The sequence below is a fragment of the Rhineura floridana genome, chromosome 15 (assembly GCF_030035675.1).
Source record: "Rhineura floridana isolate rRhiFlo1 chromosome 15, rRhiFlo1.hap2, whole genome shotgun sequence".
In the NCBI taxonomy this organism is placed as follows: Eukaryota; Metazoa; Chordata; class Lepidosauria; order Squamata; family Rhineuridae; genus Rhineura; species Rhineura floridana.
The window spans coordinates 17,409,516-17,553,694 of record NC_084494.1 but is presented as its reverse complement, the minus strand read 5'-3'; the positions used below and the strand labels follow the sequence as shown (position 1 = coordinate 17,553,694).

Sequence of the window (144,179 nt, the reverse complement as noted above, 5' to 3'; positions counted from 1 at the left end):
CATGCAGAAAAAAGGTTCTCCACTTCCAGCAAAGGGAACCTCCTTTCTTTAAAAACAAACGAAAAAAAGTATCCGGTTCTTCCCCATAGGAGACCAGTCCTACCATTTCTCATTGAGTATGTCACATGAGCTTCTCCAGGGCTGGCCTGCCATTCGGTGGGGCTGTGATGAAAGCAAGATTTAGTGTTGGAAAGGGGCAGCAGGACTTTCCATTTTAAAAACCGCTGGCCCTAGCGCAGTCACACAGAGGGAGGGAGGGAGGAGTGCCATTTAGGCTCTGCTTCAGGAAGCCAAATGCCTTGGGCCAACACCGAGCTTCCTCCCACAGTTTCCATCCCTGCATCTGTTGCCAGAACTCATTCCGCCCCCCGCCCCCCAGCTGGGCTCTAGGACCAAAAATAAGCCGGGCAGGGAGTTAACATGCCTGTGAGGAAGGCGCGGCAGGGAGATCATCTGCAGGAGGGAGACAAACTCAGTTCCTTTCACCCACATGACTCTTTTGCTGTTATAATCTGGCCGCAACCCTTGCATTTTGCTTACTCTCTTCCGCCTCCTTGTTTTTTCTCTTCCCTTAAGAAAAGAAGAGAAAACTCTCATTGGGTCAGTCTGAGTGCCTCTGCCTGGCTGGAATGTGCCTTTGAACTGTGATCATGCCTCTTGCTTGGCTGAACAGAGGTTGTGTGTGTATGGATGACTGTGTTCAGGAAATTGACTCTTGCATGGCTGGAACGTGGTCTACTGCTCAGAGTCATATCCACTGCTCTTCCTGTTTTTTCCTCCGCCCCCCCCCCCGGTGGCCTGTGCCCCCTGGCAGGTTTCCCATGATAGAATGTGGCCCTCAGGCGGAAAAGGATTCCCACCACTGATTTACACTGCAGTCCTAAACACACATTACTGGCAGTAATTTCATTGAATTCAGTGGGGCTTACTTCTGAGTAGACATGCACTATTGCATTGTTATGGGATAACAACCCCAGAAACTTCAATCTATGATTTCCATCCCTCTCCCTGCCCCCACTGCTGATGCCTTGATTAGAGGTTGAAGCAAAATAGAGAGATCTCTCTCTTATTTACTCCAGGACTGGTTGCTGTTAATTCCATATTTGTAGTTCACCCCTTCAGTAAAAAGCCAACAATACATCTGATGAATGAAAGAAAAGAAAATCAGTATTAAATAACAGTAATAAAATTCAGAACAATAATAAGCACAAGTTACAAAAAGGTAGCTGCTTTTAAAGGACTGCTGAAATCCATGAGCCTACAGGTTCAAAGCTGGATGTCTTTTAAGAAGATTGGGGGTCGGGGAGGGGGAAGATGCAAACAATGTAAGGCTTTTGACCTGCTAAATGGCAGAGATCAGGCTCGTAAAAGGACACAATGGCCAGTGTCTTGTCAGGAGATAATCAGCAAAGGGATGTGACTGGATTTCCAGTGGGTTCCCTTGTTCATATAGAACAGCCTGGGTGGGGACCCCTTTTCAGCCCAAAGGTCACATTGTCTTCCAACGGGCAGAAGCAATAGCAATGGATGTGGCTTATCTTGGTACTGACACACCAATCCCACAAAACTCAGAGGTTTCTACACATGCGGTGGCTGGTACCCACAGGCACTGGTAGGGCAGAAGCAGGGAGCCCAACAGTAGGTGGAGCCAGAGCCTAGGACAGGCAGAGCCAACAGATTCTAGCTTTGTCCTCATCCTCTTCTCTGCTGAGCTTTACAACAGCAGTACTGAAACTAAGCAGCAGGAGGAAGCTGACAGGCGGTGTCAGACCCTGGACTGGTTATAAATAAGATGGCAGGCAACTGGAGGGTTGGCTGGGGTGCAGACTGAGATTGGTGGGGCAGTGCCTCATTTGCCCTAATGCACCAGCCTTCACTGTACACACACACAGTTCAAGGACATACTTCAGCCAGACAAAAGCACTCAAGGAGGGTTTGAAGCAGACTAGGGAAGGGTGTGGCCCAGGGAGAGAGCATAGCCTAACACTCAGAGGGCCAGATAGAAGCCTGGAGGGCCACAGTCAGGCCCCAGACCTGAGTGTCCCCACTCCTGGTGTCAAGAGAGGATCGGTAATCTTCTAGTAACAACAGGATCATAGAAGGCTGTCTTATACTGAGTCAAACCGACGCTGACTGGTAGCGCCTTTCGAGGTTTTCACGCAGGAGTCTCTCCCAGCTCTACCCCAGAGATGTCAGGGATTGAACCAGGGACTTGTAGCATGCAAGGCGTATGCTCTGCTACTGAGCTACAGCCCTTCCCTGATCCTGACATTAAAATCCTCTGCATTTATTCTGTGAGCTAGGTGTCCACAGGATTTTTTCCGGGGAGGGAGGAAGCAAAGTAAAACACTAAAAGGTGGGGGCAGGCTCATTTCTCACACAGAGAAAATGAAAAGAATTGTGCCTGCATGTTCCCCCTCACATCTCAGGTTCTACAAATGCTATAAACTTACTCTTTCTTTTTGAAATGAAAGCTGGGGATCTGGGACTGAGGGGGCAACTGCCCCCCCACTGCAAATGCCCATGCTGTTAAGCTGCTTGTGAGTCAGATGTGGAAACATAATTATGTTTATAACAATCCTAGCCACCTTCTCAAGGTCTCTGGGATTTGAACCAAAAATCTCATAAACTGAGGCTGGAACCTTGCCCAATGAGCACCTGGGAATGTAACAGACACTTCCTCCACAAATTTGTCAAATAAGCTAACGGCCATCATCACATCAAGGCAGCGAGTTCCACAAATTAGTGATGTGCTGGGTGAAGATGCACATCCTTTTCTCTGTCTCTGAATAGGGCCGGCTCCAAAACATTTTTCTACTTGAGGTGAAGAGCAAGATGCCACCTCAGCACCACCAATTCCACAAATAGAGGCCAGATGGACTGGCAGTTGAACCTTAGGCTGTGCACACACCATACAGGTGAAGCACATGACTTCCCGCAAAGAATGCTGGGAACTAGAGTTTACCCCTCACAGAGCTACAATCCCCAGTACTCTTAACAAACTACACTTCCCAGGATTCTTTGTGGGGAGCTGCGTGCTTTACATGTATAGTGCGTACACAGCCAGTCCAGTTGGCCTTTATTTGTGGAATTGGGGGGGTACATTATTAGGAGGCCTGAACCATGGAACTTTTGGCACTAGTTCTCTTGTCCCTACCCCCCCCACACATGTTTTTAAATTTAACATTTTGTTTTAACCTTGCTTACAGGGCGGCTTTCCAAATTAGCACATGTAAATTTTACACAAATGTGTGTTGTGCGCCTCAAGTCTATTAATGATCTAGCAGGGTAGGATTCTTCTCTAGGGAAGAATAGCCTAGTGGGATCAGGGGAATGGTGGGAGTGGGTGCTAAAGCCACTTGTCAGCACATCTGCCATCTGGAGTGGCTACCTCACTCTACCTAATGATGGGCCATCCCTGGCACTGCCAATCCATTTCACTGAAAAATCCTGAATTCTAGTATTATGAGACAGGGAGGAAGACTTCTCTATGCGCTAATTCCTCCCAACAAAAGCCACCCTATTCCCTCCCCTGCCCCCACCCACCCCCTCCCCAGCAGAGCTTGTCCGTCACCAGCAACAATAAGACTTATGTATTCCTTCTCATCCTACATTGCACTTGGTATTCAGTCCTCCTCCTGATCCTGCTGAGACATGACTGGAAACAGCTGCATCGTTTGTCCTGTCTGCCCATTTCTCCATGGTTGCCTTGAGGAGTGAAAGCATCATTGCAAAGGCCTGGCGTGCAGTTGCATCGCTCTTAAGGGCTGGAAGGACCGCTATGCACCACAAGGTGGTAACACCAAAAAAACATCTGTCTGCAGGCATCGTGGGATTGTCGAGTGTTGCCAATGCAACATGGTGAAATAAAAAGTCTCTCCTTGTCTTCCTCCTCTTTAATCAGGGGTGGAGGACCTTCTTCAGACTGAGGGCCATATTCCCATCTGGACAACTTTGCAGGATGGGGGCCACATGGCAGTGGTAGGCAGGGCCAGAGGCAAAAGTGGGTGAAACAATGAATGCAAATTTTACCTCACTCACCACCCTTTTCTGTCTTCCATCTGGGCAACCAAGAAGCATTATCAGAGTTCAAGGACGCATTCCGTCTGAGAAAAAGCACTCAAGGAAGGTGCAAAGCAAGACCCGTGAGAGGTGTGGCTTGGGAGAGTCCTGAGGGCCACAGACAGAGTCCTGGAGGGCCGCATTCGGCCTCTGGGCCTGAGATTCCCCACCCGTCTTTATGCTCACATTATGGAAGTTAACATTAAGCCACTCACCATTCTGACCACATATTTTGGATTTCTTTCTCACACCTATTCCTTTCTGGTATCTCAGGCAGATCCATCTGAAGAGGGCTCTTAGCGTGTGTTTTGCAAGAACGTGAGGAGAGCAGATGTGCCATGGACAAACATGGGGGAAAACTGGGCTCGTGTGAGGTGCTTGTTGCCATGGCGATGGTAAGGAGAAGGTGATGGATGCTCTGCAGGTGACAGCAAGCGCAACAGGCAAAAGGTGGGTTGGGGTTGCCGAACAACTGCTTCTATTACAAGAGGGGTGGATGGGACTAGTCAGTGGGACCTGGTTCTCTGGAAATCTGAAAATATCACCACCCAACCCAGCTCAGCTTCTTTGTCCCAGCACAAATGCCCTGTTCAGCAGCTCTGCCTCAGACAATGGCAAGCACAGAATTTCACCTTGATCCTAAGCACCTTTGCTCCAGGAATAAATCCTGTGCCGTATTCCAGTGAAACATACGTCCCTGTAAAGATGCTTAGGACTGTAGTCATGAGCCAGTACTTGGGTTACCTGTTTCCAAAGGCAGAGATGGATATATCTAGTGCAACAAACATCACAGCAAATGAGATGTGTGAGATTTCTTTTTCTCAAGTAGTCAGTCCCCTCCCCCTTTTTCTCCAGATGTATGCCAAGTGGGGCATTGCATTTTGGGCAATCTAAGATAGTGGGTGACCACTGCATATTGGGGCTGAGCACTGGCTCCCATTCCAAAGCGCCACTGCCCACTGGGGGAACACGTCCAAGGGTAGGGGGGAAATGACTAACTGGTGGTGATAGCAGCATGCACCATCAGTGCCAGGTGGTGGCCCAGGTTGGTACCAACCAGAAGCCCATTGGCGGCATCATACCAAGGGCCTATGATGCCTAGCCCCATCTCTGCTGGCCTCCCACTGACTTCTGTGGCTTTGTTTCTCCCCCCAGCCATACCCCTATGGGAAGACCCACATCTTTTTCTGAAACACGTTTAGGTGATTTGAAACTCTGGGCAATGCTTCTGCTAAGTGAGCAAACAGATGCCGAGGCCGTCTGGAAACACCTTGTGTTCCCCCCCCCCCGCTTTTAACATTCCCAAGGAAAGGAGTGTGGTCTTGAGTAAATCAAAGGCTTGCCTTTGTCAGTTTGACTCATTCCAGGCAGCAGGGAGGTTGCAATGACTGTTTTTAAAAGTTTTCAAATGTCAGCAGGTGTGATATGTTGAGGACGGGGGAGAGAGCGTGTGCAAAAGGCAATCCTATGGGTTGCTTCAGGCATTGCAAAATTCCTGTATGGAAAGCACTTTGGCATGTGAACTAATATGAAGCCCATAGGTTGATCATGAAAGTGTGGCAATCACATCCACAGGCTTTGCACTTGGCATACATGTGCCAACAACCTATGACCACTTGTGGCTTCCTAGCAGATAGGGATGGAAGAGGGCATTGCTTTTCCATTCCGCCCTGTATTTGTTGCATGCAGCACTGTTTCCATTCTGCTACAATTCATCTGCCACCAAAAACTATGTTATTCATCTCACTGTCCGCTGTGACGAACTTACACAACTTATATAATTTACATCATTAATTACATTACAAGTGCCATTGCGTCATTATGCCCACTCATTTCAGTGTAAAGGAAACGCAGTGCATATGAAGGGGGGAGTAATCAATGTTGTATTCTTTGCAGACTGAAAGCAACAGCCACAACAAAATACTTATCATATTCGCTGGATTGATTTCCATTTTGGACACAGAACAAATAAGCAAATGGCAGCCATTTCTGCTCTCGTTTTCATTTTCATCAGAATTCCCTGACATCCTTAGTTTGCCCATGCCACAACTGCTTACAGCACTCTTACAGTCTATTGCCTCCCCCCCCCCCAGGAATTTCATAACATATAAAGTAGCCTTCGGCAAAGTAATAATAATACTTGCATGGAGGGTTTCGTGGCCTTCAGAACACTTAAATGTATGCCTGAGTGGCACGGTTTGAACCGGGGATATGGCAGCTCACATACCCAGCTAATATATTGTACTTACTGTATCAAAATGCCAAGAATAATCCTGCACTGCATAATGGAAGGGAGAGGTGATTAAGAGTCTCATTCTATATATTGAGGGCCAGCCCTGCCATGAGGCACAGTGAAGCAGGCACTTCTGGTGGCAGATGCTTGTGAGCTCCAAACCAGTACCCGAAGCTAGCCTGCCCTAGACCTCTAAGATAGCCTGCTGCCCCCAGATGTGGTAGAGGATGCCGTCTCATAGCTTATGGGAAGTGAGATTCAGCTGCCTGTTCAGTTGGATTCCCCATGTGGAATGGGATGCACCACTTTGTCCTTCACCTGAAGCAGCAAAATGTCTTGGCATGGCCCTCAGCGTCTGATGTGTCTGACATACCTACACCACAGCCCTAAATTGGTTTAACAGTTGTTCTTTCTTTCTAGAAGGGACCCTGAAAGATTTGCACATTTGGAAAAGTCGGGGCACAAAACTAGCACAAAAACTGATGTGGGTTTGCAAGGCAGACATGCCCTCATTGAACAAAGAAGAGATTACCTAGGTCAGAAATGAAGTAGGTTGAATGCAGACTGCATCTGGAGTAGGGGTGCTGGGGAAATTTGTTTCAATTCACATTTAAAGGCAAATTACCAAATTTGCACTTTCCAAAATACATAAACTGAAACACAGTCATCCTTAAAAATTCACATTTCTCTGAATTTTGCAATGCAGCTCTCGAGCCGTGCATTGGGTACAAAAATGCATATACCAAGGGAAAGTGTTGATTAGAATGCATATATTAGTGGAAATAACATACAAATGTATTACATTCGGGAAAATAAATATTTGGCAAAATACGCTTTGGAAAAAGGTGTACATTAGGGCACAATTGCATACGAAAGGTGTATATTATGAGAAATTTGCACTAAAATGCTAATGAAATTTCATGAGGACTTCTTTAAAATTGTAAACTCATATGGAGAAGATTGGAAAAATGGAGATAAATCAAAATGGACAGATCTGCCAGTCCAAAATTGGTCATTATCATTGTCTAATGTCCTATCAGTATTCCATCTCCTGTGTGTGTGTCATCTGGACACTCCCAAAGCTCCGTCTCCATCGCTCTCCACACTTGGTGCTCTGGAGGTGGCAGGGGATGAAAAAGGAGCATGTTGTGAGTACACCGGTGTGGATTGAGGAGGGCTTTGCATCCATACCATCCAAAGCCATTCCGTTTCCCCAACGTGCCCCCAACAAAGAGTAAAGGTATGCCAATCCTTCCCATATCAATGGGCAGGAACATTAGAAAAGGAGGACCAAGTACAGGAATAGAACCTGCTGGCCATAGTGATAACTGTGATTGGTTAAGCAGACGAGATGGGCAGAAGCAGCTTTCTCAGTCAGAGGAAGTGTTATGAATATGAGTGTGGGTGACATTATTATTTATTGCATTTCTATACCACTTTTTCTTCTTAAGAACTCAAAGTGGTATACATGGTACTCTTCCTCCTCATTTTATCCTCGCAACAACCCTGTGAGGTAGATTAAGTTAAGAGATTGTGACTGGCCCAAGGTCACCCAGTGAGCTTCATGGCTGAGCTGGGACTTGAACCCTGGTCTCCCAGGTCCTAGTCCAACACTCCAACCACTACACCACCACTGTCTTTCACTGGAGAAAGACTACGCTATGGTTTTGTGGGCCAGGGAATGTTCAGTTTCTTAGCAGGGCTGTGCCCTCCTAGCCCTCACTGAAGAACCTCTCATGGTGGTTCCTCTGCTGCAGACTCTCCCACCCTTCAGCTTCCATTGCTCTGCCCAGTAGCTATTTATTGTGCATCACTTGAACAGAAGGATACAGGCAAACCTCTCCTGCAACAAGAACTTTACATCTGGGTGGGATTCCTTCTTGTCTCCCATTATCACAAATCCTCATTTCCCAAATCCTTCACCACCACCACCACCACTACCACACCCTGCCTTTAGGCTCATAAGTGCATTGTCAGAGTTCTGTGGTCCTACAGCTGGATGTTTCCTGACTCAGCATTTCCAATGCAAGTAGTAGCTCCTATGGAGGTGGATGAGCGAAGCAGATTTAGAGTGACCGCCATGAAAGCATGCTTAATTTTGTTAAATTAAACATAAGAATGGATTTGCATAATTTATCACTATTTTCATACCTGCGAAGATAAAGTGTGGAACTGAGGCCTGTTTTTGCAGCCCCATTCCAGTTTGTGCCTGAGCCATGCATTTAGTGGCGGCTGGTGCCCACTGGGCCTGGCGGGTGCAAAGCAGGGAGTCCAAACAGTAGGTCGAGCCACAGCCAACCAATTCTAGTTTTCTCCCTCTCCTCCTCCCTGCTGAGTTTTACAAGGGACATTTGTTCCACTTTAAATAGTCATGGCTTCTCCCAAAGAATCCTGGGAAGTGCAGGGTGCTGAGAGTTGTTAGGAGATTACTATTCCCCTCACAGAGCTTCAATGGCCAGAGTGGTTTCACAGTCAGCCCCTTTTCCCAGAGAATTCTGGGAACTGGAGCTCTGTGAGGGGAATAACAGTCTCCTAACAACTCTCAGCACCCTTCACAAACTACACTTCCCAGGATTCTTTGCGGAAAGCCATGACTGTTTAATGTGGAATAAATGTCTGGTGTGGACAAATAAGAAAGAGGAGGTTGACAGGCAGGGCCACACCCTTGACTGGTTTTTAAGCAGGTGGGTAGAGGATCAGCCGCCATCTCGTGCCCTCCTATTGCCCCACCTAACGTGACTGAGATCTAGCCCTTCCCTGAGATGTGGTGGGAAGCCAGACTTGGCCTCCTTGGCCCATCCTGTGGCATCTCTCTCGAGCATGAGCAAACCTTACAGCATGCGCTCCCCTCCTGCCCAGGCAGCCTCTTGCTCTTGGTCCTGGGCGCATCAATCACCGTGGGGAAAGTTGTCTCCTAGCAGCAGCGCGGCGCCCTTTGCCGCCTCTCAGCATCGGGAGAGCAGCCCAGGCGCACTCCCGCCTCCTCGACCATTCGTACACGCTGCAGTCAGATCCCATCGAGGCGCCAGGTCACTTGGCAACAGGGGGCCACAGCCTACCTGGGCGGGGGGAGAACTTGATAGATGGCTGCTGGGGAGCCTCCAGGAAAGGCGAGGAGGCGGCGGCGACAGCGCTGCCTCTGGGCTGCAAACAGGTGAAGAGAGACGGACTGGGGTGTGGGGTGTGCGGAGGGCAAACGGTCATGCCATCAACATCGCCAGGCGTGCAAGTTCCAGGAAAGGCAACGCTGTGGCGTCCTTCCTGTGGGAGGGAGGCGGCCTTGGGGAGGTGGCCATGAGGCGGGAGGAAGAGACTGGCAGGCAGGCAGGCGGTAAGAGAGGAGGGAGGAGACCCCAGCAGACAAGGCAGCTACCTGTGTGGGGGGGGTGAAAAGCGGGTTAGCAATCTCCACGGGGTCATGGGTGTTTGCTACTAAGTGCTTTTGGAAGGCCGGAAGGGGGGGCTAGGGAGGGAGGAGGTTGCCATGGTGAACAAAACAACGCACACGGTGCATACTGATGGCCTGGTGGGGAAGGGAGGAGGGGTGAGAACTGCCACAGCAAATATGAGAGGCTCGAGAGCCATCTGTACAGTGAAAGGAGAGCGAGCGAGCGAGGAATGGGGGGGGGGAGGGAGCGTGTGGCTTTTGCCGCAACGCTTTTTTCCTTTGAGGACGGCATTTCTGCACAATCTCCTTTGCTGAGGCAGACTCTCCCCTGCCTCTCCGCCAGCCTCACCCTCTTTCTCTCCGTTGCGATTCCTTTCTCCCCCCCACCCGCAGAAAGGAAAAGGACACAAACAGGCATTTCCCTTTGCTGAGCTTCACTGAGCTCAAACGCGCACAAAAACCCGACCCCAAAACGTCCCCGCCTCCCTTCTCCTGTGATCTTGGCCAAATCAAACAATGAGCCTGGAAAAAGATCAGAAAAACTCAGCCACCTGCCAAACCAACTGTGACCTTGCAGGGTCTGATTTAAAGGATCCCTCGCTCTCATTTCCACAGCACCAACAAGGCGGACAGCTCAAGGGGGATGGAGGCCACGGGCCCTTACGTTTATAGGAGTGGCTCGTAAAAAAAAAGAGAGAGAGGAAGGGGTGAGCAGGGGTATGTTACAGAAGCAAGCGAGAGAGACTGAAAGAGGGAAACACAAAGAAAAGAGGGTGATTCTTTTTCTTGCTGTACCGGATTCTGATCCAGAAATTCCAGGGTAATCACAGTCAACAGAAAGCAGAGTTCGGATTTCCATTGGGATGGTTGCTTCCACTGTGAGAGATCAGGGCTGGCTCCCGGTTTGAGGGGACCATCAGCAAAGTGCTCCCTGGTGGTGAGGCCCTCTTCTACATCAGTGGGCTGTGAGCTGCTGCCTTAAATTTCCCACAGTGCTCCTGAGTGATGCTACCTTGGGGAAGTTGTGGGAAATTTAAACTGGCAGCTCGCAAGCCCTGCTGCTCAGCCATGGGGATGAGGGGACAGGACAGGTGTTGGTGCCCTGACATGGTGCTGAGGCTGCAGCAGCTGCTAAAGGGTCCTGATGCCAGATCTCGCAGCTCTAGGTACAGAACCAGCACCGGCATTTGGTACTGCTAGCACAGACCTGCCACGAGAAGTTTTGTAGTGATGATATGCTAAAGTCAGGATCATTTCAGACCATGGTATTCCTGATCTGTGTATGGGTGTGAAAGTTGGACAGTGAAAAAAGCAGATAAGAGAAAAATCAACTCATTTGAAATGTGGTGTTGGAGGACAGCTTTGTGCATACCATGGACCGCGAAAAAGACAAATAATTGGGTGCTAGAACAAATTAAACCAGAACTATCACTCGAAGCTAAAATGATGAAACAGAGGTTATCATACTTTGGACATGTAATGAGAAGACACAATTCACTAGAAAAGACTGGGAAAAACAGAAGGGAGTAGAAAAAGAGGAACGCCAAGCAAGAGATGGATTGATTTCATAAAGGAAGCCACGGACCTGAACTTACAAGATCTGAACAGGGTCGTTCATGACAGATGCTATTGGAGGTTGCTGATTCATAGGGTCGCCATGTTGTAATCAACTTGAAAGCATATAACAACAACTGGTACACAGGAGGAGACATTATATGTCAATGCAAAACAGCAAAAACCTAGGAAAGCTTAGTCAGACTAGTAGTCCATCTAGCTCAGTACTGTCTACACTGACTGGTAGCGGCTCTCTAGGATTTCAGGCACGGGTCTCTCCTAGTTCTACCTGGAGATGCTGGGGATTGAACCCGGGATCTTCTGCTCTACCACTGAGCTACAGCCCTTTCCCTACATATCAGTTGTTGAAGGGAGATTGTGGCAAAGACAGTCTCACTGCTTTGTCTAAGTGAGCAAACTTCTTCAGTCTGAACAGGGTGTCCAAAAGGGACAGGGCTCTTTGATAGTTGTATCGAAGAAGGAATCTCAGAAGGCGTAGCTTATCATGCATCCTCCCATCCTAATTCTGAGGAAAGCCCTTTAAAGAGAGTGGCCACTTAGGCACCACTGAAAAAGAGGACGAAAGGAAGAACTGCTTTGCATACAATGTGCATACACTAATTCATATGGCTAGATGCAAATTTAGAAATTATTACTATGATTTTTATCAACACGTAGTATATCTTACCATAGTGGGAAAGACTGTGTGAGCAGGTGACCTGTGTGCTTGCTGAACAGTCTGCTAACTGTTGATGGGTGACTTCAAGGCCCCTCCTGCTTTCCCTGCTTAGGGTCCTTTATTATTTGAACCAGACTTGGACCAGACAGCTCTTCATATAGATCAGGGGTTCTTGACCTATGAGAATCTGATGAAAGCTATGGACCCTCTTCCCCCAGAAAAATGCACATAAACACATACACACAAAAGTTTGCTTACAATTTATTTTATTGCATTGGAAATTGATTTTCTTTTCTTTTTTGTGCCCAGTTCATGGCCCTGCTGAAGCCCACAGGTTAATAACCCCTAATAGATGGTGCCTTTGAAGAGAGGACTGTTCTCTGTAAACTAGACACCTTTCCAGACTTTTTTTTTCCCCTGGGTGTATTCTGCAATATGTGATTGACAGAACAATACAGTAGGGCCCCGCTTATACAGTGGGTTCCGTTCCGGACCCCCGCCGTAAAGCGGAAAATGCCGTAAAGTGGAACCCCATTGACTTTAATGGGCTGCGTCGCGCGAGAATGGAGCAAAACGTCGCAAAAGGGAAAAAAAACCCTTTAAAATTGAAAATGAAAGGCGCCGCATCAGTGGAACGCCTTAAAGCGGAACGCTGTAAAGCGGGGCCCTACTGTAATGCATTTGTGGTGGATTTTAAAGTTGTCAGTTTGTAAGCATCTTGAAAACAATGCAGTGATTACTAAAAACTAACACAGATTTATCAAGAACAAATCCTTCCAGACTAATCTTATCTCTTTTTTTGATCAGGTAACCTCCCTGCTAGACTGTGGGAATGCTGTGGACATAATATATCTTTTCAGCAAAGCTTTTGACAAAGTGCCACATGATACTCTGATTAGCAAGCTAGCTAAATGCAAGCTGGATGGAACAACTATCAGGTGGATCCACAGTTAGCTACAGAATTGTACCCAAAGAGTGCTTATTAATGGTTCCTTCTCAAACTGTGGGGAGGTAACGAGCAGGGTACGGTGGGGCTCTGTCCTGGTCCCAGTGCTCTTCAACATTTTTACTAATGAGTTGGATGAGGAGGTGCAGAGAATGCTTATCAAATTTTCAGAGAATACAAAATTGGGAGGAATAGCTAAGATGCTGGAAGACAGAAGCAAAATTGAAAGGGATCTTAATAGGCTGGAGTATTGGGCTGAAAACAACAGAATAAAATTTAACAGGGATAAGTGTAAAGTTCTACACCTAGGAAAAAGAAACCAAATGCACAGTTATAAGATGGGGGATACTTCGCTTAGCAATACTACACGTGAAAAGGATCTTGGAAATATTGTTGATCACAAGCTGAAAGTGAGTCAACAGTGCGATGTCGCTGCAAAAAAGGCAAATGCTATTTTAGGCTACATTAACAGAAGTATAGTTTCCAAATTGCATGAAGTATTAGTTCTCCTCTACTTGACACTGGTTAGGCCTCATCTTGAGTACTGCTTCCAGTTTTGGACACTGCACTTTAAGAAGGATGCAGACAAACTGGAACAGATTCAGAGGAGGGCAACAAGGATGATCAGGGGACTGGAAACAAAAACCCTATGAAGAGAGACTGAAAGAACTGGGCATGTTTAGCCTTGAGAAGAAAAGACTGAGGGAGATATGATAGCACTGTTAAAGTACTTGAATGGTTGTACACAGAGGAGAGCCAGGATCTCTTCTTGATTATCCCAGAGTGCAGGAAGCCAGATTTTGACTGAGCATTAGGAAAAACCTCCTAACCTTTGGAGCAGTACAACAATGGAACCAATTATCTAGGGATGATGTGGGCTCTGGAGGCATTCAAGAGGCAGGTGAACAGCCACCTGTAAGGTATGCTTTAACTTGGATTCCTGCATTGAGCAGGGGATTGGATTCAGTGGCTTTATAGGACCCTTCCAACTTTACTGTTCTATGATTCTATACTGGACCTTTCACACATCATTCTGCTTTATTAGTTGTTCTGTGATGCTTGCCCAATGTTATCGCATTATTGAAATCTGGAGGGGCACTCTTGCACAGCAGTGCAATAAAAGCAGACAAAAAATAGAACGTAAGTATTAAAAGCTTCAAGAATTCAGTAAGACGCTATAGAACATGCACTGATTGAAAATGAAGCAGTATGTCCATGGTGCAAACAGGATTGAAAGTGGGGTCACATATAATGGCCCTGATCCCATTATAAGCACAAATCATCATGAATGCACAATAAAAAGGACATCTGGAGGGGGCACCCACTCCTCTTGTAAACCCCCCCCCCCACATTTTACAAATTTCATCATGGAGGAGTTTGAATGGGAAAGATCTGCCTGTCAAGAGCGCCTATTGGCCGGTCTTATGACAAATCCAATCCATAGATTTCTTTTTTAAGTCTGCATTTAATTTTTTTTTGACGGATGCACTTATACATGAATTATGCGCTTATACAGGTGGCCTCCTTGAAGCAGGCAGGGAGGGAGAGGGCTTAGACAGGCAGATGCACCAGCTTTTGATTTCCAGGTAAATACATATGTTGTGCAAACTGTGATGCCGGGAGGAAGCCGGGTCTATCAAACTAAGTTGCAGCCTGATGTGACTTCTCTTTTTGTTATATCTACCTTCCCTCTTGATATTTCTAAATTAAAGAATAATTTTTGCAAATGTAACTCAATCTTCAAAGAATTTAACAAAAACAATGCCAAGGACTTATATGCTTGTCTGTCTTCCCTGTCCCTCTGCATTCATTGGCCTGAGCAGCAGCAGATGGAAGTGAGATTACTTCTTACTGAGCTACTGGAGAGAATGCTCCTGGAAGTTTTATTGAAAATAAAACTGCCAATTTAATAATAATAATAATAATAATAAACTTTATTTCTACCCCGCCCTTTTTCCAATAGGACTCAGAGCGGCTTACAACTAAAAAACAACACCATTAAAACATACAGAAATATACAATTAAAAATAGAATTAAACTATGAGAAAAATTAAAACCATAAAACATAATGTTAAAAACAGCGGACAATTTAAAATAATAAAATCATATACTATAGTCACCAATCCTATGACACTTAATCCTGGTCGTTCTCTATCTCAAATGCCTGTTGAAATAAAACAGTCTTTACTTGTCGCCGGAAAGACGGCAAGGAGGGAGCTAATCGCACCTCACTCGGAAGGGAGTTCCATAGCCTAGGAGCGGCCACCGAAAAGGCCCTATCTCGTGTCCGTGTCATATGTACTTGCGAAGGTGTGGAGAGCACAAGAAGGGCCTCACCTGAAGATCTCAAATCCCGGACAGATTCATATAGGGAGATATGATCTGTCAAGTAGCCTGGACCTGAGCCGTATAGGGCTTTGTAGGTCAAAACCAGCACTTTGAATTGTGACCAGAAACAAATTGGCAGCCAGTGGAGCTGTTGTAACAGGGGAGTTGTATGGTCCCTGTAATGCCATTATGCAAATTATGGTGGACCACCCATGGAGTACTGCATGCAATTCTGGTCACCTCACTTCAAAAATGGTATTGCAGAGTTGGAAAAGGTTCTGAAAAGAGCCACCAAAATGATCAAGGAGGTAGAGCAACTCCTTCATGTGGAAAAGTTACCACATTTGGGACTTTTTAGTTTAGAGAAAAGGCGAGTAAGAGGAGGTGTATACAATTATGCATGGTGTGGAGAAAGTGGACAGAAAAGTTTTTGCTCTTTCTCTCACTACAACTTGGGGACATTAAGTGAAGCTGAATGTTGGAAGGTTCAGGACAGACAAAAGAAAATACTTCCTCGTGCACAATTCTGTAGTTAAACTATGGAATTCGCACCCACAACAGGTAGTGATGGCCACCAAGTTGGATGACTTCAAGAGAGGCTTAGACAAATTCACGGAGGATAAGGTTATCGATGGCTACTAGCCATGATGCTATGGCCTGCCTCCACTGCAGGATGCTTCTGAATGTCAATTGGTGGAAACCACGGGGAGGGGGAGAGTGCTCATGCACTCAGGTCCTGCATGGAGACTTCCCACAGGTTGGCCACTATAAGAACTAGATACTGGACTAGATGGGCTACTGGCCTGATCTAGCAGGCTATTCTTATGTTCTTAAGTTTCTCCTTATATCTCTGTAAACAAAAGGGACTAGAGCCTTACTCTAAAAAAGAAAAAAAGCTTCTGGGAAGGGACCTGGAATATCCCTGACGCACTCCAGCTTCCTCACCCCCCCCCCCCGCAGAGCTATGGCCCTAGTGTGGTGAGACTTGGTAAATCAAGTTGCAAACTAATGTTGTCATTGTGACTCTCGCAGTCAGTTCAATGCCCTCTTGGATGTTGTATTTTCAGAGGTAACATATATAGCTGAATCTTAGCAGCAAGTAGCAAACTGATTAATTTAGCATCTGCACACTGGACTGATTGACTGCCTCTTTGTCCTGAAAGAGTGCAGTCATTGTTTGGGAAGCTTCGACAGCATTTCCCTATTTAAGGGATGTTGGTTTTTCTCTCTGAACATCTAAGCTCGAAGAGGAGTTTTCCATGAGCCAGGAAGCTTGCTCTGAGCATTTTTAAAATGCCAATTGTTCCAAATATTTATTTATGTTTCATCCTCCTGCTCCCTCCCCTCCCCAGTAGTTCAGCTGTAGGCATGCCTCATAACAACCCTATGCGGTAGATGCGGTTTGTTCCAAGGCCACCTACCTAAGCTTGGATCTGAACCTAGGTTTTCCACATCTAAACCACTCTGCCTCACATTAGTTTTGGGATGTATGAAAAATTGTATCAAATGTGGCCCATTCAGATCAGTTTCCATTTATTCTGAAAGTAATGTAAAGAGAAATGAATGGATTTGAATGAAAACCTCAATTTCATTTGTACCCATTTGTTCCTCATCTATGCTACTCAGGGATGGAGAACTTACCTGTTCTGGCAGCAGCAGCTTCTGAAAGGACTTTTCCCACCACAATGCCCCAGAATGACACAAGGTCTGGGGCGGTGTCAGGAGACAGCCACCAAGAAGACAACCAGTGATGCCACTGCCACAGATTACAGCAAAAAAGTAAAGACACCTCACACATTAGTCAATGGGAATTTCACAACTGAATACTGAAAGAAATGTAATTATTACAATGAATGGGGTAGCAAAACAAGGAGAGGGGATTCTTGCACATCCCAATTTATTTATTGAATTGAATTGAAATAATTTTTAAACTGCTTTATTTCCAATATGTGTGTGTGTGTGTGTATACGTGGTTCATATAGCCATAACATCACAATAAAAATACAATAAAAACAATAAAGCAATAATCGTGTATCAGCCTTAGTAGCCATGCTATCGTAACCTCTAGCTTAGATTACTGCAATGTGTTATACGTGGGGCTGCCTTTGAAAATATTTCAGAAAGTACAACTAGTGCAGAATTCAGCAGCCAGATTGCTGACTGGACCAGACACTATGAACATACAACACTGATTCTGGTCCTACTGCATTGGCTACTGGTTAGTTTCCAGGCTCAATTTAAAGTGCTGGTTTGGACCTAGAAATCCTTATAAGACCCCAATACCTGAGGGACTTCCTCTCCATTTATGAAGCTACTTGGACCCTGCAATAGTCATCAGACCCCTTTTCCATGTTCACCCTCCAAGGGATATGCAGAGGGTGGCAACATGAGAATTGGCTTTTTCAGTGGTCACTTCTCATTTGTGGAATGCACTCCCTAGAGGAACATGCCTAGAACCTTCACTGTCAACTTTTCAACGACAGGCCAAGACATTCCTGCTTAGTCAGGCTTTTGGCTGATTAATTAGGATCGTACTGCCGTATGATTTCATGAGAGCTTGAGAACAGCCTGCTGGATCAGACCCAAGGTCCATGTGGTCCAGCATCCTGTTCTCACAATAGCCAGCCAGATGCCTATGGGAAGCCTGCAAGCAGGACCTGAATGCTCTCCCCATCCACCATTCCCAGCAACTGATATTGAGGCATACTACCTCTGGCAGTGGAGGTAGAGCATAGCCATCATTCCTAGTAGCCACTGATAGCCTTATCCTCCATGTATTTGTCTAATCCTCTTTCAAAGCCATCCAAAGTTGGTTGCCATCGCTGTCTGCTGTGGGAGCAAATCCCACAATTTTAACTGTGCATTGTGTGAAGAAGTACTTTCATTTGTCTGTCCAGAGTCTTCCAACATTCAGCTTCATTGGATACCCACTAGTTCTTGTGTTATGAGAGAGCAGGCAGGGGGAGGGGGACCTTTCTCATTGTACACTTTTCTTCATGCTCTACACACCATTTCTGGCTGGTTGTTGGTGTTCATCTTTTAGTTGTGTAGAGCAGGCTCCTTTTTCCAGTACTGCAGGATGAACACTTTTTTTTTTTAGATAAAATATTTTTTGTGGTATTTTTGGACATATTTGTTTTTGAATGTGTGTGCATTCTACAGATCTGTAAAAATCACTTCAGGACTTTTTTTGTGTGGAAAGCGACAACTAACTAAATCAATCAACTAAATCAACTATATCTATTGTGCCGAGGGAAACACCTAGGTAAATAGGTATGTTTTTAGTTGGCAGAAACAGCCCAAAGTTGGTGCCTGCCCAATCTCAGTGGGGATAACATTCCCCATGGTTGGTGCTACCACAAAGAAGGCTCTTCTCTGTGCCTCCACAAGATGAATGTTTATAGGGCATGGCATGCCTCCCCCTCAAATCACAGAGACCGGAATGGTCTGTATGGGAGCAAGCAGTTTCTCAGATAACTTAGTCCCGAACTGTTTAGGACAGGTGTGGGAAACATTTCACTCCCCAAATGTTGCTGAACTCCAGCTCCCATCATCCCTGGCTATTGGCCATGCTTGCTAGGGCTGCTGGAAGTTGTAATTCAGCAACATCTGGAGGGCCAAAAGTTTCCCACTCCTGGTTTAGGGCCTTTTAAATCAAAACCAACACCTTGAACTTGGTTTGGTAGTAACTGGCAGCTTACATATATACATATTTTGTTGTTGTTATATGCCTTCAAGTCGACCATGTCTTATGGCGACCTTATGAATCATTTTTGGATGTATTCATAGGGTTTTCATGGTAAGAAGTATTCAGAGGTGGTTTACCACAACTTACTTATTAATGTCCTGCTTTTTGAGGTGAGCCTTATGAAGCAGCTTAAAATAACTAAATGAATACATATATAATTTCAAAGGAATAAGGATCATTATATAATAATTTAATAAAAGCAATCCGGCAATCATGAGAAAAGCTAAGCCGAAATCCCTATACCACATACACCTTGCAACAGAGGAGTTGGGTGCAGAGCAGGCCAGGAGTCACCAGCGCAGCGTCCTCAGGCAGTACCTCCTATGACATAAGGCAGTTTCCTCTGTATCCGAGGCAGCTCTTACTCTTGGGTACCTCTCCCTAGTAAAACACAACTTCTGTTTTGCCTTCTGGTTCTGGGGATGTTTTCCTGAAATTCTGTCAGTATGCCAGATGCTCAAGTGTTTGCCTTTTCAGCCCCTCCCGTCAGCCTCATGAAGCTTCATGTATGTATCAGCAAAGGAACTACAGGCACAACAAAGTGAGGACAACTCACATGCCAGATGGCGAGGCACATCACGCCACACATTAGGTGGAGAAGGCAAGCCAGAGCTGCGACCTTTGGTGTGAGAGAACCGGCCATCGTTACAAGGAGCCGTAACAGGCAACGTCCCTGTTTTTCAGATCTTGTGAAATCTCAGAAGGCCTGGGAAGGGAGGCCGCTGTCTGTGGCATTTTTGCACATGCTGCAGCCCTTTCCCCTCTTCTTCCGAGAAGCAAGAGGGTGCAAATCCTGCCTGGCTTAATTGGCCTCCTTGGTGGTGCGGTGGAGGCCATCTCCCTGGTTCATGACCTTGCTCCTGCGCAAGGCGCTGGGAAGAACCTGGCATTGCTCAAGGCTGGAGGGGAGGAAGAGCCTAGGCCCGGTTGCCTGGCAACTACACAGCTGTCTGTTGACCTAAAAGGAGCTGCTCACTCTTGACACAGCTGGTGTTTACATGGAGCCAAATCTTTCTCCTTCATGTTTGCATGGAAGGAAGGCAAGGCACACAGACACTTCCCCTCCCCAGCTTGCAAGGGACAGACAAAGAGAGAGAGAGAGAATGTATAGACAGAAGACACGACAGAACAACCTTCTCTCTTCCTCCCCTTTCTTTCAGAGCTGGAAGAGAAAATGTGTGTGGGTGTGGGTGTGCATGCAGAAAGGGGTCAGGGACACAGCAAATACCTTGGAGGCCAAGTTACATCTCTCTCCACAGCAGCACAACAGACTGCAATGAAGGCATGATGTGCCTTGGCATTATTCTGAGACCAGCAATGGGTATCCAGGGCCCCATCACGCTCCAGCTTTTAACAACAGATGACTGAATCTTTACCACACTTTATCCACCCTGTAGTGCTCCACAATTTGGTGAAGGGGCTGGGGGAGAGAGAAAGAGAAAAGGGTTTTTTGGAAAAAAGAAAGAAAATAAAATAGGAACCGAGGAAGCTGTGTTAGATACTAAATCAGGCCATTGGTCCATCTAGCTCAGTGTTATCTGCACCAGGGGTGGGGAATCTTTCATCCTGCAGATGTTGCTGAACTACAACTCCCATCACCCCTGGCCTCTGGCCATGCTTGCTGGGGCTGATGGGAGTTGTAGTTCAGCAACATCTGGAGGGCCAAAGGCTGTCCGCATCTAGTCTACACTGACTGGCAGCAGCTCTCCAGGGTTTCAGAGAAAGGTCTTTCCCTGCCCTACTTGGAGATGCCAGGAATTGAACTGGGGACCTTCTGCATGCCAGGTAGATACTCTACCACTGAGCTACAGTTCTTCCTGTACTCTCCCTCCCTTCCCCCTTGAAATAATTAAAGCAGAAAAGTGTTTTTTAAAAACAGCAATAACAACACAACAGCTGTAAAGCTCAAGAGGCATCAGGCAGCTTCTGAGGACAAAAGCAGTCCCTTGGAATAATGCCCTCTAGTTTGTTTGGTTTTGGTTGTTCCTTTTGCTTTGTTACCAAAGCTCAGTGGCGGGGCATCTGCTTTGAATGCAGAAGGTCCCAGGTTCAAGGAGTGGAGAGGGTTTCTAGCCCTCTGAAAACATCTCAGGGCCACTTCAAGCATCCTTTTTATTGCGCATCCATAATTATCTGTGTTCATAACGCTATTAGGGTGGTCAGTGGTGGCTTATGGCTCCATGGCAGTGGGGCAGTGGAATCCGTTCCGAGTTTTAGTCCAAACTTTCAAGGCACCGTCCAAGGTAGAGCTTCAGCACCTTGGACAGCTCTTTGAAAGTTCTGATTAAAACCCAGAGTAGATTCCACTGCCCCACTGACACAGAGTCACCAGCTGCCACTGGGGGCAGTGATACACATCCTGCTTACAAAAAGCAAAAGTTTGGGGGCAGTCATACCACATTAATTCCAACCTCCTGCTGAAATCCTGAAGCATTTTATACCACAAATGTTGTGGTTTATTTTTGTCCTGCTTTTGTTGTGCTATAGCTGCTCCGGACAGCAATAATGTGATAGCATTGAAGAAGCATTGCAGGTCAAACTAAAGCAGCCTAAATCCACCAGTAATGCGCTTTTATTATGTCAAGACAAGAGAACATGTTGCAGAATACACCCATGATCAAACACCAGTCTGGAAGGGCTTTAGTTTTTAAATCAAGTGTCATTTCACTATGGATTATATTTGCCAGGGCCTATTCCAGTTGATGGGCTGGAGAGACTTTTGCAAATCTAGGTGAATCCAGATTAAATGCAGGAGGAAATACAATGTGCATCTTGATGCCAACCACATAATGTAGATACTGTGAAAAACGTGCGTGCATGAAGTGCACCAATTGCACAAGAAACATCCATCTGGAAGCGCCCAGAGACAGCCAACCTACCCTGGCAAAAGAGAACTCACTTCAGGAGAGCTTGCTTGTCTGTAAGAATTCCCTGTTACACTGGATCCCAGAAGCGTCTACACTGTTTCTTAAACACTGGTTAACCCTGCTTAGGACAACTGTTAGACTGGGCTTAAAGCAGTCGCTAAAACTGATTGTGACACCAAAACACCCACTAGCTAAGTGCGAACACCAGAAGATTCCTGCTGTGCCTATGCTTGATGTCTCTTCACAAGTATGCTTAAAAACAAAGATTCTAACACAGCATGGGTTCCCTCTTACTTATTAGAGAAGACATCCACATTATGGCGGGGTGGGGGGTGGCAGGGAGAAATTGCCAGTTGCCTTCCATTTACTCCATGTGTCACATGGCTTTTACTTACGTAATACCAGCCAAATGTCTGTTGCTTGGCTGAGCCAAGGGAAAGGATCCATTTACTGGAAGTGAGGCCAGAGGTAGGGATAACAGAGAAATTCAGTTCAGTTTGCATTTTAATGTCAACCTACCTATTTTGCACTACCTGAAGCAATACATGGACTGACTATCTTTTGGAATTGGAACTTCTCTGAATTTTGCTGTGCAGTTCTCCAAGCCAAAAAGGTGTGCAACAATGCATATATTAGTAGAAAGTTTGAATTTAGAAATGCATAATTGGAGAAAATAATATCCAAACATGCATTGTTCTGTGCTTAGGAATCAGGTATTCTGGAAGGGGTTGCACTTCTCCTGAAGGAACAGGCTTGTAGTTTGGAATTTCACCTGGATTCCAGCTTTTCAGTGGAGCCTCAAGTGGCTTCTGTAGCCAAGAGTACTTATGCCCAGCTTAAGCTTGTTTGCCATCTATGGCCATTCCTGGACTGGGATAGCCTGGCCTCAGTTGTCCATGCTCTAATGACCTCCTGCTTAGACTAATGTAATGCATTTTATGTGGGGCTGCCCTTGAAGCCAGTCTGGAGGCTGCAGCTAGTGCAGAATGTGGCCACTAGGTTGATAAGTGGGGGAGCCCAATGGGCCCATGTATTACCAGGCCTGAAAGCTGTGCACTGGCTGCCAGTCCCCTACCAAAAGACCAGTTCAAAGCATTAGTGCTAGCATACAAAGCCCTAAATGGGTAGGGACCAAAGTACCTATAGGAGTGACTCCCCCAATATCAGTCATCTCAAGTCTTACTGTCAGTAGGGGAGTATCCTGTTCTCGCCAGGCTCCTCAAGAGTCTTCCCAGCAATAACCCAGTTGAGGACAACACCAAGGCAGTATCCAGGCCAGCCCACAATCAGAATCCAAATAAATTCCAACAACAACAAAGAGGTCAGGCAAGGAGCCATGTCAGAATAGTCCAAGCAGTCTATGGGCAATGCAGGGCAAGGCAAGAGGCAGGTCTGGGATAGTCCTGGGTCAGGTCTGGAGACCAGATCAGCTGACAAGTCAAGGACAGAGCTGGTGCATAGACATAGTTCCAGCAGCACTTCCAGCCTTGCACTCGGTGTTTTGAGCTGGAGCTGCTGGATCCACATCCCAGGCCTCAGCTGACTCCTATCAACCACCTCCAGTGAGACCTTTCCTCCCAAGGAGTTTGGGCCTGCAACTGAGCACTCCTCCAGATGAGCTGGGTCTCCAGCAGGTTTTCGCGATGATGCCTCTCCCTTGGGCTCAGGACTCGTTCAGCCTCAATATCAGAGGCCAAACTTGCCCTGGGTGCTGATGGCCCATCCTGGGCCTCGTCATAGGACCCATCTCCTCACCTTCAGATGCAGCTTGTCCCAGGGCTGGGTCCAAGACCAGAGCCTCCTGGTCTTCCTCTGATGAAGCCATCCCTGGCTGGGACCCTGACAGGGAAGACCAATTGGTGGTGCTGTCACTGGATGCCACCTGATTGGCATTGACTCATGACAGGGCCTTCTCAGTGGAGGTTCTCGAATTGCAGAATGCTTTCCTTGGTGAGGTGCATCTGCCTCTCACATTATTGGCATGAAGGAGAAATTTAAAGAAGTTCTTGTTTACTCAGCCATTTGATGGCTGACAGATGCATCCTGCAAGGATCCTGCAAGGAACACGAGGCAGAGTAAAGGTCTTCTTCTGATGTTTATCCTCACAACAGTCCTGTGAGGTAGGTTAGGCTGAGAGACAGTGACTAACCCAAAATCACCCAGTGAAAATGGGGATTTGAACCTGGGTTTCACCCTAACCAACTACATGACGCTGTCTCCATTTATCCCATGCTCACCTACCCACCCTCGTGGTGTTGCCGGCAGCAAATGACTTTACCCTCCTCTATGGCAGAGCTAGCCCTGCTATTAATTGCTACAAAAATGCACTTGTCCCTCCTTCCATTAAGCCCATGCTGAATGTAAACTCTCTCCATCTTTCTCCTGTCATTTTCCCAACAGCTTCGGTTTCTCAGTTGCTTCCCCATGAAATGAAAGGCAAGTCCATTGACCTTGGAAGGCTCTCGGGAGGCTCAAGGTGGAATTTGAGTGGCAACACCTCCTTCCATTCTTTCCTTGGCATTCCTTCCACAGTGGCTTGATTTGATTCCAACTCTGAGAAGCAGAGAGAAAGAGGCCAAATGGCACATAAAGTACAAGCAAAGCATCTGTGATTTGAAGCCGGCAAGGTCCAAGCTGGGGAGAGTTTTGGAGGCTAATGTGTCTAGCCCAGATGAGTTAGGTGTGGGGAATCAGCAAATCTGTCCATTTCTCTCCGATTCACATTTTTCCAATCTTAAATTCAGTTCTGCAGATTTCCACAACAATTTGCAATTTAGAAAAAATCCTGATGAAAATTCATCAGCACTTTAGTGCAAATATCTTGTAACATGCACATGTTTTTATGCAGTTTTGTGTAATATACACATTTTTGCAAAACAATTTCCTCTTTTATAATGCTTTTTTGTATGTTATTTTCAGTAATGTATGCATTTATACACACACTTTCCCCTTGCATATATGCATTTTTGTACACATTACTTGTCTGGAGAACTACAGTGCAAAATTTAGAGAAGTGCGAATTTCTAAGGATGGCTGTGTTTCAGTTCTCAGATTGTTTCAGAACATGCCAATTAGGTAAGTTCACCTTTGAATGTGAACTGATTCTTTATCTCCATTCTGCTGCTGCCTTCTCCTCCTCCTTTATCCATGTTCTTGGACTCCGGCTCCTTTCTCCCTCCACTCCGTTCTTCTCCATCACCGTTCATTATTTTTAACAATTGTTTTCTCCACTCCACCCCCGTCTCGCTCTCCACCTCCTCCCTCGTCGCCTCCTACCCACCCACAGAGCACAAGGAAACAGCGATGCTGCACAGAAGCCCAGTTTGAGGCACATGATTTTTATCCACAAATCAGAGGAGCAGAAGACCCTGTCCCCCCCCAAGTAACGCCGACAAGTGATGCTGGAAACATTACTATTACTCCTCAAAAGTAATAAAATTACTCCTCATTCTATTACAGTCGTAAAGGAACTACCCACTTGTTCCTCAAATAAGTAAAGAATTACAAGTAATTCGTTTTTTGTAACTAATTGCTTCCACACTGTGAGATACGGCTGGGAGAGAACCTGTCAGAAACCCTGGACAAGCCACTGCTGGTCTGCGCAGACCATACTGAGCTAGATAGACCAATGGTCTGGCTTGGTATCAGGCAGCTTCCTATGTAAGGCTCTAGAGCAGGGATGAGGAACCTTTGGCTCAGCAGATGTTTAGTGAACTACAAGTCCCATCAGCCCCAGCCAGCACGGCCAGTGGCCAGGGATGATGGAAGTTGTAGTTCAGCAACATTTGCAGGGCCAGCAGTTCTTCACATCTGGGCTAGAAGCAAGATTAACTGCCCAGCGGAGTGGGGGGGCGAGAGAGATTATTTATTTATTTACTTATCTATTTCCTGCCCTTCACCCAAAGGTCCTTGGGCAGTTTCCAACAATTCAGTTTACAACAATCCAAACGCATAATTAAAAACAGTTAAAAACAACCTAAACCACATCACAGAAAATAAGGTGTGTCCTAAAAATATACATCTCAGGTGTCAAAGACCAGGATAAAGAAGTGCATCTTCAGCATTCGCTGAAAGTTGTACAATGAAGTTGCTACATGCACCTTAGTGGGGAGAGAGTTCCACAGCTTAGGGGCTGCCAGAGAGAATGCCCTCTCTTGGGCCACCTCTCCCGAACCTTTGTGAGGATGGCGGAACTACCAAAAGGACCCCCTCTGCGGATCTCAACACCCGAGAGGGTCTGTAGATGCATGTTATGCCTCCTCTGCATGTGGGATGGAGAACTTGAGGCCCTCCAGATGCTGTTGGACTACAATTCCCAGCAGCCCAGCCAGTGTGGCCAATGGTCCGGGATGATGGTAGTTCAGCAACATCTGGATGCTCACACAGGTTTCCCATCCCTGGTGTAAATTCATGTGCATTCACACTAAAGAACCACCAAGTGCCATTTTTATACGCTGCAGCTGATGCGGTTCATTTTTCAAACGGCTGATAACCTCCTGTTATTAGGATAATAATCTCTCTTTTTTTTTAACAACCCAAAGATCTTTGCGTTGATATTGGTTCAGGGCGAGTGACTACAGCATAAGCGAAGACCGCATCCTGCGGGCAGGAAAGAAGGAAGAAAGGCCTGCGAAGCAATGCACAATGACAGCGGCGTGAGAATTGAGGGTTACAAAGCACACCAGAATCTCCATTTTTTTCACCTGTGAACTGTTGCTAGGGTTACACTGTGAGGTTCACACTGCCACAACCCCTACCTCATTCTTGCCAGGGCCCTCAAGTGCTGGCCTTGAAGGGGGCTTGCTGACAAAGCAGACTTCAAAGGATGGCTTGCATAAATCTCCCACTGCAGACAGATGAGGCACACACAGAGCGAATCATGTCCTAGATGCTGATGTGCTAAAATCCTAGCTGTCCCTGAGCAGGACTACACTGAGGCGCAATGGGGTATGGGGTATTTAGGGAGAGATGTCCAAGACAGCTTTCATTCCCTTCCTCTTTTGGGAGATACACAGTGATGCCTGAAACCAGCAGGGTTTGCTGCATTGAGTTTGTGCCCATCTTTCACCTAAGGTGAAATGCTTGGACTCCTGTTGCATCATGGTCATCTTCTTCCTAATGAGGCTGGTCAGATTTGCTGCAGGGATCCTGCACACCGTAGGGTGTGTGTGTGGCTGCATGTTTCCTAGGATTCAGCATTGACTCTCCCCTTTGAAAACCAGGCAAGGAATTGGTCTCTCCTTGCCATGACCCTCCTTTTAGAAATCTCCCCTGCAGGCCTGAGCAAAGAAGAGATGTGGTTATGAATCATGAACGGAGGCCCTTTGCTGAATATTGCTTTGAACTAATTCAGGTTCCCGAGTTTGGATAATTGGTCAGTTGCCTGCTTTGGTTGGGGATGTACTCCCTCTGAAAGAGCAGGTTCGTAGTCTGGGGATGCTCCTGGATCCATCTTTGTCACTAGAGGCCCAGGTGTCCTCAGTGGCTAGGAGTGCCTACCAGCTTTGGCTGGTAAGACAGCTGCAGCCATTTCTGGACCAGGATAGTCTGACCACTGTTGTCCATGCACTGGTAAAAGAAGGAGGGGCCAAAGCCAAGATGCTGTAAAAATAGAAATTGATTTGTATTGTAAGCCCAACGTGTTTCAGCCTGTTAATTTCCAGGCCTTCATCAGGGGCTATAAATAAAACAACAAGGATAAATTTACTCACATAAACATATAAAATCATACATATAAAATCTATAAATCAGTCTATCACTTACAATGCAGGCTAACGAGAAGTTTGAATGAGCAGACCGCTTACAACAGTATAAATTCCTCAAAGAGCAGAACATTAGGTATTATATATACAAGCAACCAGAAATAGGATACCGGTGAAATCACTTAAGTATATTCCTTTTAGGCAGGGATATAGTTGTCCAGGGTCTTGGCAAGTCTTAGACGCCTTACATTTTGGGGAGCAGGGTTCCAGGAGCATTGTATGAGCTGATCAGCATGGAAGGGAAGTGTATTCACTGCTGAGAAGAGTCTTCTAACATGCTTTGTTATCCTTTCCTGCTGATTGGAGCCAACCAGAGTGAAAGGAGGTGAATCAGCCACTGAGAAGACTCTTCTCAGTAGCTAACACTCTCCCCTTTCATGCTTACTGCCTCCTAAGGATGTCCGTTGTTGTGGGAGAAGGCATTAGCAAGGATCTCTTTCTAAACCCAGCAGGAAAAAAAGAGAGGACGGGGAGTGGCTGTGACTATCATGAAGGGATTCAGTACTTCTGAATTTGCCACTATATTACTGCTTTTTTTTTTAGGACTGTAGACCGCAAAGTGCTGGTCCAATTACTGTCTCTGTCTAACCGACAGCAAAGTGTTTTCATTGGACACGCCATGAAGTGGCAACAAGTTCATCTACCAAACGGTTTCAATTTCAGCTTCAAGCTGATTTCACAGAGAAACACAGGTTTTGGAGTAAAAAGGGATGGACTTTGACTTGTGTTGTGTGTCTCTGGCTTCAGAAAACAGAGCTGGAGACGCGTTGAAGCCAGCACAACACAACCATAAGCGTGTCTCTAGCCTTGGTCATGTTCATTAATTTCAGTGGATCTGCTTTGAGTGGAACTAGCACTGGCTATAGCCCAGGAAGTGCACAAATCAAATAAACAAACAAATAAATAATATCTTGAAGAACATTAATGTGCCCCAGCTGGTGTTCCTCTTGCTGTCTCCAGCAGAGCAGAGCGTCTGGGACTCTGACTCAGATCTTCCCAAAGATCTCCCAAAAGCGCTGCCCTCCCCCTGGCATCCACCCAAAGGCAGCCATCTCCAGGCACCAGCCCTTCACATCTGTGGTCTTCCGCAGGCCTCTCGGGACACTGCTAGCCTGTCAGTCTGCATCCCCTCTATCTCACACTCCACCAGCATCTCACGCTGCAGCTAAAGCACGAACTGCTCACCTCCATGCCAGAAACGTAAAGCACATGGCTTTCTCCAAAGAATCCTAGGAACTTTAGTTTCTTACGAGTGCTGGGAACTCTAGCTCCATGAGGGGCTAAACTATAGTTCCCATAATTCTTTGGGGGGGGGAAGCCATGTGCTTTAATTGTATGGTGTGGAGGTAAACAAAATCTTCTATGGTAGGTCCAGCCCTACTATTAGGCAAAGTGAGGCAGGTGCATCAAGCAGCTGATTTGGGGGTGTCATGAAAAGGCAGCAAGGTTTTACTTACCTAATGTATTATTACTAGGGTTTTTACTGCCAAGGAGAGGGACCTTTGAGATTTTCTGCTTCAGGTGCCAAAATAACTTGTATAGCCTGCCTTGGGTACTGTGCATCTCCTCAACCAACAAAATGTCTTGGTCTGGCCCTGTTCTAAGTCTGTAGTCCTAGGCATTCAGTGGAATATACTCCCAAGTAAACATGCACAGTTTCAGACTGTAATTGCTCAAGAAGATGCACTGCTTTTCTCTGACACATGAAATAGCAGGCATCTTTGACACATGTACAACCCACGTTTTGGAAAGAAGTCCCACTGAATTTATGCCTCCAAACATCCAGATTATTATCCACAGCTCCTCAGTGCATGCCCACTGCACCTATGGTATCTTTGCTTCACGCAGGATGGCCAGATGCAAAAGGGGACAGGGCTCTTGCACATTTAATTGCTGTGTGGAAGAGGAGATTTCAGGGCTCCTGCATCTTTAATAGTTGTGTGCAAGAGGGAATTTCAGGACTCTTGCACTTTTAATAGTTGTGTGGAAGAGGGGATTTCAGGGTTCCTGTACATTTAATGGTTGTGTAGAAGAGAGGATTTGAACTCAGTGGGGTTTACTTCTCAATAAACCTGTTTAGGATTGCACTCACTGTAAGTCTGTTTCCCCACACATCCATCTAGGGTGCTGTATCTACTCTCCAGTGTTTAGCATACATCCTATTTTTTCTTGCAGCATAAAAGCATCTCTCTTGAAGATTCCAGTAAGTTCTGTGTGAAAGTTAACCAAGGGCACTTCCAGATTGTCGCTATTTTCAGTTGTGATTCAGTCACATCCTGGCAAATTCAGGTTGTGCAATTAAAATTCATTTGATGCTGTTGCACACCAAGCCTGCTTCCAATCCCCAATAAATCAGACATTTTGCAAAAAAGAAAGTGATGGGGAAATGCACTGGAAAATGTGGAATGGTGGCTATAGAGCAAGGCAACCTGGGAGACCAGGTTTCAAATCCCCATTCAGCCATGAAGCCTACTGAGTGACCTTGGGCCAGTCACTACCTCCCAGCCTAACCTACCTCACAGGGTTGTTGTGGGGAGGAGGGGGGAGAACTACCTTTGAGGTACTTGGAGAAAAAGTGGGATATAAATACAATAATAAATAAATAATAAATAAAATTTCTTCCTGAGCAGCCTCCTGGGGGCCACATGCCAGTGGGTGGGGTAGGGCCAGAGACAAAAGGGAGGAGATTAATAAATGTGCATATTACCCTGGTATACTAGGCTAGTCTTTTCATACTTGCATACCCCTCTCAATCCTTCATCCAGGTGACCAAGAGGCATTATCAGAGGTCAAGGGCACTTTCCAATCAGGCAAAAACATTCAATCAAGAAAGGTGCAAAGCAGAGCTGGTGAGCGATATGGATTAGGGGTGTGTGTGGCCTGGAGAGAGACCTGGGGTCCAGACAGAGAGGCCTGGAGGGCCACATTTGGCCCCTGCTCCAGGCCTGAAGTTCCTCTTCTCTGCTCTAGGGGAATCTTGCCCATCGTGCAACAGGGACCGATTTGGTTTCAGAAGTAGTTCCGCAGTGTCACCCTGTGGATGCTAGCAAAGCTGGAGGTAGGGGGTGGGGGCTCAAAGGGACCCCTGCATCCGGGGAGAGCAAATTGTAAAAAAAAAAAGCAAAAGAGCAACCCAAGGGATTGGTTTTCTGTGGGGCCCCAAATTGCCAGAGTTATAAATGGAGGCAGAAGCTTTCCACCATTTCCTGCCTTCTTTGCAGAGCACAGTCTCCTAAGGGAAGGGATTAGAGGGATTATATTATTCTTGGTTATCACTGAAAGGAGGTGGGGGGGATAGCAGAGAAGAAACCTCTGTTGCTGGGAACTCTGCCTCATCAGAGCAGTTATTCGCTGCCCTCTCCCAGCTCATTCAGCAGTGTTATGGGGACATCTCCGGCAGACTTGTCTGCTTCCCATTTTTCCTTCTCTCCTGGAAGGGCATGTTGGGTAAAAATAGACCCTGGAGTTTTTTTCTAAGTGCGCATGTGTGTATATGTGTGTGTGTGTGTTTCAGGCAGACTCAATTATGATCAAGCACATGCCAATGTTGTTAACATGACTGGCCTGATGTCAAAATGAATAGGATGAAAAGTCATGCTAGAGAGTACTCTGATTTGTATGCCTGGCCCAATCCTGGAGCAATGTTGTGATCAGTGGAATCTGGTGCCCATTGGGACTGGTAGAGCTGAAGTCAGAGAGGCCAACAGTAGGGGGCGCCAGAGCAAACAGCTGGTGGAGCTAGAGACAATGATAGGTGGAGCCAATTAATTCTGGTTTTGTCCCCATGAGCCCCATGGAGAACGCTTGGCTGAGCTACTGTGAAGAAGGGAAGGAGTGGGACCAGGGGACCAGCCCAGTGGGTTGAACAGAGCAGCCAGCAAAGTCAGGGAGCATCTCAGTGATCTGCCGGCAGCCATGAGGCAGAATCAACAGCAGCCCATCCCCTTACTTCCCCTCCAGAGGATCGTCAGCCTCCTGATCCCACTCTTGCTATGCCTCCTGTAGTTGACGTGACCTTCGAGCAGGAGGAGCGGTCAGAGGTAGAGCCTGGGAGTGAACTGGCCAAGACATCTCTGCCTCTGTCACTAAGGATGCACCATCACTCACCAGCCGGCTTGCAGGAGTGCCAGCTTTCTTGCCCAGTCCTGATCTCGGAGACAGTTCCCACACAAGTAGGATGCCCACCCTCAACTCTTAATAAGGGGTCTTCAGGGGCGTGTCCAGTGTTGCAGCAACATCTTTGCTTGAGCAGCTGTGCCGAGCAGTGCCTTGTAGAGACCTAGAGACTTGTGTAACCAATCTATGTAGCAGTCATGCGCCAAGTTCTGGACTAAAGTCTTTGGCGATAAATCAAGTTGGCAGTCCCAAGTCTAATTCTGCAAGGGGTAGCCAGGACACCCATCCTCCTCCCTGCTGAGTTCTACAAGGGCAACACTGAGACTAAGGACCAGGAGGCTGATAGCCAGGGCCACCCACTGGACTGGTTGTAAGTAAAGAAGTAGGCAGATGGGGAGGGGTGGCTGACAACAGGCAGAACTTGGTGGACCAACCTCTGCTGGCTGTGATGCAGTCCATGTGCGTGGCTAGCCTCTTCAGGAGCGTCATGCAAACTAATCAATAAGTTGCAGCTATTGTCTTGGGAGCACAGAGCAGAAAAGAAGCACATTCTGGCCCCTATTGTTGGCCAGGGGACCGAGGGCCACTGGGAAGCTATACTCCTGTCTCCCAGGAAAAGCACCACAGCAAAGTGAACTATGCAAACTCCCCCCCCCGAGCTGTAATTGCGTTCTCTTAAGTAAGGAATTTTTTTTATTGGTGTGCACATAGTGCTCCTGTGCTGCAGTGCAACCGCATGAACACTAAAGCACAACCCAGTGTGCAGCCTCTCATTTCACACGGCTCAGCTTTTGAGGTCCCTTTTAAACTGCCAATCATACCACACAGTGATGGCTGGCGGACGCTGGGACTGACAGTGGGGGCGTAAGGCAGAGGGCCCAACAGTAGGTGGCACCAGAGTTAATGACAGGCAGAACCAACTAACTGCTTTTGTCCCCATCCTCTTCCCTGCTGAATTCTGCAAGGACCACGCTGAGACTAAGGAGGAGGTAACTGACAGGTAGTGCCATCCCCGCCATGTATTGGTTGTAAGTAAGAAGGCAGGCAGGTGGGGGCTGGCTAAAGACCGACTGAGGTTGGTGGGGCAGCATCCCAGCTGCCCTAATGGACCGGCCTCCACTGAAACCATATTATAGGACCATTATGATTGTTTAGCGCACACCCTTTTTTGTTTGTTTTCAACTTGTGTGCCACAGTCCAGGCTGGGGCTAAGATTGTTCTTTCTTGATGGTTTAAACATAACATTGCAGTGAAATGCTGTCCCTTTTATCGCCTGCATAATTGCCTGTCAAGCTACTAAAGCTGCAATCCTATAAAGACATTTGACTGGCAGTAAGGTCCATTGAATACAGTGCAACTTCTGAGCAAATGTGCAAGGGATTTTGCTGTAAATCAGCCTTGGAAGTAAGCCCACAAGAGTTACTAGCCTGCTTTTTTTTTTTTTTGGTTCTACTAGTCTGTTAAGGGGCAGGAGCATCCCCAAGTGGTGTGGCGCTGCTAAAAACATTTGTGGTCCTTTATTTGTGGTGAAGCTTGCACTTGCACTGACATAGATTGCAATGGTATTAATAGCCACACCATACATATAAAGCACACGTCTTAACCCCAAAGAATCCTGAGAACTGTAATTTATTGCTGGGAATTGTAATTCTGTGAAGAGTAAACTTTTATTATTATTATTATTATTATTATTATCTTTATTTATGCCCCGCCCTTTTTCCAAACTGGAACTCAAGGCAGCTTCCAGATAAAAGTAAGTACATATCATTAAGAACATATAAACATATAAAAATCAGCATTAAAACAGACTTAAACTATTAAGATGTTAAAATCAATTAGACATACACTTAAAATACTGCAACCGAGTTTAAGAGCATACAAGTAAAACAATAACATACAGCACCCTCTTCAATCACTACCCTTAAAGCCTTCAATTCCAAAGGCCTGCCGGAAGAAAAAAGTCTTTAGCTGTCGGCGGAAGGACTGCACAGAGGAGGCCATTCTTGCCTCCCTAGGGAGGGAGTTCCAGAACCTAGGGGCAGCCACGGAAAAGGCCCTATCTCGTGTCCCCACCAGTCACACTTGTGAAGGTGTTGGGATTGCAAGAAGGGTCTCTCCTGAAGATCTCAGGGCCCGAGCAGGTTCATATAGGGAGATATGGTCTGACAGATAGCCTAGACCTAAGGAATCTTTTGGGAGAAATCATGTCCTTTTAATGTGCATGGTGAGAATGTTCTTGCCAGGCAGACACCACTTTAGCTTCACAAGGAGGATGGCTACAGGTCCTGCTTTATAGAGGACAGTCCTCAGTCTTCTATTTGAAAATGGAACTGGACTGCCTTCAAGTCGATCCCGGCTTATGGTGACCCTATGAATATGGTTTTCATGGTAAGCGGTATTCAGAGGTGGTTTACCATTTCCTTCCTCTGAGGCTGAGAGGCAGTGACTGGCCCAAGGTCACCCAGGGAGCTTCATGGCTGTGTGGGGATTTGAACCCTGGTCTCCCAGGTCAGAGTCCAACACTCTAACCACTACACCACACTATCTTCAATTTGAAGATGCCCTTAACTTATTGGGAAGGGCCGTAACTCAGTGGTAGAACATCTGTTCTGCATGCAGAAGGTCCCTGCTTCAATCCCTGGCAACTCCAGGCAGGACTGGGAGAGACCCTGCCTGAAATCATGGACAGCCACTGCCAGCCAGCATAGACAATACTGAGCTAGATGGGCCAACGACTAAGGCCCTATCTGCACTTTATATTTGAAGCTGCATTGTACCACAGTCATGGCTTCTCCCAAAGAATTATAGGAATTGTGAAGGGGTTAAGCCTGGTTTCAAGAAAGAGAACTGTACGGTTCAGTCTCTAGTCCCTCCAGGTGGGGCTGGGAAGAGACTGCTTGCCTGAAACCCTGGGGAGCCACATGGAAATGGCCTGCCTTCAAGTCAATCCCGAATAGGAGACACGAGCGGGGATTTGAACTCACAGACTCTGGACTCCCAGCCAGGCTCTCCTCCCCACTATGCTGTACCAGCTATCTTTCAGTTAAGGTAATACTGAGCTAAATGGACCAATCAGTCTGACTTATTACAAGGCAGCTTCTTCTGTTCCTAAGAAGGGAGAGCCTTGCTGTTGCCTGTGAACAGCGAGCACTTAAGACAGCAAGCTGAGCAGGCCCACAGGTCACCTGGTCACAGTCTTCCCCATTACGGGGAGAAGAATTGTATCATAGTAATTATTTCTAAATCTGCATCTATACATATCAATTAGCACACACAACTTTCATGCAAATCTATGTCCTTTTGTCCTTTTTTTTTTTGGTGAGGCATTTTGTCCTCTTTTTTTAGACAGTAGTGTAAACTACCATTTGCCTGAGTGAATATATGTGTGGCCAGGTTGCTAGTAAAAGCTGGAAGATTCTGCAGTGGTTCTGAATATCCCAGGTGAGTCTTACAGAGAGAGAACAGATGAAAAATGGAAATGGACTGCCTTCAAGTCAATCCTGACTTATGACTACCCTATGAATAGGGTTTTCATGGTAAGCAGTATTGCAGAGGGGGTTTACCATTGCCTCCCTCTGAGGTTAGTCCTCCTCAGCTGGCTAGGGCCTGCTCAGCTTGCCACAGCTGCACAAGCCAGCCCCTTTGTCCGCAACTGCCAGCTGGGGGGGCAACTGGGCTCCTTGGGACTATGCAGCTTGCTTCTAAAAAGAAATTGCTGGCTGGGTTTTTGTTTTTTTTTAAACCAAGCACACAAAAGGCATCAACTTTTCTTCCCTTGAAAGGGCAACTGTTCTTTTAACAGCCACATGACAGGCAGGAGATCAACAGGTAAAGCTGTCTCCTGGTATCTCCTTGCTGTGAAAAGCTGCATTTGTTGGATTCTTGCATCTTGTGCGTATGTTAAGTCCTTCTCTTCTCTTCTGGGATTAATGGGGTGGGAGTATCTGTGAAATGCAACAGAGGAGAGATTTGGAAACCCTCATTGAGGCTTCACTTGATTCCTACAAGTTCTACTAATGACATTTGCTCTGTACCCGCCACCCCCTCCCCAAATGAGTTTTGCAAGTGAGGAGTAACTACAAAAGGACCCCACTGCTGACTTCAGATCTTTCAAGATTGCCCACAGCAAAACATTGGGCCAATCACTGTCTCAGCCTGAGCCTACAGCAAAGTGTTTCCATTGGCCACACCTGGAGGGGCAATGGGTTGGTTTACCCATCAGTTGCAAAATCTGTCCAAAGCAAAATAAAAAAAAACAACCCCAAAAACGTGAGCTGATCCGACCAGGTTTTACAGTGAAAAGGGGTGGAGTTTGTCTAGTATTGTGTTCCCCCATTTTTAGAAATCAGAGGTGAAGATGCACTGGAACCAGCACAACAGTAAGTGTGTTTCTACCCACAGCTTCACTGAATAGGAGTTTGAGGGGTGTGTGTGTTACAGGTGCAGGAAACAAAACAGGGCATGCACAGTGGAGGCGAGGGAGACATCCATGTCAACCCTCTGGTGTGTACAGCAACATAAAAATGCGACTTGAAACGCGGGGGGGGGCGGAGGAAACAACCTCGCTGCATTTCAAGCTGCTAATGCGTGCATGCCCTGATTGGCTGTCAGTGTGGGTTTTCAGGGTGTCAGACAGGGCCATTCCCAGCCCTACCTGGAGATGCCAGAGACTGAACCTACCTACAAAGGCATTGCTCTGCCATTGAGCTACAGACCTTTCTGCATAAAACCTCTGCACAACCTCAAAGCAGGAAGCTGCCTTATATCAAGTCAGAGAGTTGATCTCTCTCGCCCATTAGTTATGTATTTATTTAAAGTATTACTCTGCTCTATAGCCAAAAAAGGCACCCAAAGTGACTTACAACGATCAAAGGGTGAGGACACCACCCCCATCCCCACCCCCGCCGCTCACCATCTTAATTTACCCTGAGACTCTTGTCTTAGTTTTAATAAGGACATAAGCAACAGTTCTTGCAAGTGGGGCAGAGGGCCCAATCCACCACATACAGGCCCCCATAAATGCAGGGTTGTATCCACCTTGAGTTCTACTCAGAGCAGACCCATTGAAATTAATGGACCTAACTTTGTCAGGTCCATTGCTTTCAATGGGTCTACTCAGAGTAGAACGAGCATTGGCAACAACCCTCTGTTGGCCACCCCCTACCTCAGAGTAAACCCTGACAGGTCAGAGTTTGTTTTCCACCTCTGAAAGCTGACTTATATTTGCATCAATATATATAAATTAGTGTATGTAAAGTTCTGTCATGGGCCTGCGCTCTGAGTGTTTGCAGAACATAGCAACACTGCTGTCTTTAACTCTTTTAATTCTCACCCACCCACCGAGATGCATTTATTTATTTAAGACATTTCTCTCTCAAACCCTCGATGCAGTGACTCCCAAGGCAACTAACAACTTGTGTAAAGCAACACAACAAAATAAGCAAATCAGTAAAGAACAGAAAAATAAAAACAGCAGAGTAAGAATAATTGGGGGTGGGGGAACCATAAGAACATGAAATCCATCGCAGAAGATTGAAAGAAACCAACAAGCTAATCTGCGTTTAAAGGGCCTGGATAAAATGAGAAGACATGATTCACTAGAGAAGACAATAATGCTGGGAAAAACAGAAGGGAGTGGAAAAAGAGGAAGACCAAACAAGAGATGGATTGACTCCATAAAGGAAGCCACAGAGCTGAACTTACAAGATCTGAACAGGGTGCTTCATGACAGATGCTACTGGAGGTCACTGATTCATAGGGTCACTATAAGTTGTAATCGACATGAAGGCATATAATAACAACATGAGCCTCGCTTGAGAGAAATTTGAGAGATGGCACCACACTGAAAAGGGGCTTTTCAGTGGCAGGCCTGTATCTGTGGAACTCACTGACGTTTGAGCAGGCATAATCACATTTAGGAGAGCCAGTATGGCGTAGTGGTTAGAGTGTTGGACTATGACCTGGGAGACCAGGGTTCGAATCGCCACACAGCCATGAAGCTCACTGGGTGACCTTGGGCCAGTCACTGCTTCTTAGCCTCATGAAAACCCTCTCCATAGGGTCGCCATAAGTCGGAATCGACTTGAAGGCAGTCCATTTCCATTTCAATCACATTTAGACATGATGACTATAACGGGGAAGACTGTGACCAAATGATCCTGTGCACCTGCTCAGGCTGCTGTCCCAGGGTACTTATTGCTGACAGGCAGCTTCAAGGCCTTTTCTGCTCTTAAGGCCCTTCTCTTTAAACCGGCCTTGCACTGGAAAGCCCTTCAAATAGAGGACGCCTTCAGGCCTGTCCTTTGTAAAGTAAGACACGTGGCCTGACTCTGGCAAGGTTGTGATTGAAGGGACAAGTCTCTCATATCCCTTCCGATGGGGCCAGATGAGATTTAAGCAGGAATGGGATTCTCCATCCTCCTCTCCCCCATTTTGTTTTGGGATTAGGCTGCCATGCAGCTGGACATGTGGACTCTGGCACCCCACTGAGGGCCATTTTGTTTGCGCTTCGGACTGCCTCGGACCATACTGAATGATCCGGCCCTCCAGAGAGCTTCCAGGGCTGCTGTGGCAGGATTGTTGCACTGCATTAGCAAGAGCGCTGCTGATCATACTGATAAGGCAGGGCCAGCAGGGCATCTCTGAGGCCTTTGCACACGGCAGGAGCAGCTGGCTTTCATGTTGCCTGAGGAAAATCCTCCTGCCTGCACCAGTGAAGGGCCTTCAGTAAACTGCAAAGGAGGCCACCTATCCCAACTCTCATTAGTGAGGACCTTTCCACATGATCAGTTCATTTGGGCAAGGAAACCAGAATGCAAGGAAAGTTGGATCAGAGAAAATGGGATCAGAGATGTTCTCCCAGATGCTGTGGGCCTCCAGCTCTTATCAGTAGCCCCCCCCTCCAGAAGAGGCAATGGCCAGGGACGATGGGAGTTGTAGTCCAGCAACATCTGGAGAGCTCCACGTTGGCTACCCTGATTTAGACCAGTGTTCTGTTTCCAGTAAGGGACAGCAACTGCCGGATGCTTCTGGGAAGCTCACAAGCAGTGCATGAAGGCAACAACCCTTTGCTTTTGTTGATGCCCAGCATCTGCTACTCAGGGGTATACTGCCTCGGAACATGGAGGCCCCATTTAGCTAACAGCCTTGATAACAAGCCTGTTCTCCACCATGAATTTGCCTAATCCACCATTTCTAACCTGGTGCCCTGCAGATATTGTTGGACTACAACTCCCATCATCTCTGACTACTGGCTATGCTGGGTATGGCTGAGTCAGGGCCAATCCCTGTCCAACAGGACCTATATAAAGCTGTGGTGGCTAACCTTTTTTTGGCCTGAGGGCTGCATGCCAGAGGTGGGCATGACCAAAGAGAAAGTGGGTGTGGCCACCGCTCATTCACTTTCCCATGCACACATATGCAGATAATAGAGACGCAGATGATCAGATACAGAGACAGATAACTGCATACACAGACAATCTCTCTCTCTCTCTCTCTCTCTCTCTCTCTCTCTCTCTCTCTCTCTCTCTCTCTCTCTCTCTCTCACACACACACACACACACACACACACACACACACACACACACACACACACAGAGAGAGAGAGAGAGAGAGAGAGAGAGAGAGAGAGAGAGAGAGAGAGAGAGAGAGAGAGAGAGAGAGAGGAAAATTGTCATGCTGAGCATGACCATCACCCCTCCAACGATTAATCTGATGAATGTGGGGAGGGGATCTGCATCCCCATTGTGATGCTAGGCTGTGCAGAGAGAATTTTTAACATTTCTGTTCCACTCAGGAAAATGGGAGGTAACCATGTGATTCAGCTATAGCCAGGATAGTCTCTCAACTCTATATTGGACTGGCAGAGTTTCTCTTTTATTCACTCTATGTTTTTAGGATTTGCTTTTTGGGGGAAGGTCTCTCAAACACATGGCCTTGCAGAATCCAGATGCTTGGTAGCTTCTATGGCTGCAGTTTTACCCAGCATCCTCCCATGCTAGACATACTGTGGGTGCCTGCAGACTGTCAATATTTTGCTGAAAGTATTCAAGTGCATATTGCAAAATGTGGCCTTGCACAATTAAAGTGGATTAAAGTGCTCTGTTGCCTTAGCACAACAAATCCACTTAAAAAAAAACCTTTTTGCAGTTTGGAATGCATTGAAAAGTGTTGTGGTGAACGAATGATTTAAAGGGAAGACATAGAGACACCCCGCAAGCAAATCTGGATGAATGCAGGACAAATGCTCATTATCATATAACCACCCCATAATCAAATCAGAACCAATGCTCAACAAAGACCAGAGAGAAGTCACATCCACACTATTCATTTAAAGAACTCGTATACTATTTTTAACAGTCATGATTTCCCCGCCCAAATCCTGGGAACTGTAGTCGGTTAAGGGTGCTGATAGCTGTTGGCAGACTCCTGTTCCCCTACCTGAGCTACAATTCCCAGAGTGGTTTAACAATCCCTTTTCCCAAGGAACTCCGGGAATTGTAGCTTTGTGAGGGGAACAGGAATCACCTAACAGTTCTCAGCACCCTGGATAAACAACAGTTCCCAAGATTTTTTGGGGGGGAAGCCATGACGGTTTAAAGGGCTACAATACTGCTTTAAATGTGAGGTGTACATGGGGCTGTAGTCTAACCACTGCATAAGCCTTGTGCAATCAAATCAGGATGAATGCTTAATAAACAGGTCGTCTAGAGGAGCCCTGTGTGGGCTTTTTTCTCTCTGTGTGACCTTAGAAAATCCCAGCAAGATATGGTCCTGCCACCCTGGGCCAATGACAGCCAGTCTCTAGAGCAGAGCAGCACTTATGTACATCTGTATCCTGAAGGTAGGACACAGCGTGCCTTGCCTGTCTGAAGCCAATCACCAGCCAGAGAGAGCCAAACCTGGAGGGCATGAGAACTTCAGAGAGAGAGGAAATGCTTAGGAAAAAAAAACCACCAGAGAGAGGGAACAAGGATGGATGAACAGAAAACAGCAAAAGCTTATAGGCTGCCCACCCCCCTTCCCTTCCCCAGTTGCCTCATTTTCTCACCTGACTTTTCCTTCCATTTGTTTGGCCAGAGCAGAAAGCTGGAGCTTGTCAACAATGTGTACAACAAACATTATTCTTTGCCCCCTGTGGGGCATGGACCTGGGCAAGAGAATGAAGCTTCCACAGAGAGAGAGAGAGAGAGAGAGAGGCCCTCGTCAAACACCAGATTTTAATGGAGAACTACCCCTCCCCAAAATCAGCTGGTATAGCACAGTGGGGAGGAGAGCCTGGCTTGGAGTCCAGAGTCTGTGAGTTCAAATCCCCACTCGTGTCTCCTGGGTGTCAAGGGCCAGCTAAAGATCACCCCCACAGGGAGTGCCTCAGGGGTTACGTGCCCTGCCACCTGTGCAGGTGTGGGCAAGCTGCATAGTCCCAAGGAGCCCAGTTGCCCCCTAGCTGGCAGTTGCGGACAAGGAAGGGGCTGGCTTGTGCAGCTGTGGCAAGCTGAGCAGCCCCTAGCCAGCTGGGGAGGACCAGCCTCAGAGGGAGGCAATGGTCAACCCCCTCTGAATACCGCTTACCATGAAAACCCTATTAATAGGGTAGCCGTAAGTCAGGATGGACTTGAAGGCAGACCATTTCTGTTTTCTCTCATCCCCAAGGAACAGGGTTGTTCAGGAGGTTTTTTGAGTACTGATCAAACCATTGCAAAACAGGTAAAGGAAGGCATGGATTTTTTGGATGATGAAAGCGATTGTGCTGTGCATCCCCAGGCTGACTGTTTTTTGTCTGCCATTTGCTTAGGAAGCTGTTGTATACTGCGTCAGGCCCTTGCTCCATCGAGCTCTGTATTGTCTACACTGACTGGCAACAGCTCTCCTTGGTTTCAGGTAGGGGACATTCCCAGCCCTACCTGGAGATGCCGGGGATTTAACTTGGGAGCTTCTGCATGCAAAGTAAGTGCTCTACCACAGGGCTACTGCTCTAAACGCTTTATCAGAATTTTTTTATATATAAAAAAGGACTCACTTACTTGCAAGTAAGCCCCACTTAGCTCAATGGGACTTACTACTGAGTAGATCTGTATCTGGCTTGTGCTGTTCATTGAAATATACTGATATGCATTTATTTATTTTTCCTTTTAAATTGTTTGTTTAAATGCTTTGCCTGTCCCAAGGCCTCGGGGGTGGGTGGAGGAATAATAATCCATAACAAACATAGGTAATAATTCTATTTCAACAAAACAGCAGTAGGTAACACATGATAAAAATCTAGGAAAGCCACACGCTCAGTCAGCTTGACCTTGCGCACCAAAAGGCTGCTCTAAATAGGCCAAGTCTGATGGTGTTTCTAAAATATGCCCCAGCATGGAGCGTTGCGGGGGAAAAAGTGATCCAGAATTACTGATTGACTGTAAACACACACACACACACACACATGCTTAACATGGGGCACAGATGCTTTCTGCTCTTGATGTATGATATCAGTCACTCTGGAAGCAGGCGAATATCTTTGGTAAGGCTGACTCTGATTGGAGATGGGTTCCCTCCTAATTGTTGCACCCTGTCTATGAAAACCTCCCTGCAGAGAAGTGTTCCCAGCACTGTCAGGGCCAGAGCCAACAGTCAGCATGTTAGTGCATCTGCTGAGACTACTTAGCCATTATTATCTTGCTGTCTCAGCATTTAACCGTTTGTTTAGGTTAACAAAAAACAATAAAACATATTTAGAAAATTAAATTTCAGATATTTTTTATTTTATTTTAATCAAAAGCAGTGGTGGCTGGTCCCCGTTAGGACCAGCAGGGCAGCCAACAGCAGGCAGACCGGTGGAGTCATCTAATCCTAGTTTAGTCGCCATCTTCCTCCTGGCTGAGTACTACTGAGGGGCAACAGTGAGAAGGAGGAGGAAGAGGCAACTGACAGCCAGGGCTCCCACCAACTGGACTGGATGTAAGTAAGAAGGCAGGTGTGCTTGGAGGACTCAAGACTGAGGTTAGGAAGGCAGTGCCCCATTTACCCTAAATGGACCAGCCTCCACTGGTCAAAAGGTTATATGTTTATATATACCCGCATATCCCATGGCTACGGTAGGCTGCAGAATGCCTCGGTTGGTGTTGGCTTGTTTTTGGTCATATGTTTGGTTTGCCTAGACCAGTGGTTCCCAAATTGTTTTGTCCCATGTGGACTACTTGGAATTTGTGGAGGCTCTTGGTGGACCACTGAAAGATTTTTTGGCCTGTTGTAGCAATGGTAAGAAACGTTAGAATTCAAGGACACTTTCCATCCAGGCAAAGACATTCAGGGTGTGAAACAGGACCCTTGAGGCCTGGGAAGAATCCTGAGGGCCAGACAGAGAGGCCAGGAGGGGCGAATTTAGCCCCAGTCTTGAGATTCCCCATCCCTGCTGTATGAACACATGAGACTTGTACACCTTCCCTATATGAATTTCTCCCTGGACCGAAATGTTTCCTTTCAACTGTATTTATAGCACAACAAGTAATTTATGTTGGAGGTTCAAGGCAATTAATGCTGAACTGCAACATATCTTTTGGGTCTATCCTAAAATTAAGACGTTTTGGGAGGATATAATAAGGGAAATTGAAATAATAACAGGATATACACTGCCAGTGGACCCTTTAATTATCTTATTGGCTATATTAAAGAATTAGAGTTGGCAGAGGATAGTTCAACATTTATTGACTGCTGCTAGAATAACCAATTGTTTATAACTGGGGGGAAAATATGAGAACACCAACTTTGGAGAAATGGATTGTTAAAGTATGGGATATTGTGAGCGTAGCCAAGTTAACAAATACGGCAAGAGAGAAGAAAGACAAATAATTTATTCATGAAAAAATGAAGTGCTTTCATCATTTATTGGTGTACCAAGGAATAAGATATTGCAGACCAATACATACTATTGGGAACATTATGAGACCGGATTGTTTTATTTGGCTATGTACTAGAAAACTGGTGAAATATTTGCAGACCCAGCTATTGGTTCCATGTACAGTATATTGGACAGATGGTAGAGATCATATTGAAGTAAGTAAATAAATAAATAAACACCCTTGTCAAAGTGCACCAAAAGACTCTTGTGTCGCCAGTGTCTCTTGTGCACAGTGGCGGCTGGTGGCTCCGTTTCAATGGGGCAGCAGAATCCGCTCTGAGTTTTAGTCTGAAATTTCAAGGAGCTGTCCAAGGTGCTTCAGCTGCCTCACTGACATGGAGCCACCATAAGAACATAAGAACATAAGAAGAGCCTGTTGGATTAGGCCAGTGGCCCATCTAGTCCAGCATCCTGTTCTCACAGTGGCCAACCAGGTGCCTGGGGGAAGCCCGCAAGCAGGACCCGAGTGCAAGAACACTCTCCCCTCCTGAGGCTTCCAGCTACTGGTTTTCAGAAGCATGCTGCCTCTGACTAGGGTGGCAGAGCACAGCCAGCATGGCTAGTAGCCATTGATAGCCCTGTTGTCCATGAATTTGTCTAATCTTCTTTTAAAGCCATCCAAGCTGGTGGCCATTACTGCATCTTGTGGGAGCAAATTCCATAGTTTAACTATGCGCTGAGTAAAGAAGTACTTCCTTTTGTCTGTCCTGAATCTTCCAACATTCAGCTTCTTTGAATGTCCACGAGTTCTAGTATTAGCCGCCACTGCTAGTGCACCCACTTGGTGGTGGTTCTTATCACATTCCCCATGGGGACTAAAAGGAGCTGCTGATCTTCAGTGTCAGCTGCCAGACCCAGGAACTCCAGGATCTGGCTGGAATGTGCAAGCGCTGTTTTAATAATCCTGCTAATCATCCGCTCTTTTAATCCATTTCCCCTCCTTAAGAGGGGATGACAAAACCTGCAGAGAGCCTCTCCTCACCGTGTGTGAGAGAGGTTTGAAGGGAGAGACCACGCTTGCCCACTGAAAATGGATTGAATTTGCTCCCATTTGCTCCATTTTCTTCACTCTGCAGCAACCTCAGCCCAGCCCTTTGCAAGCTGCAAAGTTTTCTGGGCTGTCGGCCGAATAAAGATTTTTGGTCGATTGAACATGCTGCATTGTCATCAACGGTTAATCCATTCACTGACTGGTTCAAACAGTTAAATAGGCTTGGACCCAACAGACTTTGGAGTAAAGAGACCACAAGATACAATGCAGGATGGTGATTCTGTCACTTTAATGGCTGTGCAGGAGAAGGAATCTAGACAGGGTATAGTTTATCACATCAGGATAAGAAAACTGTGCCTGCCAAAATTCCATCTCCTGCATAACTAGGGTTGCTGGTGAAGCACCCAAGAAATTTTGGTGCTTGAAGCAGAAAATTGCCCCATAGTGTTAAAAAGATAATAAAGAACAAAATAACGTGATTTCCTTCAGTGGTGCCTCTGGATCTACCACTTAGGGATGTAAGAAGGCATCAATTTCAATTCTGCCTTGTATTCCTCACATGCAGCACTGTTTCTATTCCTCTGCAATTCAGCTTCTGACAAAAAGTATGTTATTCTTCTCATTGTCTGCTCTGGTGACATTTTACATAATTAATTGTGTGATGAATTATGTTATTATTACATTATCGTCATGTTTAAGGCAATTCTTAAATTTCAACACAACATCAGGATAAGCAAAACACCAGCTCACCCGGCCACACAGTCTTCCCTGCTGTGGTGAGATGCGTTTCTATTGAAACTGTAGTAATTGTTGTTGTTATTACTTGTCAGTCACTTGTTACCCAAAGGTCTCCAAGCAACTTACAATACATTAAACACAAAAATATAAATACATAATCCCATAAAACAGAACAATCCCATAACGCTTATTTGTATCTCCAGATATAAGTTAACATATGCAATTTTATGCATATCTATGTCCTCTTGTCCTCTGTTTTGGTGTTGCATAAATTGGCACCCTAGAGGAGCCTGAGCAGACAGGTTTGGAAAAAGCTCTGCTGTTTGTTTTCACTTTTGCTTGCCCACATAGCATGGTGAGAGAAGGCTTCAAACTCGGACAGCTTGTGACCAAATAAATGCACAAGTGCGTAGCTTTGGCAGATTACCTACAAACAGACAGGGAGCTAACATATTATGAAAATGCAGCATCATTGCCAGCGGTTGGGCTGGAACGAGACAGATGGACCCTCCCGAACAGCTACATCCTATTATGTTAGGAGTTGGGACACCAGCGTTAAGAGTATATTGCCGTGGAGTGCAGAAATAACTAGTTAAGACTGGTAGTTGAAAGAATAAAAGAAACTTAAGGTTTATTACTACAAAAAGTTCAAATCGTGCATGCTGAAGCAGCCATGTGGCTTCCACCCAGGGAGCCATTACTAACTAACTGAGAACAAAGGCAGGAAGAGAAGGGAGGAAGGGGAGGATCAAAGCCTGCAAAAACAATAAACACTTTAGATCAGCAGAGGGAAGAAAAGATTCTGTCTGTCATCCCCCATTGGTTCAGGTCACTTGTAATATGCACTGGTGCTTTACTTCCAACAACTAGAAGGTAAATGCAATTTCATGGTGGTGTTAATGCCACGTACAGATCCCTCGTCCCCAGAGATTGCCAGCCATGGGGACCTCTGGCCAGTAAACATAAGACTATTAATTACATTCCTGTTGCTCAGCAGATAGTCCATGGACCTACTAGGGCTTCTCTGACTGCAGTGGAGGAACATAGGGAGGCATCACGTCAAACAATGGATCCATCTAGCTCAATATTGTCGCTGTTCACGGTTTCAGATAGCAGACATTCATAGCTCTACCTGGAGATAACAGGACTGAACTTGGGACATTCTGCATGCAAAGCATATGTTCTACCAGTGTTTGTAAGAACGTAAGAAGAGCCCTACTGGATCAGGCCAAAGGTTCATCTATGGATATGATTTTTTAATTATTATTTAGTTGACATTTAAAGGGTAATCCACCTGAATTCACACTTTCTGAATGAATACATGAACTGAAACACAGCCGTCCTTCAAAATTCACATTTCTCTCAGTTTTGCAATGAAGTCCTTCAGCACAAAAACACATATACTAGGGTAAAGTGTGCACAAAAATGCATGTTTTAGTGAAAATAGCATATAAATTCATTATATTGGGCAACACTGCATACAGAAATGTGTATTAAGAGAATTATATACGAAATGCTGATGAATTTTCATGACTTAAAAAAAAAATCACAACAGAGTTTAAGACTGGAAAAATAAGAAACTGAGAGAAACTGAAACGGACAGATTCACCTACCCATCTGGCCCAGCATCCTGTTCCCACAGTGAGCAACCAGATGCCGATGGGAAGCCTGCAAGCAGGACCTGAGTGCAATAGTGTTTGCCACATTTGTGATTCCCATCAACTTGGATGCAAGGCATCTTCACTCTCTTTTGTATCCATCTCTTGAGCATGAGGCCAGTGGAAAGGCATGGGTTTTTGTTTTTGTTTCAAATTAAGACCTTCAAATTGTTGTAATACAAGAGGAGAGTAGTATGATACGGTGTGTGTGTGTGTGTGTGTGTGCGCATGCATGTGTGCACATGTGTGAGGGGAACAGGAATCTCCTAACAACTCTCAGCACCCTTCACCAACCACACCTCCCAGGATTCTTTGGGGAAAACCAAGTCGGTTTAAAGTGGAATAATAGGGGAATAAATGTCTAGTGTGAATGTGGCCTATGTCTTTGGGAACACCTTGTGGTAAAGGGCAGGCTGCATCCTTTCCTTTGGGCTGAAGGAAACAAAATGGAAGTCGAGGGTGTGGCGACAGACAACGCCCAGTGAAATGTCACCACACAGGCAAAAAGGACTGCCCACACAATGCTTTTCAGTGCATCCACAGTTGGGTAACGTGCAATTTTATATTAGATTTCTGTTAGGAGTAAAGCACCAATGTTCATAACAAGTAACCTGAACCAAATGGGAGTTCTTCTCCAGTTGATTCCTTAAAATAAGCACTTATGGATATGCAGATAGTTCTTCTCAGGCTTTACTTCCTTCCTCTTTTCTTCCTAGTAAGTGTCAGTGTGTGAGAGTGCTAACCTTGTGACTCCATAAATGGCCACATGTATTTCGGTACGCAGAATGGCTTTATTTCCCAGGAGCAATAAACCTTAAATTTTTTTATTCTTTCAACCACCAGTCTTTCTGCACTCTGCTGCTGTATATAACATACACCAATATTTTCTTCCTTATCGGATGAGGAAAACCAAATATAGTGAGAGAGAAAGTGCAGGTTACCATTTGGATGAAGATGTCATGGGTGGGGAAAAACAGAGGTATAAGCAGCTTCAAATCCACATTAAATTCCAGTGTGGATGAGCCTATGGATGACCATGGGGTTGGACTATTGATGTCAAGGAGTGTTTATACCAGCCTAAGCAGGTGAAAAGCATTCTGAGCCACTGAAGTCAACTGCGTGTCCAATGACATAGCTGTGTCTACAGATCACCACAAACAACAAGCCAGGGCTTTTCAGAGGGAGTGCAATCAAGCCCATCTGAATCAGGCTGAACACTACCTCCCTGGACAGAAGAACCATTCACCAACAGGACTGGGGCTGGTGTTAGCACCTGGCATCGTTGGGCATCTGTCAGGGCCCACTGCTAATGTTTGCATTGGGCTGCCTTTGAAAATGTTTCTGGTCCAGCACTTTCTAGCAGTCCCAGGCAGATGGCTGTACCGTACCAACCTTTTCAATTTCCCACAATGCCTCTGACCTGACCCAGCATTGTTCCGGAGCATGATGGGAAATTAGAAGGCTAGAGTCTAGGGGCTTGCATAGCTCCATGTGCAGGGCAGCCCTGATAATCAGCTGATTGTTGCTCCTTGCAAAGTGTTTTGCAATCTAATTGTAGGTGCTTATTTAATTTATTTACATATAAGCCACATTTTCATAAGAATATATCAAACACATAAAACGTATATTGAACATATATAACATATATCAACATATAAAAATAAAATCAGCAAAAAAAGCAACTATAAAAACATGATTTAAAAAAATCAGCACAACATAAATAAATACCGATTGGTTAAAAAGAGAACATTCCTATTGGAAAGGCTTGTCTAAACAATAATAGATTTTACAAGATGTCTGAAAGAGGATGGAGATGACAAACTGCCAAGTTTGTACTTTGGCGCAGCTGCATCTTTGCCTGCTGGTATAGAGCAGGCAGACAAAACTTAGCCAAAAAAGTCTTGTGGGTGAAAGGTTTGATTAGGTCCACGTTCCAAAGGTTCCCCATCCCTGGGCTAGAAAACTGCTCAGGGCACTGCTATTGCTAGGTAAGCCCGCCAGGGAGATTTGACGGAGGAGGGGCCGTACCAGAGGACACTTTGTCCAGGGCACCCTGGAACCTGGAGCCAGCTCTGCACAGAACCTCAGTTGTGCCGGCAGGTTGTATTGTTTGATGTGTGATTAATAGCCCACTGGCAAATCCATTTTGGGGGAAACACTTCCCCTTCCCTCCTTCCCAAAATGGATCTCAATCAAAATTGGGGTAAAAGGCAAGGTTGGCTTGTGTCTGTGTCTTTCTTTCATCCCAGATGCTCAAACGCAGAGCCCTGCTGCAGAAGATAATCAAAGCTCTTTCAGCTTGTGCCCTTTCCAGGCGGCCAGCGCTGTTTTCCAAAGTCTTTTATTTACACTTTATGGCTCTTGTTTTTGCAGTGGCAGACTCTGCTGGAGCCCTGAGCAAATCCTTCAGATCTTGGCTGGTGGCAGAGATTCACCTAATCATAGTCATTATCTGTTAGCAGGTAATGGGCATCTTTCCTGTGTTAATTCTGAGAGGGAGAGGAAGGCGCTTCTGGGAAAGGGAGATGCTTTTAACCCTCCCTGGGATTGAAATTCCTTACCTTATTTCTCATACACCCACCTGGGAAATTACCTTTTGAGTTTCTACTTGATACTTGTACTCCCCTCCTGCAACAGCATGCCATTTGCCCAGAGTTTCTCAAATTTGGTTTAGCTTAGGCCCCTTTCTAAACTTGTTGGGAGTAAAGCACCAACTCATGTTTCAACGCATGTATCTGAACTGGGGGGGGGGGGACAGACAGAAAGGCAAGCTATTCTTCCCTCTGCTGATTCCTCCTCTAAACTGTTTGCTGTTTTTTCAGGCTTTGCTGCTCCCTTCTCTTCCTGTATTTGTTCTCAGTTAGTTAGTAATGGCTTCCCGAGTGGAAGCCACATGGCTGCTTCAGCATGCATGACTTGACGTTTTTGTAGTAATAAACCTTAAGTTTCTTTATTCTTTAAACTACCAGTCTTAACAGACCATTTATTTCTGCACTCCACTGCAATATACATAAACTCTAACATTTTGCCTCCAGATTCACACACCTTCCAACTCTCCAGTAGCCATCTTTTTTAGCAGGTGAGTACGCACTAAAGTTTCTAGCCTGTTAAAAGTAAATGATAAAAATTTTACTAGCCTGCTAGGAGCTGACAAGAGAAAGACGGGGAACTCCATCTCTCTTCCAGCAGCCTGCTGGATTTCTCTGCTGGGCAGGGAGCAGGGGGCTTCCCACCTCCAACAGCCCACTTAGGGTGCCTCCAGACAAGCATGATTTTGCTGGAAGGAGTCAAGTGCATGCACAATTAAAGGGATTAAAATGCTCTGGCATCCTCCGATTATCTCTGACTGTTCACCATGCTGACCTAAATCAGGGGTGAGGAACCTCAGACCTCCGAATGTGGCTCTCCAGGCCCTACTATGTGGCCCTTGGGGCTCTCTCACGGCAATGCTCCTCACTCCTCACTGCCTCTGCTCTGTGACCTCTTTGAGCACTTCTGTTTTGATGGAACTTGTCCTTGAACTGTGATAACACCTCTTGCTTGCTGGAGGATAGGCAGAGATGTGTGTGTGTGTGTGTGTGTGTGTGTGTGAGAGAGAGAGAGAGAGAGAGAGAGAGAGAGAGAAAGAGAGAGCATGCCCTTACTTATTTGGGAGCAAGGTCCCTATGTCTCCAGCATCCTACTAGCCAATCAGCATGAAAGGGGAGTGTGTTTACCACTGAGAAGAGTCTTCTAACTTGCTTTCTTGTCCTTTTATGCTGACTGGAGCCAATTAGAGTGAAAAGAGGTGAGCCAGCCACTGAGAAGACTCTTCCCAGTAGCTAACATTCTCCTTTTTAATGCTTATTGGCTCATAGGGATGGCTGTTGTTGTGAGAGAAGGCATTAACAAGGATCTCATTCTTAACCCAGCAGCAGAAAAGAGGGGAAGGGGTGTGGCTGTGACTATCATGAATGGACCCTGCACTTCTGAATTTGCCACTACATTACTGGGTAAACCTCTGACTTTTGCTTGCTGGAATGTAATCTACTATACAAAGACAAGAGTCACATCCATGGCTCTGCTCACTTTTGCCCCTTGCCCTGCCCACCACTGGCATGTTACTGCTGGAAGGTTCTCCATGAGGGCATGTGGCCCTAGGCTGCAAAAGTATTCCCATCCTTAGCCTATGTATATACAAAACTATAAACAAAACAAATGCTTCAGACAGTTTTAACTTTCCTTCTTAGAGGAATCTATCACATGCATTTCCAAAACATTGGGTGGTCTTCAACTGAACAGTTATGCTAGCCCAGCGCAACGACTTTTAGCTGCACAATGTAACTTCCTCACCCTCTCCTCTCCCCGCATGCTCCACATGCCCCCTAAAGTTGCTCTGGTGGTTCCCTCAACCCTCTAGAGCAGGTTTGGGGGCATAGGAGGCATGTGGGGAAAGGGTGAGGAAGTTACATTTCATAAAAGTTGTTGTGCTAACTTTCGCTGAATACTACTCATTCTCTTGAGCTTTCAGCTACCAATGCAAAAAGAGGCTCTCGTTTCTATGGCTAGCCTGTCTTTAATGGCTAGCAAAACTATTGTTTTCTGGTAGAGTGAAGGAGTCCAAACAGGCAGAGAATTTTGAGTCAGTCTGATGCAGTTTGTTAACAATATTAATTATCATTTTTGCAGTATTGTTGTATATTTATATTCCTGAATTATTTCTTTCTTTTTTGTAAGCATTATTTTAATGCTTTTCTTGTGTCTCTTTCTTCTGGTGTGCATGCAAAAGCCTGGTTGGCTGTTGCATAATAAATTGAACTGAATGTCTAATTCCTAATACTAGGGAGACACAGGTTTGAATTCAGTGGAGACTGGTGGCTCTGACGTCAGTGGGACAGTGAATCTGCTCTGGGTTTTAGTGTGAACTTTCAAGGAGCTGTCCAAGGTGCTGAACCCATTTTGGGGATAGGTTTCAGCACCGTAGACAGCTGCTTGAAAGTTCAGACTAAAACCCAGAGTGGATTCCATGCACCACTGACATCACAGCTACCAGTCCCCACTGCTCGAACCCCTAGTAAGCCATTCAGCTTGCTGGGTGACCTTGGGCTAGTCACTTTTCTCTCAGACCAGCCCTTTCTCACAGAGTGGTGTGAATAAACTGCCTTGATGAAGGGTGGGATAAAAACAAAACAAGTAAAACATGATGGGAAATGCTACCTCATAAGGGATAGCACAACAGAATGCTTAATGAGGAATATACTGCACAAATGCAGTGCATCTGGGTATCTGGCCTCTTAGAGCCCTCCAGAGATCACTGACAGCAATGGATGAAAACTCAGGCAATAATTATGATGATGACCTTGCAGTTCAGGTTATAGGCTTCTATGGGTGACCAGGCGGAGATGCTCTCTTCTCTGCTAACTTTTCACCCCAAGTTTCTCTGTCAACATTGGCTCTCCTTCCCCCTTCCTCCTCACTGTTGCTTCTGCTGTGACCAGACTCCATCTAGGAGGGCACTCTGAGGTTACCTAGTAACAGTGACATCCTCTTGCACCCTCTTTTCTACCTGTTCAAAGGAAACTGCTGGGTTGTGCCTGAAGCATCCTTTGTTCTAACATGACCAGCAATTAGGGATTGAGGAGCCTGGACCTGCTGTACACCCGAGTCTGGCTTGCCCACCAGCCGACTGTCGGCTTACTTTTGAGTTTCATGGTGTGCGATGCAGAAAAGGCAAGCATTTTGTTCACTCTGTGGTGAGGGCAATGCACTTACATGGAGAAGTTTGCTTGTGAGTTGCAGGAGCCTGTGATGGCTATTCCCTTGGACGGCTTTAAAAGAGGATTAGACAAAATACATGGCGGATACAGCTATGAATTGGCTAACTAACCCTGATAGCTATGCTTTGCATCCACTGACAGGGGCAGTATACTTCTGGATCCCAGTTGCTGGAAACCACAGGAGGGGCGAGTGCTCTTGCGCTCAGGTCCTGCTTGTGGGCTTCCCCTAAGAGGCATCCGGTTGGTCACTGTGAGAACCCGATACTGGACTAGATGGGCCACTGGCCTGATTCAGCCAGCTCTTCTGAAGTCCTTATTTGTCAATCCCAGGGGGCTAATGGGTACCAGACAGGTTTGTACATTCCCCTTGCCTGTAGCCCACTGGCTTAAAGAACCAGTTCTGTCAATTAACTTTGCAAGGCCTGAGCCCGTCATTTCTATAGGTCCATAGAGCAGGGTTGGGGGAACATTTTTTTCCGTGTGGGCTGCAGGCAGGTGGTGGTTAGGGAGAAAGTCAGCAATGCTCTGGGGGAGGGCAGAGTCACAAGTGGGTGGGGCTACTCCCTCTCTCTCTCTTTCTGACACCTCTTTGTTTGCTCTCATTTTCTTACACTCCTGCCCCTCTCCTTCTCTTCCTCCCTGTCCAGTGAATTATCAGGGGAGGGATCAATCACTCTTGCCAGACATCTGAGCTAATCACTTGCAGAGGGTTTTCTCCCATCCTCCTTCCATTGCTCCATCTGTTTTGGCTTTCCCTGCCCCCATTCCCCCTCTCCCCCTCTCTCTTTTCCCCCTCCCTCCCCCCCATGTCTGAACTGATTGCTTTCAGATGGCTTCCTCCCTCAAATTTCCATCACTCCATCCAGTCTGGTTTCCCTGCTCCCTCTCCCCAGTTGCCTCTCCCCCCCTTTGCTAGAGGCCAAGGCCTGCATGAAATCAGTCTGAGGGCCACAGGTGGCCCCCTCCTGCCATACAGGATGTATCATCATCATTATCATCAACATCTTCCTCTATCATCATTTCTGACAACTCTAGCTGCTGTTCCCTTGTACAATTCTGTTCCTTTAAGGTAAAGCAAAAGTGTCATCAATCCCACCCCTTTCCAGAAGAGTCCAGGTCTGTGGAGAAAGAGACAAAAGTGGCTGTTCCCCCTCCCATCCTCTGTTGGGCAAGATTCCCTTACCCACTTGGGTCTGATGGAAAAGCAGAAGCATTTCTTTTCTCTTTTTTTTTAGCTTTTGGAGATACCGTAAGCTTGTGAGCAAAGGTTGCCTTGTGTCTCCATGGAGACAAGACAGCAAGCCAGACAGCGTGTGTGTAGATCTAAGGTTAAAGCTGATTAGCAAATGTCAGCAGGATCATGGCGGCAGCGGTGTTTCTAGGACTGCTGTCCATCAGTGTTGGCATGGGTCCCTGTCAGGAAGGGAAACGCAGCAGGGCAGAGCAGGCTGAAAGGCAGAAGCCGGGGAGAGGGAAGAGCCTAGGGAGGCTTCGGCACTTCCTTCCCAAGCTAAGCGTTAAAGAACTAAAACAACACAGGCCCTTTCTGCAGTTGCAAAGCCTGCCGTCCTCGTTGCTCTTCCATGATCTTCAGGGGGATGAGCATCCTCAGCTTTGGCCTGCGATCTGATTATACTATGGAGTTGTTGTCATGTATTTTCTACTGGATGCAGTTGAGGCTAGTCCATGATGGTGAATGGGGTGTTGCTCCACCAACTTCAGACTGCCCTCAGCCAACCCCCCGCATCATCATCATCATGTATTAGCTGCTCTTCACCCAATGGTCCCTGGATGGGTTACAACAATTTAGAATTAAAAACAATTTAAAAACAACCTAAAATCCCCAAAATAGGGTAGGTCCTGAAAATATACGCCAGGTGTCCAAGGCGAGGGTGAAGAGGTCCGTCTTCAGCCTTTGCCTATAACTGTACCATGAAGTTCCCAGATGCACCTTGGTGGGGATAACAGAAGATCCCATCCAGGGAGTGGCCCTGCCTGTTAGCTTTCTCCTTCTTGGTCTTCGTGTCTCCTCTGCAAAAGTCAGCAGGGAGGAGGATGGGGCAAAACTAGACTGAGTTGGCTCCACCTATTGTTTGGGCTCCCTGCCTTCTGCCCTACCAATCACAAATGGGCGCCAGGCACCACTGACTGGATGCATCAGTGCCATTAAATGAATCTACATCTTACCATATCCTCAAGGGTGGTTTCATCACCATCGTAGTCATTGAACAAAATGAAGTATATATGATCACAGGCAACTAGAAGAAAATTTTTCCAGGACCACAGTTCTTAATGCATACATTAATGATAATGACAACAAATATTAATTAAATAAAAAAGAAAATATAGAATTATGTTTTTTCCCCACAGAAATGTGTGATAAATAATGACTCTTTGTGTCCATCAAATGTATCCAAGCTCGGAAGAGGACGCTGACTTACTGGTTTGGTATAAGTTAAGTGCATATATTGGGATCTTCCAACTTTGCTTACTGCTAAGTGAGGTTCCTCTCTTAACCACTGAAAGAGTGAAGAATAACTTAAAATTTAATAAACCTATCCCACTTTTCCTCTAAGAAGGTTAGGGCAGCTTGCCTGGTTCCTTATCCATTGTATCTTCACACCAAGCCTGTGAGGTGGGGTTGAGAGAGAGTGGCTGGCCCCAGGTCACCAAATGAGCTTAATAGCTAAGTGGAGATTTGAAGCCAGGTTTCCCCAGTCCTAATTTGATGCTCTCACCTGGACTTCCCCAACCTGGTGCCCTCAAGGTATTTTGGACTACAGCTGCCATCAGCCCCAGCCAGCTTGATGGAAACTCCAATCCAAAGCATCTGGAGGGAACCAGGTTCAGGAAGGCTGAACCTAACTACTAAATCAGGACTGGGGCACTAGACTTCAATTCCCATCAGCCCCAGCCGGCATGGCCAATGGTCAAGGATAATGGGAATTGTAATCCAGCAACTTCTGGATGGCCACAGGTTCCCTGCCTCTGCACTAAATCGTTGTTAGGTGGAAAGTTCATCTGTAGTTTTTTATTTTTCATTCTTGATTTTAATAAGATGCCTTTGCTAAAAATCTTTTCAATGAAATGAATAATGACGTAAATAAATCATTACAGGGATGCATATTTTATACATAGGTGCATGAATCAAAATTGCCCAACAGGTGTACCTTTAATTCATAGTCTGATTAACATTTGCCCACCCTGATTAAGCACCAATTAAAGCTGTGCCTTGTAGGGATGGGGGAGAAATTTGATTCTGTTCACATGAACCTACCTAATTTGCACTTTCTGAAACAATACATGAACTGCAACACAGCCATCCTTTGAAATGTGCGCTCTTCCGAATTTTGCAATCCAGCTTTCCAGCCAAGTAATGTGTACAAAAATGCATATTCTGGGGTAAAGTGTCTTTTAAAAATGCATATATTTCATGAAAATAACAAGTAAAAACTCATTATATTATGGAAAATTGCTTTGTAAAATGTATATATTAGGTAAAATTACAAACAAACGTGTCTATATTAGGAGAAATTCATACTAAAATGTTGATTCATTTTCATGAGGACTTTTTTTAAAAAAAGAAATCACGTACTTGTGGAAATGTGAACTAAATGGATGGAAACTTGAGAAACTGAAAGCGAAATGAACAGATCCCTCCCTCACAAGTGCAATGCAATCCTATGCATGTCTAATCAGAGGCAAACTTCATTTAGTTCAATGACTTTTTACTCTGGGTAGGTGCATATAAAATTGCATCTTTAGTTGACACTGGGAAATCTACCAATACAGACCAATCTAAGCCTGCAGTCCTACTGATTTATTTAGATGTACAGCTCTGCTAAGGATCAGGAGAGAGGCACAGATCAGAGTTGCTACATAAATGCTGTTATGTGTGTTGAAGCAGCAAAAGCGAAATGTTATTTGGTGACCTTTCCACGACTTTAGTTTCTCCACCACTACTTCTGCTGTGAAATTAACAGGGAATGGGCAGTGGGGTGGGGGGTGGGATGTGCTTTAATGAAATAATCTTCCTTGGCATAACAGCCAAGATAAATGGGATGATAAAGGTGGAGCAAGAGGGGGTACCAAATGTGAGTTTGCTGCCAAAAATGGAAACCCATATCCACTGCCTCTTCTCCCTAAGTGTTTGGTTCTTGAATCTTTATGATGCAATCACATCCCTGCAGAGCAAGGATGAGGAACCTCTGACCTGCGGGCCAATCTTGGCCTACAAGGCCATTTCCCCACATCAGCTGACATCACGGAGTTATGTCAGCTGGTGAATGGAGGCAGGCCTGGTACCAGAGGGTGGCCAGGTTGGGCCCTGGCCAAGGGCCCCTGAAGCCCAGATGGTCCCCTGAAGGGCCGCTCCTTAGGGTGGGAGGGTGGTGCTCCCATTCTGTGATCCACAGCATCATCGGGTCCTGCAACCTAATGCTACCATGGATTGTGGAATGGGAGCTCCCAGGCATCCCCCCCATAGGCAGCATAGGCTTCAATAAGGCTGCCCATGCATCCTGCCTACCTCTCCCATCAGTGTGCATGCCTCCCACCACCCAAGATGATGGTGGGGGCTTCCCTAAGGGTCATGCACACTAATGCAAGAGATAGGTGGGGCATGCAGGCAAGCTTATTAGCCACACACCACCTCTATCAGGAGGAGTGATGGGCTGTGGCCCAATAGCCCAGTGATGCCTGGCACCAACTTCTTGGGTGCTTTTTCACCGGCATGTTCCCTGTGGACACCAGCAGCCAGAAGGATTGCACTCTTCACTCTTCAACTGATGAGTAGGAGGGTTCAGTCCTCCTGGATGCTTCTTCACCAGCATGTTCCCTTTGGACCCCAGCAGCCAAGATTGTACTCTCCGCTCATCAGCTGATAAGCAGGGAACATGTGGGTGAAGCAGAACCATCCCCCCTACCCCATGTATCAACTTTGACAGGTGGATGGAGCTGTCCACCTTTCAGTCATCTGAAGTCATAATGACATCAAAGTTGGTCTACAGAAGAAAGATCTGGCCCACCAGCCAATAAAAGCATCCCCCATCCCTGCTGCAGAGGAATACCTGACATAATGATGTTGTATCATACATTTCTAGTGGTGCAATTAGGTCACTTTGGACTTTGAACTTAATGTTCTTATGGGGAGCCCCCTCTTTGGAAGGTAAGATCTTCAAAATGTGGTAAGGGCCTTGCTGCCTTTGGGGCCCTCCTGCCTATCCTGTGAGTGTGGCCCTGGACATCTGCCCTAAAATCCTGAGGGCACCGTCAAACATTTGAGGAGCTAAATATTATGGGGAAAATGCATTTATGACATTTGTATCCTGCTGATCCTGGAGCTCCGGGCACTGTGCATCATCATCATCATCATCATCATTTATTAAATTTATTGGTTGCTTTTCTTTATAAAAATTAACCCAAGGCAACATGCAATAAAAAGATTAAAACCAAAATTAAACTAACAACTAAAAAGCTAAAACACACAATACATAGTTAAGGGAGTAGAACAACCCACCCCCTAAAAGAGCTACAATGTCAGAAACCCTCTGAAAATTAAGAGCCAAATGCCTGGAGATGAGGAATGTTTTTGCCTGGCATGGTTCTCTTCTCTTTCCTCTCCCAATTGGATCCTCACAACAATCCTGCACAGTAGATTAGGCTCTTGGAAGATGATGAGAAGACCAAGAGCACCCAGCAAGCTCCGTGCCTGAGCAAGGATTTGAACCTGACTCTCCCCAGTCCAAGTCTAATGCTCTAAACCCAGGGGTGGGCAATCTCTGGACCACACACCAAGTTTAGTCCCAAATTGGTCCGCAAGGCTGCTTTCACTGAGCCACAAGGTCTGGGGGCTAATCTGTGAGGCTTTCCCCCAAAAAACCACACCCACCTGCCCCACCCCTGAAGTCACATGTGATGTTATATGTGAGGTAGGTAGAGAGACGTTTCTGGATTGGCCGCATGACCAAGTTCCCCCAAAAGGGGGTAAAGCATGGCCAGTGAGGGGTGTGACATTGTAGAGGCATGGCATGGGAGAGTTCTGAGGGCTGTTTAGAGAGGCCTGGAGGGCCACATTTGGCCACCAGGGCTGAGTTTCCCTACCCCTGCATCACGTTTGCTACTGCATGTATAAACAACAGGGAGCCATGGCCCATCCTGGCTCTGTAGTGTGTGCATAGCCATACAATATATGGTCAGAAACACACCTGTATTGTGTGTTCGTGTTACAGTTCTGTGGAGACACACAAAATGACCTGTGTGATCTCAGGGGGAAAATCTTCAGCTCTACACCACAGCTCCTTTGGCAGTAAAACTGAGATGACCTATTTCATAGGATTGTTACAAGGCTAGAGATGTGGACAGATGCAACGTTTACCAAATGGCAAAGGCCATCAGTCCCTTGTCAAACTTGTTTGGCAAATTCTCAGTGTATCTCAAGCTGCACCCGGGAAAACTCAATTCCTCCTCTAAGATGAGGGTGTTTGATTACACAGAAAACAGGTATGGCTGTTGTGTGGCTGCTTACTGGCTAGCGTCTGTGACATCACGGGAGCCAAGTAACCCAGTCCCACCCTGCCCCGAAGCAGTTTTGCAACTCTTTCAAAGACTTCTAATTTATTTAGTTGCTACTATGATGAAACATAGGAAGCTGCCTTTATACTGAATCAGATTGGTATTGTCCACACAGACTGGCAGTAGCTCTTCAGGATTTCAGGCAGGAAGTCTCTTCCCAATCCTACCTGGAGATGCTGGGGATTGAACCTGAGATCTTCTGCATGCAAAAGCAGATGCTCTACCATGTGCTGAGCTACAGCCCTTCCTCAAATGCAGCATAGGCACATCAATGCATGTCCCTCTTTACAAAAAGAAAAAGAAATAGTAAAAGGTTGAGAAATACTTTGGGTTATTTCCAGTGTTAATCCTACTCAGAGTAAACCCATTCAAATTAAAGGACAAGGCACACTTAGGGTCATTCATTTCAAGGGGTCTACTCTGAGTAAAACTTAGTTGAACACAACCCTTTCTAATATATACTCTTTGTATGATATATCATGAAAGGTATCAATCTGGAAGATTAAAATAGTGTAAAATAATAAGCAATAAGATTTTTAAAAAAATATAAAAATAGTTGAAGATAATTTTATTAGCATTCCCTTGGTTTCCTACATTCAGCCTGGGAGGGCCATTCCTTATGGAGCCGAAATGGCACCCTCCATGCATAAAAGGGACAAATGAGCAGGCTGAGGGGAACCGCAGTTTTGCAAAGTTACAAAACAAAAATTAAGAGGGAACCCTAAGGAAAGTGGGGAGACCCCGAAACAGCCCAGTAAGGAATGAATGTGGTCATTGACCATGAATAGAATGCTGACTGACTGTTGAGGGCAGAGGTGGGGAACCTTTTTCATCCCGAAGGCCATATTCTCTTTTGGACAACCTTCCAGGGGCCGTATGTCAGTGGTGGGCGGGGAGTGGGCAAAAGTGGGTGGAGCAATGAATAACAACATCGGAAGAGCCCTGCTGGATCAGGCCAGTGGCCCATCTAGTCCAGCATCCTGTTCTCACAGTGGCCGACCAGATGCCTGTGGAAAGCCCAAAAGCAGGACCTGAGCACAATAGCACTCTCACCTCCTGTAGTTTCCAGCAACTGGTATTTGGAAGCATGAAATGTAAATGTAAACGTAACCTTTGTAGAGGAGGCTAATTTCTACATACACTCATACGCCCCTCTCTGTCCACCCCAGAACCAAGCTCAGATAGAAATCTGGGCACCATCTACACGATACATTAAAGTGGTATGATAGTTCTTTAAATGTCATGGCTTCCCCCTGGGAACTGCAGTATGTGAAGGGTACTGACAATTGTTAGGAGTACCCTATTTCCCTCACAAAGGTACAATTCGCAGAGATCCCTGGGAAGAGGGATCGATTGTTAAACCACTCTGGGAACTGTAGCTCTCTGAGGGGAACAGGCGTCTTTTGACAACTCCCAGCACTCTTTGCAAACTACAGTTCCCAGGATTCAGGCAGAGGAAGCAATGACTCTTTAAAGTGGTATAATACTGCTTTAAATGTAAGGTCCAAATGGGCCCTTAGTCTATTAGCCACAACAGAATGCTTCTTTCAAGGCCAATCTTGTGTGTGTGTGTGAGTAGGGTTGCCAGGTTCAGGGCCTGAGACTGCTCCTGTATCTTTAGGAGGAGAGAAAGTCAGCCAAGTGCAGGTGTTCTTGCAACCCTGTAATGGGAAAAACCACACGGTGGAATTCTCCTTCGCCCTGCACAACTTTTAAAGATACAGAAGACCTCTGAGGTTTTTACATGTATCCTGAAAGTCAGTATTGAGTGAAACAGACACATCCTACAAATGGGTAACCACCACCAAAAAGGCCCTGCCATGGGCCAACTCCAACCAGGCGGTAGCCAGAGGCAGAGGTATGTGAAACAAGAGGGAGGTGCCTTCTTGTCCTTCACTTCAGATAGCAAAATGTCTTGGGACTGTCTTGCCGGGCCTGGCAACCAAGAGGTCTGTATCTTTAAAAGTTGTGCAGAGGGAACTGAGGATTCCACTTTGTGGTTTTTCTCATTACAGTGTAGCAATAACACCTGCACTTGGCTGACTTTCTCTTCTCCTAAAGATACAGGATCAGTCTCAGGCCCTGAACCTGGCAACCCTATGTGTGAGAGAGATGGGAGGGATCCTCTGGGCACCAGGGAAGGTCTCTGTGGGCACCACATTGACAACCCGTCTGATATTGCAGGGAAGGAACATGGGTGGGGCAGTGGGGGTAGTTAGGTGATTTTAGATTTTGAACTCAATGTTCTTGCTTCTTTCAGTGGCCATCTGTATCACTTTACTTATTTCAAAACGTTGTAAGCCTGCCACTGAGTTTCAGGTCCTTTCACTAATTCTGCTGACTGGGGTCCTGGGCTTTGGCCCCAAAAGTCTTGCTGTGATGGTACCACTGGGAAAGGGGCAACTGTGGAACAGGAAGATGTGCTAAAACTCTTTACGGATCCATTATATAGAAATCAATAGTATTTGATGCTGGAATCAGTCAGTCGCGTACAAAAGTCACCAAAGTGTGTGTATTTTTTAGGGGGGGAGGATTGTGAGTAGCAGGTGATTGGAAACATTACACGTGGTTTTTTAAACTTTTCGAGTTGATTCAAGCATCTACACCTGCAGTTTGTCTCTTTGAAAACACCTGGGTTCCAGCTCTTCAGCAACCCACATCTCCTAATCTCAGATCAGAATCTTGGCGAGGTTGATATACTAAATTCTGCATAAAGCAGTCCTTCTCTAAACTGCAAACTTGAGTAAACATTTGCCTATTGAAATGACTGCAGGGGATGAGCCCCGATTCCGTAAGAATTCTAATTGGTGTCGTTTCCCATGCTTTTTGAGGATTGTGCATGGAGCCTTATGCCTGGATTTATGTCTCTCCATTTTCTTCCAGGCTGCGTACACACCAAGAGTACACTGTAGTGTACCTTTGCAGAACTACATTTCCCAGCACCCTTAACAAACTACATTTCCCAGGATTCTTTGGGGAAGTTGTGCGTTTTAAATGCATGGAGTGTATTCGGGGGGTGGGGGAAATCCAGCAAGCTTCTGGTCCTCATAAAGCAGAAGGTATGTTTGAAAATATACAGACAGAAGTTTATAAAAAACATTCCTTTGTTCCTAGGCAGTGTGTGGCCTGCAGGACATTTTCCTCCCCAATGACCTCTACTGCCACCTTGGTATTCACTGCAAGAAATTCAAAATCCGTTGAAAATTGATACCAAATTGTGAAATGTAGCTAATGATGTTTAACAGATATAACTCTGTGGGTTGTAGCCAATGGTAGCTGTACTCAGAGCATGCCTACCTTAAGATCATTCCTTTCAATGGGTCAACTCTGGGTCTTAGCTGGATATAGCCCTCTGTACTGAAATGTGTTAAGCTCTACATCTCATGTCAGGAGTAGAGTGGTCAGATGCAAAAAAGAACTCCAGTCCTGCATCTTTAATGGCTGTGCCGCCACTGCTGAAATTCCCTCTTCTACACAACTCAGCCATGAAGCTTTGCTGGGTGACCTTGGGCCAGTCGCCGTCTCTCAGCCTAACCTACCTTACAGGGTTGTTGGGAAGTTAAAATGAGAGTGAGGAGAACCAAGTATGCCCCCTTGAGCTCCTTGGGGAAAGGTGGGATAGAAAGGTAATAAATAAATAAATACACTTTTAAAGCAGCAGGTCACCCTAGTCAGGAGACAGAGCTTAAACCTAGAAGATTTGTGTTCTAATTCCTACTCAGTCATATATTTCTGGGTGGATTTGGAAAAGTCACTAGTTCTTAGCTTGTTTCCGATATATGCTTTTAAAAGGGGGGAAGGGAGGAAAGATACTGAATTTTTTATTCACCGAAAAATGTAAACAAAGAAAAAAGTACAATGATCTGTCGGGATATTGGCAGCACGTATGCTCTGAAAGCGATATGTAACTTTTTAATACATACAGATGAGATGTATAAAAAATATATATAAATACAGTATATCACTTGTATGAGGTGGAGGAGGATATGTGCCATTTCCAAAATTAATAACAATAGAATATAACCCTAAATGGAGAACTTGACCCTCAAGGGACTCTGAAGGTCACACACCCTTCTGAGTCACACCCCCTCATCAGCCCTGCTTTGCACCCTCGTTTTTGCCTGCCTAGAACGTGCCCTTGAACTCTGATAATGGCTCTTGCGTGTCTGGATGGAATATCCAAAGGGCTGTGACTATGTACCAAAACTAATCCACTGTATGAAGGCAACATTCACATTTATTGCTCTTCCAACTTTTGCCTCTGGCTATGCCCACCACCAGCAAGTGGCCCCCAGAAGATTGCACAGAAGCGAATAAGAACATAAGAAGAGCCTGCTGGATCAGGCCAGTGGCCCATCTAGTCCAGCATCCTGTTCTCACAGTGGCCAACCAGGTGCCTGGGGGAAGCCCGCAAGCAGGACCCGAGTGCAAGAACACTCTCCCCTCCTGAGGCTTCCGGCAACTGGTTTTCAGAAGCATGCTGCCTCTGACTAGGGTGGCAGAGCACAGCCAGCATGGCTAGTAGCCATTGATAGCCCTGTCCTCCATGAATTTGTCTAACAATGTGGCCCTCTGGCTGAAAAAGGTCTTCCCATTTAAAGGAAGCAGTCACACACAAAGTTAAAGAATACAATAACTGGCCAACCAGCAGAAAAAGAATAATAAAGTCAAATACAACACTAAGAAGGAAATACAAAGGAGAAAAGAGGAGTTTTTAAGCAGGGTAAGGGGGGGCAGCAGGTGATCAGCTAGGAGAAACGAATTCCACACAAGCGTCAATGAGACAGAAAGCAGAAAGGGGCAGCAAGGGAGTGACATTTTAATAAAATTCGTGTCTGGAATGTCCAGATGCAAAAGAGGACAGGGCTCCTGCACCTTTAATAGCTGTTCAGAATTCTACGCAGCTCTTAAAGGTGCAGGAGCGCTGCCCTCTTTTGCCCTCTTTTGTTTGAGGAATGGAAGGACCCTCGGAAGAGAGGTTTGAAAGCATGTGGATCATAAGGTATGTTCGTCAGAGAGAACAGTTTAGGCACAGCTTTTTGGGGTAATGTGCAGTGCCTGAAAAAATAGTCCCTGCGCCTGCCTCTTCCCCCACCTCGCTGGGCAATCCTCGCCACTCCCTTCGGTTCTCAGAATCTCAAAACTTTCACTCTTTGTATCAATACCCCCTGTACGCCAGGGGGCCCCCTTCTTTTAAGTCTGGAGATAGTTGGCCTACCTATGTGAAAAAAAGAGAGGGAGGGCGAAACCATGAGGAAAAACTGTTCCCTGCTAAAATTTTGACACGAAACATTAACCGACCTTTCTTTAATCAAATGGTATTTTTTCCCTTCCAAATATACTGCTGTTCTCGCCTAAAAGTGCTCCACTCCACTTTTCTGCTCCCTTACCAACCTCAGAATATGGTATTTCCCACGTAGTTTACTAAAAAAAAAAAAAAAAAAAAGAGGCTTGGTTGGGTGTGGTCATTTAAGAAATCTGGGTGCGTACGCAAATCGCGTAAGGTAACATTTGACAGACAGGGAAGCGAAGCCAATGAAGGCGGGACGGGAAGGCTCCGTTCAGCCAATGAGGACGCGGACCGGCGGTGGAGCAGGCGGGGCCACGTTCAGTCAGGGCAGGCTGAGGTGGAGGGGGGGGGGAGAGCTGTGGAATGGCGGACGGCTGGGACAGCCCGCTTCGGTGGTGACGAGTTGAGGGAAACACGGAGAAGGCGGCCGTCGGCAGGTAAGCCACGCTCCGTGGTGGGGTGGGAGAGCAAGGAGCTGCTCTTCTCAGGGGCCCTCTGGAGGATAGAGTGGTTATTATGGGATGGGGGAGTATCCACCTTTGGGGGGGGAGAAGAAGGGAAGCGAATGACGTGGAGGAGACTGTGGGGCGGCAGGAAAGTCTTATACGGGTGGGGCTTTTAAGAATTCCGAACAGGGAGGTGTTGGACGGAGGTGGGGAGCCTGCGGCCCTCAAGGTGCTGTTGGACTCCAACTCCCATCATCCCTGACCTTTGGCCATGCTTGCTGGGGCTGGTGGGAGTTGGAGTCCAGCCGCATTCAGAGGGCCGCTGGCTCCTTAACCCTAGTGTAGAAAGCGCGGTGTGTCTGGGGCGGGTAGGTGATGCTGGGTTAAGAAGTACTACCTTCCCAGCCGTTAGTGTGTGTGTGCATTGCTTTTTTACCTTCTTTAGCAGCACCCTGCTTATGCAGACACATCTTTTTGTAGAAGTTGTTTTCCCCATTGCCGCTTTGCTACGTGCTGCAGCTGTGTTTTGCTGTTGCTGCAGTAACTTTTATTTATTTAAATGATTCTTGTTCCTCTCTTCAGCCAAAAAAGACTCCCCGAACAACTTATATGTCACTGGCTTGAGAGAGAAGAGGAACTAAGCAAATGTTAACGTTTAAGTGGGTTCTGCTTTTAATTAGAAGCTACATCACCTATTGATGATGGTTCTTTTCAAAAGGGAGGAACGTTTGTCTTCCTTGTGTTGATCTAGGATGACTTTGGAACTACAGAATACACAGAACTGAGAAGACCTGGGTTCAAATCCTCATTCAGTGAGGAAGCTCACTGAGTAACCTTGTGCCAGTTGTGCTTCTTAGCTTACCCTACCTGATAGGGGAGATGATGATGTTGATGATGTTGTTTATAAAATTATTATCTTACCATTCCTCCCAGAAGGAGCCCTGGGCAGCAAGCAAAAACACTTGTTCAAGTAAAATGGGAGAGAGAGAGAGAGAGAGAGAACCATGTATCCCAGGCTTCTTGGAGGAAGGGTGGGATAAAAATGAAATAGCTAATAATATAATAACAATAATATTGTGTCCAGTGGGACTTGCTTCCTGGTAAGTGTGTTTAGGATTGCAGCCTGAGCATATTGTCACTCATTCAATGTAACTTTGTAAAGCATTTTGCTTCTGTAAGGTACACACTCTCAACCACATAGCTTAGGTGTGGGGAATCTTTGGCGTCCAGGTGTTGCTGAACTACAAGTCCCATCATCCCTGGCCATTGGCTGTGCTTGCTGGGGCTGATGGGAATTGCAGTTCTGCAACATCTGGAGTGCCAAAGGTTTCCCATGTCTGATATAGGGGATGCATGTCTGTTAACATGTATAGGGTCCTTTTTAGCTCTACTTGGTTGGGGTAAACTGTCTTGGCAGTACAGACAGTACAAAAGTGACTACTTCTACTGAAGCAAATTGTTGCTTTCTGAGAGCATAGGTGTCAGTGTGCTCATTTGTGTGCCCCACAATACAACCCTTTTAGATTTGGCAGGCTGAAGCTTTGTCCTGCACATCCCTTGGCACCTCCTTCCACTTACCTGGCAAGCTTTTGGGGGGTTTGGACTTCCTTTCTTTCCTTCCTGTGAGGGTCATCTGCTGCAGGCAATGAGGGAAATCCCTTTATGGGTGAGGTTACATAGTTGTGCATGCAGTGTAGGAAGGATGTGGTGCCCTGGGACCGGAAAAAGAGCAGGGTGTTCTTGTGTTTGTGATGGTGGAAGGAAGGGCAATTGGTGTACTGTAGGTACAGGTGGGTGAAGACAATAGGGATGGAAAAGAGGAATCTGGAGACTTAAAGGAGATTTGGAATGAAGGGCACGCTTCTGACCATATTGAATGGGGGAAAGAGGGTGTTGGTTTAGGAGGGAAACAAGTGGGCAAGGAACATGTCTTAGCCATGTTGGTCTATTAGGAAAAAACCCTCAACAATCCACAGTTGGGATTTGATACATTTGGTTGGTCCCAAAAAAGGTATTGTCCAGCTGTGGATTTTGACATTTTAATTGTAGGACTCTAGAGTGTGTGGGCTTCTGGCTTTGCATGGTAGATCAGAGAGCCTGTGTGATTTACCTGGGGGAGGAGCCAAAAGGGGTTTTAGGATTAGGGAGAGGTACTGGTTTCATCTAGTATGTTGAGGAAAAGCTGTGGGTAAGGGCTGTATTGTTAAGGGTGGTCTGTAACTTGCAGGCAGTGCTTCTCTTGGTATCTCTGGAGATAAACTGCTTCCCTAGTGGATATTTCAAGGTGGGACTGTGGTGGGAAAAATGTTAGCCTGGATAGGCATGACTGGAGGTGGTGTGTGTGTGTGCATCTGTTGGGAAGCAGAGATGTGGCCTGGAAAGTGAGTGCTTCCACTAATACCTTGGACAAAGGTGGACATCCTGTGATAGGAATGGTGTCCATACTCTTTATTTTATTTTTAGATTTATACTGTGCCCTGTTTCAAAGGCAGCGGCAGGGCAATGGGAGAGGATTGGTAGCTCAGGAAATCAATTGAATTGTGAATTCCAGGGGTGGATTGAGAAGACTGAGCTTGCCTGAGTACAATGCTTGTGTGGAGATTGTCAAGTTGCCACCAGAATTGGGGTAGTTGTAGGAAGGAACAGGACTCTGTGCCTCTGTATGTATAAGAGTAGGCTTTAGAAAAGGATGGAGGGTGTGTGTCTGTGATCTCTCTTGTTATCTCACATTTTGTCCTGCCCTTTCTCCTAAGAGATAGGAGCAGCATGCATAGGGTTTCCTCCATTTTATCCTCACAACAACCCTTTGATGTAGGTTGAGCAGAGGGATTAATGTCAGGCCCAAGGTCACGTAGGGAGCTTCATGACTGAGTGAGGATTTGAACCTGTTACTTCTGATCAGCGCTCTAGCTACTACACTGGCATACTACAGTGGAGTGCCAGTTCTGGAATTCAGGGAAATTAGGGTTTTTTTGAAGGTCATCCCTAGATTCCTTTATAATCTGAAAGGACTGGATCCTTTAAGCCCATCTGGAAAAAATGGGTAGGCCTTATTTCTCAAGGAAAAGTGATGGATTTCATTATAGGTCTGCCGCTGAACAAATAAACAGTTTATTAGCATAATGTGTTTTGTTTGTGGGATCACTTTCTGTATGTACACTAATGTAATTTGTCTCCATGAAACTTGCTTTGCTTATGCAAAGCTCACCCTTTGTATGTTTGTGCATGCAGCCAGTTGCCCTTACTAGTAAAATCTATTACAATTGTAATGGAATTGTTCTGGAATTTTGCTTGTACATTAACCTTTTAAAATGTGTATCAGTTTTCAGTGGTGTGAGGTATTGGTTATGAAGCAGTTGTCAGCTCCTAGCTAATTAAGCTTTGCAGGGAGCTGCATTTTGGATGGGTTTCTCTATAAAAATATGGAGATATATTGAATACTTCTGTATGTTTGTAGAACAGTGCATTGCATAAGATCCCTTTCTCATCAGTACTATTAGAAATGTCTGAAATCTTTAATTGGCCTGGTGTTTTACTGTAATTATCACTTGTAGCCTCATTCTGCATGGTACAATAGTAATTCCATTTTTCAGCTAAGAGCCTGAAGCTTAGAGTGTGTCTTGGACAAGGCACTCTTAATGCATATGGGCTGAAGAAGGATATAAATCAAATTTCCCTAATTCTAGCCCAACACTTTCCATCACAGTACAGTGATGAGGCCAGCAAGAACATTCTTGTGTAATATACCGTTAATCAACCTGATTTTAACCTTTAAGTTTTGTGCATCTGACAAAGAGGACTCTAGTTAATGGAACATATGCCACAATAAATTTTAATACCAGTTTGGAAGTCACATGGAGACATGGTTTTAACATTGCATGGGTGAACCACATTGAGTATCTGGCTTGTGCGGTCCCCTCTCTCCTGATCAAACTTGGGGAAATTCTGATTAGTTTAAATTATAGTTCATGAACAAGTCAGGATCCTAAACCACAGTTTGACCCTGGCTTGTTCAAACTAACAAAAGTTTAAACCGGCCTTATATTTAACAGCTTATTTGCTCATAGGTAATCAGGAACTAAATGCATGGAATTTCATGTAGACAAGTGAGCAAGCTAGCAGACAAGCCCACTTGTTTTCTTGCTAGTTGAAGAGGAAGGAAAGCCCTGCAGCTAGCATGGAGATGCAACAGGCTGGTGGAGGAGGAATGAGCTGCTCTTTCTCTACTCTGCCAGTCCCCTTGGTAGAAGGCAAATTTTCTTTAGCCAGCTAAACCTGTATTTTCATGATGTCTGTGGAGTTGGGGATTCTCCTTCTATGTGGTCAGTATATTTTTTGCAGGTTAATAGCTTCTGTGGACTTATTTGCAAGACTGGTTTTATCTACCCAGAGTTTCCTGAATTCAGATGTAATGGGGAGCTCCAGTTAGTTTAAAGATGGAAGCTTTTGGAAGGGAGCTGTGAGCTTGAAGCTCATTGCTTCTTGTTCACATTATGCTAAACTATGCTAAACTAGGTTTAGCATTCTATGTGAACTGGCCCTTCCTCTTAAGTATATCCCATGATTCTTTGTTTATGTAGCAAATAAGCAAAAATAAAACATTAATTTTATAGTATGGTTTATTTATCTACAAGGAGATTTTTATGGGACATTTCAATATAAATTTCTCACAAGATTTTACGTCATAGAACTACGGTGATCAAATAATAAACATAATTGATAAAACAATTTCAAACACACATAGAAAAAGCAAAACTAATAAAAGAAAAGACAATATGCCACTACCATTTGAGATACATGATCTAGTCATTCAAAAATAAAACCCTTTTCTTCACAAGCACATCTGTAATTGTTCATCTGCCTCCCAGGACTTTCTGTTTCTGCATCTTCCTAAAGTTTTTACGAGGTGAAGCTTGAAAGCTAAAAATACAACGAAAAGCATCAAGAAACCATAGTTCCTTATATTTGAGCAGGACCGTCCTGCATGTGACATATTAATGGGCCTGTATTAAAAACAACAGATTGACAGATGTGTAAGAACAAAGTTTGGGCTTATTTTTGCTGGTTTTAAAATCTGGAGGTCCACTGCATAAATTAGTCCATTCTATTAACACAGAATTCCCTCTCTCTTTTTTTAAAGTGTTTGAATATGTTTCACTTACTGTTAGCATTGCTGTAGTAGCATCATGCATAGAAACATATCAGCTGTGTAGGAGCCACATAAATAGAAAAAAAATCAGCTAACATAAAAGTGGCGGCAAACAGAAAAACAGGATTTGATAAAGGTTGTGTGTTAAAGAAGGACTAGGACTGTGGAACTGTTGGCTAGTGTCTGACAGCATATCATGTCACTATCTAGCTGTGGAAATGAGTCATCTACAGTCTGAATAGTCTCATACTAGTTTTACTAGAAATTCTGTTGCATGCCAAATATGAAGTGGTTGTAATATTTATCGTTCAGATTGCTCTGTGCAGTTATTCGTGTCACAGTAGGTCTTGTTGCAAAGCAGATTATTCATTTGAATTTGTTGCAAACGTCTTGAGCAACCTTTCAAAACTGAGGCTGCAGTCTTACGCACGCACACAATTGTGAATAAGTCCCATAGAAGTAAATAAGGCTTACTTATGAGAGGAGGTATATTAGTGCATTGCCAGTTCTAGGTTATTGTTGTGTTGCATCATATTGTGAGTGGTGTATGTTGTACACTGCTCTGAAATTCTTTCAATGAAGGATGGTATATAAATATTTTTAAATATGTGGAGCAACTGATTTTATTCATCAGATTTGGCTAACTTCAGGCTACTATGGTGTCATTCGTATTGTTTATAATTTGAATCCCCAGTAGAAAGAAGTGGGGGGAGGGACATTGCTGTAGTTATTGGGTGTGGCCACGATTACTTAAGTGTAAATGGGTGGAGAAGCTTTCCTAAACTTGAACTGGATGTCTTGGCATTAATGAGCAATTCTAATTTACCTTTTTGTACGGCATTTCAGATTTGGTTTAGAATTAACTACATCTGAAACAAGCCTTCCCAAAAGTTGTATTTATAACAAGTAATCATTTAATCAGTCAGTCCCCCTTTAAACTGCATTTGCTGCTGCTTTTTATGTTGCAACATGATTTCCTGAAGAGGCTTGGGTATTTACTCCGAGGATAGGCAAGTTCACTTTTCTTAACATCAGTTGGCCCAGTTCGAATGTCGCAGTAAAGGTTACTTTGAACAAGCAGTGTACTAGTGCATGCTACCCCCATAGCTTCTGCTTCACTCCTTCCCTAGTGCAAGCAAGAGCAACAAGACATGACTCTTGGTTTGTCATTAATGTCTAAATCCAGGATTGTGGATTATGCTTCCCTAACAAACCATGATCATGAAGCCAAGGTTTGTTCTTGGCTTGTTGATTGTGGCTTGTAACGGAGAAACAAACCACAATCCTGGTTTGGACAGAACAAGCAGCCAGGCTTCATGTTTATTGCCCCAGGGAAGAAATGAAGCAAGCATGACCATGCAGAATGTACTAGCACTCTGCTCATGCAAAGTGACTCATTTAACCATGGTGATATGTGAACTGAGCCAGTGTCTGCTTCCTGAAGGCTGTAGCTATTAGTGGCTTATTTTATCTATATATCAGTTTTGCAAATATCCAGTAAGTGTTCTCCTGGTCTTGTGTTTGCATGGCTGTTGATAAATTTTGTGCCTTATATACCAAATACTAAGTAAGCAGCTAAATATGATGATGCCTTCACAATGATTAACTAAATAGGAAAAGGCAAGTAGTGCCTAATGGATTGAAATTTCAGTTAATATAGCATTTATCATACACTTTATAGTTATAAAAAGCATTTTAAAATGCAAGAACTATATGTGTCATAAATATCAAGTGTTCTGTGCTACAACAGCCTTTGGAAGGCACATGACATGCATATCCTTGGTCGCCCTGATGGATGACCTTTATCGTGAGAGAGACAGGGGGAGTGTGACCCTGTTACTTTTGCTTAATCTCTCAGGGACATTGATACCACTGACCATGGTATCCTCCTGGACTGATTCAGTGGAATGGGTATTGGAGGCACCGTGTTACGGTGGTTCCACTCTTGCCTTCGGGGTTGCGTCCAGAGAGTATCACTGGGAGAGTGTTCCTTGGCCCCCAGCACTTGTGCTATGGGGTTCTGCAGGGTACTGTTCTCTCCCCAGGTCTATTCAGCATCTATATGAAGCCATTGGGAGCAGTCTTCAGGAGTTCTGAAGCAAAGTGTCAGCAATATGCTGATGACATGCAGCTCTATTTCGCCATAACATCTGAATAAAGGTAGGTTGTGAATGCTCTGGATCGGTGTCTGGATGCTGTAGTGGACTGGATGAGGGCCGATAAACTGCTTGTATCCTGGGAATACAGAAGCTCTTTGGGTAGGTTCCCATGTCTGGGAGATAGACAAGTTACCTGTTGGTATGGGGTTGACCTTCATCTGAAGGACCAGGTCCGTAGTCTAGGGGTACTCCTGGATTCATCTTTGTCCCTAGAGGCCCAAGTATCCCCTGTGGCTAGGAGTGCCTTTTACTAACTTTGTCTGGTTTATCAGCTACAGCTGTTCCTGAACAGGGATAGCCTGACCTAACCTCAAGGCTGGATTACCACAATGCGCTCTAAGTGGGGCTGCCCTTAGCCCTGGTTTAGAAACTCCCCCTGGTGCAAAATGAGACTAGAATGTTGATGGGACCACATGGCTGACAACATGTGACACCACTTTTAAAACATCTGCACTGGCTGCCTGTCTGTCACAGAGCCAGGTTCAAGGTCCTTGTATTAATTTACAAAGCTCTGAACAACTCGGGTCCGACGTGTCTTAGGGACCACCTGAACCCTTGTATCCCAGCTTGATCACCGAGTTCATCTGCAGGAGTGGCTTTGGTTATCCCCTGGGTTGGTGAGGCTCATTTAACATTGACACAAAATTGAGCCTTCAGTGTCATCAGCCCAGTTCTCTGGAATGCTAACAAGAGTTTCAGCAGGTGCCTTCTGTTTTAACTTTTAAGCACCTGCTGAAAACCTTTCTGTTCTGCCAGGATTATGCAGGCAGTTAAGAACATGCTTTTTGTTCTGCAATTGACCTTTGTTTTTATTGTATTTTCGATGTTTTTTACTCTATGGTGGTGGTTTTAAACATATTGTAAACCGCTTTGATGTTTTTAATGAAATAGTGGTAATGTATACAATTTTTTAAATAAATAAATAAATAATACATATGTTATGATTGTATAGATGTTCTTATACTAGTTTAACTGTTGCAGTTCTCCCGAGTCTTAGGAATTACGGTTTGCTGAGAGTGCTGCAGCCTTCCTCTCAATTTGGAAGTAAGAGGAAGGGATGGGAATCTTCCCCGTAGCTGAAATTTGTCCTGTGCTTGAAAGCAGCGGGTCTCTAACCTGCAGAGAATGGCTTTGCCTCCTCTCACGGTTGCCAGAGGGCAATGGGATATTGGCTGTAGTAAGTGAAATTGTAGACACCCTCCCCTGCCATCTCATCTCCCTGCCTTCACGCTTAAAATGCTGGGGTGTCATTGCACAGGTATTTGCATGACATTTTATCTATATTTTATGTAGCTATTTAAAGAAATTTCCCCCTTGTTTTTCTACAACCTTGCTACTGGAATTGTAGTTAAGAGTCCATTAGAGGGATAACCGTACTTCTAATGGCACGGTTGAAAAAAGGCTGGAGACAATTTGCTGCTGGATGTTGTCTGCCTTTTTGTGTGGCCTAGTCACATGCGTAGGTTTTCACTTACTCATTGACACTGCAGCCTCTGTAGATGATAAGGCAATCTGGGGGAAAAGGGGGAAGCAGATGTATGACAAAGAACTGGTATTTTCTCCTGGCATTTTATGTTCCTGCTTGGTTTTCCATTCTACCTACATTACTGAATATCTTTGGCATTTTGCTTTTCCGTTTGTCTCTTTTTCTTCTTCGCAGGCCTGAATAAGGTTTGTGTGCAGTCCATTTTTAACCCATGTCTTGGGATGTACATACATACATAACAAAGTTCCTTAATCTTCTCACTACAGAATCTAGAAATGTCTTTGGAATCAATCTTTTCACCGCTAAACTCTTCCATGTTCCTCCCTTCCTGGTCTAGTCAGACCTCTCTTGTTGTTTTAAACCACCTGTCATGTCCCTCCCTTCTCATTCCTATGCTATGGCCACAGCTGTTGTGCAGGCAGCCTTCTCTTTCGCTCCCCGCCCCTCCCCTGACTTCATGCAAATCAAGGATTGTGATGCGACACTTCAATGGGCCGCATGACGACACTGTTACATTTTTATTATATGTAAGAAACAAAAAGACCTCTTGAGGTGCTGCAAGAGCAGAAGCGATAGGTGCCCTTTTGCACACACCTGGATCTTGTTGGAACAGCTGGTTGCATATACAGCTGCACACCTATGATATAAGAATTGCCTGGTGGGATTAGTCCCACAATCCATCTAGTTCAACACTTTATCTCAATTAGAGGCCTGTTGTATGCCCTATGAAACTCACAAGCAGAGCATGATGAAGGTAGCTATTCCTTATTTTTCACTGGTCTTTGGTAGTAAGAGGTGTACTGTCGCTTTGTTACACAGTTTCTATTTTTAAACCACAATGAAAACCATAATTAGCCTTCATGAATTTGTGTAATCCTTTTAAAATAAATGCTAGAAGCCATCACAACACAGAATCCCTCCACAATCATGGGGACTAGAATCATTCTTTGAGAAAAGCCTTGAGAGATTGAGTATTTCAGAATGTCAACTCCTCTGCTAGATTCTGTATTCTGCGTAGAATGTCAAGAGGTAAAAAGAATAAAGGTGACTCTAAGCCCCAAGGATTTGACCCATTCTGTCACATGCTAGCCTCACCAGTGACTTCAAACAGTAAAGCAGAGCATAATCTGAATCCTATTCTGCTAATTCTAGCAGCAGCTGAGTCTGGTTCTTTGGAGAAATCTTCTGACGGCAACTTGCACAAAACTTTTACTCTGCCTCTGAGTGTGCAAAAGCTGCCTGCTTCCCCAAAGAAATGCCCTTGACCTACCTTTTTTTACAAAGCAGCAGTAAAAAAAAAAAGTCTCCAAGAAACTAGAACTGCGTCAAGGGCATTTCTGTGAAGCCTTGCTTTACATAAGAAGCTTCAGTTAGCCCTTATTCCAGAGCAAGACAGATATTATAAAGCTCTTGTGTGATAAAAGTGCTGTGTATATAAAATTTTAGGTTTAGATTGGTGATTACCCTAATGCTATTTTCCTTTTTTTAAAAAAACCAACAACCTTTTAAAAAAATATATTTTTGAAACAAATAAATTAGGAAAATGAGAACAACTAATTAAAGCCCTAGGGACAATGAATATGTATTTCCAGATTAAGAGCTCAAATTATGTAGGCTTTGTTCACATATGTTAAACAATAGTTAATGTCAACTATGGTTTAACATGAATGAGCAGCATGCTAGTTTTACAGGCTCCCACTTTACTCCTTCCTCACCCCTAGTTATGCCGTGCTGGAGCAACAAACCGCAAGCCTTGGTTTGTTTTTGTTTGAACCTGGGCTTGTGGTTTGTTTGTCTCTGAACAAAACAAACGGTAGCCAAGGTTTGTTTAGTATGGAAGTAGTGAAATGGGGACCTCTGAGCAGCATGCACTGGTAAACTGCTCATTTGTGTTCAACCATAGTTAAAGATTGACTGTGGTTTAATGTGGCAAACAAACCAGGCCATTGACAATACTTGTGCTCAATCAGTAAGGTGACCGTGGGTAGTTATTTGTGATAGTCTTACTTTTCCTTCAACAGATGACTGAAAAGATAATTATTGAGAAGTCCTTGGCCTGTGATGCTATCTTGTTTATCAACACATGGTCCCAGATGTTTGCAGAGCAATATTGTGTAGATGGAAACTGATTTTCACTGAGCTGCCAGCTGAGATCTTGCAGCTGCTAAAAATATTAGTCCATTCTTTACTTGAAGGATTTGTTCAGTGCTCATAATAGTTAGGACAATAACTTTGGGTCTCTCTTCTATTTATATCAAGTGATCATCTATATGTCGTGTGGTATAATACCATGGATTCATAGTTCGCACCTATGGCAGGCTCACCAGATATGGCTAAACTTGTCCTTTTGTTCAAACTTTCACCCATGCTGGCCAGAACAACAAATGTACTGATGTGTGCATCACTTAAGTTTAATAGTTAATCATGCTTGTCTTTCTCTGAGACACACTGATAGTATTGGAGATTATTTCCAAATCAGAGTTTCAGTCTCTGGTCCCTGTTCTCTCCCCCTGACCCATTCTAATAACTTAATGTATCTTGCTTCTATTTTTCCCAGTAGTGAGAACTATTTGACATAAAAGTGTAGTAGCACCTTTAAAATATGTAATTATCTGATTGATTTATCAAAAAGTCAGATTTTCTTCTCATCTAACATCAAGCACTTGAGCTCCCTCATCTTGGCTTGGACTTTCTTTTATCGATAGCCATAGTTGACTAGCAGAATGCTATTAAAAACCTATGGCGATCAAAATAGTTTAACTGTTGTCTTTCCAAGAGCCCAGGGTTTATGAAACATGTGTAACTATCTGGTTGCTTGGTTACCCCAGAAATAACATCTGGACAACCAAGATGTGGCTTTAGAGTCTTGAATTCCTAGCTTTTAGTTTGTGTCTGTGTTTGTTTTTCAAATTGTCTGTTTCCCAGATGCAACTACTATATTTAGCTGCTAGTATGCATGTCTGCGTTTGTGCAACTAAGTGCCTTGCAAGCAAAGTCTGTGAAGAAGGGACCTAAGATGTTGGAGAGGTCAGGACCTCAGACTGCAATCCTGCTTTAGTGGCACGGATGGTCACAGATACTTGTACTGGAATATGCCACTGATGCCTTTTTAACCTTCTTTTTGTGAAGTTTATAATGGTTCCTGTAATGTCTGATTCTTAAACTGCATATTATCCTAGGGCATAAAATCTGAGTTTTGAAGTATAGACTGTTAACCAAACATATAATGTTATTTGTTTGGAGCCCATGCCCTCCTTGGTACTATTTATAGTTTTCTTAGTTCAAATGCTGGAGACATTTCTAAAAAAAAAAAAAAAGCTGTCGGGATTTCATTCCCCAAAATTATCTGTAAAATCATTTTATAAAGGCAAAATTGACTGCCATAAATTTTGTAGTGTCAAAGGTTGACTTAATAATATGAATGCAGCAATGATTAATTTAAGATTTTAAATTTATTCAGGCAAGAATGCATGTACATATTGTAATGACTTCCTTTTCGTACAATTAAAGTAATTGGATTATATTTAATGAGCTATTTACATTTAATAATTAAGAAAAGACTTATCTTTCCAGTATTCCCTAAGCGCAACAAATGGAAGGGTGGGGGCATTCAGCACTGGGATATAATTAACAAGCCATAAGTTGAAACTGAAAGAGCTGCTGAGCTGTTGTGGAATAGGTGTTTTATTCCTATAATTTAGAATTGTTATTGAAAGAGCAGTGCATAATTTAAAATCTGAATTAAGGGAAAGATAGCTGACTGCTTCTAGGGACTTGCTTGTATGACACAATTTTGGGCACATGTCCTGGAGAATGCCAGCAGATAACCATTCCTAGCTAGATACAATATGAGAGGAAGGAAATGTCTGTAAAGGGAAGATAAATGTTATGCTTTTTGTATACGGAAGCAACCCACTCTTTTGTAGCCTAGCTCTAGCTCATGTAAATTTGAAGAGAGGGGAAGATGCAGGGCATTTCCCAGGTGGAGAAAGCATATGCCAGCCATAAGAAAATGAGAGTGAACTGTCTTCAGATGCATTTAGATGCTGGGGTAACCCTTTCTGCAAATAGATGCACACACACACTCATTAGTAATTTGTGGAATGTCCTTGGGCATGGAAGAAGAAAATAACCAATTTACAAATACATCCTCATCTGGTCACCTCATGGTGTTTATTTGCCATAGGCAAGTGGTGATTTATAAGTTTTCTTAATCTCTTTGCAACTGCTGCTGTGGTTCTGAAAGGCAGAGGCAGGATTTAAGGCTGAGCTACCCATGGTACAGCAATTTTATGCAGTTGCCTGCACCCCTGAGAGCCAGTGTAGTGGTTAGAGTGTTGGACTACAACCTGGGAGACCAGGGTTCGAATCCCCATACAGCCATGAAGTTCACTGGGTGACCTTGGGCCAGTCACTCTGCCTCTCAGCCTCAGAGGGAGGCAATGGCAAACCACCTCTGAATACTGCTTACCATGAAAACCCTGTTCATAGGGTCGCCGTAAGTTGGATCGACTTGAAGGCAGTCCTTTTCCATTTCTTTGCCTGCACCCCTGACTTGGTGTAGAGATCATTTATAGTTGAGGAGGCTTGAAGTGTGTATTTCCTCCACTTCATTTTGGAAGTTTGAGACTGACCAGCTTCCAGGATGATCCTTTGCAAGTAACTCAAAAATAAGTCCCATTAGGAAGTGTTAGTAGGCCATAGTCACTATTTGTTCCATCCATGTAGTTTGCATTCACTGCTGGTGTTCTTACAACGTTGCGGAAGGGGAGAGTGCTGCAGCCTTCACAAATCAGATGAGCAAATGAAGTTCCAAACTGTTCTAAGACATACACTGTAGAACATTTTTCTGCCTGAGGGCTCCATTTCCAAATGTGGAACTTTCTGGGGGCTACATCTTGGCAGTGGGTAGGACTAGAGGCAAAAGTCAATGGAGCAATGGATGCGACTCTTACCTCAAACAGTAGGCTATATTCCCAATTTACAAAAGCCAGAGCCACAGCTTTCCATTTTCTATCTAGACAGTCAAGAGTCATTATCACAGTTCAAGAATGCATGGGGCAGGGCCAGAGAAGGGCATGGCCTGGGCAAAGAGGCATGGCCTAGGGAGTGTCCTAAGGGCCCAGAGGTTTGCATTCATCCCCCCTCCCTTGGCTTGAAGTTTCCCTGCTATAGTAATCTTAATATCTTTGGCTACCAGTGAGGCTAGTGGTAAGCTACTGCATGCGACTTTAGTCTACTGGAGTAGAATTGAATAAAAATATCTGGCTGACAACCCAAAGGGTAAAGCAGCTTTCTTATTTAATGCTTCACCTCAAAATCTGGTTACAATCACTGCTCAATCAAAGGTGGCATAGGGCGAACATGTAAAAAAAAAAAAGCAATGTTTTACCAGTTTGCAGAAAGTTTTGCCTGTATGTACATGTGGTCCAGAACAGTGTTGAGAAGCAAGATTGGAGCGCTACAGACATAGATTTGTTACTAGCTTCGAGTAAGTGGCTAGCAGGCTGAGAGGTGATGTAGATTGAGAAGAATAATCCTATGAAATGCATTGCAAATCCACCAACTCACCTCCTAGTTGTCCCCTTTTCCTGACTATAATGGACTCACTGGCTGGTGATGGTAGTGTGTTGTTCTTTATTAGTGCAGGATAGGAATAAGTGAATTGGTATAGTTTGAATTTCTCATTAGTAAGACAACTTGTTTAGCTTCAACTGGGCCATGCAGTATTTGTGAAACAGGACTGGAAAGTAGATAGACCTAGTTTAGTTTTTTTAACTGGCCAGGGAACATAAAGAGCCATTTTGAGGTGCTGAAGGCATGTCTTCATCTCTGCCTGTTCATTAGCGACAGTTGAAACTTGCTGCACGTATGCCTACTGCACATGTTTTGTGTCCCAAAGATATCTGTTTGTGGAGCATCTCTGTTACTTTATGGGCTTGTATTAATATTTACCATCTGCAGAAGCATGTGCAATAAAACTACAGAATGGTGGAACGAGTGCCCTTTCCCAGTACACGTTCCTGGAGTTTAACTGGTATTGTGAAAAATGTGAACTGAGGAGAAATGCTCATTCTCCATTTCAGTGTACATGCTTTTTTTGACACGTGTTGATACCCAAAAATAACACATGAAGTGGCTGTTAATCACTCCTTGACCAAGTCAGTCATTAACTTGTTGGCTGAGATTCCTGTGGAAACCAAACTTACTGTGATAGGACTTTTTCCGGTAGAAACACGTTAGTTTTTGTCTATTTCACATTAGTCACTGAATATAAATTCTAGAACCATCTAATGTGGAAAAGCTTTGTTCCATTATCATTTCCCTTATGTATCCATTCTTGCATCTGATTCTAATAGCGAAGATCCAAAATGCTTTCAAATAACCAAAAGACTGTAACTTCTGCCAGGGAGAGAACTTTAGAGGGAGCACTGTGATATTCCTCTATTAGTGTATATATGGTAAGTGCTGTTTGTATAGGAGATACATGGTAAGTGGAATGAAAGAGGAGGGGGGAGTGAATGGGCAGTAGAATGCTGGATGATTGGCTGAATGTTTAAAATGGCTGACAGTATAAATGGAAGGATGTCAGGTAAATCTGGGTGGATGTGAGGTGGAAGGTGAATGTGAGGTGGAAGGTGGATGTTAGTGGGTTGTTTTGGTGGGTTTATGAGAGGAGAGTGTGGAGTTCGGATTAATACTAAGACCAGTACCTCAGGAATAGATGAAACCATATGCTTAAGTGCCTTTTAAAGTAATCTTGTTATCTTTGTTATTTAATAAATATATTTGGTTTACCAAAGGCCTGATCCTTGGCTGGGGTTTCACAGACCAGAAGGGAGGGTAAGGTAAATACCAAGGCTGAAGAGTGACAAATGGTGGCAGCGGGGAAGGGAAGAATAACACCACAAGTATTCAGAGCAAACCAGAATTATCTGCATTGATACAAAGGGAGTGGGACAGCTTAAGCACTCAGTCACAGAGGTAACCTGATAGAGAGACTCAGGCAGAGTCTCTGGGAATACGGGTTATAGGACGTGACTGGTGGTGCTGCCTAGCAGGGGGATCTGGTGAGGTCTATGCTAGAGCGGGGAGAGAAACCATTAAAAAGGACAGTCCAGACTGGTGGAGTCCCTGGTGGTGCCTAGTGACAGGCAGTAGCCACGAGCAGGTAGTAACCTGACAGGGAGAGCCAGGGAGGGACCGCCACAAGCACCTGCTAGATATTATGTGTAATGCCTGTTTGTTTAGTCATGGCATGTGACAGTGTGGTGTGGTGGTTAGGCAAAGGCTTGCCATCCTCCTTGGGCCCATGGACACATTTTTGGAAATACAAGAAACTGTTATCAGGGCCCATACCCCACAATCATACATGCGTCCCCCACACACTGAATTTCCTGTGCGCATTATTATTTGCATTAGCATTATTAGCATTTATTACCCGTCCTTGACCCAAAGATCCCAGGACGGATTACAACAATATAAAAATACAGCATTAAAAACTGTATTGTTACTTAGTACTGTATTGCTAGAAGAATTCTGTGAGTTGGCCCATGTGTGTTTTGTCTTTATGTGTTAAACCAGGGATTGTCTATGTACCTGTAGAGGATCCCCCCCTCTTGCTGCAATTAGGTTTGAAAAGTGTTAACCATTAGAATAGGATGTGGTGTGTGCTTGGTTGTGTGTGGGGTGTGATGCTCACAATAGTTTCTATGGTTTTCAAATATGTCTGTGGGCCCAAAACACTGTGGGCCCAAAATAGTTGGGACTCCCCTTTGATACAATAGAGACAAGAGAGCTATGGATGATGCTATTAACGTGGGCCCAAAGTAGTTGGGACTCCCCTTAGATGCAGTAGGGACAAGAGTGTTGTTGCTGACGTTATTAGCTTGGGATGTGGTTCATGTAACATTGTTTCCTATCACTGTTGTGATTGATAGTGCTCATGATGATAATTATTAAAGCAAGTTTTAAAAATAATTCTCATGTTTCATAGATTTTTAAAGAGGCAACAACAAAAGGTGCATCTTGGCAGTGTGGAGATGATTAATGTGCAGGAATGGGTTGCTTAATTATTTATATTATGATGCATTTGTAGGCCGGTGACTCCCCCTGCCCCCAAAAGGCTTTCAGAAAGTTACATAGAATATCAAGTTAGACAATTGAGCTCACAAATCTTGGCCCACATAGCTTTTTTGTTGCAAAGTGGTGTTGGGAGGATGCAATTTAAATAAATAAGTGCTGTGCTGGGTGAGGATGCTTAACCCTGCATTCATCACTATTTCTCAACTAAATCACCATACCACTCAGCCTCTTCTATCCCCACCAAGCATCTCAGGCTCCAAAGCAACCCCTGCTGTCTTGCAGCATGTCCTGCTGGTAGAAATCTCCATGTAACAGTGAATGAGTACTTCTCTCTTATCATGCTGCAGTTTCAAATCCTGAATAAGAGACTTGAATTCTCATGTCATTCAATCTTACTCTAGTGCTATAGAAAAACCTTCCCTGTGCTGAGCCTACATAAAGATGGTAAAGGGTGCTAGAGCACTGGAATTTACAACCACAAAATGTAGTGATGGTCACCAGCTTGGATAACTTTAAAAGAGGATTTGACTAATTCCTGTAGGATGAGGCTAAACAGTGGCTACTAGCTGTGATGGTGGTGTAATATCTGAAGTATTGAAGGTGGCATGCCCTCTGCATACCAGTTGCTGGGGATCGCAAGTGGGGAGTGTGTGCTATTGCCCTCAGGTTGTGGGCTACCCACAGGCATCCAGCTGACCACTGTGAAAACAAGACATTGGACTTGGTGAGCCATTGGCCAGATGCAGTAGGGCTTTTCTTATGTTCTTAGACTCCTCTCTGTTTAACCATTTCTCCCAACTACTGATATAAGTAATAAACAGGCATGGCCAACTCCTCTTACTAATTATCTAGCAATACAGTAACACTCAGGTGTTTCATAAGGCAGTACGGGGCCAGGACAGCTTGGAGCATCCAAGTACTTTATTTTCTCCATCTGTACTGGGCCTGAAACACCAAGGAAAAATGTGCATGCATGGAAGGTCAGTTGTAGGTAAGCACAATTTGTGATCTTACTGATCACACATACTTTTGATACTGACTGTGGAGCTTGAGCTAACATGACATAAACTCTGATATTAATCTGGTGGGTTTTTAATCATTGAATTATACTGCTGTTGGCTATTAAACCGAGAAAGCAGAGGTTAAATTTCCACAAGTGAGCTACGTGACTTAGCAGCGAAAGTTGGCAGAGCTCGAGCCATCTTCAAGGACGTGTTGCTAAGAAACCTAGGCTCGGGCAGCTGGCCTTATCTATATAGAGGGCCAGCAGACACTTGTGAGTGTGGGGGTCGAGGAGTTTGTACAGAGAGAGCTTGTGATATATTGTCAGTAAAGTGACTCTTAGAACTTATTGCTTGTCCGGCTCATTGCTTCAACTGGCATCTAGCCTGTCACTATACTGTTCTGCATCCTGGGCATCTGTTTGCGCCAGATACAACATCCAACAACTGCAACCATTTTGAGCAAAAGCAAGAGAAGCTTCCCTGCAGGTACTAAACTTACAAGCTGGGTGAACAGTGGCTACTGCAAGTTATCCACTTTTAATTGGTAGTTTTGTATTCCAGGAATCAGATACTTGTCTAGCTTTTTTCTCTTTTTGTGCGTTAGTTCGCAGTGATTAACACACATACAAACTGACCAGTTTTCCTCCTGGCAAGCATTTTGTGAATCTCCTTGGGACAGATTAATCCATAATTAGTGTTATGCGCTAGACTGTTCCAACTTTGTTGTGGAAGTAAAGTTTTTTTTCAGAATAGCATGTCTTATATGCACAATTGATGATGATTGGAGTTTTCCCTCTGTTTAGAATATGTTGGCAAGCATTGGGATTGTAATGGTAGGGAAGGAGCAAATGGAGGTGGGGGGAAGAGGTGATAACATTGAGCACAGATACATACCCACTGGAAGCACATGCACGGTTTCCTTTTGTTTCTGTAGCCTTCCCTTGACATTTCCTAGGCAACTTCAAGCTCTTACCAAGTATGGCAGTGACAAACTTGTGTTTATAAGAAAAGTTTTGTGTTTATCTCAGTTTCTGAAAATAAGAATGGAAATAGTACACAGTCGCAGGAAGTTCTTGGATATGCTCCGAAAAAGTAATAATAAACGGTTTCTAGATCTAATCTCCAGTTGCATTTGAATTGGCATACTTTGGTAACTAATATTTATTCCTCAGGGGAAAAAATAATAACTGTGATGTCTCACGTCTGTGTTTACCTGCTACTGCAATGAACCTCCAAAGTGCCAAAACCTTAGTAACGCTTTCTGAAAACCCCTGGAGGGTACAAATGTTGGAAATGGCTGAGGAATGCTGCTTGGTGTGTTCAAATCTTGCAGCAAATTAAAAAAGCATGCCATGTGAGGTCTTCCATAATCTCATCTAAACATCTTTAATTAAATTTGCATTAAGATAATATATCAAAATTTACTTTTTGGTACGTACTGTCATTACTCGTGCTCCTTGAAGTTAATCATTTTTATGATTTTGCTTCTGCTTATTCTGATGATCTACTTTTTTTGTTTATTATTTTATTTATTTGATTTTTATCCCACTCCTCCTTCCAGAGGAACCAAGGGCAGAACTAGTGTATATTGGGGTTTTCATACAGGACTTTGCACATCCATGGTATGTGAATGGAGAATAAACATTGAGCATTTTGACTCTTCCCCCTCAAGTATCTAGACCTCAAGGAGGAAATGCCATATCTCAGATGCAGAAGATCTCTGGTTCAGTTGCCAGCATTTCCAGGTAGCCCTGGGAATGTTGTGTGTCTGAAACTCTGGGAAGCTCCTGCCAGTCAGAGTAGACTACTGAGCTAGGTGGACCAGTGGGCCTGATTCGATATAAGGCAACATCCTGTGTTCCTAAGATCATAGGAAAACTATTCTGTATCTGTCTCTGTTCTCTTAAAGGCTGTTCTGCTTGTCTATTCTCTTCTCGATTGCTTGTCCTTGGCACAAATATATTGAATATTCAAATTAGCAGGTTTTTTAAAGGTGCCAGACATCCACAAGGTAAAGAAAATATTTCCAGTTCGTGGATACCAGGATGAGAAATTCCTTGGGATTTTCTTAGTGTTGCACTTCAACCCACTGAGCTGTGAGAATGTTCCTCTGCCCATGGTTCTTTGTTTGGAGACAGGTAAAACCTGTTGAGAGCTTGTAATAAGGGCCACACATGAGTTAAATCCTTTTTATGATTAGGAAATAAGAGTGTTTACCGTTGTTTTATTTATGGCAGATGTCCCTGTACAAAGCCTCTTTGGATTGCTTGGAGAAGAGGATCCTGTTTTAAAGCACTGTAGCTGCCCTTTCCTACCAATTATTATTTGGCTGCTGGCTATAGCTGGGCTATTAATGACAGAGGAACCCATGATATTTGGGGAAAGAATAAATGCTCATTACAGGGTGAGAATAAGTGTTCATTACAGGCGGAAAGGAAGAGCATGTGGCATCACATGGCCGTTGCTTCATAATTATCACTCTAGTGCTGATTACTGAGTCTCCTCCCTTAGGTTGGTCTGTAATTCCAGTGCCCTGGATTTACAGCATCCTCTTCTGTGAATTATTCTCCGAGTCCTCAGCAGAACATTCTGATGAACATCCTTAAAAAAAAAATTAAAAAAATTCTGTGTGCATTTTCATTGACCCCCCTCAAAGCCAGTTGTCTTGACTGTTTCACAAGAGGAAATGTTATTGCTGAGAGAAGCGTGAAAATGTAAAGCTAGTTGTCTTTTTAGATGTTGGAAGGAACAGTTGGCCTATGTTGCGAGAATGAAATAAGACTTCTAACTTGGTGGCCTGATGGGAATTTCAGATTTGATTATCTCTTTCCTCCCTTGCTTCCATACCTTCTGGTGTGTTTAATCCACCAATGGGCATTCTTAAAAGCTGTCCCTGAGGAGGCTATGCTTGTTCTGCTTGGCTGTGCTGCTTGGGTTTGTAAGGGTGGTGTGGTGTGGTGGGCATCTGTAGCTAGAAGTAACTGCAGGAACTCCTACCTTGTGTTCAGGGTCAGGTATCATCTGAGTCCTTGCAACAGTGCTTGGATGTAGATTCCTAAAGATGCCAGATGTTGAGAGATGCCTTGTGGCTAGCAGACAGCCATTGTGGCAGTGCTAATTTAAAGATGTTTCACACAGGTGGTGTTTAATAAGAGGCGTTTCTTGCAGTAAAGAAGTGAAATTAGTAATCTTTAAATATCAGTGATGAATCAGGCTACCAATTTCCTCCGGCTTATTTTAAAGCTTTTCTTGCAGTTATATTGGGGGAGGGTGGGGCATATTTTGGCTTCCTTCCTTTCTGTGTTCACTTCAAACCAAAAAGAGGGGGGGGGAACATGAATGTTTTGTTACAAATGACTGCTGACATGAGAGAGTTTTTCTAGAAGGGTAATTTGTCATCTTTGACTACGAGAATGTTTTGGTCTGATTTGTTTAGAGGCACTGTCTGTGTACAGTTTTGGAAAAAGGGCGGGGTATAAATAAAGATAATAATAATAATAATAATACATGCTTAATGTGTGCGGTGTTATCCTAGAATAGTTTTAGTCCATAGGGTAACTTGTGTGTGTGCATCGTGCTTGGAGCGTTCTATGAGCTTATATTACCATGATCCTTATGAGAACCTATTTGGTGTCAAGGTGAGTTTACATGCTAATAATGTCTGCATGTGTTTTATTAATGTTTTTATATGGGGTTTTAATGTCTTTTACACTGTACATCGCTTTGGGATGCTCTTCTGTGGGGGAAAAGCAGCAAATAGAAGTAATATTTAGCTGTAAGTAGCATGCTGTTGCTATTGCATTGGGTGCAACTGGGGAAACTTCTGTCTTGAACGTCGCTGCTGTTCAGTGCTAGAAATAATAAGTCAAGTATGTGGACCTTCTGGACCACAGCTCAGCCATTTCTGTTTTCTGGAGCTGAAAATAACCACATCCACCTGGGGGATCATGTCAGCATATGACTGCCACAGGGTAGGAAAGCAGCTGTTGTAGGATCTGGGGTCAAGATGTGCCACCCTGGCAGAGCATCTCCACATTCATCTTTTTGGGGCTACAGGAAGGGTGCCCACAGCCAGTCAGCAGGTAGTCCAGGCGGTTCTGGTGCTGCCTTTCCTTACTATTGGCATGAAAGGCAGACCTTTTCTGTATGCCCTAGGTATGAAAGCAAGCAACTAACCTTGGAGTGCTTTTTACATTGCTCATGTTTCCCATGGAGCAAACCTGAGGCATAGCCCAAAATTTGTGAAGCAATGCATTCTTCCCTTTAGTGGTGTTTCTGTATGACTGATGGGGTGGCGATTCTTCCTGCCCCCTTCTTGCTTTGTTGCTTATGCTTGCACTTCTGTTTCCTCTTTTTTCCCCTTTCTTATATTTGTTTTCCTTCTCGCATTCTACTGTTCTTGCTTATTTGTTTCAGATATACCAAATTTAGGCTGATATGTGGGCACACCATCTCTGTGTCCTGCAGTGGTGAATGGACTGCTTTCTCTACCTAAGAGCACCACTACTTGTGTTGCAGGAGATTTGCAATTAGATATCCCAATGTGAATGTGCATTCATTGTGGGGGGGAAAGGGCTCTCAATTGGGCTGGAGCACTGATTCCAGGGCAAGGGGTGTTTTGACAGATTTTCTGCTCCATGTTTGTCCCTCCCCAACTACTGATAACTCCACATTTGAAAATATACAGGTGCATATTACCATGGCCATATTTTTCCCTGTGTGACAATGTGGAACAGAAAATGGGGTGAGGGAAACATTCCTTCCCTCAAAACTGCTATTTTGATTTAATATGCAGGCCTAGCTGCTAGGCCTAAAACGTAAGTGGCGAACTTTTGGTCCTCCAGATGTTGCTGAACTACAACTGCCATCATCCCTGGCTATTGGTCTTGCTTGCTGGGGCTGATGGGAGTTGTACTTCATTAACATCTGGAGGGCCAAAGGTTTCCCCACACCTACTTTTTTAACATTTTACGAAAGGGTGGAGGAATTGGAAGATGGATTTCCCACATTCCCAATGGCTTGTCCCTAGGAATCCTATTGAAATGGGGAGCTTATGAGTGCTTGAATCTTTACAGAAGCCGGGGGGTGGGGGGTTGTGTGTGTCGCTGGATTATGATATTTGAGCAAAGAGGTACTCTCAAAAACCTTGTGGACTTAACAGTATGTGATTTTGAATCTTTCATAAGCCTCCAGGTGATGTATTCGTGTGTAGTGTTTATGGATAAAATTAAACTAATGAGATTTAATAAAAACATAATAAAACATCAATCAAACCATAATAAAACATTATCGGTAGATTCTGAATTGTAATAAAAATACAGAAGAAAAAGTGGATCCCTAAACTTGGACCAAGTACCGTTTTTTTAAATTGGGGCTGTCAGTTGATTAAATTTTAGTTGGTGATGAATCTACCTTATAATCAGTTGATTAAATAAATTGCTGTTTTTGACATACATGTGTGTCATTTTCAGATTCTATTGTGTGAATTTTCAGTTTAAGATATCCCTCATTGCTAGTAGGAAAGGCCCTCTTTAGTGGAACAAATCTGGTCCAGACACTACTTACCATGTGCAAAAGTCTGTTGTCACACAGTGTTTGTTCATTTGTAAAAGTGTCTCATATGCAAGTTGGCATGTTGCAACTTTGCTTTTGCATTGCATTCCTGAATTCAGTGATGATTTGGTGTGGGTGAATTTTCCCTGAGATTTGGAATGTTTTCATTGTGATTGTGTGGGGTACAGCTTTGGGTGGTGTCTTGAGTCCACCTAAACAGTTGCTAGTGCATCTGAGTGACCTTAAATTTAGTATTGGATATTCTATGGTTGCTATTAGTATCATGAAATCTTTTGCTCTGTGAGTGTCTTTGCTCTTTATATAGCTGATCACATGGTGGTCTTCCCGACTTCACCTTTGGGATCTATGTGTGTATTCCTCTGAAGTGATATTTATGCAAGGAAACTACTGTCATTTATACCTTAAGCCAGGTCTTTTAATCATAACAGTGATACTTGTTTAGCTAGTTGTACCAGAATGGGCATGAAGAAGCACATTCACACTCTCATCCAATGAAAATAATGCAGTGTAGGCAGACAGCATCTGTGCTGAAAGACATGGAATGTATGCCTGCGGTTCCTGATCCAACAAATAATGTACATGGATTTCATTAAAACATTTGAATTGCTTGCCTGTGCCTGATCCATTATCTTAAAAAATACATGCATGTTCAGTGTATTGCATTGTGACCAAAACATAACTTTAAACACTTCTAAAAAAATACCCTTTGATTGCAATTCCTTCTTATTTGATAGTCAATAAAAATGGGGAAAACTAAAGGAGTGGAAGTCCTGACTTTAAATAGCGTTAGAGGTGCTCTATGAAAAGAAAAACATTGAATGCAGCAGCAACTTCCTTAGAATTCTACTCAAGGATTGATGGAATATGGTTGAGGGGGAAAACCAGCCACCACAGCATCACCACCGAAGGCTTAAAAAAAGATTACCGCACCATCTTTTCTATCATTTGTCAATTGCCACATTCCAAAATAATGTGGCAAGTGTTGTGTCTAGACTGACCTCATTCATCTTTATTACAATTACACTTCACACATCAGAACCAAAATATAAGCAAGCGTGCCCTTAATTCTCTCCCCCTCCCCACGTATCAGCTAAAGCCGAGTAGTGTACTTATTCAAGCTTGCTACTGTAGGGGATGATCCTGTTCTGCATTGCATATTTCGCTTACCACTCCATCAGCATCTATCCCACCCCCACTAGCGTGAAGTGGATTGTGTCCCTAGTTTGCACCAATCCGAAATTAAAGGTATTGCATGGTGGATCTTGTAAGGAAGAACATTAGTTATCTCTGTGTGGTACCACCAGCAAACCTACTGTATAAAAATAAATAAATCTGTGTAGTGTTTTCTGAGCACTTCTACTGGAATAGCTAAGCTACATATTGCAAAGTTTGAACCTTATGAAACATTTATTAATAATAATCCGACAACTATTTTTTCCAAGGCAGAGTAGGAATACCACAGATAGAAATACTGTAGAGTAGCAATGCCAGTTAATTTAGGGAAATTAAATGATAAAGTTACACACAATCTCTTTGTACTCTTTTTGGCAATCACTTTTTTGTTTTGCTTTTCTAGTTTTTCTTTTCTTTGCAGTTTAGCTCTTTTAATGCTTTATATTTCATTAAGATATCTAGGTTTTTTTGCAGTAAGTTCCCACAGATGTGTGATATCCACTCAGTTACACTCACAGACTAAGTCCTTGGATCTGATCTATCCCGCAGTTGTGGCTGCTTTTCATTTACTCTTGTTACTAAACTCTGTAGAGAGAGAAAAAGACAAATAGAAAATATTGCAATATTTTGTTCTTTTTTCTAGTTTTTTCTGTGCTTTTTGTCTAATAAAGACTTGCCCAAAGTGTTGCACATTTCTTTTCTTTGCTTTTTGTTAATATTAATTTGATTTCTGTTCTGCCATTCGATCCTGAAGGATCCTTCTCTAGTGATCTCACAGTATTCCAGAATGTGTCCATCCACAACTCTATGAGCCCAGCCTACGTGCATATGCCCAGCATCCAGTGCTGTTGAAACTGCAGGCGCTTGATTGGTGCCTAGATCTCCAGTCCATAGATGTGAGCTGAACATACAGCTGTCTTGTGGAGTTAAGACATTTTTGGTGCTGACAGTTAAAGGGGAAAAGCAGATATTACATGAAGTGTAGATCTGTTGCAAAAAAAATGCATTTTCTTCTCAAGTTCTGCAGTCTCACATAGTGTTTAGAATAATTCCATTGTATGTGTATGACATTGTGTGTCATGTCCCTCCACCCCAAACATGGCAGCTAATGATGTGAGGCTTAGGTGGGGAAACTCCCAACGTGATGATTCACAACACTTTGCAAATGATCCTTGATATTACAGCGTGGAACTCTACACAGGGATGTTCTTTGCAGCATGTTGTATAGTCCTGCCCTTCAACAGCAATAGAAACTTGTAATAGCTATGTGGCCATGACACCCAATTGAATAGAACTTTAGAGATGTTGCATATGTGATGTTTCCTGCACAGAAGCAAACACATAGCTAGGGTTATCTGAAGGACCACCTGCACCTGTGTAATCCTGTCCAAGCTGTAAGATCAGCATCTGAGATCCTGCATTCTGGTCCACTGGTGAGAACTATGACATTACACAGTGGTAGAGACTTTTTTTGTGGTGGCCCAACTTCTTTGGATTACCCTCCCCTGTGAAGTATCTGTGGTGCTGTCTCTGGTGACATTAGGAGGATTTTAAAGACTTAATGCTTCTAATCTTTGTTTAACTATGTTTGTGCTTTTAACTGACATTTTATCTGCTGCAGCTATCTTAACTTGTTTTAATGATTTATGTAGCAAATACTGTTTATATGGTTTTAATGATTTGCTTCTTTACCCTGTATTTTGAAATGTCATAAATCTTCTGAGAGTTTTTAACCCTAAAAGTGGGCTAGAAATTATTTAATAAATGATAATATATGAAGCAGCCCTTAGGCATAGTTAGGTTCAGATCCAGGCTCAGCCAAGTTCACAATGACCTTGAGGAAATTTTCTTTAGTCTCCATTTTCCATCTCTGCAGGGTAGTTCTTTACCTATTTTAGACTTAACACAAGGATGGATAAAATACTTCAATTATATACAGAGAAATATAACAGATTCTCTGACTATTTAAAATATAATGTATCATCTTGTCATCCTTTTATCATTTTGTTGCGATTATGGCTACAGCTAGCTGGCTGACCTCTGCAATACCCAGCACAAGAAGGCCGGTTAAGAGGTGGATGTATTCCTGTCAAGATTTCCTGGCTCAGGCTGTTAATTTCTTGAGATTCTTGTAACCTCATGTTACATATAAAACCTTGGATGTTGTTCTGTGCCCTCCAGATCTTGAACTCCTCTGCAGTGGCAGGTCAAATTTGGAAATTCAGATTTTTGGCTTGGGAGGTAATTAGCAGGAGCTAATATCGCCTTAGTCCCTTAACACACTGATAGAAAAGCATCCAGGAATGACTCCTGGACCTCAGAGATAAGCTGCCAGCTGCCACAGAGATTATAAAAGGGTGGTTCAAAGTCAAGTACAAACAGCTGACTTTTAAAAAAATGATTCTTGGTTTTGTTGCTTTTGGTGACAGGAAGCCATGTTCCCCAAGCTGTCAGCTTCCTGCTTTTATTTTTTCCATTCCATCCACAGCAGATCAGAGTCTTTGTCATAAGACAGCTGTCTCCTCTGGCATAGCTGTTCACCATCTGACCTCAGAAGGGGACCTCCTTTTTCCTTCAAAGAAATGAGCCAATGAATTACACTGTACTTGATTTTCACTAGTGGATATCTTAGATTTGTTCTCCATCAGACCTTAAATTTCCCTGACAAGTATTCTCTTGAAAATGAATGACATGGGCATATAGGCACTATAAATGGACTTTATATTTGCTAGAAGTAGGCTAGTTATATTCGTAATGAAGTAGGAAAGAGGTGGTGGTGGTGATCAAATCATTATTGTTCTTCCTTATGTTGATATCTGTGTTTGATATTTTCATACTGAAATGCTGTAATATAAGGGGGAAAGACTTTCTTCAAGTGTCAGATTAACATAACTGCAGATTCTTTGGTAGTATAAATTTTGGGAGGAGAGATCAGCATGATTCTCTGGCCAATCCTTTCAAAACTTGTACTTTAATTTCTAGAGCTGCAGTCTTTATTTGACAATTGTGTGTAATCTATAGTATCTCCAAAACCATAGCTGTCTTTATGGGGGAACCTTCTATCACAAGGGACTTCAGGGGAAGTGGTGCAGCCCTCTGGCTAAGAAGCAGTTGTTAGCAAGCTTCCTAGTCATTTAAAAATGCTTCCTGTTTTCTCATGAGAGGCCAGCTTGTCTGGCATGACAAAAGTGCTTAACCCTATCCTAATTGGGTTGATGTTGGTTTTTCCTGGCAGCCTTTAATAGTTTTGACTAAATGTTTAGCAGTATCTGAAAGAAGTCCGCTAGCTAAGTTTGAACACATGGTTGGTGGGCAGGGCACAGCGCTGTCGTTAGCTTTTAAGTGAGAAGCAGTCCTGGCTTCTCTGCAGCAAGCCTTAAAACAGCAGGGTCTTTATTTTAAAAGCCCAGTTCTGATAGGTTTGTGTGTGTGTAGTGGGGAGATGGATGCGGTGATTTAGATAAAGCTGATTTCTGAGCAAGGAAATGAATGCTGTGCTGCTGGTGTTGCCAGGATCTGTAGCTGTGTAATCCTTTTCCTGTTTGGGGGGATTTTTTTATCTTTCAGAACGCTGCCTGAAGCTGGTCCACCATGCCATTAGTAACAAGAAATATTGAGCCAAGGCACCTGTGCCGTCAGACATTGCCTAGTGTTCGGAATGAGCTGGAATGCGCAACCAACATCACCCTGGCAAATGTCATTCGACAGCTGGGCAGCCTGAGTGAGTATCGTGGCCAGCCTGCGTGCTGCCCTCAGGAGCTGCTGGGCTCTTGATTCAGCTGCCTTTTCCCTCCTCTTACGTTCCTATTTCTCCCCCATCTGTCTTCTATGGGTAGTGCTAAAAGATATTCCTAGCAAAAACCTCTGTGAACCTTGATTTCTCCCTCCTCCTCCTCCTCAACCAGGCTGTGTTGGGGAGTGTGCTTAGAGGGATGAGCAAGGAATGACTACAGCTGAAACACAGATGGAAGGAGTACAAGGCAGGCTTCTTAGAGGACCTCCATACAGAAGCACTGGGCTGGCAACCTCCAATATGTTGAGCACATGATCAAGTGTAGCTCATCTGTTTTCAGCATTTAGCCTGATAGTATTCCTTTTTATCAGAATCCTGTCAGAATGCAGATGCAGTTGCTTATTAATTTGAGCTTTAAACGTATTCAGTATTGAACACTAAAATATCCTAGCAGAGACTACACACTGTCTCCACTATTTGGTATTGTCATGCTGTCTGTTTCTACAGATGACTAATGGGAACAACTGATTTGGGGTTTTCATTTAGCTAGCTTTGTAAAATGGCAGGGTTAAAACATGGGCTGAGGCTTTAAAAAGAGAAATTAGCTGCTCTTGGTCTTTGTTTTACCCAATTTAAAATCATAATGGGATTAGAGTTGTATAACTTGTTTCTCTAGAGTTTTAGCTTTATAAAATGCTTTGCCAGGGGGTCCTCATTTACTCACACCCTTGTGAAGGTACACAGTGTTGAGAGAGTGATTGTACAAAACTGTGTAGGGAGTGTTAAGTCTAAATAGCTGAGTGGACTAATTTAAATTTTCCCAGTTTGAAATGCAAAATTTATCTTTTGGGAAAGTGTGAGTTCATCTAAGGTGGGTAAATGTTCCACTTTCTGGGCTCCTCAGTCCTACTGTAATCAGTTCTATCTTTTCTGGATTAAGCATGTGTTGTAGATGTGTCTCATCCTTAAAAAAAAAAAAAGTATGAGAAGCCTGTGGCCCTCCAGATCTTGTTATCCTCTCATCAGCCCTGGTCAGTGTGGTCAATGGCCAGGATGATGGGAAGAGCTGTTGTTTTAGGGTTTTATGGTTCCTAAAAAGAGCAACAATTAAAGGTGCTCTTGAGAATCTTACATACATGAATGGAGCAGGAGGAAAACAGTAAAGCTACATGGAGTTGCTTGTTCATTTATAACACTTTCTCCTGAGGTAGGTAGACAACAGCAGCATGCTAAATTGACAGAGATCTGGGAAGGCACTGTCTGTGTGTGTACACAGAAAATCAAATTTCTTTCAGCATGAATAAATTACATAACTTCATATGGAAAATACAAGCTTTTTTAGTTTTGGTAACTTTTTATAGTGCCTGTGATCAGCAGAGAGACTGCATAGGAAGTCAATAGATGTGAAAGCCAGCCATGTGAAAGGGCAGGGAACTGTGTGGGGCAGCTGCACTTGAACCCTTCTTAATGTCTGGTCTAAGATGTTCATGTCCTTGCATTTTTCTGGATTCTGAATTTTAAAAAAAAGTAAAGTTGTGTTCATCCCCTTTATGAATTTCTTGGCACTCTGTGCCTAGGTTTTTTAATGTCCTGACTTAGAGACCCACATAATGGCCAAGTCCCAGTGAATTATTGTGCTGGATCTGTGTGTGGCTTTTTCCCCTTCTGCTGACACATCTTTTTTTGGGGGTGGGGGAGGAACAGCAGCACGTCTCCCTGTAAAGCAAATGTGTACATGAGACAGTCTGACAAGTGCATAAACTGCTGCTTAAACTCTTGGGGTTTGAAAGTAGATTACAACATGGCATGCATTGGGTTGCAGTGGAGAGAATTGCATATGTAGCAGGCACTCCAGCTAATATCAAGGGAGTATACCTTTTTGGTAGTTTGAGCAGAGGTTCATTGGTACTATACTGTATTTTAGGTCGCCCCTTGTGAATGTGATCCATTGAGTAGTGTCTTGGAACAGAGTTCAGATCTCTGTTCTGCCCTAGATAGGGCATTACTCTTTGTTAATCATCTGTAAAGTGGGAGTAGATAGTACCTTAACTCGCAAAATTGTTGAGGAAAGGAAAGAGAGGTTTGGGGCTTGGGAGGTTCAGTTCTCTTATTTAAAAATGCTGCTACAATGCATAGTAACGTAGCTACTAAGAAATTTGACCTCTGCATAGAATTAAGCTAGCAGAACAGCAGCAAAATCCTTTTGAATATTGTGAATTCATAACAGACATGTAAACCAAAGTATTTAAGCTTTTGATACAGTGAAGCCTGACTCTTTCCTTAGGCAGCTACCAAGTAAGGATTGCTTTGGGGGGCTTAATTATTGAACAGAATCATCAGAACGGTCTGGATATTTCTGTAGGACGAAACTGGTGGAAGGTAGCCTGTTCTTGAAGCCAGTGTGCATTTTCAAGGGAAAGAGCCCGGGGTGGTGGTGGTGGACCTGCTTCTTTTTCACTCCTGCAGCATTTATATTACTGTAACACCTGGAAGTTGGTGAGCCTCTGCATCCTCCTTGAATTGTTTTGGAGAGTGGCATATTGCCTTGCTTCAGTTAACTCCAGAATAAAGTATGCAGATAAACTGGAATCCTTCTCACGTTATATGTCGCCTGAGCCCACCTGTTTCTTTGTTGCTGTTGACTGTTTTTCCTCCCAGCCCAAAAGAGACTGTGCAAGGAGGTAGGTTTGTGGGTTGTGGGCCACTTTCTTTTATGGGGTTCCTGGTATAGCCCAGTGGGGAGGAGAGCCTGGCTGGGAGTCCAGAGTCTGTGAGTTCAAATCCCCGCTTGGGTCCCCTGGGTATAAAGGGCCAGCTAAAGATCACCCGCACAGGGAGTGGCTCAGGGGTTATGTGCCCTGCCACCTGTGCAACCGTGGGCAAGCTGCATAGTCCCAAGGAGCCCAGTTGCTCCCCAGCTGGCAGTTGCGGACAAGGCAGGGGCTGGCTTGTGCAGCTGTGGCAAGCTGAGCAGGCCCTAGCCAGCTGAGGAGGACTAACCTCAGAGGGAGGTAATGGTCAACCCCTTCTGAATACCGCTCACCATGAAATCCCTATTCATAGGATCGCCATAAGTCGGGATCGATTTGAAGGCAGTCCATTTCCATTTTGTGCGGTTGCAAAATTTGACACACACGTTCCAACTAGGCCAGCATAGCATGGCTGAGAAGCAATACTACATGCATAAAAGGGATGACCTAAGAAGTTGCCAGACACAGAAATCCCATCTCTGCCTCCCCAGGGATAGGCTAGTTCCCTTGGGTACACAGGCACAATGGGACAATAAAATGTGGGTCAAATACAAGAGCAGGTGTTGCAGTTTATAAAGGCATATCAAAGGCATGTGTGCTATAATCAGCGGGATGGCCAGCATTGCACCAGAATGAAGCATAGCTTATGCAGTTTAAAGTTTGAAAAGATCCCTTGGTGTATAAAGTGAGAAAGAATATAGCATTGCAGCTTTACTTGGGTGTACTTCTGGCTATACAAGCATAGGTTCAGGCTGTATTCTGTATTCCTCTCCCTCCCTTCTTCATGGTGAAAAAGTTTGAAATGTAAGTGTGGCTATCCAACAGTATAAATGCAGTGATGCAGTTCCCATGAGGGTGGGATTAAATGTGTCTTATTATTTATTTATTAAATTTTTATCCCATCTTTCCTCCCAGAAGGAGCCCAGGATGGCAATCAAAAACACTAAAAACACTTTAAAACATCTTAAAAACAAAAGACTTTAAAACATATTAAAACAAAACATCTTTAAAAATGTATTAAAACAAAACATCTTAAAACATCTTTTAAAAAAAATGTTAGAAGCATAGACACAGACTGGCATAAGGTCTCTACTTAAAAGGCTTGTTGAAAGAGGAAGGTCTTCAGTAGGCGCTAAAACATAACAGAGGTGGCGCCTGTCTAATATTTAAGGGGAGGGAATTCTAAAGTGTCAGTGCCACAACACTAAAAGGTCCCATTCCTATGCTGTGTGGAATGGACCTCTTGATAAGATGGTATCTGCAGGACGCCCTCACCTGCAGAGCACAGTGATCGACTGGGTACATAAGGGGTAAGACGAACTTGAACCTTGAAGCAGGTATGGAGAGGTCATAGTTCAGTGATGGTAGAACACATGGCATGCAGAAGGTCAGTCTCTGGCAACTCTAGTTCAAATGATCAGGTGTTGAGCAGGGAGAAAGATGTTTGCCTGAGCCCTTGAAAAGCTGCTGCTAGTCAGAAGTCATAGTATTGGGCCGAAATCTAGCTGCTATATGGACCAATGGATGTGACTTGACATAAGGCTGCTTTATACTCTCATTCATATGCATGTTTATTTCCCATCTTTTGTTTTTTCTCTCTCCAATGCTCAAATGGGATCATTTGACAGAAATCAAATTGCAATGCAGGCACCCTTTTTTAGTATAAGTTGTGTCTGCATTACAACATGTGAGGGAATATATCCTAAAAGCAAGTATTCTACAAAGTTGTTTATGGGGACCCCTTCTCTGCATCCGGGTCTAACTACAAGACAGTGAATATTCTTTTGAAATCTGATGAGAGCATCCTAACAATGAGAACCTAGTGTTTGAATTATTTGCTTTCCCCAGTATTGCGAAGCCCCTTTGCCGTGCCCACCTCAGCAGCTTTTCTGTTTTCTAGGTGGGCTTTGTAGCCGGTATATCTTCAAAGCCTGGAATCTGCATACATTTTGTAGGTGTGAGAATGAACAATGGAGGTTTGTCTGGTCGTGGTAACATGTTAAAACTGAATTGCTTTACCAGAGCTCCATGTAGATGACATCTAAGAACTTGCTAGCTTCTTGCAAGACAGTGCCACCTGCCTCACTGCCTTAGCTTCCACCCTGAATATACTCTGCATGTTTTTACCATGTTTTAGAATTCTTGTCTCATGTAAATATACATTTTTATTTCTGTAGTTGTATTCTGTCTTTCAGCTCACTGGGACCATTATGGTCCTACTGGGCTCCTATTGGGAGAAAGGGCAGGATATAAATTTAATAAATAAATAAAGGTAGCTCATTAGATTTGAAACCACTTGGGGATGGGGATCTTTCTTTTGACCCTTCCCTTTTTTTCTTTAAATTTCATTTTAGGATTTATGTAATCTCCTTTGCTTCCATGAGAAGATGACCTCTGGATCTAAATAAATACTGGATGTTTTGCTTTGTTGGCTTCTCAAATATACTGAATGCCTGTTCAGGCTTCTTGGGTACCAGTAGGAGCTTCAGGTGCTCTGTAGTTTTAAATTTCATCTTTAAATTTGTAATTGTTTAACTTTAGGTTGCTTCCTTCAGACAACTTGTTGTAAATGTCTAGCAGGAACATGAAAATCTCCCAACTCAAAATTGGACGCATTGTTTTCAACCTTGAAAGCACCTTGCTTTGTTTTTTCATGCTGCCACCTGCAAGTAATAAATGATTCTGTGCCCAGTGTGAAAGAGAGCTAAGAGATGGGTGGTAGCATGTAATGAAGTGAGCCCTTTAGAGCTTTCAGAGGACAATGAAATGTAGCTGTCACTGTGTGTCTATGGGCATCCTAGAAGCTAAAGAGATCACAGACCTGCAAGCTGAAGGCTAATACAACAATATGATCTGGTTCATGGCTGCCCTCCTTCTTTGTGACTTTATTGAAATCTTTTTTTTATTATTTAGCTTCCTTCAGTGTTCTACAAGTGCTCTGGAAGGGTTATGTTTAGCCAGGCTAGTTCATACAGTTCTTTTTTCCCCTACGTGATTTGCTTGTTACTCATGTCCCAATTAGGAGAACAAAATATGCTGTTTTCAGGCATTCCTTCCTGTGAATAAGAGGACTAAAATATTTATGTATCAATACTTACTGCTGCTATGTGTGTACATACAATTTATACAGCACCCCTCTGTCAGTTGACATGTGGGGTACATAAGAAAAATGTAATTAACAGAGAGTCATTGCCAGGTTATTTTATGATACAGGAAGAACAAGAGACTGGGCATTTAAAAGTGTAATATTCTTCTGTTCTTTTCCAGGTAAATTTGCGGAAGACATATTTGGAGAGCTTTTTACTCAGGCAAACACCTTTGCCTTTCGAGTGAGTTCTCTAGTCGAGAGAGTTGACCGCCTTCAGGTCAAAGTCACTCAGCTGGATCCCAAGGAGGAGGAAGGTAATGGAGCAAAATTGATGTACTTTTAGACCAACTATGCTAAATAGCTGAGAAATGCTTGTGGCCTTAAAATGAACTTGACATTAGGGTGGGGACACTTGTTAGCTAGACTCCTTATGACAGTCTACCTTTGCATCATGGATATGTGTCACCTGACAGTAATAACAAAAGGGAGGACCTCTTGGTCCCCTGCTCTGCAGGTTTAGAGAGACACAGGCATAAATCTCATTTAGCAGCAGGCACTCCTTTCAGCGTGGCTCCCTTCAAAGAGCTTCTGCCCTCTTCCCTTCTGATTAAGCCATGCAGTTTAGCTGTTCCTAATGACCATGCCAGTTAAGCTGCAGGGATTTTGGAGAAAGATGAGGAACTCGGGGTTCAGGAGGTCTTGCGAAGCAAATGCACAAACCGTTAATCACAGTGGCATGTCAGCTGCCCAGGAATCGCAATTACCACTGAGTCCACTGCATTTGTGAGGTGGGGCTTCCACATTGTTCTGGCCTGGTGATCTGTAAGGCTTCTGAGCTTTATTGTTCTCCATAGATTTTTTTAGAAGGCAGTAGTTTTTGTCAAAAACCATAATTATCTGTTATAGTTAATAATGTTCAAACACTTGGCTATTATTTGACTGGTCAATTGACCAAAGAGTTTTTTGTTCTTTTTCCCCGGGGGGTGGGTGGGTTGGACTGATCAAATGCCAACCCTACTTGGAGTTTTTTCTGAACGCATGCAGATCTTCTCTTTGACTGAAGGTTTTTTTTGTCTCCCTGTTCCGTTATTGTGTTGTAGTTTTTCTTTTTTTAAAAAGCACGCATTTCAGATGATACTGCGAAAAGAACTTGTCTTGAAAAGCTTCCTTACTGATGTGGCAGAAAGATCCATGTTATGATAGCAGAGTGTGTTAAGAACTATAGCTGGGCAAACATTGGCTTAGCGTGTGTTTGAGGTGACTTTAGTTTTCCTTATTCTTTCTTTCTCTCCTTTTAGTGTCCCTGCAAGGTATTAACACCAGGAAAGCCTTCAAAAGCTCCACGACTCAGGACCAAAAGCTCTTTGACAGAGACTCTGTCCCTGTGCCGGTTCTTGAAACTTACAGTGTCTGTAATATGCCGCCACCTCTTAATATCCTTTCCTCCTACAGGTAATGCACCTTATGTTTATAACTAAGAGAAAAGGCTGCCCTTCCAATTGATAAGGTCATGGACCTGGTCTGAAACTGCTTTCTTCCCTAAAGACTGTGGTGTGGCCCAGCTTGACCATAAGAGAACCTGTTGACTGACCAAAGTGCTGGTGGACTTTTCTTACAAAGGCTAACATGGCTTAGTCTTTCAGAGAAAAATTGAGAGGGAGAAGATGGAGAAAGATAACAAGACACAGAATTGGAAAACAGAGAGGAGATGGGGACAAATCTTCTGCAGTACTAGAACTTGAAATCACTCAATTGAAATTAGGATAAAGAAAAAGTGCAGCTTCCCACAACACGTAATTGACTTCTGTGCCATTTCTACAATAAATGGCAATGGCCTCTAGTTTTAGAAAACTTTTAAAAAGCAGTAGACAAATCTATGTAACAAAGGGCGTTTCAGTGGTGGTTAACCATGATACCTAAATGGAACTTCCATGTTCAGAATCAGCCTGAGTATGCTGGAGGATAAACAAGGGCGGCCTCTTTCTGCTGTGCTTGTGAGGTTCCAGAATAGCGGTTTCTGCTGGAAACAGCACACTAGACTAAACAAGTCTTTGCTCTAATTGAACAAGATGTTTCCAGTCTTCATTCTGTAATGCAGGGATGCCCAATGTAATGAGCCTGCAGACTGCATTTTCCTTGGCCAAACTGCTCAAGGGCCATATTTCCCCCCCCACCCCAGCAATGACATCATTGCATGCTCTTCTACACACACTCCTGCCAGCTCCAGAATTTGACAGGGAAGGGAATGTGCAAGGTGAGGAGAGTTGCATGGTACTTCCCTACCTTACAGGTGTCCCTCCCAGTGGGAAGTAAGAAACTGCCCCATCCAACAGAGGCCTCTTGCTTCCAAATAGAAGAGATGTCTGTCTGCAATGTGCTCTGTGGGGCTGCCCTTGAAGACTACTCAGAAACTTCAGCTGGCCAAAATCCAGCAGCCAAATTGCTGTTAGAACTCTCATAACCCCTGTTTTAAAAGCTACATTGGTTTCCAGTTTCTGGGCCCAATTCGAGGTGGTCTCATTACTGTTTAAATGCATAAACAGCTTAGGCCCCAAATATCTGAAAGACCACCTCCTTCCCTTACAGACCCTCTCAAATGTTTAAGATCAGCAGAAGGGGCTCTCGTAGTTCCACTGCCCTCAGAAGTGCAGGGAGTGGTGGCGGCCCAATTCTCTATGGCAGCCTTTACATTGTAGAGTTCCTTCCCCACAGAGGTACATCTGCCATCTTTGTTATATAGTTTGTTTATTAAATTTGTTAGTAAATTTTCTTCACAAAAGTGGACCCACTTTCCATCATATGTTGAAGGCGCACCTCTTTACCCTGGCCTTTGACACCTGAGATGTGTATTTTCAGGGCCCATGCTATTCCTGTGACTGTAATTTGTTTTGAACTTTTCTTAATACTAGATTTTAAATGGCTTTAACCTTCCCCGAGACCTTGAGGTAAAGAGTGGGTAAGATTATGATAATAGGCTTGAGAGCAGCATGTGACTCTCCCTCCCCACGTTATACTGGATTGCATGGGCCAGGCACTGTCCCACTGCTTACCTGGCAGCTTCCTCTATTGTTTCCTGATGGGAGAGGTGCCTACTCAGTAAGAAGAAGCAGCTGCAGCACACCTTCCACTCCCAGTCTGGTATGGGGAGGGGCTGTATCTCAGTGGTAGAGCTCACACTTTACATGCAAAAGGATCCAGTTTCAATCCCGGGCATCGCTAGGCAGGGCTGGGAAAAACTCCTGTCTGGAATGGCAGGGAACCGGTACCCGCCACTGTAGCTAGGTGGGTCATTGGTCTGAGTCTGTATAAGACAGCTTCTTTTGTTGAGAGAACTTAGAGACAGGAGTCTGATGTGGTTTGGGGGCTCCACTTGGCTATCCCTGCTACTGAGATTATTTGTAACTTCTTTTTTTGGGCGGGGGGGGCGATTTTGAAGATTGATTTATCTGGGGAAACTGTTCTTTATTCTCGTGGTATAGATTATGTACTCATGCTGTAGGGCAGTGAAGTTCTAATGGCACTTAAATCAATTTCAGTGATGGCAAGCCTAGTATATAACTTCTGTTTATGTTCAGGCACACTCTCCTGTGTAAACTCGCTCTCCCATTTTTACTGCCGTTGTGCAATTTGCAGTGCATACATTTGCGCATGTTGTTGCCTGAAGTAGGTGCAGACTGGGAAGTGTGACTGTCTGTTGGTCCCTCTGCACCTAGTCTCCAGAGATGGATACTGCAGTGATGCCAGACAGCTTTTCTTTGCTTACCTTCTAACTGTGTCGTATCAGCCTGCTAAGATTGCAAGCACAGTGCAGTGAGGGTAGAATCAGGGTTAAGAATGCCAGTATTTCCTCAGCCCTTGTACACAAATATCTTTGAATAGGTAAAAAGTAACTTCTGCTAGCTGGAGGCAGCTGTTTTTGAGATGTGGCTGCCCTGTAAAGGAGGGGTGTGTACATTAGGGACAGGAAACCTTGGGCTCTCCAGATGCACTGGGGCTCTCAGCTCCCATCAGCGTGATCAGGAATTGTGGGATGTTGCAGTCCCAGGGTCCCAGACTCGTCAGAACATAGACAGCTCTCCTTGCTTCTTTCAGGAGCAGACTGCACTTCCTTCTGAGCTTTCATTGGCAAAGCAGAGATGCCCAGGGAAGAGTAGACAAACCGACCTTTATCACCTTCCTTGGCGCTCTCCATGAGGCTTAGAAGTCTTTAGCCCAAGTCTGGGGACTTACAGCCTCTTATCTCCCACCTGCCCCATTCAGCTGCAGCCCATTCCAATCTGTTTGCCGGTTGGTCTACTTGTAAGAAAGCAGTCAGTTTAGGCACTTCTTCCCCACATGGGAGTTGCAGTCCAGCCGTATCTGGGCTGCAGGTTCCTTAGCCCTCCTGTTCACTATGAAAACGTTGCCTTCTGCATCTTGAAAGCACTGTGGATGCCCTTACTAGGACTAGCCCAGAAAGGAATGGAAAGATTTCATTGACTCCAACTTGCACCAGATGGACATGCATTTGTTTTTAAAGGGGGCAGGGAATGTTTTCATTCATGGACCGCATGCTTTGCACCTGAAAACTGCTGCATCTTATTTGGGCTTCAGATAAACATTTACCATTTTGATCTGTCTCTCTCTCCCTCCTAGGGATGATGGCAAAGAAGCACTTAAATTCTATACAGATCCATCATATTTCTTTGATCTTTGGAAGGAGAAGATGGTGCAGGACACCAAGGATATCATGAAAGAGAAGCGGAAGCATAGGGTGAGACGAAGAGTGTCTTTTGCCTTTTTGAGTTTTTTTAACCCTTTAAACAGGGCAAAGAGAAGGCAAGATATATCACCACTACCCGAATCCAGGTAGCTTTTCTTAAAAGATGGTCATAGACACATAACAATAATAATGTATATCCAGCTTTTCCTGCCAGAATTGGATCAGTTCTGATTATTTCATTTTAAGAAGAAAATTCCATCAAATCTGCATCATTGTGTGCTTGTGCTGGAGCAGTCATTCTGTTTTTTCACTTGCAGGGATAATATTAGGAGCCTTTTTAGAAAGTCTAGTATGTTGTTAAGTCCTATTCAGTGTCTAAGGATGAAGTTCTATGCATGCTTACCTTGCAGTAAGTCCCATTAAATATAGTAGGATTTCCTTCAGAGTAAATGTGCATGAATAAGATTGGGCTGTAAACTGCTTACTCTTTTGTGCTAATCTGTTGAAACTCATTGGACGTGGATAAGGCAAGATGTCCTTACATTCTGGAAAAGGGTAAGTGCATTGGGAACCTTTGTCTCCTTTTCCTCTGCAGTGACTCAATTGTGGTGGGATTGTGCTCAAAAGAAGCTTTTCCTAAACTGGCTTCTCTTCCCCTGGGTGGTTCCTTTGGGAATAAAGGGAAAACGGTGAAGCCTCCCTTCATTCCCCAAACAGCAATGGTGGAGTTGCAGGGCAGGGAGAGAGGAGAAACAGACTGAAAGGTGAGCCAAATTTCCCCACTCCCTCTGCATGCTCTCTTCAGAGGCAAAGGGGGCTCTGCTTTTCTTTGCTTTCAGAGAGACTGTGACTTTGGGGATGGTTTTATTGCACATGCACAGTGGCAGACAAATCAGTATGGCCGGAGTTTCTTGAAGTGAATCCTATTAGTCTACTCCACCTAAGTTTCAGGTAATACTTTCTGGGAGTTGGAGCACAAGGATTAGCATATTAATAGCTTCTCCTGTGCCTCAACCACCTGGGGCAGGGGGCAACACTTGATCATCCCTGTGTCTTTTGTTCAACACCCCTGTAGATTGTTGTAGTAAGCACCCCATAGGGATACTGGGCTGTGCAAACAGCAAGTACTCCTCTGTTGTGATAGGTAAAGCTGTAGCTCAGTGGTAGAGCACCTGCTCTGCTTGCATAAGGTCCCAAGTTCAATCTCCACCATCTTCAGGAAAAGCTGGGAGAGAACCCCTGTCTGGAGGTGCTGCTAGTCAGTGTAGGCAATACTGAGCAAGATGGACCAGCAGTCTGACTTTATAAGGCAACTTTCTATGTTCTATGTAGCATGTGACTAGTGATAACAAGCAGGCTACTTTTCCATTTAGAGCTATGTTAACTGCTAGTCAAGGCCTTGCTTAGGAAACAGAGCGACTCAACAGCTCATTTAGGAAAGCTTTTTTAAAGGACAGAATATGGTGAAACCGACTGGTTCCACATCAGAAAGGGTGTGAGACGGGTATATTTTATCACCATATTTGTTTAATCTATATGCAGAACATATCATACGGAAAGTGGGATTGGACCAAGATGAAGGAGGTGTGAAAACTGGAGGGAGAAATATCAGTAATTTAAGATATGCAGATGATATCATACTGCTACCAGAAACCAGTAATGATTTGAAATGAATGCTGTTGAAAGTTAAAGAAGAAAGCACAAAAGCAGGGCTACAGCTGAACATCAAGAAGACTATGTAACTTCAAAGCTGATAATGAGGACATTGAACTTGTCAAGGATTATCAATGCCTTAGCACAGTCATTAACCAAAATGGAGACAATAGTCAAGAAATTAGAAGGCTAGGACTGGGGAGGGCAGCTATGAGAGAACTAGAAAAGATCCACAAATGCAAAGATGTATCACTGAACACCAAAGTCAGGATCATTCAGACCATGATATTCCCAATCTCTATGTATGGATGTGAAAGTTGGACAGTGAAATAAGTGGATAAGAGAAAAATCGACTTATTTGAAATGTGGAGGAGAGGTTTGCGGATACCATGGACCACGAAAAAGACAAATAATTGGGTGTTAGAACAAATTAAACCAGAATTGTCACTAGAAGCTAAAATGATGAAACTGAGGTTATCATACTTTGGACACATAATGAGAAGACAGGCTTTACTAGAAAAGACAATAATGCTGGGAAAAACAGAAGGGAGTAGAAAAAGAGGAAGGCCAAACAAGAGATGGATTGATTCCATAAAGGAAGCCACAGACCTGAACTACAAGATCTGAACAAGGTGGTTTATAACAGATGCTACTGGAGGTCGCTGATTCATAGGGTCGTCATAAGTCGTAATCGACTTGAAGGCACATAACACACACAAGGAAAGCTTAAAAAGCTGTGAAGAAAATCTCTTCATTTCATACTTTGGTACAACAGAGAAGCTTTTACAGTTGCTATTGTGTCATGTGCTGCTTTTTATTCACGTACTTATTAGATGCTCTAGCAGTACATGAGTGACTTTTAAAAGGCTCCATGGGTCTTTGAGAGCATGGTTTGGATCAGCTTTACTTCTGTCAGTGCAATAAAATTGGATGGTCCTTCAAACTAACCTTATTTAAGCCCATTCTAATTGTTTCCTTTTTTATATTTTCTAGAAAGAAAAGAAGGATAATCCAAACAGAGGAAATGTGAATCCTCGGAAAATCAAAAGCCGGAAGGAAGAATGGGAGAAAATGAAAATGGGACAAGAGTTTGTTGAGTCGAGGGAAAAACTTGGACCTGGAGGGTAAGAGCTCATTCAGCAAACAGTGAGCTTGCTTGATCTGACTGTGATTCACACTGCTGTGTAATTTCTTTGATTTCACCTTCCAATGTCAGTCCTACTATGGCTTTTTGATTCTTCCAGTAATGCCATCTACTAACTAAATCCAGGAGTGAAACAATTAACATAAGGGTGCATCTTGCTCTGTGTATGCATACATGTGTGTGTGCACTTAAAATTAGTCAAGGGTTTTTAAAGAAGTGTTTTCAAAATTTAAATTATGCTTGGGGTGGCCTGAGTGCAAGCACACTAGTGCAAAAAAAGGGGGGCAGGATTCCCCCATCCAAATGCATTGCGATTTGCCTGTGATTAGGTGTAAGTTTCCACTTCTTGAACAGCAGCCCTGTGTCACGTGACAGCCCACATGGAAACTTGAGGGGCTTTCAGACTGTTTGTGATCTGGCACAGGGGGTGGTCTGTTGCTCAGAGCAAAGTCAAGCTTCTTACTGAGCATGACCCAGCCCACAGGCACGCCTGAAGCAGCTCTTCAGATCCTAGCCCATTTCAGTTTTCACTATCTCCGGTGCAGCTGTTCAAGGGCTTAAGAACTGATTTCCACAGTTCTCACACTTCCTTGGTTTTGATAGTTTTCTACAGGATTCCTGTCTCATTCTGCTTCCACAAAGCAGTCTTCTACTCCCAAATACTGGACATTCTTAATTGGCATAATTCGGGAAGCAAAGAAAACCTGTAAGGGAGGAGAGACGTAAGCAGCATGGTAAAAGATGTAATGTATATGATGGTGGGCACATCTGTGCATGCCGTGCAGTGTGATGGATGGTCTTAAGCTAGTAGCTGCTGGACACCAGTGCCTGGAGCTACTGCCAGTTGTTACAGGGATTGAGGCGGCTGCTCCTGGTATGACTCTGTGAGAGCAAAGTCACGGCACGCTCTGCATACTGACCATTCTCCACAAGGAACTCTGCCACTTATAAGAAGAGAGCTCTGCCTGCGGAATCCAACTTGAGGGTACTCACACCCAAACTGTGTATTCCTGTTTGGACCCAGCACATGATTGCAGAGGGCTGTCTCAATGGCATTTTGGACATCAGAACAATTCTCAGCTAGTTAGCTGGCAACATTCTATGCTATAAATTTTTACCCTGAGGTATAAGCACATGATATGGTTCTGGCTCTTTCTGATACTCTCTTAACACTGGAGGAAAAGGTTAGGTCACACCGTTCAGTAGCCTGTCTCCTTTTAACTGAACTACGGATTTAATGGAACTGTCCATTTCAAAGTTGGATGCCACAGCAGGCAGGGGAAAGATGATGGGCTAGTTTGTTAGGTTTAGTATCCACTTTCCCCCATAAAGTCAGCCTTCTGTCTAGGCATACATAGCATGATACTTACCCTTTAAATTTCCCAAGCTCTGCTCTTCTGAAAAGTATTCCTTTCTCTTCCTTGTTTGTGGATTTGGCACTTGTTTTAGCTGCCACGGAGTTGCATAGTGGAAGTCTGAAGCATTTCTGCCTTTTTCACAAATGTTTTTGCTGGGAGCTGTCTAGGTCACACATCCATGTCTGCTCCCACCTACTCTCTCTTTAAAAACGTGACAGGAGAACTTCTTGTCTAAAGTTACTTCTAAAACTGCATTCTTTGTGTTGTAAACGAAAAGCCTTTAGTTGTGTTGGAATGGAAGGATAAGTGGCCACCACGGCTGTGCCATTGCCTGCCCCTTTTCCAGGGTTCATTCTGCAAGGCCCTGATCTGAGGTTGTCAGAAGAGAGCTAGCTGCCCAAAGTATCACACTTTTCAGAGGCCCTCAATATGTGCCTGCTACCATCTATTTTCCACACTGATGTGTTCTAGCAATGAACTGTAACTGCCAATGAGGTATCTTAAAAGGCTTATTTAAATTGTTCTGGCAGGCGGGTGAAACTTTGATAACTGTATTTTACATCCATCATTTGCTGCCAGTGCCTGTCAATTTGGAGATGTAAAGCAAATTTGTACAAACTAAAGGAACATAAATCTGAATCGGAGTTGTAGCAGTAAAGTCATAATGCTGCCCGCATAGCAGTTCCCGCTGCTATAATGAGGGTATGTGATTTGCCTGAATTGGTCTTGATTATGGTTGGGCTCCATGACCTCTCTTCCCCCTCCAGAAGATTTTTTCCCCCTATTTACGAGCTTGCCCCTTTCACAAGGTAGCATTCCATGCAAAGGGATGGGGAAACCACCTTTGAATGGAAGGCTAATTGTGTGAATTCATCATTGCTTATTCTTAAAGTACTTCCTCTACTTTATCCACGGTTTCTTATAAAATCCATATATGGTTAGGTCACTTTCAGATATAGAGGTAGGGACAGCTGGAGCTGTAAGGAATTAGCAGCCTTTTGGAGGGGACTTCCCAAATGTTCGGAACACAAATTGCCAAAAAGTAAAAATGAAATAAATAAAAAAAGAAGCCATATGTGCACTTTTCATATCCCTGTCTGGCACTCCTACCTCTGTCTGGGAAAGGTATGGAATACAAAGCCTCACCTCACTCCCCATAATGGTCTGATGGAGTGACTACACCACATGGGAGAGGAGTGCTGTTCTAAGCCACTAGCTGTTTATTTCACCCACAGCGGACTGGATCTAACCCCATGTTTGTTTAATTCTGTGCAAAGGCAATAAAGTTTTAGAACTCACCTTCATGTTAAAAAAATGTGCAGCTACTTAAATTTTGCACACAGACTTCTTTAAAAAAAAATTCAAGTCATCTTATATACATTCCTGTAATTAATTGAGTTGTGTGCACACACACCAGTCAGGTTGTGTGTGCCTCGAATTGTGCTCAATCTTGACAACCTTGATCCAGGGCCCAAATTGAACCAAAGACTTTGTACAGCTCTAAGATTAATTGGGGTTTTAAACTCTTAATTAAACATACAGTTGTAGTGGTCTTGTAGGCAACCTAATCCAGTACTCTGCTCCACACAAGAAAGCTAAAGTTAAGCATCCCCTGCAGAAGACTACCCGGCTTCTGTGGACTACTAGTGAGGGAGATCCCACCACCTCTCTGGGTAATTGGTTCCATTGTCAAGTTGCTTTTATCAAATGCTTCTGTTCATGTTCAGCCAAAATTTATCCTCCTGTAACTAAAGTTCATTAAATCTAATTCTGCTCTGTGGGACAGCAGAGGACAAATCTTTGGAGGTGGGTCATTATGCATTGATATGCTTCCCAATAAAATTGCCTGGACATAGAAAACTATGAGATCAAGGAGCTAGAACAATCTCCCAACATGTTCATTTTCCACTTGCAAGGAGTTCCTGACATGGGGGAGGAGCTTTCAAACAGGCAGTCATCCACCTGTAGTCTGAAGTACAGTCCAGAAAAAGCTGTACCATGTGAAACTTCTGCCATTGTTCTTTCTAACATTGTTGTAATGCTTGAAGGACATGACAGAAATCAGAATTTATAGGGCTGGAAAAGGCCTGAAGGCAAACCTAAACACACACAGAGAATTCTTCACATGTTAACCCATATCTGTTCTAACACAGCCAGTCACATGCATGCGCATACTAACGTGTATACTGATTATTATGCATCATAAGCCGAGAACAAATTAACCCATCTTGCCTCTCCGAAATGCTTACACAGATTACGTGAAGTATGTAAATAGCCCATGTAAGATAAGTGACCCCACATCTCGGGAAGGGGACAGACACACTTGCACACACCACCTGCAGGTGCCAGATGCAATGTACACATGCAGAGTAATATGTGAGTCCCCTTTCTAAAGACTGTCAATCCTAAATATTGGGTAAGATGCCATAAATTCAGTACCAGAACAGTTCTGATCTTGATTGCATTGTTTGTGTTTCTTCCTGACTTGAATATGCTGGAAGTATTCTTTACTTGGAATTAGCCTGTGAAACATTGGAAAGCATGGATCTTATCTGATGTGGTCTGTGTTGTTTTGTCTTTTTTGTGATTTTAGATACCCGTCTAATATGGTGTATCAGAATGGCAGCATTGGTTCCAACGAGAGTGTTGATGCCAACTACTACCCACCACCTCCACAGTCGGATTCAGGTTCACCATCACCTCCTTCATTCACAGATGACAGTCTTCCACCACCACCAATGGAGTTTAGGTAAGCACCACTGAAGCAACAGTAAGTGGAACAAAAGAAGCACATTAATCTCCCCCCACCCCAAATCAAGTGCTTCAAACAGAACCATCATGTGCCTGTCATAAGCCCGTAAGTGAAGCTTGCAAAAGCAGCTTGGCAAACAAGGATGTTGTCCCATAGTTTCTTGCAAGATAAGCTTCCCTTTTCTCATAAGGTGCTGCTTAGTTTAGGATTCACACAGCCCATGGAGAGATCATTATGGTGTTGTGTGAAATGCAAGTGTCTCACCATGATTGCACATGGCTGAAAGCAGAGCTTCGAAAAGTTACTTTTTTAAACCACAACTCCCATCAGCCCCAACCAGCATGTCCACTGGAGTGGGCTGTTGGGAGTTGTAGTCCAAAAAAGTAACTTTTCCAAGCTCTGGCTGAAAGCCACTGTGAATCAAACTGGTGAGGAGCAGCTGTAGTTAATTCCCACAGTAGGGAAGCATTTTACTAAGGTAGACTACTGCTGTTTGGGGGGAGGGGTAAAAAAGCTTAGATGTGAATGCACATTCATATTTCCTTCTGTTACCGTGAGGGCTAGGAACTTTTACTTAAATAAAAACTGATGTTTCAGGGATATGAGAGTCCTGTGCAATTTTGTGTTAACATGCAGCATTTCTAAAGCAAGTTCTGATGGATTTCCTTGCATCTCCAAGGTGGCTTTAGGAATGATTCCTGTAGCTAGCTTAATGGAAGGCAACCCTTTTGCTAGAGCTGGTTTTATTTTTTTTTTAAAAAAAGGACAAACCCTGGCAACAGGAATCTTTTTATCTTTTACACAAGCTGTGCTCAGACACTTTCACATGTGTGCATGTGTTGGGATCCTTCCAAAAGTCAGCCATTGGATGCAAAATGGAATATTAGAACATAACTCCTAAACTCATGGGCCTCTTAGCCAAGGGTAATCTGATTTATTAGAGGTTGATGTCAAGAAAACTTGAGAAATCGTTCTTTCCTTTGCACCATAGTAATGTCCAAATACGGCATTTGCAAAACTAACGGAACTTTCTTCCTGCTCCCTTCCTTTTGTCCCAAATCTCTGCTCTCCACAGCTATCCAGCACACAATCAGAGTGGTTCTGTAGGGCTGAAAAAGTCCGGCCTAGTCAGCCCAAGCCACCCTCCGCCAGCTCCACCTATTGGCTCACCACAGGGAGCCAGGCCAGGATTTGCACCACCTCCTGCACCTCCACCCCCACCGCCGATGATGGGTGTTCCTCCACCTCCACTGTCAGGCTTTCCAACTGCAGGCATCCCACCTCCACCGTCTCCCCTGTCATTCCCACCTCACCCCGATTTTGCTGCCCCACCTCCCCCACCACCTCCAGCAGCAGAATATGCTGTTGTGCCTCCATCCCTGGTTCCCCAGTCAGGAGGAGGTGCACCGCCCCCTCCTCCACCCCCACCCCCTCCTGGCCCTCCTCCTTCGTCTTTTGGTGGCAAGGATGCTTCAGAAGCTGCTGTTCCGCAACCAGATTCGATGTCCTCCAAGTCCTCATTGCCAGCTGTTAGCGAGGCTAGGAGCGACTTGCTTTCTGCTATTCGTCAAGGTAAGTCTCTCTTCTCATCTTGCATATCCAAGTCTTGCCTCCTGAAACTGCACCAAGTTTAGGAAGCTTGTGGTCCTCCCAGATTATGTTCGACTTGCTCATCAGCCCCAGCCAGTGTGGCCAGTGGTCCTGCAACATCTGGAGTGCCACACGTTCCCCATCCCTGAACAGAACATTTCTTCTGTGTGTGTGTTTTAAGGAGGGTGGAAGGGTTCTTGGGGCTTTATTATCTTCTGTCTGCTAGACTTCTGGTCCTTAGCAAATATGTACTGGGAATGCCTGCAGCAAACTATCTTCTTTTACTCCCATGAAGGTATCCTCTAATTTTGAACCTTTGCAATTTGGCCTGTAAATATCATTGTATACCACACACCACCTGACCAGGTAACATTTGACAAGACAGTGAAACATCCTCCTTGTCTGACTCTTCTTTGGTTATTACTCATTTGGATTTTTCAGTGCCAGTGGTAGTTTGACCTCTTGTGTCCCATCCAGCTGCAGTTGTAGCAGAATACCTTTTATTAGGACCAGTTGAAACTTACAAAACTGTTAAGTCTAAATAACTGCTGGCTTTTATTTTTTCAAAAGGAGAGTGCTCATTGCTGCTTTATCCCGGTATGCTTTACAGCATACCTGAGATCCTTTGTGCTTGGCACAATTGGTCTTGCAATAGCTTTTCTGCTGCCCAGTCCTCAGATGAGCACGTATTGGAGGCAGGCCCCTGCCGTGGCCTGTGCCAGCAGCATCTTTTTTTCTCATTCCACCCCTGCACCAAGTCCATAAGCATAATTTGAGGAATTATTTCATGAAACTTGAAAACTAGCTGCTTCTTTTGCTATTTTTTTTTCAGTGGGCCCTAATAAAGATTTTGCACAACTGCCCAAATTTCCATAATCCCCTCCCCCACCAATGCACTAATATGGCTGCCCACATGTTTTGTCAAGCTGGTTCGGTATGCTTAGATGACATTGGACAGCTATCCTTGGGCTGGTCTCAAGACATCACTAAAAGCCACTCTTCCCTAGAAGGAGCCTTCAGTCATCTCTTCTTTCCCTCCTTGCCAGGATTCCAGCTCCGTAAAGTAGAAGAGCAACGTGAACAAGAGAAGCGAGACGTTGTGGGCAATGACGTGGCAACCATCCTCTCACGCCGCATTGCGGTAGAATACAGCGATTCTGAGGATGATTCTTCCGAGTTTGATGAGGACGAATGGTCCGATTAAACACCTGCCCACCATCGGGGGGAGGGGGGAGAGAGAGAAACCCATATAACCTCTGAGATTGTCAAAACCTCCTCCCCCCGACACACACAATACTTTTCTCTCTCTTCCAGTAACCAAAGATTAGTGTACTCAACTTCCAAGTAACCACCAGCCTCTTTTTTTTTCATTGATGGGACGTGCCTCATTCCCAGCAAAAATGAAACTGAAACTAACCCTGTATCTCCATATTCTCAGGGTCCTAAAAAAAATAATAAAAAAAATAGTCTGGTCTCTTGGGGTTGGAAGATAATTTTAAAAAGAATATTGCAGGTCCTTGCTGCTGCAGTGAAGGGATGTTCTTGAAGATGGCTCTTCCTCTTTGCACTGTGTTTTGGGCATTGGGAATACTCAGCAGTGAGCTGATGACTTGCCTTATCCGACCCATTTGGGAAATGGCTTTAAATGTCTATTCTCATTCCATTCTGTCAAACATCTATAAAATGCTAAATTAGAATATAAAGCCAATGTTTTAAGAGAGTTTCACTATATACAGGACAATTAGTTTCTCTCCCCCGCAATCCTGTTTTGACAGTGCCCCCTCCAATCTAAATGAGAGGAGGGACCCAGATGGTTGCAGATCTGTTCCCCCCCACCTCCATATCGCCCAGCTGTTTTCCCTAATGACAGAATTAATGCCTGTTAATTGGGTATGACTTTCCGCCATGTGCCCCAAATAGGGAGCCATAAGCATCGGACATGATCTTGTGTTGTAGTCAGTGGACCAGTATCTTGGTCACTTGGGGACCATAAGTGGATTGGTGCTTTTTAAAATTAGAAGACTGGGACACTATACTAGAGGCTGAGCAGCAGCAAATACAAGCCCTGGTCCAAATGCTCTCTCTCTGCAGACAGCATGTCAGGGCTTTGACAAACAAAAAGTCGGTCATCTATATAAACCTAGTCTGCTTTACTAGCTTGCTTTAATCCTTCAGTAGCTAGTCCCGAGATGTTGTATCATCTCTGTTAGTTCCTGACTTCAGTTGCTGAGGTGGTTGACAGAGAACGTGGAGATCTTAATTAAGTTTTACTTGTAAGCTCAGCAGAGCAGCATTAGATACACATTCCTCTTTCTAGGCAGGTGCCTTTTTAAAAATAGCTTATCTGGGTATCTTTGGCAAGGGGTTTAAAAGCAGAATATCAAAAGAAGCAGGTCCTTAAATTTATCTGGGGATCCTGGTTACTGGAATGATGACAGCCACTCCCACAATGAGGATTCTGGTTCTGGGTGCTAATTGGGTGCTCTCTTTTATCTTCCCTTTAAAAAAAAAGAGGTTTGAAACTCTTTACCTTGCCACATGCCTGTCCTTCCTCTTCTCACTGTGACATGCCTTGTAAAAGCTTTCACACACTTGAAGAAAAGTGTTGTTTTGTAAAGGGGTCCCCTTATTCCTTTCCGTCCTATGCTTCCAACCCCTACTGGCATGTCCTTCTTTTCTTTTCTTTTTTGGAACATCTGAGAACCAGTGTGGTGTAGTGGTTAAGGTGTTGGACTACAACCTGGGAGATCAGGGTTCGAATCCCCACACAGCCATGAAGCTCACTGGTGACCTTGGGCTAGTCACTGCCTCTCAGCCTCAGAGGAAGGCAATGGGAAACCACCTCTGAATACCACTTACCATGAAAACCCTATTCATAGGGTCGCCATAAGTCACGATCGACTTGAAGGCATTTCCATTTCATTTTCGATGTCAGAGCTTAGTGTGGTGTATTTTAGCCACGGGACCAAAGTATTAAAAGCAAGCACAGATATGCTTCAAACTGAACTTGAAGCCCCAGTGAGGGAGTGGGGAGAATTCCTCCCTAAACTACACTATGAAACTCCTTCAGACATTCCCTGATGGATGTCTGATACTGTTTGCTTGTGGCACGGAGCTGCCTTAAGCACATATTTCCAGTGTCATGAAGAAAGGGCAATGACAGGTGGATTATAAAGCCTTGGAAAGCATTCTAAATGTTAGAACACAGGATACTTATATCTTTAAAAGGTGGGGGAAAGTCAGGGTGCTGCTTCTGTATGCAGTGTGTATCCTGGAAGGTGCCATGCCTACTGTGGTTTGGAACACAGAGTTTTATGTTCAGGCACCAAGATCAGCAGCTGACTCATACTGAGAAATGGACTTAGTCTGTTGTATAATGTGCCTTGCAGCTCCTCCTGTCTTTGCTGTCAAAAATCTGTGCAACAGAATCGGCAGCCTTGCACTAGCACAACTGTTTAGAAATATTTGTGTGTATGTGTGTAGTTTCCTGTCTAAGGGAACAAGTTGCACTTCATGCAAAGTCTAATGTACACATTCAGGATAATTAACGATGGACAGGTTACCCATGAACACATTTCAGCCATCTTTTTGTAATCGGGGCGATGGTAGTTAATGGGACTGGTTCTCACCCCTTCTCCAATCTCCCTGTAAATGGTTACACACTGGCTAGCAGCTTGAATCTTAAGTTTGTAATCAAGCATACAGAAATAAGAGTACTGGGCATCCTTAATCATGCAGAACAAGCATCTGAGCCCCTCAACATGTGTTTGGACTTTAAAAAGCGTGATAATGGCAGTGGCAACTTTCTGTAGTTTTCAGAGGTGGATATTACATATTCACAGAGTAATTCACCTAGGAGTTGAGTTATGGCTAACTCGTTTCTCAGATTCTTGCTCCTAAATCTGTGTTGTCTCCTGCCCTTGGAAAGAGGCATAATCACCCATTGGAGAATGATGTGTCGCCAATGGGAGCTTAAGATAAGTGTCCTGAAATAAGAGATTGCTTGCCTAGTTTTTATATCCTTCAAATGTAAGGCAGCCCTACACAACTTGTGACCCACTAATCTGGCAGCAGCCATGTAATGGGGCTGTCAAATACTGAATGCCTCCCCCCCATTTTTGCAGTTCAGATTTGTAATAAAAACAGGAGGTTTATCAAGCTGTCTAAAACAAAGTATGTTGTCTCCTCTTGAGGCATCAGCTAGTGTTTGCTGATGACCAAAACTGCAACAAGGTGCTTGCCAGGAATTGTCTCCATCCGTTGGCTTAATTTCAGCCTTTCTGACTGTATAATCATTTGTCTATCATGAATGGCATGTGGTTCCTCTTCAGGGCCAGCTCCAGGAATGCGGGGGCCCTTGGGCATTAGCCTGCCCTGGGCCCCTCTGCTTCCCTTCCGTGATCCTGCAGATTGCAAGACAACCTTCCAAACCCCCTGTCATTCCCAGCGCTTCACCTACCTTTCTCTGCTGTTCGCGCAGGGTTGCCATCAATAAAGATGGCGGCCAAGGTTTCCGTAAGGGACTGAAGCCTTTGCCGCCATCTTGGTTGAAGGCATGCAGTGCGCGCATTGCTGCCATCAACCAAGATGGCGGGAGAGGCTTCAGTCCCTTACGGAAACCTCGGCCGCCATCTTTATTGATGGCAGCCCTGCACGAACAGCAGAGAAAGGTAGGTGAAGCGCAGGGGATGGTGGGTGGCTCAGAAGCTCATCTTGCAATCTGCGGCATCGTGGAAAGGGAGCAGAGGGCCCCTCAGGGTCCCCCCAGGGGCTCCTAGAGCTGCGGGGCCCTCGGGCCAGTGCCCAACCTGGCCGCCCTTTGGAACCGGCCCTGTTCCTCTTGACTGATTTTTTACTTGAGGGTTCTTGAATTTTGCTTAGCACTGTAGCAGTCTTTTGAAGAAGAGTGACAAGAACAGCCACGGTTCAGTTATGTGAAGAGTAGGTAGAATGAGGGGGATTTCTTGCAAATGTGTATGCTTGAGCCTTCTTTCCATGCTTCAGGATTCTTAAGCAAACCCACTGGGACAGTGGCACTGCTGTTGGGCTTCTGCAGGAAGCTTGCCAGTTACTCTGCATCCTTTTAATTCACAGCACATTTCTGAGTCTTTTTTCAAGTTTCTTTAGCCTGGGCTTTTAAAATAGTCTTCCTTGTTGTCCTTGGCTCCAGCTCTCAGCTGCAGCCTCCCCAGCCACCCAGGATGCAGAGGGCTGGGTCAGAAACCTTTTCTACAGCCGTGGAATTTCCATTCCTTTTCTTCTTTCTCCTCCATCCAACTCAGTTGACCAAATCTAAGGAGACAGACCCTTGAAAGTCCCAGAGCTGTGTCAAGCAGCCTTTCAGGAAAGCCAGGACTTCTAAAATGTGTCTTCTTTTGAACTGCATGCCTGGGGAAAAGGGTGTTGTGTCCTCCTTAACAGACTGCCCATGCCTTCAGAGACTGTCAAGCTGTTATGTGTTTTATTCTCTTCTGTATATACCATTTTTTTAAAAGAAAAAAGTGTGGGGAAGGATGAGGGGTCAGACTTTTTTGTATTTCTGCTTTTAACATGATTCATTTAATTGATTTCAAAAACTAACCATTTTTTGTTTTCTGTCTAGAATGATATGACTTGTATTAAGTGCCTTATTTCATGCAACACAAATATATTTATAAGAGTAATTATTTCAGATGTATCATAGGGGGCTCACCTAAACAAAAGGTTGAGTGCTGAAGAAAGCTGCCTTTAATTCTGTCCTTAATCCCCCTGGTTGATTAATAGTAGAGAGACATGAACAGATGTGCCTTGTTATCTCTGGGGAAACAGTTATGACTGGAGTTCCTTGATTCTTATCAGGGAAAGTTTTTTTTTTATCAGACCAAGACCTGGTTCACATGCTCCTGAACATTGAGCAATGGCCATCACTATGTTTTTCCAGATTGATGAACATGTATGTTTTCGCATGTTTGCTAAAGAACAAGGCATACGGTCAGACAACCATTTTTGTTTTACATTCAGAACTTACCATATGCTCAGAAATTGGCTGTTGCCATAAACTTAGTGGCTATGTGAACTTGCCCTTGGGTGGATTCAATAAAATTTGTCTGATTTTACACCAGCCTTGTTCAACCTTGAGGCCAGTAACATGTATGTTTCTGTACAATTTGATGGTAAGGTGCCAAATTCTAGTTTGTCCATCTTGGGTGAGGAGGGGGGAGATAGCAGCGCTGTCATTGGTTACTTTCCTTTGTTACCCTCGTATGGAGTTTGGCCCTCCTTGTTCATCTTATTTCTGTTTGCAGTTCTTAATCCAAACATTTTAATACTGCTTTTATAATCTCTTCAGTCTTCTGTCTCTCTTTTCTTGAGGGATTTTTTGTAATGTACATGTGATTTTTTAAAGTACGTTTTACCATGTAAACTTTAAAGAAATGATAAATTCTTTCTAGCAAATCAAAAATTGTGTTCATATTACTTGGAAATGGGAGGGGTGACTCACTTGAAGTAGGTGAAATGTAAAGATGCCTTCCCACTCCCTCCTTGCTTTAATCTGAGGATTGGAAAGCCTATGTCGCAGTTATTGAAATGTTCTGTATCTATGCAAAGTAAACTTAAAAGGGGGTCGCCTTCCTCAGCCTCCCTATGATAATAAATGTTCCAGATAAAGAGCTAACTATGTCATCTGTTTCTAGCAAATTATATCTGTCGGCGCATAAGAATTGTCTTGCCAGATCAGATCAAGACTGTCTCATCCAGCATTTAATCTCCAGCAGTGGCCAGGCAGAAACCTTGAAGCTCATGCCCAGGACACAATGTAATAGCTGTGCCCTGGTTGCATCTGACAATTAGAGTACACTGCCTTCAGTCATGAAGGCCTCGTTTTTGGTTTTGTCATAGCTAATGCTCATTGATAGGCCTATCATCTGCCCAATTGTCTAATACTTTTTTAAAAAAAAATTGCATAGTAGAAATTCTACTGAACCTGGTTTTGGCCTGTACAATTGAGGGTGATCCAAAGCTTATTTTGGGGGATAGGGATATATCAACTTCATATTCAAGTTGCCCATGCATCTCTGTTGACCATGGGACTGGCAACTAGGAACAGACTTCAGTCTTGTGTGTCTCTCTCTTAATGCCTGCATCTTCCTAAAAGATTGGTAAGAAGGCTCAGTATAGAGTGAGGAGTCCTGGAGGCTGCAAACCAAACGGAAGGATGTGTTCTGTGTTTACAGAAGGATGTCTATAGGGGTTTCCTAGGTCTAAAATTCAGTTTTGGTGGGTCTACCTCAATTTAAAAAATCTGTTGTACTCCCTTGCACCCCTTAATCCTATCCCTGTTCCCGGTGAATCCTCAATTGCTTCTTTACACTCTCTCTCTCTCTCTCTGCTGCCTTAAAGATCTAGATTGATTAAAGAAATCAGTTAAAGAAAGTGGCACAGAGGAACGCTCTAGGGGTGTGTGTGTTTTGTTGGGGTTCTTTTGCCAGTCAACTTGATATCCTTGGGCTTCTGTATAAGTGTTGTCATGAATAGGCACTAGTCTTGCTTAACTTTATTATATCCCTCCACCCCAAAAATCCTGCATCAAAAAAACTGGCACAAAAATTACAAATCTGTTAAATCTGCTAGATAGCTGTGCCCTGGTTCAAAGATCCAGGATCTTAGAGAATGTCTGCAAGGATATTCAGATGTGGATGGAGTAGATGGGGACCAGGGTTTCAGTAGTGGCAAAAATAGTCCCTTTAAAAGAAAGAAAATAAACTAGGCAACATCTGCATCCTTGCCCTCAACTGCTGGAGGGGAGTCATTCCAGCAGCTTCTGCTATTTCTCTGCCTGCACCAGCTAAAGGCCACATCGCTTAAGCATATTTTTGTAATCGGAAGCAGACATTTCTTAGTATGCCAAATGTCCTGTTGAATTGCACATTTGTGTGAAAAAGCATGGGAGGGGGAGAGATAATCATACGAAAGGTGAACTCATTCTCAGAATACCTATGTGGTTCGTAGCAGAAGTAAAAACAAATCCTTAGGAAAAGAAACTTTAAGGCAGAAAAAACACCCAAATAGCTCATTGAATGTGCATGGAATGTAGCCAGAATGAAAAACTGGAGGAGAGTGGCGTATCCTGCAAAACAGCACAGTTGGCTAGCTGGAATCTTGAATGAGCACTTCATACTGCAACATTGTGTTGCTGGTCCCGCTTATATCAAATATTGTTGTACTGTCCATGTTTGTAGAAAGGAAATTATGGCTGTTACTCTTTCAGCTCCAGGTAATGCAGGGATACTTTTACTACCGGTGTACTGCTGAGGCCACCATGGAAAGTTCCCCAGCCTCTACAGAGTTTGTGGTGATGTTCACACCATACATCTAAAGCACATGACTTCCTCCAAAGAATCCTGGAAACTGTAGTTTATCAGGGGTGCTGGGAATTGTAGCTCTTCGTTGTTATGTGCCTCTCGATTGCGACTTATGGCGACCCTATGAATCAGCGATCTCCAAGAGCATCTGTCATGAACCACCCTGTTCAGATCTTGGTAAGGGGTAAATACAATTCCCAGGATTCTTGCCGGAGAGGCGGAGCCAAGAGCTTTAAATGTATGGTGTTGGTGTGACCTCTGTGTATCTGGTGGTCATTTGGTTATTAACTTTAGTTACATCTTGAAGAACCACTATTAAGTCCAAGCCTCCAGGTCCAATGACTCAAAAGAGTTTAGTCAAGCGTCCTCTATGAATGGATGGTTTAACAATCAATTCCTCTTTCCAGAGAACTCTGGGAATCTTTGTGTGAATAGGGTTCTCCTAACAACTCTAGGAGAGCCAGTGTGGTGTAGTGGTTAGGTGTTGGACTATGACCTGGGAGACCAGGGTTCGAATCCCCACATAGCCATGAAGCTCACTAGGTGACCTTGGGCCAGTCACTGCCTCTCAGCCTCATGAAAACCATGTGCATAGGGTCACCATAAGTCGGAATCGACTTGAAGGCAGTACATTTACATTTTAACAACTCTGCACCCTTAACAAACTGCAGTTCCCAGAATCCTTTGAGGGGAGATATACCTGTGGTATCAGTCCTTTAAATGTATAGTGTGGATGTGGTCTAAATCTCTTTGCAATCATAATAGCTGGCAGGATCCACGTTCATTGTCCATCTTTTAGTCCCTTCATTGCAAGAATGTAGCTTAGAAGTGCATGAGCATTTGCAAATACATGGATGGCCTATGCTAATGTATAAATTTAAAATAGATTTTAATGGGAGCTGATGGTGGGTTTAGGGTCTTTCCTTTTTTCCCCTTTTTTGCAATAATAAAAATCAAAGCTTTCAACATGGTGAAGGAAAAGAAGTAATACAATAATAAATCAATAAGGCAGGGACTGTCCCTATAAAACCATTAATCCCAGAGTGTGAAATCATCTAGCTCCTCTCTCAATAAGCATGAAGACCGTATCAGAAAATACTTTGTGGGGAGCAACCAGGGACTGGGATGTTCAGCTAAATCCTGCCTTCTGCATTATGTTTGGAACTAGGAAGTAAGCTCATCTCAGTAGTGAGCAGCTCTGATTGACTTGGAGGATGTGGTGGTGGTTATTGCTTCTGCCAGGGGCATCTCTCAGCATGCAGAAATATCACAGCTGTGACTCCTCCCTCAGGAGTCTGCTTCTTCACTTTCCAAGCAGAGCTGTTAGCGTGTGAAATCATAAACTACAGCAACTTTGCTTCGTAGCCTCCCTTTTCTGAACATGAGAAAACCACAGCTCTTGTCAATTGGGCAGGGGGGGGGTTAAGGCCAGATCAGATCTTCCACTTAGCCTGGGTTAATGAAGGACTGGCTGATGATTTTCACTGACCAAATCAAGCATTAGTTAATTAATCACCTGTCTCTTAAACGGATGAACAGACTTAATGACATGGCTAAAATACACATTTGTATATTGGCAAAAACTCACATGGGTGTCTGATGATCCTGAGTTTACTTGATACGACCAACTGTTGTTTTAAAAGCTCCCAACTCCTTTGTTCATTTAATTTCATTTATATGCCACCTTTCCTTGAAGGAGCTCAAGCTGGCATATATGATTTGCTTCCAACCATGTTTATCCTCACAATTCTGTGTGCTAGATTAAGCTAGGCTGTGACTGGGCCAACGTCACCCAGTGAGTTTCATGCCTGAGTGGGGATTTGAACTCTGGACTCCCAGGTCCTAGTCCAGCCCCCTAACCACTATACTGCCCTGGGCATCATAAAGCCATCCATCTTGCATGCTTGTATGTTACAGCAACAATCATTTCTCTTTTCCTGTCTTCTCTACACCAACTGGCTAATAGTTGCCCATTTACTCAACTTTTCTTTCATGCAGGCATGGAGATTTTGGGTGGGGTTTGGGCATAGGCTAACAATGGTCACCTTACTTTCCACCTTAGAGCACACTCCTCTTTGACTCCACCCTTTCGAGTATAACATCTTGACCGATATGGCAAGCCCCTATTGTCAAAGGAAAACAATACAACATTTGTAACTTTTGAAACGATGAATGCCATGTTTTCATCAATGAATGGATTCACCTCTCCCACAGATCTAAAATTAGTCCTTGTGTCTCTCTACTACAATCTCATTTCAAACTTCCATTTTTGGAGAGAAAAAGTAACATTTTTGTACTGCCAAAGTAGGTAAATAAATAATTTTTGATATTGTAGTATCATCCTTGGATGGATCAGATGGTGGAGTTGGGCTAGGGGCAGTGAGGGACCCCTCAGTTCCTGGGCCCTCGGCCAGGGCCCCACTTGGCCCACTGCTGTAGCTGGGCCTGGAGGATATAGTCCTTCAGATGTTGTAGGACTACAACTTCCATCAGTCCCAGCCAGTTAGGTCAATAGTCAGGGATAACAGGAGTTGTATTCCAGCAACAATTGAAGGATCACAGGTCCCCCATCTTTGCATTAGAGTAACTTCCTAGCACTTTGCCAGCCCTGCCATGGGAGAGGTAGAAAATCTTTCCTTCCCAGCCTTATTTTGATTTTGTTGGATTTATTGAAGATGTTTCTACCACCCTCTTTTTGACCCAAATGGGAATATGGAGCAGCTACCAACAAATCTAAAAGACATGGCAGAATCAAATAAATTCAGCATTAAAGCAAATCACAGCAGCCACCATAAGGGGCAGGTTTCTGAAAAATGAATATTGGAAGTACAAGATGAGCATCCCATTTGTCACACCATTGAAGGTTGGTTTACATTAAGCAAGTTCTGGCATAGGAGACTCTAATAAGCACGGTGGCTGCTTACATATCACCAAAACAACAGAAGACACCGATTTGCTTATGCATATGCTAGTGTGTATCAATGGAAATTCAGAAATAAGTACTATAATTCAAGTAGAAATACATCTCACCATTGTGGGGAAGACTGACAAAGTGACCACTGTGCGTGCTCAGTCTGCTGCCCAGGTGCCACCTGTTGAACAACTTCACGACCCCTCCTGCTGTCTGTTCTTCATCTTTAAACTGGATGTGGACTGAACAATCCTTCAAACAGAGGACTGTCCTCTGTGAAGTAGGTTATGAGGACACAGGAAGCTGCCTTATATTGAATCAAACCATTGGCCCATCTAGCTCAGTACTGTCTGCACTGATTGGCAGTGGCCCTACAGGGTTTCAGGCAAGGTTCTCTGCCGATCCTACCTGATGATGCTGAGGATCGAACTTGGGCCCTTCTGCATGCAAAGAAGATGCCCTTTTACTGAGCTATGGTCCTTCCCAGCCACCCTATTGTGGCTGACATTTTGATAGGTCTAATCACAAAGGATGACTGGTATAGCACAGTGGGGAGGAGAGCCTGGCTGGGAGTCCAGAGTCTGAATTCACATCCCCACTTGTGTCTCCTTGATGTCAAGGGCCAGCTAAAGATCACCCCACAGTGAGTGGCTCAGGGGTTATGTGCCCTGCCACCTGTGCAGACGTGGGCAAGCTGCATAGTCCCAAGGAGCACAATTGCCCCCCCAGCTGGCAGTTGCAGACAAGGAAGGGGCTGGCTTGTGCAGCTGTGGCAAGCTGAGCAGGCCCTAGCCAGCTGGGGAGGACCAGCCTCAGAGGGAGGCAATGGTCAACCCCCTCTGAATACCGCTTACCATGAAATCCCTTTTCATAGGGTCGCCATAAGTCTGGATTGACTTGAAGGCAGTCCATTTCCATTTTCAATCACAAAGGATGGGTGGTTACTCTTTCCCCAATACTCAAGGAATTTTCCAATTAAAATGGGAGGTCTGGAAGACCTTTTGGTTATGAATATGGAGTCTTGCAGTGGAATAGACTCCCATGTTCCTCTTTTTTTTAAATTTCTTTTGTTGTTCTGGGACTGATGGAGGATATTTAGAATACATACAGCATAAGTGAATGCAAATTAGAGTTGCTGAGTTAAAAAAGACTTATTTTGTGTTGGGATGCAACTCAGATTGCTGGGGGTTTGCATGGGGGAAGGGTAAATAGAGAGGGAAACTCCCAAGCTTCCTAAACTATCTCACTATCCTTTGATCTCTGTGCTGACTTTCCTTCAGGTGCTTGACTGGTACTCTTAGAGTTGCTGACCTCATTTTCTGATTTTTCTGTTCTTCATCCCACTTTAGGAGAGGATATGTCTTTCTTTGCTCTCTCTCTCCCCCTCTTTGTGCTGAACTCAAAGGAGCAAGCATGGTTCCCTTGCATTCCCTAGTTCATTAGAACTAGGGATTCTTTTTTGTCCAAGTGTTGTATTTCCTATAATAAGCTTTATTTTCCCTAAGAAAAGTCTCCATGTGATTGAAACCCAAGGGAAGTCTGTTTCTACAGCAGACACCTCCCAAGTTGCGTATGGTAACTGCTAAGTTAACCCAACAACGTATTCCCAGGTAGGTCTGTGTAGGATTGCAGCCGTAGCTACTTAGGAACAAATGGAGAACAAGGGAGGTGTTCACTCTTCAATTCCTTAGATGATGTTAGATCCAGCTTTCGAAATGTGCTTCAACTTTTGAGAAACTGGAGACCTCAAATTGTGTGTGGGACACACAAACCACCCTATTCTTTTTATCCAGAACTAGAAATATATAATTTTAACCATTTGTGATTTCCTAAGACCACAGGTAGCCAACATGGTGCCCTCTGTTCTGGGACTCACCGTTCCCATCAGCCCCAGCCAGCATGGCCTCTAGTCAGGGATGATGGGAGCTGGAGTCCAATGGGAATCTGGTCACATTTAAAGGCAAACCTACCTAATTTGCACTTTTTGAAACAATACATGAACCATCCTCTGCCATCCTTTGCAATTCACACTTCTCCAAATTTTGCATTACAATTCTCCAGCCAAATAATATGTATGAAAAATGCATATACTGGGGGAAAGTGTGCATAACATGCATATATTAGTGAAGATAACATACAAAAATTCATTGCAAAAATTTTTATATTATGCAAATTTGCATGCAAACATGTATGTATATATTTAGGGTTGTCAGGTCAGAAGCATCCCAGATCCTGAGATTTCAGGGGCGGGCCATAGTGATGTCAGTGGGGTGGACCCTAGTGATATCACAGGAGCAGGCCTGAGTGATGTCATTAAGCTTGATACATTAAGCATCAACCACAGTTGCTTGGCACATACAATTCAAACAAAAAAAATATCTCTTGATTGGAAATTAAGATAGAAATCTTAGCTAAAAGATGGAGCCTGGGTAGGGAACATTTCATCTAGCCTATTTGCTTCTGGCAAGAAGGGTTTAAGTGCCCTTTTTGCAGTTAAACATGTGCAAACTGATGTGCAGTTGTGGAAAACTGAACTTATGGCTGGAAAAATGAGAAACTGACATTAGATTTGCCTATCCCTAGGACCATGTGCAGAGAGAGATGACGCCCCAAAGAAAATCACTCTTCTCCACCCCTGCCCCCTCCCTGAAGCTGCTGTTTGGCACTGGACAGAAGCTGCTCTTGGGGCCTAGGAGCCTTGCCAGTGAATGAACTAAAAGGTTTGATTGATTTAACCAACTGATTAAACCAACAAACGCTTTTAGCTCTATTAAAAATTGATTGCATCCCTAATGAGGGAACGCTCAAGGTGATCTACACAATATTTAAAAACAAATGTTAAAATAGCCATTTAATACAAGACCATGCAATCCAAAAGCTGCATCGCAGGGGGCTGTTCAAAGAGTCCAGCTAAAGCAGCATTTTAAAAAGCCTGCCAAAAGTGGACTCGCCACCCCAGCACACACTCCAAGCTGGTTTAAGAAGGTGTCCAACAAAGGAGATGATCTGACAGATCTATTCCCGTGACTGTAATTAGTTTCAACTGTTTTTAATACTGAATTTTCTGGATTTTAAATTGTTGTAATCGCCCTGGGACTTGCTGGTGAAGGCAGATAATAAATTTAATCAACATCATCATCTCTCCGAGGCAATTATTTCAGAACGGTGACCCCACTACTGAGGAGGTCCTGGCACAACTACTGTAGTATTTCACTTCCAGAGGTTGCCCCCAAAGGCCTCCACACCCAGGAAGGTTCACACGCGACAAGAGGAGCCTGCTGACCCCAAGGTATGTAGGGCTTGATAGGCCCTGGATTGCTGGGGTGCCAGACCTGTGGCTAGATGTTGATGGCCTCCAGTTCCCATCATTGTTGACAGCGTTGAGAGTTGTGTGGAGATCCCCTTGCAGAGTTACAATTCTCATTGTCTCCTGGGGAAAAAACAACGTTAAACCACTCCGGAAACCGTAGCTCTGTGAGGGGAAGAATTCCCAGGATTCTTTGGGGGAAGCCACACCTGTGGTATCATAATTCTGTAAATGGACAGTGTGGATGCGGCTGAAATTTCTTTGCAACCATACCAGCTCTCAGGATCCACTTTCGTTGTCCATCTGTTAGTCCCCACATTCAGTGGCGTCTGGTGGTGCCATACCAATGGGACAGTAGAATCCACTCTTGAGTTTTAGACCAAACTTTCAAGGAGCTTCCAAGGTACTGAAACCACAAGGTGCTGAAATTCTTGAAAGTTCTAACTAAAACCCAAAGCGGATTCCACTGCCCAACTGAAATGGACCTGCCAGCTACCGCTGCCCACATCACAAGAATATAGTTTAGAAATGCATGAACATCTGCAAATACATGGGTGGCTTATGTTAATGTCATCAGTTTAAATTAGGTTTTACTGTTAATGTGAACTGATGGATGGTTTGGGATCTCCCTCTTTGTTGTTGTTATATTACCGTTTCCAGGATTCTTTGGGGGAAGCCATGACTGTTTAAAGTGGTATCATAGTGGTTTAAATGTATAGCGGAGGTGGGGCCCAGGTTTGGAGGGGGATCTAGATGAGGCATCCTCAATGTAGCCCATAACTATACGCTGCCCTCTTAAAATGTGCCTCCCAACCTTAGGTTTCGCTGAGAGCAGGTAAGTGGAACCGGGTCAGGTTCACCACCAGGCGTCTTTGAGCAGGGCCTGTCACAGTTGCCTTCAATATCTGGAATATTGCAGAGGAATATCTGCTTGCTTGTTCTTTTTGGGTGGAGGTCAGGACCCAGAGAAAGCAGCCACCATGAGGAGCGGCTGCAGGGGCCTCTGGCCCAGTTGGTAGCGCACCCCCTCTGGTGCTTGGCTGTGCTGACTGCCAGGGCATACTCGACTGACAAACTGCATTGCCATAGTGTAGTCTGGGATGGGCAATCTTTTTCAACCCAAAGCCACATTCCCTTCTGGGTAACCTTTCCAGGGCCATATGCCAGTGTGGGTGGAGCCAGAGGCAAAAGAGGGCAGAGCAACAAATGCAAATTTTACCTTTCTAAAATAGGTTAGCATCTGCACATGCTCACACGCCTTTCTCTAACCTCCATCCAGCCAAGCCAGAGGCATTATCAGAGTTCAGGGACAACATTCCAAACATTTGAGGAGGGTGCAAAGCTGGGCTGATGAGGAGCCTGGCCTAGGGAGAATCCCTGGGGCCAGACAGAGAAAGGCCTGGAGAACCGCATTTGGTAGGGATCAATCATTCTTCTTTGTATCGAGCATCAACAAAATCTCTTTGTTCTTTTGTGATTCAGGAGGTTCCAAAGGGCCTCTTGCTGGATGCTGCTCTGGCTGCCTTCAGCTTTGTCACCTGGCACCTGCTTGCCTGAGTCAAAGATACCCTGAGGGAGAGTCTAATTGCCTGCTAGCTTTCATCTGATCCCAAATTTCTTCTCCATTACCTGTGATTTTGTAGGGAGCAGCTGCTCACAGATCCAGCTGGAAAGGCTTCTTGGAGTCAGGTAGGGGTGCGTGCAGGCGGGGAAGTGCCCAGCTTGAGCCTCTGAGATGTGCCTGTCTGTCCCCAGATGATGCTTTTGCAGGAACTCTGGCTTCCAAAGACCTGTTTAATTTTCTCCTTTCAAGGTGGTGTTAGCGACAATGCCGAGGCGACGCCACTGTCTTAACTCGGACAAGAGCGGATTGTCTGTCCTCTCTGACACTGACGTCATGCTCTTCCTCTGCCCCCCGCCCGTCTTAATTCATCCTCTAGGATTGAGGTGAGATGAAGTGCAGCCAGCTCCAATCAGCGTTAACAAAACGTCTCTCTACTGTGTGTGGGTATGCCCATTGTCTAAGTGCATTATTCAGCCATCCATGGGGTGCAAAGGTGGAGATGTTGCAAAGGGGTGGAAGTGTGAAGAACGGGCAATTTGCCAGTGTACAATTCCAGATGACCTGTTTATTGAGCACCTGTTTTGATTTGTTTGCAAGGAGGTTGGGTGACATTGCATCAAAAGCAAGTGTGCCCCCCTGCGTTCCACTGCATTTCCCCATCTCTTTCCTTATTGCAAAAGGCTGGTCTTTTGGGGACGTGGGTTTGTTGTGCAAGACCCTCCAAGTCAACTATGGTCAGGGGAGGCTGGTCCATTAGGGAGAATGGGGCACTGCCCACCAGCTTCAGTCTGCCCTCAGCCAGCCCCTACTTACCTGCCTCCCTCCTTGCTTACTACCAGTTCAGAGGTGGCATTGCCTGTCAGCTTACTCCTCCTTGTAGAACTCAGCAGGGAGGAGGATGGGGACAAACCTAGAATTTGTTGGCTCTGCCTGTCATTGACTCTGGCTCCACTTACGACTGGGCTCTCTGTCTGCTGCCCTACCAGTCCCAATGGGCACCAGCCACCACTGACGATCGCCACATACACACCATACATTTAAAGCCCATGGCTTTCCCCAAAGAATCCTGGGCACTGTAGTTTTACCCCTCATAGAGCTACAATTCCCAGTACCCTTACAAAACTACAGTTCCCAGGATTCTTTGGGGGAAGTCTCGAAATGCATGGTGTGTATACAGCCTGTAATTGTGCAAATGGAATTTGTTGGTATGTAACTGAATCCCACCTGAATATAGAGACGGTCTGGAAGTACCTTTGTTGGCTCCCATTCCAGGAATTGATCTTTTCTCTATGCTGTTCCATCCCTCCTAAATCCCCACTTCTTGCCATGGTGTGATTTTGTAGGCATTCTATTTTTAAGGAAAGCTTACAAATCAAGCTTTTAGAAATGGCTGACATTTTTCCTGTTGACTCCACAGCTGGGTCAGAAGCAGAAACGGCCTTTCAACCAAGGGTGGCTTTGTTCCTAGCCTCCACCCCCATTCAACCTCCTCTTCCCTCACTCCCCAACCTGTTTGCAAATAACTACAGGCTGCCACAGGAGGAAATATGAACTTGCAGCTTCTGCTGTTTGGCAGAGCTTTGGCTGGGCGCAAGGCTCAAGTGCTTAACAAAGGCCACCTCCTACGTGCCGAAGGCTTATAGCAGAGAGCTTTGTCAGATGCTGGATCCATACAGAAGAGCCAGAGTGATTTAGTGGCACAGCAATTAGGCAAGCCTGCAACTCCTTTCCTTCACTGCTTCCAAGCTCTTCCACTTGCCTTTTTTTTTTGGCAAAGCAGAGCCTTTTGGCTACTGAAGAGAGAGGCCTGCTGTTACTCGAGCAGTTGCCAAATTGAGTTTAATCAGGGGGCTACGTATACAACGAAGCCCTGACTGGGCCTAACAGTTGTGACTGTGTTTATCACTTGACAGGGGCCATCATGCTTTAGAGTGGCTTCTGTTGCTTCCCTTTCCCATTTCTGCATATGGGGCAGTGGACCGATTGTCTATAAAATGTTCTAGATGTGGGCAAACAAGTGTGTCTGCCCTTCTCTCTCCTCTTCCTGAGCTGCCTCATTGATGCAGGCAGAAGTACTGCCAGAAAGCTGAAAGGGAGGACAAAGTAGAATCAGTGTTGGAAGGATCCTTAAAGGTCATCTAGTCCTACCTCCTACTGATGCAGGAAATCTTTCTGTACAAGTAACAGTTTGAACAGTAAGTGACCTCTCACCTGAGACAGAACGCCTTAAATGCTACAGTGTGCATCAGCTCTTCCCAAGTTTGCAAAGTGAACAGGGGCAATTCAGGTGAGGTTTCCACTTGTCAGACTGGACTGTCAACAAGGTGTCTTGAGGTGGATCAGGGACTTCCTAAAATAGGGTTGCCAGGTTCATGGCCTGAGATGGATCCTGTATCTTTAGAAGAGAAAGTCAGCCAAGTGCAGGTGTTCTTGCAACACTAATGAGAAAAACCACAAGGTGGAATTCTCCCTTCCCCCGGCACACCTTTTAAAGATACAGAAGACCTCTTGGTTGCCAGGCCCAGCCTCAAACAGGGAACATGTGGTCGCCATTTTTAGATTCCCTGATAGTGAACAGGGGGAACACGGAACTTTATTTTCAACCAATCTGATTTGGTCCCAAACAGAGTTGGCTGTGGATACCTTGTCCAATTGCCTGGAGTCCGTAAGTGGATGGATGGGAGAGAACAGGCTGAAGCTGAACCCCGACAAAACCGGGGTGTTGCTGGTGGGGAATAAGAGAAGGTTGGGAAATTTAGACCTGGTGCTTAATGGGGTGAGATTGCCCCTGAAGGACCAGGTCCGCAGTCTCGGGGTCATTTTGGACTCCCAGCTGTCTATGGAGGCACAGATTTCTGCAGTGAGCCGGGCAGCCTGGTACCAACTTCATCTGGTACAGAGGCTGCGACCCTATCTTCCTATACATCTGCTCCCACAAGTAATACATGCCCTGGTCTCCTCTCGATTAGACTACTGTAATGCGCTCTACATGGGGTTACCCTTGAAGACGGTCCGGAAACTCCAGCTGGTACAAAATGCGGTGGCACGCTTAATACAGCAGACCCGTCGCCGGGACCATATCACCCCTGTGCTGATTGAGTTACACTGGTTGCCAGTTGTATACCGGGCCCAATTCAAGGTGTTGGTATTAACCTTTAAAACCCTATACGGTTCCGGCCCAGTTTATCTGAAGGAACGCCTCCAGTATCACCAAATATGCCGCCAAACGAGATCAGCCTCACAAGACCTTCTCTCGGTCCCACCGGTGAAAACAGCTAGGCTGGTGCGGACCAGGGAGAGGGCTTTTTCGATCGTGGCCCCCACCCTCTGGAACTTGCTTCCCTTTGACCTTCGGCATGCCCCCTCCCTGATGACCTTTCGCCGCGCCTTAAAAACCTGGCTTTTCAGGCAGGCCTATGGGATCTCTGGGGTGGGTTAGGTTTTATACTGTATCAGTGTAGGATGGTTTTTTAGATGATACGATATTAATACTGTGATTGTTATGAATATGTTGATATTGTATTTTATATTGTGTACGTCGCCCAGAGTGTCCATTAAGTCGGACAGATGGGCGACTAATAAATAAAATTTTATTATTATTATTATTATTATGAGCTCAACTGGAAAGATGCAGAGTGGCTCTGAAACAGGCTGGGCTGCTTCCTAAAGCTGTTAAAACAGATACAAGCAGAATCTGGTGGCCACATCCCTCTGAAAACAACAGTAAGGAGCAGACTCTCTCAACACAGAATTAAGGGTCTTTGTGATATCATCAGGCAGGCCACCAATCTTCTTCCTTTGCCCTCTCCTCTGCTTGCTGGTGGGCTTGGGGAGCCCATGCTGCAGATTTCAAGCCCAGCTGCCATTTGGTGGGCATCTTATCACTAGTGTGATGTAACTGACCATCCAAATAATTGATGACAGACTACAGGAAAGTCCATCAGATCATAGGATGGGGCTTTTTAAAGGAAATGTGAATGCTGGCGCCTGTTATTTCAGCAGTTAAGGACATACTAGAACACTGAAGGCAGGTTCTCAGACTAACAGAGGAATCCTAACTATGGGAAGATTGTGGAATTTAAGCTAGTTATCTTTCTCCCACACTGTGTTCAGAAGTGAGGCTACTGCCGGCTGGGCCAGCCCAAGTCTGGCAGAGGGAAAACAAGCCCTTGAAAATAGAGTTTCCAGAGCTTGGAAAAGTTACTTTTTTTTGAACTACAACTCCCATCAGCCCAATCCAGTGGCCATGCTGGCTGGGGCTGATGGGAGTTGTAGTTCAAAAAAAGTAACTTTTCCAAGCTCTGCATTTGACTTACACCACCCTTTTTGTCAGTATAAGTTCCACCAGGTTGCCAGGTCATCTGACTGAGCTGAAAGGGGTTTGGATTAGGTGGAAGTCTCCCCCTGCCCTGTCCCACCCCTGCCCGGCCCCTGGAACAACCCTTTTTGGGGACTTAAACCAGCCTTGGCTCAGCTGGGATGAGGGACTTAAGCCAGAGTATTGCTGTTCATATCGGTGGGGCTTTCACAGGAGCACTCTGATGGATAGCGTGGCCACCTGCATATTGCCGGGGGGGGGGGTGAAAGAAGGCACAGATTTGCCCAAAATTTGCATCTGCTTATTTATTTGGACAGATGCAGCTGTAGAAATCACTGCTGGAATTTAAACAGAAAGATAGTACATCTGCCCATAGCGAGGAGGAATGTGACCAGGTGAGGTGTGTGCCCGCTCAGTCTGCTGTCCAGGTGCTGCTCAATGTGCATAGGCAACTTCCAGACCCCTGGTGGACCTGGGCCATATCGGAAGTGTGGGGATGCAGCTCAGCTTGAATGGGGAAAGGGCAGATAGTTTGCTGGATGAGCTGTGAGAGAATTTGGAAAAGGCCCTGTAAATAGAAATATGACTAGGCATACCACATGATAAATGCAGATCCGTCAAGGATATAAATGTATTATCAGGAGTAGATAGGTCATTATATTATGCTTTGTTACAACAGCAAACTGTGCATTTAGTGACAAAATCGAATCATATATTGTATATATATTGACCACTGAAGAAGACCCATTCAGGGCAGAAACGTGTTTGGTCCACTGTCTAAGTATTTGTATGCTACATTCAGTTTGTCACATTTTGCCAGTCTCCTAATTTGCGCAGACTGTTAGTGAGAGCTGTGCTTAAGCCACCTATCAACAATCCTGGGTCCCATCCTTGTCACGCCAAACACTGTTTCACCTGTGTGTACCTCAGGGAGACAGCTACTTTTACAAGCACTAGGACAGGCAGGACATATTACATCAAACAGAACATCACCTGCAGGTCCTGCAATATAATTTATGTCATCGAATGCAAAAGACCAGGATGTCATATCCAGTACATAGGAAAAACTACAACTGACCTACGCACACGCTTCAGAAACCACAAATCAGCAATCTTGACCAAAAAAAGTGGACCAACCAGTTGCAAAACATTTCAATACTGAGGGTCACAGTCTGTTGGACTTTCCTAAAACAGCCACAGAGATGCCAACAGACCCAGCAGCACTGACTGAGAGGGAGAACTTTTGGATATATTCTGTGGACACCTTGGCACCACATGGCCTGAACTTGGAGGACAGTACCAGCATCACTTAGCTTCTGCAAATGAAGCCCCTCTGAGCATTCCATCCTCAAAGCTCTATAACTGCCACCATGGTAACAGCATTTGTATGTTAGCAGCTGATGAAGGTGGAAGCTGAGATTAAAGTTGGACATATTTATTTATTTATTTATTTTATTCACTTTGGTTTCAATATTTTTTATACCTGGATACCCAAACCCAATTCTGTATTGCTATCTATTTTTGTAGGTGGGTTTATATCTCCGTGTTCTTTAATCTCATAGTAGCCATGATGGGCTTAAATCCATTGATTTCAAAAGGCTGAGATACATGCCTCATTTCTCATGGGGGGGGGGAGGAATAATGCTATTAGTCTCCTTCTGCTTTTATTGGCTACACAAAGTAAATGTGCCTCCTCTTCAGGAAGTGAATATACTTTTCCTGTTTTTTTTCTGTTGGAAAGTACTGTTTGGCCTATGGATGTATTTGGTCTCTAATCTTGCCCTGAACAGTTTGCTCTGATCTGAAGGACTGGAGTTTCTTCCAGCTGGACCAGCGGCTTTAAAAGAACAAAAAGGACCAAAAGCATTAATGCAGGCTAAGGTCAGAGCTTTGTCTGCCTCCCTGAAGTACAGATGGAGTTTTTAATAACATGGTTTCCACAATCCTGCCTTCTTTTGATGATAACCTGTGCTCTCTATTGCTTTCTTTTAAAGGTGTTTTGGATATTCATAATGAGATAAAAATAATAATCACATGGTTTTGTTTAATTTTAATAATTTTCAATATTTTAAATGTGCTGGCGACTTTGTATTATTTGTGTACATAGATTAGTAACAGAGTATAATGAAGTGGTTTCCTGGGACATTGATGAAATTCTGAGTCACTGGCCTGGTTTGTACATAGCACTAAACCATAGTTAACAATAAACCATAAGCTATTTATTAAACTAGGGTTTAACGTTAAAAGCGGACCAGACCACTGTCTCTAGGGTGCCCACAATCAATAAACCAAGAACAAAGCTTGGCTACCGATCGAACCTTGGCTTTAGTCATAGGAAGCCTGTGGAGAAGGCCGTTGCTCAGTGGCAGAACATCTGCTTTGCATATAGAAGGTCCCAGTTTCAATCCCTGGCATCTCCTGGTAGGGCTGGGAGAGACCTCTGTCAGAAACCCAAGAGAGCCACTGCCAGTCAATGTAGACAGTGATGAGCTAGAGGGACCAACAGTCTCAGTATAAGGCAGTTTCCTATGTTCCTATGTACTGTGCACCTTGGCTTGCGAATTTTGAGATTGTCTCACCCCTTCTATACCCAGTCAATCACAGTGCTCTGCAGGTGAGGGTCTCCTGCAGCATATACCATCTCATCGAGAGATCTGTTCCCTATGATATTGGAAATAGGCCTTTAGTGTAGTGGCACTTACCCTTTGAAATTCCTTCCTGTTAAATATTAGTCAGGTGCCATCTCTGTTGTCTTTTTGGTGCCTACTGAAGACTTTCCTCTTTCAACAAGCCTTTTAAGCAGAGACCTTTATCCCATCCTGCATCTGTATTGGAATTTTTTAAAGATGTTTTAAAGGGTTTTTTTTTAATTGTTTTATCGCTTGTTTGTTTGCTGCCCTGGGCTTCTTTGGAAGGAAGGGTGGGATATAAATTTAAATAATAATAATGTTATTTTAAACATATTTGACTCCTTATACTGATTTTTAAAGTCTTCTGCATTGGTTTATATGATGTACTTTTATAGTGCCCTCTCCCTGAATCCCCACGTTTTCTGGCTATAGTCCAGAGCTGTATATCCATTTCCCCCGTGGTTCATATCACTGGTGTTGGTGTGCTGTGACTGGGTGTTGAGCTAGACAGAATCCTAGGCTCCATCATACTGGAACAGGAGCAAAGGGTCAGCATATGTTTTTCTCTCTCCATCAAATGCAATTGTAGTGTTTTAACTTACGCCCTTGCCCTTGTCAGCGTAATGTTATGCTGGCACAGGAGCCGGTTTGAAATGTCACTCTCCAAGTAACTGTCTCCAAAGACAACAGCATCTTGCAACATTGTGGACTAGAGCCTCTCTTCATCAGATGTAAGATAATATCTGTCTCCAAATTTCCTTTCTTTCATGCATTTTTAGCCTGCCCTTCAGCTGGAAAGGCTCCCAGAGCAGCTTACGTACATCCAATTAAAATAATCAAAAAAGCACAACACAAAAGGAAAAAGGGATGAGAAGGGAAGAGAGAGAAAATGCAGTTCCTTGGGGGATTGCCAGATATCCTTGTGACGCCCTTCCCTGGCTCTCCCTGTCAGGTTCCTACCTGCGCGTGGCTACTGCCTGTCACTAGGCACCACCAGGGACTCCACCAGTCCGGACTGTCCTTTTTTATTGTTTCTCTCCCCGCTCTAGCACAGATCTCAACAGATCCCCCTGCTAGGCAACCACCAGTCACGTCCTAATACTAGTATTCCCAGAGACTCTGAATACTGGTATTGTTATTCTCTTCACCGCTGCCACCATTTGTTACAGTTTCCCTTCAGCCTTGGTCATTACCTTACCCTCCCTTCTGGTCTGTGAAACCCCAGCCAAGGATCAGGCCTTTGGTAAACCAAATTAAGTATTTATTAAAGATAACAAAGGTAACAAGATTAACAAGGTTTCTTCTTAAGGCACATAAGCATATGGTTTTACTCAATACTAATCCGAACTCCACCCCCCTCCTTCTCCACTCTCTCCTGGCAAACAACTCTCTAAATCCCACCAAGCAACCCACTCAGTTCACCTCATCCACCACCACCACCTCCCAGATTCCACTGTCTCTCTTCCTTTTATACGTTCAGCCATTTTAAACACTCAGCCAATCATCTAGCATTCTACTGCCCATTCACTCCCCCTCCTCTTTCACTCCACTTACCATGTATCTTCTAAACAACCAACACTTACCATATATACATTAATATAGGAACATCACAATCCTCTCATGCTGAGGATACTTCTCAGGGGTGGTGGTGGATGGAGGGATACTGTAGTGAGTAATTCAATCATTAGGAACACAGTGGGGTGTGTGATGGGTATGCAGACCGCAGGGTGATTTTCCTGCCTGGTGTGAAGGTTGCAGATGTTGCTCATCATTAAGATAGTTTGGTAGATAGTGCTGGGGACGAGTCAGTGGTTGTAGTGTACATTGGCACCAATGACATGGGGAAATGCAGCCGCGAGGTCCTGGAAGCAACATTTAGGTTGGTAGTTAGGATGCTGAAAGCCAGCATCTCCAAGGTGGCTTTCTCTGAAATGCTACCAGTTCCATGCACAGGGCCAGCCAGACAGGTAGAGCTTTGTAGTCTCAATGCGTGAATGAGATGCTGGTGTTGGGAGGAGAAGTTCGCATTTGTTAGGCTGTAGGGAACATTTTGGGACAAGCCAGGTCTGTACAAAAGGAATTGGCTCCACTTGAACCAAAATGGAATCAGACTTCTGCCACTAAAAATCAACAAGGTGGCAGAGCATGGGGGGGGGACCCAGACAGGAGCGGTGGAGGGTCCAGTTCAGAATATACCTCCCCCCTGGGATAAAGACAAAAAAAGATGAAAATTTAAATGGGGTAGGCCTAGAACTAGGCATTGTGAGTGCAGGGGCAAATGGCAGCAATTCTGAAAGGCAAAATTACCACTGGCCAAACCAAAAGTGCCAAAGACACTTGAGGAGAGAGACTGTATACAAGTGTCTATATGCTAATGCTAGAAGTCTCTAAACCAAGATTTATTGATTTATTACATTTGTATACCGCCCCATAGCCGAAGCTCTCTGGGCAGTTTACAACAATTAGAAAAACAAATATACAAATTTAAAAACACATATTTAAAAGCCAATTAAAATGCCTGGGAGAAGAGGAAAGTCTTGACCTGGCACCAAAAAGATAACAGTGTTGGCGCCAAGATGGGAGAACTGGAGTGCTTGGTCTGAGAGGATAGCATTGATACAGGGAGTATGTAAATTAAACGTACATGTAAATGGCCAATTGCCAAGAAAATTCAACACAGTCACGATTGACTTCAAAAGAGGAAACTTCCCCAAAATAATGAGATTGGTAAAAAGAAAGTTGAAAAACAAAGCCCAGAGGGTCAAATCACTCCAAAATGATTGGGAGTAGTTTAAAAACACAACATTAGTGTCGGAATTTCTCTATTGAGATGCGTAGCAGAGTTGCGTAGCGCTGCGGAACGGAGAGTATTGAGCGAGCTTAGTGTGTGAGTGTGTGTGAATCTTTGCTAAGATTCTACCTTCCTTGCAAATTAGTCAGACAGAGACTTTAAGCTTTAAAATAAGAAACAACTACTTTATTCTGGAAGTACATGCTTGATAGGAAAGAGTTCTATATCTAGCTAACTAGCTATGCTGGAGCAACGAGCACTGGTCCCAGTACTCACCCTCATCCTGGTTGAGAGAAGAGACAAAGAGAAGATGTCTGCTCCCCTCTCTGCTCCCCTCTCAAGAGAAAGAGAACACTGAGAAAGGCAGGAAGGAATTGGGATCAACATTCCTTTGCTTATCAGCCTAGCAGGACGGGGAGAGACGCCAGGATCAAAGGGATAGGTATAGCCTCAACCAGCAAGAGGTCTAGTTCTCTAGCTACCCTTATTAACCCCATGCAGCCTCAACCCACCAAGTTGGAGTTGAACCTCATACATTCCAACAATTAGAAGCTCAACTGGAGTGTATACTGCAGATCAGGAAAGGTACCACCAGGGCTAAAAGGATGCCAGCGTGGTTAACCAGCAGAGTCAAAGAAGCTATTAGAGGCAAGGAGGCTTCCTTCAAAAAACAGAAGCCTTGTCTGAATGGGGAAAATAAAAAGGAAGACAAACTCTGGCAAAAAAAATGTCTTCTTGAATAAGGGATGCTAAAAAAGAATTTGAGGAGCACATTGCTAAGAACATGAAGGCCAACAACAAAAATTCGTTAAATACATTCAAACCAGGAGATCGTGTAGGGAGGCGATTGGTCCCTTGAATGAAAAGGGAGTCAAAAGTGTACTAAAGAAGGATGAGTCAAAATAGGGTAGAATAAAGCTTCCTCACCTGTCGTTCTCAAAGATTCAGCTTCTCAGTAATTATACAGTCACTGTTGGTCTAAGTAAATGCAGCCCCCTCCCCATCTAAGGTCGAGAGGATGTCTAAGATATCAAGATTGAGTCAGCTCCCTTTTAGCTGCTTCCTGTAAGTAATGGAGCAACTAGTAGTGTCCTTAGTAAAATGCTTTCCTGTTCCCAGCTGCTTCAGGAGTATAGTTTAAACCAAAACAAAGACAAATGAGAGGCTTGTGGTCGTAGCCAGGGAGTAGAGAGATAAAATGCTCAAACATAAGAGTCACCCAGAAGCTCTTCGTGGAAAATGGAAATGGACTGCTTCCAAGTCGATCCCGACGTATGGTGACTCTATGAATAGGGTTTTCATGGTAAGCAGTATTCAGAGGGGGTTGACCATTGCCTCCCTCTGAGGCTAGTCCTCCCCAGCTGGTGAGGGCCTGCGCAGCTTGCCACAGCTGCACAAGCCAGCCCCTTCCTTGTCCAAACTGCCAGCTGGGGGGCAACAGGGCTCCTTGGGACTATGCAGCTTGCCCACGGCTGCACAGGTGGCAGGCCATGTAACCCCTGAGCCACTCACTGTGGGGGTGATCTTTAGCTGGCCCTTGACACCCAGGAGACATGAGTGGGGATTTGAACTCACAGACTCTGGACTCCCAGCCAGGCTCTCCTCCCCACTGTGCTACACCAGCATACCCTAAAAATGGGCTAAAAGAAACTAACAAAGGGAAGATTCCTAATAACACTAATTAAAATAAGTGATAAAACAGAGACAAGCCACTCTGAAACAAACACAGTTACTCGCTGCGCCATCTTAACTCCAACGATAAGGATAAGGAGATTGCAGAGAAGTTAAATGAATGTTTGTATCTGTCTTCACAATGGAGAATATAGGGCAGATCCCTAAAGCTGAACTAACATTTGCAGGAAGGGAGTCTGAGGAACTGAGGCAAATAGTGGTGATGAGAGATGAAGTTCTCGGTTTATTATACCAAATAAAAACTGACAAATCGCTGGGTCCAGATGGCATCCACCAGAGAGAGCTCAAAGAACTCAAAATCTTCTAACAAAAATATGTAACTTGTCTGTCAGATCTGCATCCATACCTGAGGACTGGAAAGTCGCCAATGTAACACCGCTCTTTAAAAAGGGTTCCAGGGGGGATCCCGGAAATTACAGGCCTGTTAGCTTAATGTTTGTCCAGGGAAAACTGGTAGAAAATATTACTAAAGATAAATTAACCAAGCCTATAGAAGAACAAACTTTGCTTGAAGCAGAGCCAGCATGGCTTCTGCAAGGGAAAGTTCTGTCTCACTAACCGGTTAGAATTCTATGAGAGTGTCAACAAGCATATAGATGGAGGTGATCCAGTAGACATAGTGTACTTAAGACTGTGAAAAAGCTTTCGACAAGGTACTTCACCAAAGACTCCTGAGTAAGCTTAGCAGTCATGGGGAAAGAGGAGATGTCCTCATATGGATCAGGAACTGGTTAAGAAGCAGGCACCAGAGAGCAGGAATAAATGGACAGTTCTCCCAATGGAGGGCTGTAGAAAGTGTTGTTCCCCAAGGATCAGTATTGGGACCTGTGCTTTTTAACTTGTTCATAAACAATCTAGAGTTGGGGGTGAGCACTGAGATGGCCAAGTTTGCTGATAATACTAAATTGTTCAGGGTTGTTAAAACAAAAAGGGAATGCGAAGAGTTCAAATGAAATTCAGTGTAAACAAGCATAAAGTTATGCATATTGGACCAAAAGATCTTAATTTCACATATATGCTCATGGGTTCTGAACTGGCAATGACTGACCAGGGATTGGATAGCTTGATGAAGATGTTGACCCAGTGTGCCGTAGCTGTGAAAAAGCTGTGAAATTCCATGCTAGGGATCATTAGGAAAGGAACTGAAAATAAAACTGCTGATATCATAATACCATTGTACAAATACATGGTACAGCCGCATTTGGAATACTGTGTACAGTTCTGATTGCCTCACCTCAAAAAGAATACTGTAGAATTGGAAAGGGTTCAGACAAGAGCAACCAGAAGTAGCAAGGGGATGGAGCAACTCCCTATGAGGAAAGGTTGCAGTATTTTAGTTTTAGTAGAGAAAAGGCAAGTCAGAGGCAACGTAATAGAAATATATAAAATTATGCATGGCGTGGAGAAAGTGGACAAAGAAAAGTTTTTCTCCCTCTTGCATAACACTAGAACTCATGGCCATTCAATGAATGTTGGAAGATTCAGGACAGACAAAAGAAAAGTATTTCTTCACAAAGCGCATAGTTAAACTACGGAATTTGCTCTCACAAGAGGCAGGGATGGCCACCAACTTGGATGGCTTGAAAAGAGGAATAGACAAATTCATGGAGGATAAAGCTATCAATGGCTACTAGCCATGATGGCTGTACTCTGCCACCATAGTAAGAGGCAGTATGCTTCTGAAAACCAGTTGCCAAAAATGGCAGGAGGGGAGAGTGCTTTTGCATTCGGTTCCTGCTTGTGGGCTTCCCATCCGGTTGGCCACTGTGAGAACAGGATGCTGGACTGGATGGACCACTGGTCTGATCCAGCAGGCTCTTCTTATGTTGGCAACCCCTGCAGTTACTTGGGAGTGAAAAGGGATTGTGTGCTTCACAGCATCAAATAACACACATGGCCACTTGTAAACACATGGTCTGTAAGACCACCATGTTGACTGTCTAAAATTACTCATGTGCACCGCAGCCTTTGCATTTTACTCCTGCACTCCATTTTCAGGCTATATCTGCACCATACTTTTAAAGCACTATCATGCCACTTTTAAACAGTCATGGCTTCCCCACAGAATCCTGAGAATTGCAGTTTGTCAAAGGTGCTGAACAGTGTTAGGAGACCACTATTCCCTTCAGAGCTACAATTCCCAGAGTGGTTTCACAATCAAGCCCTCTTCTTAGGGAACTCTGGGAACTGTTGCTCTGTGAGAGGAATAGGGCTCCCCTAGCACCTCTCAGCACCCTTCACAAACTACAATTCCCAGGATTCTTGGTGGTGGTGGGGAACCATGACTGTTTAAAGTGGTATGACATTGCTTTAAATGTGTGATGCAGATGGGACCTTAGTGACAATAACAGCATTGTGCAATACATTGCTGGCAACTGCGAAGAGAAAAAGCTGTGACTCAACTCACATATGAAAGAGGGACATAGGAAGTTGCCTTATGCCAAATCAGACCCACTGGTCCATCTAGCTCAACCTTGTCTGCACTGACTGGCAGCAGCTCTCCAAAGTTTCAGGCAGGAAGGCTCTCCCAGCCCTCTCTGGAGATGCCAGGGATAGAACCTGGAACCTTCTGCATGCAAAGCAGATGTTCTACCAATGAGCTATGGCCCTTGCCCTGAAGCAAAAGACGGCTTTTCCTGACAAGACATTTTCAACCTGAAATGATGAAGCAGTATTTGGGGGGCTGCAATATGTTTGGGGTGCGAAGGAAGAAACTGCAATCTAAGATATGCCTCAGGATCTTTTTCAGTCTCTCCAGTTGACCCTGGAACAGCCTATGCCATGAGGGTGGGGGGGTGGGGGGGTGGGGAAAGTCAATGCACAGCCATGTGTATCACAAAATTATCTTTATTTATCTGATGGTTGTAAACAAAAGTATACAGTGCTTTTCAACTCACACAGAGCATATTTTAAGGTGCTCTGCAACACAGTAGTAAAAACTTCAGATTTCCAAAAGTGCCATGTTACATTTATTTCCTTGCCAGGATTGTGCAAATTTGAAGGAGGGGGGGTGGGGAACAGTATATAGATCAGCCTTCCCCAACCCTCCAGATATTGTTGGACTCCAACTCCCATCAGTCCAGCCAGTATGGCCAATGGTCAAGGGTGATGGGAGTTGTAGTCCAACATCATCTGGAGGGTTGGGGAAAGTTAATAAAGATGATCTGATCCACAGCTTGCAATGTTGGCTGACTCATTGTCATCACTGATTCTGGTTCTCCATGTTCAGAAATGTTCCTCCTTCTTCTGTACTCCTAGTGCAATGACGGTGATCCTTCAATCACTTATTCTAGAGTAGTACCTCTGAGGTTCATTATGGCGCAATCCTATGCAGGTCCACTTAAAGTAAGTCTTCCTGAGTTCAGGGGAACTTATTCTCAGGGAAATGTGTATAGGATTGCAGCCTTAGCATTATATTAATCTCTTTCAACTTGCATTGTTTATTCTAATAGTTACACATTCCATTTATTAATACTGGCTTGGTTAGACATGCAAAAGATTCCTTTCTCCCAACCCCCTCTACATACCGTTGTGTGCATAAAACAGAATGAACACCAGAGGGCAGCAAAATACAGAACAGAGGAAAATCTATTTTGTTTTTAAAAGCTGGTAAATATAAACAAACAAATAAATAAATAATGCATACATTTCTTTTAAAAGCTGGCATATTTCTGGACACACACAAACTCACTCTCTTCTTCCAGGGGAGGGGTAATAAAAGATGGAAAGGGACACAATGGAATTTGTTTAAATGTAGAAAAATATTTTCTGAAGATCTGAGGTAATTAAAGCTGTAGAAACTCAAAAAAGCAAGGTCAAAAATTGAGGTTTCTTCCCACTTGTCCTTTAAGAAAATAATGCATTATAAAGATTTCAAATAAACTACTGACATCAAATTTCAGACATGTAACTAATACACACACGTGCCACAATCTGGCAGAAACATGCTTTAAAAAAAAAGTATGGATAAAAAAATAAAATTATTTCTCTTTTTTCTTCTGATGTGAAAAATAAATAAAAGCTAAAACAGCAGGTTCACTCACATGGGGTAAAGGAAATGAGAAAGGGGTGAGGTGTATTTGATGGCTCTCAAACATTCCAGTGGATTGTGCTGGGGTGGGCGGGCGGTGAAAGGCTTTTTGCAGATTCGTCTTTGAGCAAAGTGGGATCATTGAGAGAGTTATGATTCAGACGTCACTGTGAGATCT

The 144,179-nt window shown here is 44.4% G+C and overlaps 2 protein-coding genes across 6 annotated transcripts in view; one reads left to right on the top strand and one right to left on the bottom strand.

The window, feature by feature from the left end:
- Positions 1-64,218: 64,218 nt before the first annotated feature.
- On the top strand, positions 64,219-113,893 carry WASF2 (WASP family member 2). 3 transcript variants are annotated; one of them, XM_061596363.1, is made up of 9 exons: positions 64,219-64,282; positions 93,214-93,367; positions 99,397-99,531; positions 100,516-100,669; positions 103,853-103,970; positions 106,566-106,696; positions 110,668-110,823; positions 111,902-112,398; positions 113,463-113,893. In XM_061596363.1, exons 2-9 carry the CDS (start codon positions 93,238-93,240, stop codon positions 113,618-113,620), a joined length of 1,479 nt encoding a protein of 492 aa, XP_061452347.1. In that variant the 5' UTR covers positions 64,219-64,282; positions 93,214-93,237; the 3' UTR covers positions 113,621-113,893. The 3 variants fall into 3 exon arrangements, with proteins under 3 accessions (XP_061452347.1, XP_061452345.1, XP_061452348.1); XM_061596361.1 differs by lacking the exon at positions 64,219-64,282 and adding an exon at positions 64,894-65,007; XM_061596364.1 differs by lacking the exon at positions 64,219-64,282 and adding an exon at positions 98,484-98,618 and having other exon boundaries at positions 93,283-93,367.
- Positions 113,894-142,834: 28,941 nt separating this feature from the next.
- GPR3 (G protein-coupled receptor 3) overlaps positions 142,835-144,179 on the bottom strand; it is a 4,201-nt gene continuing 2,856 nt past the window's right edge. For all 3 annotated transcript variants that reach the window (XM_061596511.1, XM_061596512.1, XM_061596513.1), the window contains exon 2: positions 142,835-144,179. This exon is cut by the window's right edge. In XM_061596511.1, the coding sequence (XP_061452495.1) occupies positions 144,159-144,179 (21 nt within the window). In that variant the 3' untranslated portion in view covers positions 142,835-144,158.

Coding starts and splice junctions, on each gene's coding strand:
- WASF2 (XM_061596363.1), top strand. CDS start 93,238: ATGCCATTAGTAACAAGAAATATTGAGCCAAGGCACCTGTGCCGTCAG. Junction 103,971..106,565: donor AAGAGAAGCGGAAGCATAGG/GTGAGACGAAGA, acceptor TATATTTTCTAG/AAAGAAAAGAAGGATAATCC. Junction 112,399..113,462: donor GCTTTCTGCTATTCGTCAAG/GTAAGTCTCTCT, acceptor CCTCCTTGCCAG/GATTCCAGCTCCGTAAAGTA.